General features: G+C 52.5%; 5 protein-coding genes and 1 non-coding gene across 9 annotated transcripts in view; 2 read left to right on the top strand and 4 right to left on the bottom strand.

Annotated features, from left to right (window-relative positions):
• Window positions 1–52,004, bottom strand: part of Acot7 (acyl-CoA thioesterase 7) — a 97,133-nt gene extending 45,129 nt beyond the window's left edge. The window contains exons 1-4 of one of the 2 annotated variants that reach the window (XM_059255466.1): window positions 51,766–52,004; window positions 22,237–22,354; window positions 10,830–10,986; window positions 5,994–6,085 (exon numbers count right to left, since the gene is read on the bottom strand). In XM_059255466.1, coding sequence (XP_059111449.1) covers window positions 5,994–6,085; window positions 10,830–10,986; window positions 22,237–22,354; window positions 51,766–51,926 — 528 coding nt within the window. In that variant the 5' untranslated portion in view covers window positions 51,927–52,004. Of the gene's footprint in view, window positions 1–5,993; window positions 6,086–10,829; window positions 10,987–22,236; window positions 22,355–42,822; window positions 43,020–51,765 lie in introns of those variants that run through there. The other variant, XM_059255465.1, reaches the window with a different exon arrangement.
• On the top strand, window positions 38,720–38,849 carry LOC131905409 (small nucleolar RNA SNORA71). The gene has a single exon (XR_009377924.1). It is a non-coding gene; the product is annotated as a small nucleolar RNA SNORA71 (small nucleolar RNA).
• An 18,964-nt stretch (window positions 52,005–70,968) lies between the features above and the next one.
• Window positions 70,969–74,852, bottom strand: Hes2 (hes family bHLH transcription factor 2). 2 transcript variants are annotated; one of them, XM_059256294.1, is made up of 5 exons: window positions 74,590–74,852; window positions 73,876–73,981; window positions 73,688–73,783; window positions 73,366–73,465; window positions 70,969–73,278 (listed from the first exon to the last, which is right to left on the bottom strand). In XM_059256294.1, exons 2-5 carry the CDS (start codon window positions 73,918–73,920, stop codon window positions 73,046–73,048), a joined length of 474 nt encoding a protein of 157 aa, XP_059112277.1. In that variant the 5' UTR covers window positions 73,921–73,981; window positions 74,590–74,852; the 3' UTR covers window positions 70,969–73,045. The 2 variants fall into 2 exon arrangements, with proteins under 2 accessions (XP_059112277.1, XP_059112278.1); XM_059256295.1 differs by having other exon boundaries at window positions 74,708–74,852.
• A 5,414-nt stretch (window positions 74,853–80,266) lies between these two features.
• Window positions 80,267–112,807, top strand: Espn (espin). Its single transcript, XM_059255463.1, has 16 exons — window positions 80,267–80,752; window positions 83,499–83,692; window positions 94,298–94,484; window positions 94,577–94,759; window positions 94,942–95,073; window positions 98,083–98,284; window positions 99,032–99,300; window positions 100,330–100,371; window positions 102,012–102,341; window positions 102,432–102,624; window positions 103,710–103,736; window positions 104,773–104,918; window positions 104,994–105,281; window positions 109,734–109,813; window positions 109,901–109,912; window positions 111,858–112,807. The coding sequence occupies exons 1-16, from the start codon at window positions 80,459–80,461 to the stop codon at window positions 112,003–112,005; spliced, it is 2,727 nt and encodes a 908-aa protein (XP_059111446.1). The 5' UTR covers window positions 80,267–80,458; the 3' UTR covers window positions 112,006–112,807.
• A 25-nt stretch (window positions 112,808–112,832) lies between these two features.
• On the bottom strand, window positions 112,833–117,489 carry Tnfrsf25 (TNF receptor superfamily member 25). The gene is made up of 7 exons (XM_059255464.1): window positions 116,388–117,489; window positions 116,080–116,214; window positions 115,597–115,752; window positions 114,546–114,644; window positions 114,357–114,394; window positions 113,815–113,998; window positions 112,833–113,645 (listed from the first exon to the last, which is right to left on the bottom strand). Exons 1-7 carry the CDS (start codon window positions 116,593–116,595, stop codon window positions 113,314–113,316), a joined length of 1,152 nt encoding a protein of 383 aa, XP_059111447.1. The 5' UTR covers window positions 116,596–117,489; the 3' UTR covers window positions 112,833–113,313.
• Window positions 117,490–117,793: 304 nt separating this feature from the next.
• On the bottom strand, window positions 117,794–128,029 carry Plekhg5 (pleckstrin homology and RhoGEF domain containing G5). Of its 2 annotated transcripts, XM_059255461.1 has the most exons (20): window positions 127,903–128,028; window positions 126,994–127,096; window positions 126,633–126,693; window positions 126,193–126,284; window positions 125,622–125,758; window positions 125,194–125,342; window positions 124,036–124,245; window positions 123,769–123,960; window positions 123,219–123,314; window positions 122,605–122,655; window positions 122,347–122,496; window positions 121,966–122,076; window positions 121,719–121,868; window positions 121,496–121,633; window positions 121,249–121,368; window positions 120,388–120,520; window positions 120,188–120,303; window positions 119,922–120,103; window positions 118,475–119,251; window positions 117,794–118,202 (listed from the first exon to the last, which is right to left on the bottom strand). In XM_059255461.1, the coding sequence occupies exons 1-20, from the start codon at window positions 127,943–127,945 to the stop codon at window positions 118,193–118,195; spliced, it is 3,021 nt and encodes a 1,006-aa protein (XP_059111444.1). In that variant the 5' UTR covers window positions 127,946–128,028; the 3' UTR covers window positions 117,794–118,192. The 2 variants fall into 2 exon arrangements, with proteins under 2 accessions (XP_059111444.1, XP_059111445.1); XM_059255462.1 differs by lacking the exon at window positions 117,794–118,202 and having other exon boundaries at window positions 118,471–119,251; window positions 127,903–128,029.
• Window positions 128,030–140,008: the final 11,979 nt, after the last annotated feature.

Below are 140,008 nucleotides of genomic sequence, written 5' to 3'. Positions count from 1 at the left end.
TCTCAGAGTGAGTTTCAGGACAGTCAGGGCTACACAGAGAAACCCTGTCCCAAAATAAACAAACCAACAAATAAATAAAAATAAAATCTATTCCACAAGCCCAGAATGATGGGGATATAGGCTTTCACTGCAACATCAATGGGTCATTCAACACTTCCTGGCCATAAAGGGGACACAGCACACCACCTCACTTCCTCCCTGGGATCCTAGGAGTGCTGGGTGCTAGCCTTAGGTGTGTACCGAGTCTATTGTCTACTGCCCTCAGAAGCCTCCTGTGCTGAGCCACCAAAGGCAGACCATTCTCCCCTCAACCCAGCCCTCCATGCTGACCCCTGCCTAGCATTCTCCAGAAGTCAACCTCACCTCTGCTTCCTCACTCAGCCTGCATTTCTGGCCAAGCCCTCTGGCTCCTCTCTACCTGTCAAAGCCTCTCTGACCATAAATTCACGTCAGATGGCAGCTTTAGACCTCCTTTCTAAAGACATGCTCTTGCTTCAGGCTTGGCTGAGCAGCTGAGCAGGATTGTGGGGATTAACTACCCATCCCCTTCAACTGGAGTATGCTTCTTCAAAGTAGGCCAAGGAGGGAGCTGAGAGGTTTGCTCAAGAGAAAAAAGCCAAGCCCCACTGCAAGGAGCATTAGACACTGCAGGAGGTACTCAACCTTCCCCTCCACGAGCTGATTAGTTCCTCATGCTCATGCCCAGCATTCAATGGTGAGAGCAGCATCTGCCTGTGTTTGGCCCATCACCCAGAACTAATGGCCAGACTCCCACATCCTCAAAAAATGCCCTCCAGAGACTTTAGAGGGAATGGTGCTGTAGCTCAGCGCACAAGGTGCTGGGTTCCCTCCGCAACACCAGAAAAACAACAGCAAAGCCAAGCACTGGCTGGAGAGATGGCTCAGGGAAGGAGCACTGGCTGCCCTTGCAGAGGACCCGTATGCATCCGAAACTCCAGTCCCAGGGGATCCCACACCCTCTTCTGGCCTACACAGGGCACTGCTCATATGTGATGAACAGACATACATTCAGGCAAGCATTCATACATAAAAAATTAAAAAAATAAAATCTCAAAAAACCAAGTTTTAGGCCAAGCCCAAAGGTATCACAACTGTAATCTCAGCACATAGGAGACTGAGACAGGAAGATTGTTCCAAGTTCAAAGCCAGCTAGGGCTACAGAACACGATCTTACCTTAAAAAACAAAAACAAGAAGGCAGAGAACGGCTTGGCAGGTAAAGGCACTTGCTGCCAGGCCTGACAACCTGAGTCTGGTCCCTAGACCCACATGTATAAAGAGAGGGCTGACTCCTGCAGCTTGTCCTCCAGCCCCACAATCATGCTACGATGTGCATGCTCATGCCCACATACAAACAATATAACACACATAATTAAAAAAGTAAAATAAACAAAAATAAAGAGGAAAAATTGCTGCTTAATAAGAGCCACCCCCTCACCCAACCCCCTCCCACACACACACAACTGTATCTCGAACCCTCATGGTGCCCGCAGACTTGTCTGAGCTATGCAGGGATGCATGGAGCCCGAGGGCCTAGTCCTGGACCCAAGCCTCACAGATAGAGAGGCCCAGCTGCCTCACATGCTGGCAAACTGCTAGCACCTTCTAATGTAAGGCTGGCCCTTCACCCTACCCCAAGGGCCTGTCAGACCCAGCTGATTCAAAGGAGCAGACAGCTCAGTTCAAACGCTCAGACCTATGGGCCTCCTAAAGGAAGCACACCAAAACCCTCCAGAAAAGCTGCTATGTTCAATACCAGGGGCCTCCTGGCACAACAACCTGCTGACTTCTTTTAATAACCGTAGGGAATGCTGTACTCTGCCAGGCTGAGGAAGAAGGTGGGACAAGTCATACTCTAAAGTGACAAAGTGACCACAGTGAGCAGCCATACCTGGTAACTAATTAACGTACGTGTGTGTGTGTGTGTGTGTGTGTGTGTGTGTGTGTGTTACACATAGCTACAGACAGCCATACACTTTCTTGAACGAATGTTACTTGTGAAAACTTGGTAGGAGGATGCTCATGGCATCTGAAGCCTGAGCTCAAGCTCCAAGTACATAGACCTCCTAGAACAAGGAAGGAAGCCACGATTTCCAGGGTCAGGACAGGTCTCTGCTGGGCCCTGCCAGGGCACACAGGGGCCTACACCCCCAGGGAACTGACGGGTCCCACTCTGCGCACTTGGCATCTGTGGGAAGAATCCGGATCACTCCAGCAGCTGCTGCAGCTGCGGCTGGTGTGCTTCCTTCCTCAGCCCCCTGGCCTCAGCTTGGTGGCCCAGTTTCAACACGCTCCTCTGTGAAAGCCCAACTAGTACTTATGTGTCATCAACCCCAACACACAAAGCAAACGAGAAGGCTGCAGGACTCCTTCGGCACATGGTGAGCACTCGTGACTGCAGAAGAGCGTGCAGAGGGCGGGTCCCTGTGGTGAGGACTTCCTGGATCACCCATGCAACTGGCCTGAGTGGCTCCAGCCTTTAGAGCCTGGCGTGTGAAAAAGCAGTCATGTGCTCAGTCTAAGAAGCTAGCAGAGAAGCCCGGCCTAGGAGGGTGGGAGGAAGCGAGACAAGGGAGAGCGGCCCAGGAGCACACCCAGGGTGGAACAGGGCTATAAAAGAGAACCTTGGAACCTCAGTGGGGACAGTTCTGGAAATGGATTTTGCAAATGCAGTTGGAGTGGGGCAGCCCTAAGTCCTAAGCCTTTGTATGGTCTCTAAGACACAACCAAAGGGAAGGTGAGAAAGACAGGCAGAGACTGGGTGACGCCACCCTAGGCCTGCACCACGAGGAGCTAAAACAGGACGTGGAAACTTCCTCTGGAGCTCCACGGAGCATGCGACCCTGGCTGCACATGAATTTGAGGCTTGACATTCAGACCTGTGAAAAAATAATCTTCTATAGTTCTAAATTTTTATTTTATTTTATTTTTGAGAGAGGGTCTCTCTAAGTAGCCCCAGTTGTCCTAGAATTCTCTATGTGGACCAGACTGGCCTTGAACTCACTGAGATCTACCAGCCTTTACCTCTGCCTCTCAAGTGCTGGGATTAAAAGCATGTGCCCCCCCCCCCCCAAAAAAAAAAAAAAAAAAAAAAAGCATGTGCCACCATGCCTGGCCTTCTTTAGTTTTTATTTTTACTTTTTCTCTGAGGTGGGTGTTTAGAGACAGGGTTTCTCTGTGTATCCCTGGCTGTCCTGGAACTCACTCTGTACACCAGGCTGGCCTTGAACTCAGAGATCAGCCTGCCCCTGCCTCTGCCTCCCTAGTACTGGGATTAAAAGAGAGCACCGCTACCACCCAGCTCTTCTTCAGTTTTTAAACCACTTTGTCACAGCAGTGTCCCAGTGACACCGACAGGACTGTGGACCACCTTCCTCTGCTTTACTCACAGGGAGAGACCTGCTTAGCACAGCTGGCGACCAGCACCAGCACAGCCAGGCCAAGGCTGAGCTGCCCTTTCTCAGAAGCAGGGAGGTTCTGTCACCAGAGTGTTCTCAAAAATACCTAGACTTAAAAACAAAAACAACAACAACAAAAAAAACCCTAGACTTGGGGCTAGAGAGGTGACTCAATGGTTAAGAGCACTGGCTGCTCTTCCGCAGAACCTGGGTTCAATTCCCAGCACCCACATGGCAGCTTGCAACTGTCTGTAACTCTAGTTCCAGGGGATCTCACACCCTCACACAGACATATATGCAGGCAAAACACCAATGCACATAAAATAAACACAAATAAATCATTTTTAAAAAATCCCTAGCTTAGTCAAACTGTGGTGGAACATGCCTGGGATCCTGACACTCAGGAGGATGGCAAGGTTGAGGTCAGCTTAGCTTGCATGGAAAGTTATAAGCTAACATGGGCTATAGAGTGAGGCCCTGTCTCAAAAAAAACTAAATAAAGCTGCATTTGGTAGCTCCTACAATCACAGCACTTGGGAGGTGTAGGCAGGATGATCAGGAGTTCAAGTCATCCTGAGCCACATAACAATTTCTATACGTCAGCCTGGTCTATAAGATCCTGTCTCCAAGCCTTCCAGTCCACAACACCCTTACTAAATAAACAGCAATAATAAAAAATAAAAATAGAAGAGTAGTTAGGTGTAGTGGTGCATATCAGTACTGCTAGCACATTGTGAGAGGGAGTGGTGCTGAGACAGGAGGATGGTGAGGCTACAGAACAGGGGGAAAGGGTATATCAAATCACAGATGTATCCAACCACACCTTGACCTGCTACCCAAGCCCAGTTGGCCACTGAGCAATGATGGGAGAGATTACAAAAAGCCAGTTTGGGGGACACCCCTGAGTGATGGTGAGGAGTAAGTCTCCACTGGCCCAAGTTTACCCAGATCCAGTGGAAAGAAAACAGATGGAGAACTGTCTCACCCATGGGAAGCCCCCCTGCACCTGTGAAGACGAGAAGACACCCAAAAGGAACAAGGGCTGTGGGTGTCAACGCTGCCCATCTCTGGTTGGTAGGTCTGCAAGCCGAGGGCAGGCCCATCCTAACCATCCAACTCCCAGTTCATCTTTTTTTTCCCCTCTGTGTAGCTTTGGAGCCTATCCTGAAACTCACTCTGTAGACCAGGCTGGCCTCAAACTCACAGAGATCTGTCTGGCTCTACCAAGTGCTGGGATTAAAGGCATGCACCACCATGCCTGGCTCCCAGTTCATCTTTCTTAAATGCACATTCTACATAAATGTTCACCACAGGCAGAAGCCCCTAGGTGCCAACACTCTTTCCTGGTAAAGGAAGGCAGCCAACACACTTGGGAAGAACTGGTCACGGATACCTGAGTCTCTAATACAGCATCCACTGGGCTTGCCAGTTGTGTAACAGTTTCCTCTGACATTGAAACATGCCACCCTACAGGGAAGTTCACTAAACAGGAAGGTAAACAACATAAGTAGCTTCAGGAGGTCCCTGAAACTGACTAGATTCACTAGGCCCCTCCTTGCCAGAGAAGCAATAAACGTTGAACATCCCCCTCAGAAGGGCAGAGCCAAGCTGCAAAGACAACTCTGACAGCAGACTAGCTGCCTGAAAGATGCAGAAACCAGCGGAGCTGCTCAGGAAGAGGTTTACACCAGCCCAGTCACTTGGGAAGGACACTCTCCAACCTGTTGAGAGTTGTGAGCCCGCAGGCTGTGCAGTGGGCTCCAGGTTCCTAGCGTTGTGAGCCATCACACATGCTGGGGTAGGTTTTGGTGATGTAGCTGTCTGAGTCATTTCTGCTCCTGTAAGTAACCCCAATAAAACTCCCTGGTCCACCATGTTGGCCTCTGGGGGTTATCCACACTTTGGTCCGTCATGGGATCCCTGTCTGGAGTGAGCAGATGTGTGTGTTGTTGCTCCTCCTCAGCAAAAGTTTTGTCACACAACACTGCCCTAGACAGCCTGCCTGTAGTGGGACCCCTCTAGAGACAAACACTACAGACTCTTCTCATCCTACTAAGTTACACACGCACACACACACACTGAGAGACACCCAAAAGAAGAGGCAGATGCCAGTAGAGGCTGCAGAGAGGAAAGAAATGCTCACATAAGACCAAGTCCTAGCATGGGTATCTCAGAGGCTGAGCCAAAATCCTGTTCTCGTGAGCTTTAGGGAGTGGCCTGCCTGGCCCAGTCAGCCTGGTCTCAGCAGGACCCAGCACTCATCACAGACAGTCCTATCATGGGGTTTTTTTCCATGAGCAAGTGTCACACAGAGGGACACCCTACCGTGGGATGTGGGGCACTGACAGGGGCATTCCAGGAGTTACAGGCACTGCAAAACCAGTACCTCCCCAGGGCATGAGCTCCATGTTCCTTCACCCATCCAGGGAGTTTCCTTCCAGGCTCCCAAGGGGCCCTAGAGCTACAGTCTACCCCATGATCCTCTGGGCTGCTCTGTGGTTAAATGGGCCTCCCACAACTCGGAGAGGCCCAGCCTCTGCATTTACCCCAGGAGACAAGTGAAAGGGAACCTTACCACGATAGGAGGCACCTCGAGGACCTTGTCCACATTCTTCAGTGACAGGGGCACATACCACAAGGTGGCCTTATTGGTCAGCTTTTTGGTACCTTAAGAGAAGAAAACCACATGAGTGGTGCCTCATTGGTTACACTGGGTAGGTACTTCTACCAGCCCTCAGCATGCCAGAGCTGCAATGCCGTCACCCCTGGCTCCCAACCCCCAAGGTCCTGTCTAGCCTCCTGGCCTGAGGGCACTGCCATTGTGGATGTATGGGACCAGAGTCCCATGCAGTCCTGGGAGCTGCATCTGTGGTAGCTCCTCTTACAGAGGAAGGACCTCAGACTGTAGGCTCTAACTAAGTCAGCCTGGCTTCACAGAAACGGGGCAGCAAGGAATCAGACGGCAGAGCAAGGACCGGTCAGACGCAGGAGGCTGATGAGGCCAGGCCAAGCTGCTAGCTGGCCCAAGTCCCCACCAGCAGACACTGCCATTGCCTGTTGAGGACCTGACATCCTCAGTCCAGACTAGTACAGATCTTTCAGAAGATTCTGTTCACCTGTCCAGATGCTGTAAGAATTCTCTCGCCAGCGGGAGACATAAATAAATAAATAAATAAATAAATAAATAAATAAATAAACAAACAAACAAATAAATAAATAAATAAAAGGTAGGCAGCCTGAAGGGTGCATACAGCCAAACCTCATGGCATATGGAGACTGCAGAGCAGAGCAGGCCCTGAGGCAGCATGAGACCAACCACCACCCAAAGCATAGAGGCCTGGGTCAGCTCCTCAGGCCCAGTGCCCACAGGCAGGTTGCTTTTCCCCATCCTCTCCCCCATATAGTCCAATCCAGAGCTTCTGCCACAAGAGGGGCAATGGGCTCAGACTCACTTGGGACATTGAGTTCAGACATGGAGCAGATTGAAGCTCCCAAAGCAGGAAAGCCCGTCTGGGTGGAGAGCCACAGCTCATGGCTTTTGGTGCCAAAGGAATTCACAGTCCACTGGCCTATGCCCCTGCTTATCGTAGGACGCTAGAAGCCCAGAGAGGTCAAGAGCTTTGACCAAGGTCAGATGGCAACCTGGTGATACCCTAAGTACACACCCGGGCTCTCCAGTTCCAGTCACTTTAGAAAATGTGTGAATGTGCCTTTAAAAAGTGGCTTTGACAGGGCTGGAGAGATGGCTCAGGGGTTAAGAGCACTGGCTGCTCTTCCAGAGGTCCTGAGTTCAATTCCCAGCAACCACATGGCAGCTCACAACCATCTATAATAAGATCTGGTGCCCTCTTCTGGTGTGCAGGGATACATGCAGGAGGAACACTGTATACATAATAAATTTAAAAAATAAAAATTTAAAAAATAAATTTAAAAAAAAAAAAGTGGCTTTGACAACATGAAAGACTCCTTTGACAACATGAAAGACTCCTGGGTAGTACAGGGACAGTAAGAGAAGGAGACAAGGGGGCAGGAGCAGCAGCAGTGGCTCTGCCACCCTGGAGAAGAGGCTGCCTCCAGCTACCTCTAGAGCACCTTCCCATAGGCACCCAGGGCACCCCTAAGGTTACAGCAAACACAGCCCAGTCAAGCTCCCCCTTGCGGGGGGCAGGGGGGCGGGGGCAGGGATTAAAAGACAGGCTCACAAGGGCCCTCCTATTCCAAAATGGCAGGCTCACAACCCCACCCAGACACATGGCACCCCTAGAACAAGGCTGTGGGCTCCCATGCCTGGGAACCACAGGCAGACACGATGGGAAAATATTTTCCCCACACTTTGACTGAATGAATCTGACAACCTGCTTTTGGGAATAAAGATTTCCTGTTGGACTCAGAGCCAGCATGAAGAGCTGGTTTCCATGGAAACCCAAGTGGCCTGCTAAACCTAAATGAACAGCACGGAGCAAAATGAGGCAAACACATTAATTGTGCAATCTCCACCCTCCCGTGGAACACGTCAGGACTGCTGCATCACAAATATCTTCAAAGCGCACAAGCGCCTCTGCTATTCGCCAAAGCAGCCCGCAGCAATGACCCCCATTAGCCTAATATTCTGATGTCCGAGAGATGAATGAATGTGTGGCATCTCCAGGGCAGATTTAAGGATACTGAGCAGGTTTGTGCTCATGCAGTGGACTCTGGACTGTAGCTCAGCCCAGCCAAAGGGAATGTGGTGACTGGGGTCCTTGCTCTTGTGGTCAGATCATGCTAATAACAACAAGGTTGGCCTTCCCATGGGCTACAGCCCTGGGTATGCACCTCGCTCCCCTAGCCCCAGTGTTCCCGTCACTCATCCACTCAGCCAGGGCATGTGGTCAGGGTGGTGTGGATCAGATGGCTTTAAGCAGGCCTCCCAGGCTCACCTTGCAGCCGACATATGGGCAGGGAAACAGCAGAGAACCCTGGAGAGCCAGAGTCCAGTCTACAACAGTGGGCTCTGGGCTAAGACAAGCAAGACATGAAGAGAGGGCCCGAAGCCCTTCCTGCTCTGAGAGCAGACTGTCCCCATCCGTGGTCCAGGACGGAGGAGGGCACAGGAGGACCCGAGGCAACAGCCCAGCCCCACTGAGAAAAGCCGCCATGCACCGCCTCCCCTGAGCACCAAGAGTAAACATGCCTGTCCCATGTCCTGGGAGATTGTACCAGCACTGTGTCTGCCCTTCAAGGCTGGTCCCTCTGCCTCCTTGGCAGGCCAGGCCTTCTGTACCCACCCCTCAGGGAAGGGGACTCCACGGAAGGAAGGTCTATGGGGTAAATGCAAAGGGCAGGGCTGCTGCATCAGGCTTTATGATTTAAGAATTGTTTTTATTATTTTAAAATATTTATTGTATGTGTGTGAGTATTTTGTCTACACGTATGTCTGTGCACCACATGCATGTCCTCACAATTCTGAAAGCTGCAGAATACCTTTGTGCTCTGCTGCTCTCCCAACTCATAATGCAGTGTCCTCTGGCCACTGGGCTGAAGCTTTGTTTCAGATGAGGCAGAAATATGCTCTTGTTTTTTAATTCATTTTGTGTGTATGTTTTGCCACATGTATGTATGTGCACCATGTGTACAACTGGTGCCCTTGGAGGCAAGAAGAGGGCACCAGATACCCTGAAACTAGAGTGACAGACAGACGTGAGTCAACAAGTAGGTTCTGAGAATTAAACCCAGGTCCTCTGTAAGAGCAGTCAGAGCTCTTAACCACTGACCCATCTATCCAGCCCTTAGGAATCCTTCCCTCAACCCCCAGGACAGGGTTTCTCTATGTAACAGCCCTGGCTGTGCTAAAACTTGCTCTATAGTCCAGGCTGGCCTCGAACTCACAGAAATCTGCCTGCTTTTGCCTCCCCAATGCTGGGATTAAAGGTCTGCACCACCACCACCTGTTTAGGATTCCATTTAAGTGGGCCCCACACAGTTCTGAAGCTGAAGGCTCTAGCAGTGAAAAGGTCTACTGGCAGGCTACCAGCCTGAAGACCAAGAGGCTCCAGAGAGCCTCCCTCCTGCTCAGGGATGACTAGCCCCCCAGCTAGGCCCAACAGAGGAGGGCCCACAGGACAGACAGCGGCTGCCCCCTGCACTGGGCCTGCCTTCCCCTAATGGTGCACAGCTGTCCCTTCCTGTGCCACAGCCTGAGACCAGCATCCAAAGCACCCTCTAATGCCAAAGGGTCCCACAGGCCGAGGAGCAAGAGCAGTCTCACTCACAGTCTTTCCGTTCATAGTGGCTGAGATGACAGCCCATTCTAATCTATCCCTGCTGAGGTCATCAGAATGTTCCAGATGGACAACTGTGTTCTTAGCCCTTCCCAGGATGGCCTGAGCCCCTTAATCAGCCCTGAGCCATCATTCCATGGGGTCACCACTGCAGAGGGCCTGGGAAAGGAGAAAAGGAAGGAACCAGCCCAGCCTCTAGGGCACGTGGGACCACAGGGTGGTAGTGTGATAAGGCCCTGTCTTTCCAATCGACAGCCAGGTTATAAAAGAAACATAAGCAGTTCATGAGAAGGAGCTCTGATCTCCCGTGGTGCCAATGGGGAAGAGGAGAAGGGTTTCCATGGTTACCATAGCCAAGGAAAAGACTCAGATGAACCAAGGCAAAGGTTTACCCAACAGCATCTATAAAAGCCTGGTTTCTAGATGGGCAAGGACAGATTTTTTCCAGCAACCTCTGCATAGCCATACAAGCCATGGTCCAGAAGAACAGGTAGATACAGAGGCAGGGGATGGTGGCCATGGACTAGCTGGTCTCAAGAAGGAGGGGAGCAGGCTAGGAATCCTGTTCCGGCTGGAGAGGAACTCAGGTATACTTTGTAACCCACCAGTGCTCCATTTGCAAACTGCAAAAACATGGGTAAAGAAAAATCTGCCCACAGGTGCATGAGGAGCAAAGAGGTCACACAGAGATGTAGCCAGCCCCTGGGCATGGCCAGCCCTCCAAGAATGAGCAAGCTGTGTGTCAGTCAGCTTCAGCTGTCAACCTGACACAAACCTAGAGTCACCTGGGAAGATGAAACCTCACCTAAAGAATTACCCAGATCAGCCTGGCCTGTAGCCATGCCTTGGAGCCATTTTCTTAGCAGCTAATTGATGTAGACGGTAGGCCTGGGCTGTGTAAGAAGGGTAGCTGTGCAAGCCAGAGATGGGGAGCTGGTAAACAGCGTTCCTCCACCATCTCTGCTTTAGCTCCTCCCTCCAGGCTCTTACCTTAAATTCCTGGCATGGCTTCCCCCAGGTGATCGCTAAGCTGAAACAAAGGCTTTCTTCCCCAAGTTAGTTTTGGTTCATGTTTCATCACAGCAACAAAGAGCAAAGCAGAACATTGACACTGAGCCAAGGTGGCCTGGTGAGAAGCTCCTGGGAGTTACCTGTGAGGATGTTCTCCGACATCACGTGGACCTGGACCTCCACAGAATGCTTGGAAGTGTAGGTGATCTCTGCACTGACGTGAGCCACTTCACCGATGCACATGGGCGACAGGAAGTCAGTGCGCTCCACCCGGGCCAGGGCGGCCACACAGCGCTCCTGCAAAGACCACAGAAAGCCATCAGCCCAGGCCAGCAAGTCCCTACCATAGAGCCCCTCCCTCAAAACTGACTGTTCGGTTCCTCACTGTGAAATAATGTGGCTGATTGACGGCACTAGCCTAAGTGTGGAGAAACAGCAGCAAACACCTCAGAGGGGCCACTGACTGAACTGGGGTCATACACTTACAGGGTCATTTCTTCTTATTTTTCTATAGTAACACGTACTGCTTCCAAAGGAATATCAAAAAAGCACACAGAGAGGTGGAGACGGGCAACATCACTCCCTTCCTGAGAGAAGCAGTTACCATCTGGGTCTTTCCGGGCATCTTCCTCAGGACAGGGCTTTGCTGCCTTGTCTCTTCCTGAGCATGCTTGAGTCTTGGGTGGCTGTGCACTTCCTAGATACACCTTCACATTCTGATCTTCCTCACTCCACAGGGAGAATAACCTGCCTACTGTCACTACGTTATCCATTTGCCAAATGTGGCTGCCAGGAGGGCCAGCCCACAGGGCGCATGGGGACAGGAGAGGCCACCTAGGGAAATGGCATCCCCAGGGCACTAGACACTAACAGACTGACACTCTCTCTCTCTCTCTCTCTCTCTCACACACACACACACACACACACACACACACACACTCATTCCTCCCCTCACCCAACCTTTAAACAGATAACCCAGTCTCATGATTCAAAATTATTAAAAGAGCATCTGGCACCAGGTGGCCTCCAGTCATCTTGTCCCTGAGTCACCTGGGAGCCCTGGGGACACAGTCTCAACCCCATGGTGAGGCCCAGATAGTAATGCAAGCATGCTGACTAACTGCCCTTCACCCCAAAAAGGCCATCCCTCACAGTCTCATTTGGACAGTCCTACAGGCTTTTTCTTAGTCTGTTAGTGCTGCTGAAACAGAAAATAAGCTGGGTGGGCTATAAACAACAGAAACTCATCTCTCCATTTCTCAGACTGTAAGTTCAAGATAAGGATACAGGTGTACTCAAGTCTGATGAAGCCCTTCTTCCGGGTTCATAGCTGAAAGACCAAGAAGACACTACTGTCTCTTAACATAAGGCCATTGAGCAGGGCCTGCTGGCACACACCTCCAGTCCCAGCACTAAGTAAGACAGGAAGACTTGGCAGGGAAGGGAGGGTTTTAAGGCAAGCCTGGGCTACACAGGTAATCTGAGGTCTACTTAGAGTACAAAACAAGACCCGTCTCAAAAAGACTAAATAAATAAATAGACAGATTAATTAATTAATTAATCAATTAATAGGGTGGCTGAGCCCTTCACGAAAGCTGAAGACCCAGTCACCTGAAGAGCTTGGCCTTCCACAACCCTCACCTTATAGGATGAACTGAGTCCATGGCAGTACTGGAAGGACTTCCTCAACCTGTTCCCAGGATGCCCTGCACAAGTGTTTTAATGCTCAGACAGAATAGGACTCTCTATCTTTTGTTAGACATGTGCCAACTTCAGTTGTGGTATAGTATAAGCAATATTGTGTGGACAACCTCTCACATCCAACATGGTCTGCACTTCCAGAGTCAGTATTTTCATATACATTCCCAAGACCTCTTCAAAAGGCTAGAGTGAGCCACATGGCCACAGGCACCTCAGAGTGCGCTTACTGGATCAGCTTGTCTTCCACGCGTGCTAACGCAGTGGCGAGACGCTTTGGTGCCCCGCAGTGGCACTGTGTGAGCCACCACTTTCCAGAGTCCTTGGCACTCTGTGACCGCCCACTGGAACAAGCAGCTGTCTCAGGAGGCAGCACCAGGCAGCCACTAGGCTAACGAGGACATAAGCAGCTCTGGTGTCAGCTCTCAGCCAATCCTCACAATAGCCCTCGCCAAGAGCCACGACGGAAGGACAGCTGCCAACGGCTGCCCAGCAGGCAGGGAAGAGTTCCGGCCCTTGCTGTACCCCCCATGTGTGTATAGACGCTTTAGGAACGTGTGCACACATGGGTAGGCCAGAGGAAGGCATGGCGTCCTCTATCAGTCTCCACTGTAGGGAACGGAGGAGCCCCTGAATGACTAAAGCCCTGAGAGAACAGTAGTGTTGTCAAGGGTACGGCCACGTCGACGACTACTGCATTCCTCAGCCTTACAAGAGTGGCAAAGCCAGCAGAGGTTCAGGAGGGATGACAAAGCTTCCCTCCAGAGTCCAAGTGTGAGTGAGTGATCAGTGTGTGCAAAGACTAACAACTACAGCTTCCTCCTCCTTCTCGCAGATGTTCATGCCTGAGACTGCTCACCAACAGAGATCTCTTCCAGAGATTATCTAGCCACTCCACTCCCCCTGTGCTATACCTAATAACATGCTGTGGGGAGGAGAGGTGCCTTCCATCAGAGTGAGCACGTCCCCACCTGACCCTAGCTTTCCTGTACATGTGTCTGTGTGTCTGTCCTTTCTTCATTCCCGATGCCCCTAGTCAGGGTTTCAGTATCCAAGTCCGGAAGCACATGGTTCTCCAACTTATACCTCAAGACAGGCTATCTCACCAAACCTGGAACTCACTGTTTTTGGAGCAGGCTGGTGGTCAGCAAGCGCCAGCATCCCTACTCTGCATCCCCTACCAGCACTGGGATTAGAGGCGCATGTAGCCAGGCCCAGCTTTATGTGGGGGCTGGGGATCCAAATTCAGATCCTCCAGTTTGCACAGCAAGTGCTCTTACCTGCTGAGCCATCTCCCCAGCCCTGCCTCTCCGACCTGCCGTCTCCTACCTGCCTGAGAACTCACCTGCTCCCTGGCAGATGAGGAGAGGAGTCAGCTGCATGCCTCCTTCCTATGACCCACCTCTTTGGAAACATGACCAAGAACCTTGCTCAACGCTTTCCCAGGTAATTCTCACATGAACAGGCTGGAGACAACACACACAAACAGACAGATCTCAGCAAAGCAACTGAGACTGGGCATTAAACAGAAAGTTCTAGAGGGTGTATGTTTTCCCACCCTGGACTCCCCGACTTGGATCTGCAGGGTGTCATGCCCTCCCACCCACTACACTGCCTACTTATGCAAAATGAAAAAGGACCAGGGAGGAGTTAGTGTGCCCTCAAGTCATTCTCATGACTGGGGCACCACCTACTGGCAGAAGCTGGAAAGGCAAAGGCTAGGCTGAGCCAGGAAAGCGAAGGCACCACTTTGAATATGACAATACTACCTCGTGGAACTACCCATGCACTGTTAGTAGGATTACTGGAGAACAAGGTTAACTCAGATCTCAACACAGACAAAACATGGGCCCAAGTTCGCACACATATTCATGTCTGACAGGCAGGAGCCTCGAAGCTCAACTGCTCCACTCCTTACCTAGCATACCAAGGCCACTTCTCACCTGAATCATGGAGGCCAGGTAGGCCCCATCCTCAGGGCCACCTCCGGTGGGACAGGTCAGAGAGCCTGTCCTGGGGCCCAGGGGCTAGTAGGGAAGATGATAAATAAGTAACTGAGGCCGCACACCCAGAGTTAGGTGTTCAGAAGTCCCAGTGGGGATGCAACACATAGACAAGGTCAGATGAGGGGACACTAGACTGAAACCCAGATGACAATCTGGGAGAAAGAAGGTTGGGAGGGACAGACCAGAGCATCAAGGATAGCAGTCCTGAGGGAGACCCAAGGCCAGAAGCAAAATCAGGAGAGCTGGAGTCAAAGGCAGACCAAGTGCCCCTGGGGAGGGAGGCACAGAGGCTGGCCTCCCTTTTGAATCTTCCCTCAAGCTCTCAGCAAGGACAGTCTCCTCAGTGAAGGAGGGTGCTAACTGAAGCCCTGAAGCAGGAGGAAAACACAGACCTCCACCTATGCTGTCCCCAGGACGGACCTCAGGAGTCTCCTGGTTGCTTCTAGGCCAAAGGAAACAGCGTCCGGTCTGCAGCCCCTGCTCCCTCCCTGTCCCCAGCAGCCCTGTCCACAGAGGGAAAAAACCCTGCAGGTGTCTAGGGAAGAGGAGCTCAGACAGGGGAGGAGAGCACAACAAAGGCCCTGAGGCAGGAGCATACCCAGAGCAGGCTAGGAGAAAGAGCCACAGGAAATAAGGTCCAGAGCAGGGAGACACGGTGGACTGGGCTTAGACTCCAGAGCTAGTGCCTGCTGCCTAGTGAATGGTGTACTCCAGTCACATCTAAAGGGACTCTGGCTACTATTCTGGGTATAGACACCACAAAAGGTGGGCAATGACTAAAAAGGCACTCTGCCAAGAGGCTGTCCCAGCAGTCCCAGGGCAGGAAGTGTCACTACTAATCAGGTTGTTCAGGCCAGTATTTACCTATGGCCAGTGTCTATGGCATGAGAAAACAATATCCAAACAGAGCTTCAGATTTGGATCTCGAGGAAGCAGGGACTCAAGCTCCATGGACCAGACTTGCCACCTGACTCCTTAGGTGGCCCATACCTCTCTATGACACAGCCCCTCAAAGACAGCAGCAGTGACAATGTCACCACCACACTTCTTAGGAGTGAGATAAGGATCACATGAGCTAAAGCGCTTCTTACTGGATGACGGTCGTTATTCCTACAATTTTTTTTTTTTTTGAAACAGGGCCTTGGCTGCCCTGGAACTTACTATGTAGACCAGACTGGCCTTGAACTCATGGAGATCCACCTGAGTGCTAGTAGTAAAGACATGTGCCACCATGCCTAGCCTGAGTGCTATAATTTTTACTGGCATCATTGCCCACTTGTCCTCCCAAGTCCTCCTCTTCCTTCATCCCCAAGCCCGGGGAGCTTCTCCTTCCCAAGTCCACTCTCTTGTCAAGCCTTCCTGAGATGCACACTGCTTTTAAAGCTTCTCTACAGAAAGGGCAGCCTCTGAGATTGTCACATCACACCTACAGCCACCAGAGGGCACCCTGATGCACCAAGCTCCAAGGGCAGTACCTTCCTACAGAAGGCAGCCAGCTTCACAGGGTAGTCCCACCCCAAACACATTGTGGCTGGTGTGGTTCATTCTTCACACCCAAGCTCCTGCCTTTCCACTGAGACACGTGGCTCCCTGATCAGACTGAATGCTGTGCTGTGGTCTGAGTGTCGGTGAGCCCCAAAATTCGTGCGTGTAAACTCTACCTGCTGAAGTGATAGGACCAGGAAGTAGAGCCTCTGGGCAGTGACTGGGTCATGAGGCCTGTGAGCACAGCCTTCAAACGAGGCAAGTGCTCTTCAGACAAACAGAGGTCTCACATGGACTCAACCATGAGAAGACACCAACAATGATCCAGGGAGCAGGCCCTCCCCAGACAATTTGCCAGTGCGAGGTCAGCTTCTGCTGCTCACCGGCTGTCCTGGGTTTATGTAGCCTATCAGACATGGCAGGTGCCAGGACACCATAACCAAGCAAATATAGGCAAGTAACCCGGAGACTTTCTGTGAGAAACTGCTCACACTGCAGTAGCCTACCAAGTGTGTGACAGTATGATGCCAAAACTAGCTTTACTCCAGGAACACTTACACAGCAAGACCCTGGTTCAAAAGTCTGGTACTGCATTGAAAATCTGTTAGCCATTACCTAAGCCTTCAGCAAGTTCTAACTTATCGATGGGTCTTGCCTCCATGTGGATGGCTGCTGGCTAGCCAGGATGGTAAGTACCAAAGACTTTCTTCAAGTATGACAATGAAGCTTGAGGTAGAACCGCCCTTCTCTAATCAAATAACATTCACAGCAAAAGTTTCAAGACTGGGCTCAACCGCCCAAAATTGCCATCATGCTGCTCAGTTTCTGTGACATCCAAACTCATGGTGATACAGGCCTGTTCCTGGTGTCCTCACCAGGAGAATCCCACTCATGGAGACATTCACTGGCTTTGTGCATCCACAGGGTCAACTCCTCCGCCTTAAATGTGGCCCTGAAGTGGCATCCTCAGATGCTACTTCCAACTCAGTTTCTCCTGCTGTTCATATCACACGTACAGGCTCTTCCTCCACAGAAGTCTCTATCCCTAAGTCATCCAAGATGGCTGAATTCCATCGCTTCCAGACCCCTGTTCACTCCAATGCTGTACCCTCGTCCCACCAACAATGAAGACTCAGTCTTCTCCAATTTTCCAGTTTATAGTGTCCAGATCCATCAGACAAATCACTGTGGCAGATACAGACACTGAAATATGCTTCTCAGATGGCACCTGAGAGCTGGAAATACCCCTTGACCCACAGGCTGCAGAACGGCTGTCCCGTCAGCAGATGTAGCAGTCACACTCATCAGAGCTCCTGGGTGGCCAGGTACATGGTCAGTGAAAAGCAGTTTTGTTTGTTTTGTGCAGTATTGAGCATCGAACCTAGGACCTCTCACATTCTAAGTAAACACTCTACCACTACATTATAGCCCAGGTCTTCTTTTTCATTTTTATTTTGAGATGGTATGTCACGGAGTTATCTAGGCTGGCCTTGAACTCACCCCTGCTTCAGCCTCACAGGTAGCTAAGATGGTAGGCCAGGGTTGTTTTAAATCTCTTTCTGAAAGCAGCAGGTCTCCACAGTACGCTTACAGTATTTAGCAGTCCACTCAGGAAACAGGTGTGTGGTCACCCAAGCTTTGCTGCCTTCAGAGAACACAGGCAGAATGGACTTAGAACACTCATTCTTAGGAGCCCTGGGGTTCTGGAAAGGTCAGGGAGTACTGGCTTCCCCTTAAAGTCACCAGCTGCCTCAGCCCTCACAGGAGAGGCCACCCGTGCTGTAACACTTTGAAGTCATGCACTGGCTTCTCCTCTTCCAGCTGTGAAAGTCCCAGATGCCATTGTCCAGTAGAAGGCTATTTCATCTACACCGTTAAGTCTGCTGTCTGCTGGGGCCACTTGCTACCAGAGGTCTCTAGACCAGTGGCTCTCAATCTTCCTAATGCTGTAACCCTTTAATACAGTTTCTCATGTTGTGGTGACCCCAATTATTCTTACGTTGTGGTGATCCCCAACCCCCAATTATTTTATTTTTAAAAATAACCAAATTATTTTCATTGCTACTTCATAACTGTAATTTTGCTACTGTTATGAACTATAATGTAAGTATCTGTGTTTTCCAATGGTCTTAGGCAAGCCCTGTAAAAGGATCATTCGACCCCTGAAAGAAGCAAGACCTACAGATTGAGAACCCTGCTCTAGACCCTCTGGGTGACTCGATGAGGCGTCACCAGGGGCACCCCTGTTGCTTCACCTGCACACCTACGTCGCAGCAATGCCTCCTCTTAGGCCTCACAGCAGCCTCCAACTGCCCTTCTGCAGTCGCCTCTGCTGACTCTACTCCCTCAACCTGGAGGGAACTAAAGAGAGTCAGGGGCAGGCCTGGCTCTGGACAATGCTTTGGCTGAAGGGACTTCTGTGGCTGGCTTGATCTCATCTCCAGACCAGGAAATTCCCTGCGCATCACCCATCAAGCTGCTGTCTTTCTTACCATCCCATGTTCACTGGAACAATAGTTCTAAAGCCTGCCAAGAATCCTTCCTCTAGCTCACAGCTTGGCTCGGCCTTAGTCTATCTCAGCTTTTGATGCTCCCTCCTCATAAAGCTTCCCCATTTCTAATGTTTGATGTCTAAGGAAAGTCACTGGAAGCTGGGTGGTGGTGACGCACACCTTTCATCCCAGCACTCTGGAGGCAGAGGCAGAGGCAGGCGGATCTCTGAGTTCAAGGTCACACTGGTCTACAGAGCGAGTTTCAGGACAGCAAGGACTACACAGAGAAACCCTGTCTCAAAAAAACAAACAAACAAACAAAAAACCATGTAGGGGAACTGGTAGGGTGTTTGCCCAGCATGCATGAGGCCCTGGGGTTAGTACTCAGCACCACATACACCAGACATGGTGATACATACCTACATCCAACTAGTGCCTGGGCAGAGAGGAAGAAGACCCCACCTCTCTTAAAGGAAGTGGGTAGATACACAGGACCCCGCTGTGGGCTAATGTGAACACAGGGTCTATTCAGGACAGGGAACCCCCAGACAGGCACCATTATTCTGACCTGAGGCTAGGGCTCACCTGACCACAGGCTCAAGACGGGGGGCCCTGTGCGAGCCACACCTCATGAAGGATCCAGCGTGGTGAGAGGGCCCTTCAGCTGTCTAGCAGCTTTGTCTCTGCTGATTTCCCACCCTGCACACTGAGGCCAAAGCCAAACCTTATTCCCTGGGGCCCCAAGCAGGGTTCACTGTGCCAGAGCCTCCAGATGCATACCCACAATCCCAACACTTAGAAAGTGAAGACAGGAAGATCAGAAGTTCAAAGTCAGGCCAGCAAGAGGCCTTAGCCAGTAGAGATGCTTGCTAACAAACCCAGTGACCTAAGTTCATTCTCTGGAACTACACAGTGAAGAAAGAGAACTCACTCCTCCAAGTTGTCCACAGTACACACTTCCCCTCGCCAATAAATAACTGTAAAAAATACTGAAAGTTCAAATTCATCACTGGCTACATGGGAAGTTCAGGCCAGCCCAAGCTCTACGTAAGACCCTATCTCAAAAAACAAAACATTACTAAAGTCAGAGTCATGTAACTCTTCCCTTTGACTGAGTACTGAGAGGTGACTATAGAATTAGGTTCAATCATGTTGTGTCTCAAGGAATGAAGAGACCCACAGAGGGAGAGAGAAAAGGGAAGCAGCAGGACTGACCTAGATGAGAACAGTTCCCCACACCCTAAAACAATTACCATAGTAATAACTGATCAGAATTGCAGTATCACTCACTTGCCTAAGACCCGGGTACACAAGATCCGGGTACTGGGGCTGGAGAGATGGTTAGGAGCATGTTCTGCTTATACAGAAGACCAGAATCCTGTTCCCAGAACTCATGTTAGGCAGCTCACAACTGCCTACGACTCCAGCTCCAGGGCACCTGACACTCTCTTCTGCCCTCCATGGTACCTGCACTCATGTATACATATCAAGACATAGGCACACATATATACTTTTTTAAAATTTAAAAATCTTAAACACAGCAACAAAACACTAGGGTTTCATCAGTACTGGGTGCTTGGTAGCAAGGTGGGGGTGGGGGGACCACTGCGCATAAATCCTCATAGCAGATGTGGTTATCAAAGAATGTGAACAACTGAAGAATTATCAAATGTGCCACAGACACATACCTACACCAGGACATTCCTGCTAAAATAGCATCAATGGATTTATTCAATGCAAGTTTGCCACAGGCCTTCATTTGAAGAAAGGACAATATATATGGAGTACAATAAACAAAGTGCAGCATGAGGCATCTGTGTCTTGTTATGGCAGGCTGCACAGGCACAGGCAGGCCAGCACGTCTCTTGTTCCAGCTCGCCAGCTTGGCCAGGTCAAAATACATGGTGCCTCTCTGGGTTCCCTGGCCTGAATAGACCCTGTGTTCACATCAGCTAATAGAGGGGTCCTGTATATCTACCCACTTTTCTTTAAGTGAGGTGGGGTCTTCCTCCTCTCTGCCCAGGGCACTAGCTGAGACCCACAATCCACAGAGGCTGTGCAGACAGCCCCACCCCCACCCCATCCCCGGCAGGCCCACCTCTGTGCACTGCAGACTACCTGCAGGCCCACCTCTGTGCACTGCAGACTCTCTGCAGGCCCACCTCTGTGCACTGCAGACTACCTGCAGGCCCACCTCTGTGCACTGCAGACTCTCTAGAGGCCCACCTCTGTGCACTGCAGACTCTCTAGAGGCCCACCTCTGTGCACTGCAGACTCTCTGCAGGCCCACCTCTGTGCACTGCAGACTCTCTGCAGGCCCACCTCTGTGCACTGTAGACTCTCTAGAGGCCCACCTCTGTGCACTGTAGACTCTCTGCAGGCCCACCTCTGTGCACTGCAGACTACCTGCAGGCCCACCTCTGTGCACTGCAGACTACCTGCAGGCCCACCTCTGTGCACTGTAGACTCTGCAGGCCCACCTCTGTGCACTGCAGACTCTCTGCAGGCCCACCTCTGTGCACTGCAGACTCTCTGCAGGCCCACCTCTGTGCACTGCAGACTCTCTGCAGGCCCACCTCTGGGCACTGCAGACTACCTGCAGGCCCACCTCTGGCACTGCAGACTACGTGCAGGCCCACCTCTGGGCACTGCAGACTACCTGCAGGCCCACCTCTGTGCACTGCAGACTCTCTGCAGGCCCACCTCTGTGCACTGCAGACTCTCTGCAGGCCCACCTCTGTGCACTGCAGACTCTCTGCAGGCCCACCTCTGTGCACTGCAGACTCTCTGCAGGCCCACCTCTGTGCACTGCAGACTCTCTGCAGGCCCACCTCTGTGCACTGCAGACTCTCTGCAGGCCCACCTCTGTGCACTGCAGACTCTCTGAAGGCCCACCTCTGTGCACTGCAGACTACCTGCAGGCCCACCTCTGTGCACTGCAGACTACCTGCAGGCCCACCTCTGTGCACTGTAGACTCTCTATAGGCCCACCTCTGTGCACTGTAGACTCTCTGCAGGCCCACCTCTGTGCACTGCAGACTCTCTGCAGGCCCACCTCTGTGCACTGCAGACTACCTGCAGGCTCACCTCTGTGCACTGTAGACTCTCTGCAGGCCCACCTCTGTGCATTGCAGACTCTCTCTGCAGGCCCACATCTGCACCTATCACAACATGCAGCTATCAAGGCAGATTATCTGTCACTGGCTGGCCTTCAGAAAAAATGTGAGGTCCTTCTGGCTGTCATTTTATGACAACCTACAGAGACCCTGAGGTTCTAAACCCAGAGAGCCTGTCCTACAGGCCCCCAAATAGCTGCAGAGACACCTCCCACTGCACAGTTCCTAAGTAGGTGACACACTGGCCCCAGCACTATGCAGAAACACAGCTGGAGCACAGAAAGCCAAGCCCTTGCCCACAAGCACCAGAGTTCATTCGGACAGAAAGGGACTCAGGCAGCCTGTCACCCACACATCAGTTCTTAAATATGATAGCACATCCACTCAGGCATCCATATTTCTGACCACCACCAAGGAGCTAGCAGGGCTCAAGACAGGGCCTTGTGCGAGCCACAGCTCATGAAGGATCCAGCGTGGTGAGAGGGCCCTTCAGCTGTCTAGCTGCTTTGTCTCTGCTGATTTCCCACCCTCCACACTGAAGCCAAAGCCAAACCTTATTCCCTGGGGCCCCAAGCAGGGCTCACCATGCCAGAGCCTCCAGAGACCTAGACCTAGTAGGCAAGGCAAGTATGCTGCAGATCTGGCCTCCACGTGATCTGCTTTCCAGACCCCCGCACTTGTTATAGCGCTATGGAGTCCAGAATCTTATGGGTAATCCCAGTATATAAGAACAAGGGCCCAGGCACTTACCCCATTCTGGCTATTACAGTGCCGGGTGCTGATGATGACCCCTGCCTCCTCAATCATCTTCAAAATGGTCCCTCCATGAACATTGCCAGCCACGTTGGCATCATCTGGCCGCATGATCCTACAGCAGGTAAGAGAAATGAGATAAGCCTCTTCAAGAGGACACTACTATGACAGTGACCCCTGGGGAGAGAAGCAAGAGCCCCAGCAGACTGGCTGGCTCCCACAGGAAGGACAAGAACTTCCCACACATCTTGGCTCTCCCTCAATATAGTGTGTCCATCAAGGCTAATCTGACAGGCACGGAAGGGCTTCACAGTCCTCTTTCTAGAGGATAGAAGGCAAGCAGAGCACTTTCCCTTCCTGAGGCCACAGGTGCCCATAGGGAGAAGCCCACCTGTCCTCAAAGGACTCACAGCAGCAGTTTTCCCAAGACCACTAGGCAAAGAGGTGGCTGAGCTGCTGAAGTCCCTCAGAGTCTATGAGTCAGGCCACATGGGCCAGAGCTCTGATTACAGCTGAGCTGAGCAAGCACAAGAGGCAGACTGAGCTCCAGGAGCAAATCTCAGAGCAGAACTTATCAGAAGGCTCAGAGCAGAGGGTAGCTGCAGCTGTTCTGAAAATGAGGTATAGGCCACAGCTTCAAGATCTCTAGACTGCTGGGCGGTGGTGGCACACACTTTTAACCCAGCACTTGGGAGGCAGAAGCAGGCAGATCTCTGTGAGTTTGAGGCCAGCCTGGTCTACAGAGCAAGATCCAGCACAGGCACCAAAGCTACACAGAGAAACCCTGTCTCGAAAAACCAAAAAAAAAAAAAAAAAAAAAAAGATCTCTAGACTAAATACTCACAGGCCCACTGTTTTTCTCGCTTGCCCACGAGTGGGGAGATCCTCACAAGGTGCAAGGTAGTACCAAGGACCCCAGGTTGTGAGCTGGGAGCTGAGAGCTCTCAGGGCCAGGAGAATAGAAACACTAGCTCATTCTTCCAGAGGAGAGACTTTGTACTTTCTGCGGGCAGCTAGCCACTCAGGCTACACAAAACCTCAGGGCTCTCAACAAGCCAGTTTGGTACTACCACAAGCTGCCCCGGCAGCACTGGCCACATCCCAGATACCCATGTCACTAATAACATGTCCCTTCTCAGGTGACAGGTAATGGGTGCATGCCTCTGTGTCTAACACTGTCTGTGCCTCACTCCTGTTGAGTAAGGTCCCAGACCAGCATGCTCAGGCTGAGAGCTGCCAAGCCTTCTTACAGCAAGTGAAGACTCTTAAGAGATCAGGTCTGGCCCCAGCTCTGAGCTCTGGGTATCTAGGACAAGTTGCCAATCAATGACTTAACTGGATTAATCAATCATTCCTTCGACTCTTCACCTGTAAAATGGACAGATGTCACAGCAGTGATGCTTCAGCTGACTACAGGGAGACAAAGAGCCTGGAAACATGCCAGAGCCATGCGGCCCAGCCAGGTGACTGCACAGCTGGCACCCAGCACATGCTAAGCAGTATGTGCAAACACTTCTGATGCCACCCACCTTCAAAGTCACTCCTCCACCAAGTAAAACCAATCCTGCCTGACACCAGGGTGAGAAGCCACCAGGGTGGCTACACACACACCGTCATGGTAACGTGAGGTTTAGCGGTGCACAAACATGCACACGGAGTCCCAGACTAGGAAGGTAGCTTTAGAACCTTCACTTGAGTACTTTCAGAATCTGAGTTTTTCTCAGAAGCTCCTAAATAATCAAAGCACAAAAAATTAGTGTCTGGCCAAAATTAGCCAAACTTGGAACAGCTGCATCATAGTCCTTCTCCCAAATGCCCAAGGAGCATCACAGACGAGGCAGGGAGAGGCTGTAAGACCCGGGGTTGAGGAAGACTGGACAAAGCAATGTCGTCCAGACATGCTGGGACACACAGCAGCCTCAGGTACCTGCCAGACCTGCATCACAAGATCAAGCCAGTCAGCGCCGCAGCCAAGGGGAGACGTGGGCAGGGGTGATGATCCCCACCCCTAGCTGAAGGGGGTAGTGGCAGTTGGTGGCTGCTAAGCAGAGGGAGTTAGACTTAGCAAGTTTCCCTACAAATGACTACACACATATAGCTGATATAAAGCTATTTATGCATGGATGTGTGTACACGCACAATAATTTAAGGATTTATTTGTACTTATGTGTCTGTATGAGTGTATCCCACATGCGTGCAGGTATCTCTGAAGGCCAGAAGTGGGTGTCAGATCCCCTAGAGCTGTTATAGATGGTTGTGAACCACCCAATGTAGGTGCTGAAAATTGAACTCAGGTCCTCTGGAAGAGCAGCAAGTGCTCTCAACTGCTACATCATTTCTCCAACCCACAACAATAATTTAAAAAAGAATGATGGGTACAAATCCAAACACAGTGGCTCACATCTGTAATCCCAGCTCTCAGGAAGCTGAGGCAGGAGAATTAACATTAGCTCAAGGCTAGCCTGGGCAACATAGCAAGACCTTGTCTCAGAAAGAATGAATAATAATAATGGGGACAATCTGAATTGGAAGCACACTGGAGAGTGACCAACCAGGAGCTTCGGTTGCCCCCGGAGAAGGAAATGTCAACTGGATGGGGATTTGGTTTCAGTTTGAAATCACATCAGCCTAACAGCCTAACAAATAACGTCTTCTGGCATCCTTGGCCATTTCCTCCTCACTTGTGAACTGGCCAGGGCCCAGGCATTCCTGGAGCACTCTACAGATATATTCTCAGGGTGCAGCTCACCTTCCCTGCAGTCCAGGGGGCAGATGTGAGGCAGGAGAATGCTGTTCTAAAGCAAAAAGGAGGCATCAGAATAAGTGAGAAGGAGCAAGGTTGAGGAAGCCATTCTTTTTTGTTGTTTTGGTTTTTGCTTTTTTGTTTTTCAAGACAGGGTTTCTCTGTGTAGCCCTGGCTGTCCTGAAACTCACTCTGTAGACCAGGCTGGCCTTGAACTCAAGAGATCCATCTGCCTCTGCCTCCAGAGTGCTGGGATTAAAGGAATGTGCCACCACCCCAGGGGGATGGGGAGCTATTTTTTTTTTTTAACTTTTTCTTAAAGATTATTTATTATATACAGTGTTCTGCCTGCATGTATGCCTGCAGGCCAGAAGAGGGCACCAGATCTCACTACAGATGGTTCAGATGGCTGTGAGCCACCATATGGTTGCTGGGAATTGAACTCAGGACCTCTGAAAGCGCAGCCAGTGCCCTTAACTGCTGAGCCATCTCTTCAGTCCCCCACCCTTTTTTTTTTTTTTTTTTAACATTTTTAAAAGAATTATTTATTCTTATTTTATGTAAATTGGTGTTTTGCCTGTATGTATGTCTGTGTGAGGGTGTCAGATCCCCCAGAACTGGAGTTATACACACAGTTGTGAGCTGCCACGTAGGTGCTAGGAATTGAACCTGGGTCCTCTGGAAGAAAAGCCAGTGCTCTTAACTACTGAGCCATCTCTCCAGCCAAGGGGGAGCCATTCTTATCCACAGCCTCACAGCAGGCATTCTGGCCACACCTGTCCTGACCACACCTGTCCTGACCACACCTGGTCATAAACTCCTTGGAATCCTTCTAAGGTAGACCCCAGGCCAGAGCCCTGCATGGAACCCATAACCTGCGGTGAACCTAGTTTACGTCTATGCCCAAGCCCCACCTAGTAATTAGGAAAGTGGCTGTCTTTGAAATTAGACCTTCCAAGGTATTAGTTAACCCGTACTGCTTGTTGCTGTGGGATGGTCTGTATGTCAAGTGTGTTGCTGATTCGTCAGTAAATAAATCACTGATTGGCCAGTAGCCAGGCAGGAAGTATAGGCGGGACAAGGAGGAGAATAAAGCTGGGAAGTGGAAGGCTGAGAGAGACACTGCCAGCCGCCACCATGACAAGCCACGAGCCACGTGGCAAGGTATAGATTTATGGAAATGGATTAATTTAAGCTGTAAGAACAGTTAGCAAGAAGCCTGCCATGGCCATACAGTTTGTAACCAATATAAGTCTCTGTGTTTACTTTGTCGGGTCTGAGCGGCTGTGGGACTGGCAGGTGAGAGAGATTTGCCCTGACTGTGGGCCAGGCAGGAAAACTCTAGCAACAGCTTGTGGCCAAACTTTGTGAGAAATACCTGAACCAATTTAAAAACAGGGCAGATGTATTTCAGCCTATGGCTCCAGAGGTTTGAGTCCAGGGGCATCAGGAGCCAAGGCTTAGAGGCCAAGTTGTGGCAGAGCACCATGTGGGTGGAGCAGCCAGCAGAGGCTGCTCACCTGTTACAGTGGGGATGAAATATCCTCAGTAGGCCCATGCTTTAGACACCTGGTCCCCAGCTGAGAGCACTAGTTTGGGAGATTCTGAGAATGGGGTGTAGAGCCTTGGCAGAACCAGCGGTAGGCCTGCTTCCTGCCTCACTCTCTGCTTCCTGGGCCACCATGATAAGAACAGCCTCCTTTGCATGCTCCCTCCCACCACTAATAAGTGCTTTGCTTTCCCCACCAACATGGACTGAAGGAAAGAAACCAGGAGCCAGACCCAATCTTCCCTCCTGTGTGTCAAGAGCTGTGGCCTACAAAGTAGAGAGAAGACAGGAAGGGATGAGGGAAAGACAGACCCTTCAGAGTCACATAGCCAGTGACCTGCTGCTCTAGATGCTCCCCCAACACACACACACACACACACACACACACACACACACACACACACACACACTTCTATTCCAGGTCTGTATCCATCAATGAACTGACTCATTGATGAGGGCAGAGTCCTCAGGACCAGTCACTTCCCCAAGCCCCACCTCATGCATCAGGGACAAGGTTTCAATACATGAGCTTTTTGGAGCTCATATCGGAAATGGGCTCTAATGCCCTTACAGGAACAGAGAATTCTGAGACACAGAGAAAAGCCACTGCAGACAGAGTAAACACCAGAGATCCCGGAAGCCAGTAGAAACTAGGAGGCAGGAAAGCTCCCTCACAGCCACTGACTCCTGGATTTGAGACCTGTCTCCTCTGCTGTTCTAAGTCAGTCCTGCCAGCAGTGCCACACCCCCATCCATCCTGTCCTACCCGCTTCAGACGCCTTTCCTTCGTCCTGGGAGGCAACAGTGTGTGGCACTAGAGAGCCATTCCGAATGGTAGTGACCCCACCACCCATTCTGGCAGCAGCTTGGGAAGGGAGATGACCACTGTCTCCTCCTCCTGCAGCCCACTAAGACTGCGGCCAGTATCTCTAAATCCGCCTTGAAAATGTCAGTGCTAAAATTAAAACACCGCTATGTGGAAACCATGGCAACTGGGGAGGAGTGTGCCTGACTCCCTCCACTTCACAGAGAAAGCTGAAAGGACTAAAACAGAGGTGGTCCCACCAAGCACATCATGTCTGGGTGGCACCCAAAGACAGACAGGACCCTTGAGCCTGTTGCCTGGGGTGTGTGGGGGGCTGAGCCACACTAGCTCCAAGAACAGCACAGATGGGCCAGAAGCCCCCTGGGTCTCAGCAGGTGCCCAGAAAACAAGAAGAGGATGTGTGTGTTCCCAGCCACAGCCAGAGACAATACTACACACCCCATAAGAGGGCAGGGATAGGAGAAACATCTAAATCAAGAAAAAGTTTTAGGGGCGTTCTAGACCCCAGAGCAGAGGGGAAAGGAACCAATAATCCCCTCCCAAACTCCCAACCTCACACATGCTTGGGGAAGAGAAATAACCAGACTCCACGGGTGGCCCAAGGACCAGCACCCACAACATCAAGAACAGAGTCTGACACAGGCAGGTGGGAAACGCAACAGCCTCCAGCAATCAACCAGGAATACGAGTTCCCACTCCAGTGGGTGTGGGGAAGAGAGGGAGCAGGGGTGAGGCTGGGACTAGAAACCCATCCACATCCCCAGAGGCTCCAAATGGGGAACATTCTGACCCCTGTCCAGAGCCAGGTCACTGGGGTTGGACTCCGGAAGCGGTCTAGCAGGCCTGAACACTGCAAACATGTCCCTGACAGGTTTGCCCTTCTCCCCATTCCCTCTGCCTTGCTAAAGCCAGCCACCAAGGTCTGTTCCCTTATTTGGCCACGTCCTCCCCCTGAGGCTGGCTGCCAAGGTCCCGCTATCAGAGTATTGAAGTCCAGCACTCAAAAGCCCCCTTGTGACTACCCTGATTAACATATCCCATCAAAATCAACCACCTCATCCTAACACGGGGTTTCCCTTTTTCCCTTTATAAACTCATTTGCCTATGGGTCACGCCTGTCTCCTCTCTGTCCAGAGGCAGTCCTTTGTCCCTCTGGGGCAAACATCCCTTCTCCCTCGTTTATTCCCCTTCTCTCTCATCCTCTATCCCCTGCCCTTGTCCCTCTGAAGCCAATAAATCTCCTTTGTGCTGAGAACTTGGTCTTGGGGTGTCTTGTGCTGACTTCTGGTCCTCTCGTTTCCTATCTTAGCTTTGAGTACCACCTAATGTCCAGGGTAAGTAGACACAGGACCAGGGTATTTCTGATGGCCTCCCTGGCTACACGAAGCTGGTCAGGCTGCCAGGCACAGGAGCCACATCCAAGTGTCCCCCAGATATTCAATCTGGCACTGGATAGAGCTGTGTGTGATGAAACCTGCTGGGCAAGGAAGCTATGAAACCAGGACTCCCCAAAATGGGATTCAGAAGGGGTCAAGAAAGCCCTCATGGTGAAAGATACCTTTAGTCCCAGCATTCAGGAGGCAGAAGCAGGCAGATCTCTGTGAGTTCGAGACCATCTACATCGTGAGTTCCAAGCCAGCCAGAGCTATAAAGTGAAACCCTGTCTTAAAAAAAAAAGGATATGAAGGCAATCTGGCTGTGACATTTGTCACCCACTCCATCACCAGGGTTGATGCGGCTGATCTGGCTGGTAGGTGTCCTCTTTCTCCTCACTGCCTCATGTGCATCTGCCCCAAAGCCAGGCACTCAGTGCTCTTGATGGAAGAGAATGACATTCCCTGAATAGAGGAGGACCTGTTTTCAGTCAAGGGTATATGAGTAGCTACACTCCCCTGCTACAAGCTCAGAGAAGAAGAAAAATAGCCAGGCAGTGGTGCTGCACGCCTTTGATCCCACCCAGCACTTAGGAGGCAGAGGCAAGTGGATCTCTATGAGTTCAAGGCTAGCCTGGTCTACAGAGACAGTTCCAGGACAGCCAAGGTTACACAGAAAAACCCTGTCTCAAAAAAAAAAAAAAGAGAAAGAGGAGGAGGAGGAGAAAGGAGGGAGGGAGGGAATAAGAGTAAAGAAGCAAACAGGATAACCGTAGCCAGAATTTCCCAGCCTGTCGAGCCCGGCCTGGCCCAGCACCATCTCAGCAAACCACTGACCAGACCACCTGCTGGCTTCCTGACCGGCTTAATCTAAACAGGAAGAGGCTGTAGCAACCAAAGTCAGTTGTCATAGAAACTGTGTTACAGATCATGACAACAGAGGTGTCACCACTGAGCAGTATTCGGGACATCTGAAGGCTGCCCTTCCCCAGCCTTGCTCAGACAAAATGAGCCGCAGCCAGAACCTATTGCCAGCCATCTAGACCTCCTGAAAGGCTGAGGATGGCTGAAGGCAGAGAGGAGCCTTCCTGGGCTGAGCCTGCATCCCACTGAAACTAAGTTCTGTCTCTAGTACCAGGGCCTAAGGGACAGCTGGAAGGAGACAGATGTCTAGCCCCCTCACCTGCCAGAGATCATGGTAACTGTCTGGGCCTCACAATCTCCTCCTACCACTCCTCAGACATGAAAGCTCTAGAATTACCAGCCACCCCAAGTCCCCCAGTGCCCCCCACCATGACCATACTTCTCCCACCTTCCCTCTACTGGTTGGTGAAGTCAATGGCCAGAGACAAGTGCAATGCTGGTCCCCGGGGAGGTGACCAGACGTCACCTGACTTCCCAAACCACCCTCTGCAGCACTGCTTCCCATAAATCTGCAACCAGACCTGAAATGCGAACTCCAGTACACCGCCACCAGGCCATGCAGACGAGGCTGTGCCACGACTGGCAGACACGTCACCTGTAGGCTGCTCCTACAGTGTCCTCCCAGGATGAGCATCTTGACTTGGCCCTGGGCCTTGGGTCTGTTGTCACAGGGATTGAGGCCAGAGAGCCCAGCAGGCCAAGAGCGGCAGCCAGTCCTGCTCCGGGAGACTGGCCCATCAAAGGGCCTGCTTCCGACTTCCACTGCTGACAGACTCAGCCCTGGAGCACTTCCTCATTTAGTAGCTACCTGATAAAGCAGCCAAGGTAAATTATTACAGGTGCCACTGTGAGCCAACCTCCCTGAAGGAGGACAGTAACCCTATTCCCATGATCACCACAAGAACTAGGCCCTAGGGAGAGGGTGTGCAGCCCTGCCTCCCTGGACTCCCTGGCCCCGCCTGGTCTGACAGCCAAGGGCTAGTGCATGCCTGGAAGCAGAGGTCAGAGGGTTCTAAACAAGGTTCCCAACTACACCAAAGATCTCCCCAGAGGGGAAGCAAGGGACCAGAGCCCTCAGAGCCTTCCCACCCACACAGCCTGCCAGGAGTCCTCCCTGGGATGCAGAACCTGGGCCTTTGATTGCCAAGGGGCACTTTATCCTGAGGAGAAATGCCTTCATTTGGCGAGAGCACCCTGGACAAGTCTGTGATGCCCCAGACCTGACTGTAGCCTATCCAGGCAAAGTACCATGAATGTATCAGATCTGAGTAAGTGATATACAAGACAGGACCACGCAAGTCTCCCCCATTCTAGCCCCACGCCTTGTACACTAGTCAAGTCGGGTCCCCTTGAGTCAGTCAAAAATCTTCTGGCACCTGGCCAGCATGCAAGGATGGCCATTACCCCACTCCCCTCTCCTGGACTAAGAGACAGAAGCCTTGTTTCCAAAGGACCTGTGACCAGGTATCATGCCTACAAGCAGCAGACACCCCAAGACCCCAGAGCCTCACTGGTTCTAGTCCATTTCTTACCTTCAAGTCAGAGGAAAGGACACGAAAGCATCCCGGGACCCCATGGCTGGACACCACGATTCTGACCACCCAGGTATCAAAGTAAGTCTCAACATCCTTCTACCACTTGGGGACCCCCAGCACCCCCCAGTTCCTAACTCACTGTTTGACCTTCTCCCTGAGGCAGGCCTTGGTGACTCCCTTTCTGCAGACCTGGAGAGACAAGGCTCGCTGCAGTAGGAGCATGTTCTTCCTCTCTGCTCCCTCCAGAAGCCGAAGCCAAAAGCAAGTGAGGGAACAGCCCTGGCACCCAAGGCTATGCCCTTTGGACTTCCCCCCTCACTCCAGGTAGGCATTGTTCCCTCCCTAAGCAACCCCAGCTTCTCCCATGCCTGGCCCCAGCACCAGCTATATCAGGCACACTACCCACCCCAAGAGGTAAGGCACCTCCACAGTAATGGTGGCTGAGCCACGACAGAGGATGACTGGCCCATGGTTCAGCCACATGAGTGAATAATTCCAAAAATGAACAGTCAGAGCTGATGCTTCTACCTCCTAAGTTAACCGGAAGTCACCTAATTGACGAAACCAGATGTCTGGGAGCATTCACAGCAGCAGCACTTAAGCACCAAAAAGTGGAAACAACCCTCATGTCCATCACTCCTGCTAAGTCCATAAATGGAACATCATTTGACCATAAAGAGGATTGGCGGGGAGATGGAGAGGTGACTCAGAAGACTTGAGTTTGCATTCTCAGCACCCACACAGAGAGCCAGGCTCAGTGGTGTTGTAATCCCAGAGCTGGCAGGAACAGGCCCGAGGACCACAAGACATTTGCAGAGCAAGCCAGTCTAGCCAAATCAGGAAGTTCTGGCTGAGTGTAGACACTGTCCAATAAAACAACAACAAACCAGTGGAGAGTTGCTGTGGGATGTTCTGTATGCTCTGAATGTGTTGCTCTGATTGGTTAATAAATAAAGTGCTGATTGGCCAGCAGCCAGGCAGGAAGTATAGGCGGGACAAGCAGAGAAGAGAATTGTTAAGAAGAGGAAGGCTGAGGGAGGAGACACTGCCAGCCATGATGAGAAGCGAGATGTAAAGTACCAGTAAGCCACGAGCAACTTACAGATTAATAGAAATGGGTTAATTTAAAATATAAGAACTAGCTAGCAAGAAGCCTGCCATGGCCATACAGTTTATAAATAATATAAGTCTCTGTGTGTTTGCTTGGGTCCGAGTGGCTGCGGGACTGGTGGGTGAGAGAGATTTGTCCTGACCATGGGCCAGGCAGGACCAGAAAAACTCCAGCTATAGAGAGTTATGGAGGAAAACACCTAACAGGGACTCTGGGCTCCACACACAAACACATGCACAAACACTTGCATATACTTGTACACACACATGCATATACCACACATACACACCAACAGCAATAAATAAACAAATGAATTTTTTAAAGGACTGAGGGAACTACACACATGTGGATGAACACACCAAAGGTATTGTAAGCAGGTGGCAGTGGTGGGCCAGCTGGTGCACTCATAAAACTGAGGCAGAAAGAGCGTGACTCTAAGGCTAATGGCTATACTGTGAGAGTCTTTCTCAGAGAAACAAAGGGTTTGAGATGGATCAGTGGTTAGGAGCACTGGTTGCTCTTCCAGAGCTCCTGAGTTCAATTCCCAGCAACCATATGGTGGCTCACAACCATCCATGAGATCTGGTGCCCTCTTCTGGCCTGCAGACATACATACAGGCAGAACACTGTATACATAATAAATAAATAAATCTTAAAAAAAAAAAGAAGAAGAAGAAGAAGAAGCCAAGGGCTGCATAACTCAGTACTAAGCACTCATCCTGCATTCATAGGCCCTGGGTTATATCACCAAAAACCAGAAAGAAGAATAGAGTAAAAGAAGCCAGATAGTGCTAGGTGGTGACGTATGCCCTTAATCCCAGCACTTGGGAGACAGAGGCAGGTGGATCTCAGTGAGTTCAAGGCCAGCCTGGTCTACAGAGTGAGTTCTAGGACAGCCAGGACTATTACACAGAGAAACCCTGTCTCGAAAAACCAAAAAGAAGGAGGAGGAGGAGGAGGAGGAGGAGGAGGCGGCAGCAGAAGCAGCAGCCAGACAGTAGATTGATGGCTATCAGGGCCTGGGCAGGGGGATGGAGGCAACTGTATGGAGCACAGGTCCATTTCTGTGGATGATAAAAGTGCCAGGGGAACGGAAGTTGCACAATATTTGGGTTTACTAAACATCTAGGGACTGTATTTATAGCCTGAAGGGTAAACTTTGTGGTTCATAAGTCTTCTCAAAGAAGTCATAAACAGCCGGGCGGTGGTGGCACACGCCTTTAACAGGTGGATCTTTGTGAGTTTGAGGCCAGCCTGGTCCAGAGTGAGTTCCAGGACAGCCAGGGCTGTTACACAGAGAAACCATGTCTCGAAACACTTTAAAAAAAAAAAAGTCATAAAGAGCAAAATGGATATAGGAAGCCACATGAACATAAGCTGGCCTACCCATTCCAGAGCTGGCTGTGTGAACAATGCTCTGAGAGAACCCCTAAAAAAAGCACCCTTGACTCAGAAAGGCACTCCCAAGACTTAGCAAAACAAACAGCTGCCAGGCATGGTGGCATATGACTGCTATCCCAGCACTCAGGAGGCAGAGGCAGGCAGGTCTCTGTGAACTCAAGGCCAGCCTGGTCTATAGAGCAAGTTTCAAGAGAGCCTGTCTCAAAAGAGAGACAGACAGACAGACAGACAGACCCACCCAGCTAGCTGGTGTTGCTGGTTCTAGACTAACAGACAAAGGAGAACCAGCTAGGGCCCTAGGAACAGGCCAAACCCACACCTCACTTTGTGTTTGGTGTTTTTCCAGGGAATATAGACCACTGCCTTTTGCAGCTTTCAACAGCATGGAAAAGCATTCTTCCCAAAAAGTCGGAGACTTCACCAAGCACCAAGGTCTAGAGTTACAGAGAAGTGGGTAGTGAGCCAGCCAGGCACCTGTAACTCAAAAGAACAACAGGCTAGCTTACAGAGGGCCTCGGCAGGGACTTTCAGGACATGACACACCCACATCCCCTGCACAGGCCATGCTCCTTCCCTCTACAGCTCATTCCCTCATGCCAGAGGAAGCCTGATCCAGACCCCATAAAGATATCTCAAAAACTCTGTGTGTGTGTGAGTGTGAGTGTGTGTGTGTGTGTGTGTGTGTGTGTGTGTGTGAAGAACCATTTGTGGGATGGAAGGGGAGAGCAGCAGAGGGCGGAAGGGGACGGGAAGATGATGGGTGTGCAAATATGAACAAAATACAATGGTACATGTGTACTAAAATGTCTAATGAGCCGGGCGGTGGTGGCACACACCTTTAATCCCAGCACTTGGGAGGCAGAGACAGGCAGATCTCTGTGAGTTCGAGGCCAGCCTGGGCTACCAAGTGAATTCCAGGAAAGGTGCAAAGCTACACAGAGAAACCCTGTCTCGAAGAAAAAAAAAAAAAAAAAATGTCTAATGATGGGCTACAGTTGGCTCAGTGGTTAGGGCACTTGTTGCTCTTCCAGAGGACCCAGGTTCGATTCCCAGCATCCACATGGTGTCTTACAACTGCCTGTAACTCCAGTCCCAGGGGATCTGACTCCCTTTTTAAGCTCCACGGGCACCAGACATGCACATGGTACACAGACATGCATATAGGCAAAACACATAAAACAATAAAATAAACCAAAAAGGAAAAAGAAAAATGAATAATGAAACATACTATTCTATATCCTAACTATATCAAATAAAATGACCTCTCAGAGCCTGTGCTTCAGGCTTCCTGACCATGGTGGCATAATTCTTCTGCTCTGCCCTCCCAGCAACAATGGGCTGATACCTCTGAAACTGTGTCCTTGAGCCTCCAGAGACCCTGTCCTAGCAAGAAAGAAGTGAAAAGAACTCACACACACACACACACACACACACACACACACACAAAGAAAAAAAAAGGAACAGCAAGGAAGCCACACTTATCTTTAACAGAGTCCCTCACAAGCGTGACCAGTTCCCCAATATTTTTCTACCCAGTGGACAGTGGGCGCACACACACATACACACACACACACATCTAAGGATACCAGGCACTGCGTATTTAATTATTCTGTCTTTGCAGAGACATCTGAATGTATTCATTTGCTCTAAGCTTAGGGCCAGCAAGACTGTGGGGAGCTAAGGGAGCCCTGAGTGACTATGTAAGGAGCAGATGTAGTCCTGAGAGCATGTGTATTATTCAAGGACCAATGCTAAATACACCAACCTCCATCCACCTGCTGTATGCCTGTCCCTACAATTACCCACAGCACTGATGAGTCTGAGGTCAAGAATTCGCAGCAGTTTTCTATACAAGAGCCAAAACCCCCGGAAGAATCCATTCATCTGTCATGTAATGTACACTCACGGTACAGTGCCACCCAGCCACAGAGAAGGAGAAATACAGACACAAAACCACATGGATGAAGTTCAGCCCCTGCACATGCTAGGGGCTAGGTGTGTGTGTGTGTGTGTGTGTGTGTGTGTGTGTGTGTGTGTGTATCTGTGAAGGCCAAAAGAGGGCAGTGGATCCCCTGGAGCTGGAGTTTCAGGTGGTTGCCAGGTGTCCCATGAGGGTTCTGGAAACCAAACCTGGATCCTCTGCAAAAGCAGTGAGGGTCTTAGCTGGTTTTTGAGACAGTTCTCACCGGGCAGGCTGGGCTAGTTTTGGATCTGTGACACTGCTGCCTGGGCTGAGTTACAGATGCACATCACCAAACTCCATTTCTATAAAATCCTAGAAAATCAAAACTACAGCACAGAAAACCAGCCAGCAGATGCCTGAGGGTGGGGGGCTAGAGGGTGGTGTCTAGGTCAGACGTCATGGCGTCTCTTCACAGCAACTCTTAGAAAATAAAGGATTTAATTGGAGCTTGCTTCACAGTTTCAGAGACTCAGCCCACCATTGTCATGGCAGGAAGCGTGGCAGCACACAGGCAGACATGCTGCTGGAGAAGCTGAGAGTTCTACATCTGAGGGCAGAGGAAGAGAGAGGTGAGCCATGCACTTCCTCCAGCAAGGCCACACCTAATCCCTCTTACCTAGCCCTTCTCCCCAATGACCAGCATTCAAATACATGAGCCTATGAGGGTTACTATCAAACCACCACAAGTGGTGAGGAATAAAATGTAACAGGAGGAAACTCCCAAGGATGACGGCCTGTTCCTCATCTTGACAATGGCCTGGCCTTGCAGGCATGTTTGTATATGGGTCAAAGTTGAGCAAATACATTAAGTCGGTGCAACTATACAAATCACACACCTCAATAAAGTAATTTAAACAAGTGCCAACTCCACTCCCACTGTCCGTTTACAGAATCCTATGTTCTTGGCAGGAACCTTTGGCTTTGGATTGACACGCTAACCCTGGGTGTGCTCCCAGAATTCAGCCCATTTCAGTAAGTGTAATTATGTCACAGGGACTGAGACTGGGTACCTGGGCTGGGAGCAGAGCGTTCCAAGCCCTCTGGGTCTCATGCCTGAGAACAATGCGGCTTTGCACTAACAGACACCACGTTGGTATGTGGCCTCCAGAAGACTGGACACAGTGGTACACACCCGCAATCCTAGCAGCTGAGAAGCAGAGGCAGGACCATCAAAGCCAGACTGGTCCACAAAGCAAATTGCTGGCAAGCCAGGGCTACTTAGGGAGAGCCGTCCCAGATAGGGGATATTTATACTTATATACCTACAACCCTGTGGACAGGCAGGGATGGCCCATGGGCAAAGCAGCAGGCTGGAGTGTATCCCCAGAACAATCTCAAGTATTAGGTCACCCCATCTGACTCTGAGTATCAAGGGACACACAGAGAAGTGGCCTGTGGAGAGAGATTGACACATACAAACAGGTACCTCCATGAGAGGCAAGGAGAAAGTGCCAAGAGCAAAGGGGTCCAGCAGCCCGGCCAGTGCTCCAATGGTGACACGACCACACCCCACGTCACCACTAACCCCTGGAACCAAAGTATCTTCGCCTGTAAGAGGTGATGCAGAGCTGATGGTCCCTGGAGGATGAGACCCAACACTGTGCCAGGTTCCTCCCACCTTGGAAGCACCAGCATGAGTTCCAAAGTCACCATCTGCTGAGGACAAGGTTGTGGAGTCAAGGTTCAAAAGGAGAAACTGAGTCTGGCTATGGTGGTTTGAAAGAAAATGGCCCCCAAAGGGAGTGGCACACACACACACACACACACACACACACACACACACACGCACACACGCACACACGCACACACGCACACACGCACACACATTCGCACATGCAGGCGCACATACACACACACACACACACACACACACACACACACACACGCATACACTCACATTCACACACACCCCAACATACACACAATCTATCACAAAGGCACCAAAAACACTGTAGGGAAAGAACAGCCTTAAGCAGTAATGGGAGAGTATACAAAGAATAAAGCTGTCCCTCACCTACAGAGCATACGAAAAGTCATTCAGAACAGACTTCAGGCCTAAATGTAAGAGCCTGGAGGAGAAAACGTAAGGACACTTCTTGACACGGGGTTTGTGCATGAAAAAGTAGGCAAATTAACTCACAAAATTTAGATATTTTCTACACTAATAGTATCAACAGAATCTAAAACCAGGGCACAAAAAGGGGAAGCTATCTGTAAATCATGTGCCCAATGAAGAGTTAGTGTCCAAAACACAGAGCAGCTTTTTTTGGTCTTGTGTAGCCCTGGCTGTCCTGGAGCTCACTATGTAGACCAGGCTGGTCTTGAACACAGATCCACCTACCTCTGCCTCCCCTGTGCGGGGATTAATAGCTAGAATACATAATGTTTTCAACTGGCAAATATCTGGCCATGGTGGGGTACGCCAGCGATCCAGCACTTGGAACGTGGAGGCAGGAGGATCTGCAGTCCAAGATCTTTCTCGGCTGCATAGTGAGTTCAAGGCCAACATGGCCACATCTAAAAAAAAATGCAAAACCAATTAGACTCCTCCAAAGGGATACACGGGTGACCAACAAGCACACTAGGAAGGGTTGAGTGTGCAGCACAGCCGTGCAAAGTGCACCTGGTGTGCACAAGGCCCCTGCTGCTACAACTGCGGAATAATGTGTCACTTTTTTATACAATAGAACACACACTAATGGAAAGACAAATCAAAAGCACAAGAGCCCAGCACGATGGTGCACACCTGTAATCCCAGCTCTCTGGAGGCTGAGGCAGGAGAATAAAGGATTCCAAGCTACACAATAAATGGGAGGCCAGCTAAATTTTTTTAGAAAGAAAGAAAGAAAGAAAGAAAGAAAGAAAGAAAGAAAGAAAGAAAGAAAGAAAGAAAGAAAGAAAAAGAAAAGAAAGGAGGGAGAGAGGAAGGAAGGAAGGGAGGGAGAGGAAAAAAATATATATATATATACAGAGGGAGAGAGAGAGAGGGATAAAGAGAGAGGAAAAAGAAAACATGAGACATTGCACAACCCCATTTGGACGTGAAATAAGCCATGCCTGCATTCAAAAGTGATTGTGGGCTGCCCAGGCCCCGTCACTCATGCTGCAGGGAGAGGATGCCAAAAACCTTTCCCCAGGTTTGGAAGGTCCACCCTGTACTGTCCAGCTCCTGGTGCTTTCTAACACATCTTCCTTCTCACGGCTGCTGACAGCAGGCTCCCTGAGTGCCCGCCACCAGCACTGGGCAGTATCCTCAGAGGTTTATGGAAGGGAGGCAGAAACAAAGCTCTGCCTTGAGGGGTTTATTCTGGCCTAGGTTTTCAAGCATCCCATGAGCCCCAGTCATGTCTTATGGAACATCCTTCCGTGGCTGCTGGAGAAGAGAGAACCCAGAAGCCTATGGGGTGATAGGCTACCTGACCCTTCTTCCTCGCGTCCCAGGTGTTTGTGGGCACCGGAGGGCCAGAGAGTGAACAGCAAGACCACTACACCAAGTGAAACTGAAGACACTGTCCACTCAGAACATCACTGAACAGCTTTTTCCACTCTGCTTAGTAACTGGCTCAAGCATGGGAGACTCCAGCACATAAAGTCTTGACACCAACACCACAGAAGGCCGTCATGCCCTGTCCATCCACTACTGCCTGGAATGACGACAGTGACAAGGAATTTGTTGTTAACTCTGCTACCTCCCCCAAAACTGTGCAATAAACCTTATAGATAAAAAAATAAAATAAAAATATAAATAAATAAACAAATAAGTAAGCAAGTCAGGCATGGGACACTTTTAAACCCAATATTCACAAAGCAGAGGAGGCCTGTGCAGTGTATGGTCTGAAGACACAATGAGACGCTGCCTCAAGAGGAAAGAAAGAAACAGGAGCTAGAGGACCAGCTCGGTGACACAGCATGACCAAAGTTTGCCCCCCTAAAAACAGGAGAAAATAACGAGTCTGCTGGTGTGGGGGCTGGGACTTAAGCACTGCTCAGAGGCTTGGTAAATAAATGGTGTGCTCCTTAAAAAATTACAAATGGAACTGATGACCTTATTATCTGGTGAACCACTTCTGGGTGTACATCCGGTTGGAACAGTCACACAAGACTATCCCAACGGGGCATGCTCACGGCAGCATTATGTCATAGTCAGCCCATCACCAGGCAAGTAGATAGGAAGTGTGTCCTAGCCTCATGAGGAACATTAACCCTGCCTTTACAAGAGGAAGAAAGAAGCCCGGCAGTGGTGGTGACGCCTTTAATCCCAGCACCCGGGAGACAGAACCAGGAGGATCTCTGTGAGTTCAAGGCCAGCCTGGTCTACAGAGTGAATTCCAGGACAGGCTCCAAAGCTACACAGAGAAACTTGTCTCAAAAGAAGAAGAAAGAGGCTGAGGATGACACAGTGTCATTGGCAGAGTGCTGGCCTGCTGGAACACAGTCCAGGAATGAAGGAACAAGGCCCTGACTGATAAACACACTATCACAAGACGCTGAGGCCCCAGAGCAGTCAGATTCAGAGTCCAGCCTTCTACCATAGAAGAGGCTGCCAGAGACCGGGGAAGGCGGATGGGGACAGTCTGATAGGCCAGACTAGCTTTTCATCTGGAGACAACGTAGTATGGATGTCACAACTAACAGCACTGAACGCACACTCCGAAACAGTTAAGTTCACAAATGTGATGTTACCTGTACTTTAACACATTTTGGGAGCTGGAAAAAATGTCTAAGAAGGGAAATTGTATCTAGAATGTATAAAGAACTTTTATGACTCAACTAATGAAAAACAAGCCTACCAGAAAGCAGGCTAAGATCAAGTGTGGTGGTGCACACCTACAACCCCAGCACTCAGGAAGTGGAGGCAGAAAGATTGGGAGTTCAAGGCCAGCTTCCACAACATAGTGAGTTTGAGGCTAGACTGTGATATTAGACCCTATCTCAAGAAAGCCAAAAGAGCCGGGCAGTGGTGGCACAAGCCTTTAGTCCCAGCACAGGCAGAGCAGAGGGAGCTCTGTGATTTCAAGGCCAGTCTGGTTTACACAGCTAACTAATTCCAGGACAACCCAGGCTATATAGTGAGATCTCTCAAAGGGTGGGGAGGAGTCAGGGGAAGTGTGATAAAGAGCTGGCTCATTGGTTAAAAATGCTTGCTGCTCTTCCAGAGGACCCAAGTTCAGTTCCCAGCAAACACATGGCAGTCATAACCTCCTATAACACCAGTTCCAAGAGACCCAACAGCTCTTCTGGCTTCTGTGGGCACCTACACACATGACCTACACACATGACCCACACACACACATATATACATAAATTAAAAACAATAAATCTTGAAAAAGAAAAAGAAGCCAAGTGTGGCGCACACCTTTAATCCCAGCACTTGGGAGGCAGACAGGCGGATCTCTGGGAGTTCAAGGCCAGCCTGGTCTACAGAGCGAGTTCCAGGACTGCCAGGGCTATCCAAAGAAACCCTGTCATGAAAAACAAAAAGTCAAAGAAACAAACAAACAAAAAAGCATGTTTCAGGCCGGGACTGTCACACAGAGAAACCCTGTCTCAGAAAAAGGAAGAAGGGAAGGCTGAGTCCTCAAGGGAGTGCCAATCACACCTGCAGTGGACAACACTTCACACCGGTGAAAAAGCAAGTGCTGGACAGGGTGTGGGACACCGAACCCTCCTACATGCTGGGAGGCGTTAATACACCTGGGTCCTGTGGAAGCCACCCTGCATGCCTCCAAGGTTGACTGGGAGTTACCAGGGGATTCAAAGTCTGCTCCCAAATGAGCTGTTTCCATGCACACCACCTCTGTTGACAAACATCAGGTGATCTTTCCACTTCTTCAGCTCAGGTCCTATAACTCAGTGAGGGTCTGCAACCACCCCCAAAGGCCAAAAGGGCTTGGTCAGTCCCCAAAGACCACCCGCTTCAGACACCAGATACAAGTCCCATTCATCACAGTCATCCAAATCAGTGTTCCCACAAGCTCCTCCTCCATCTACTAACTGGGGTGGGAGGTGGGGGAGACAGGCTGACTTACTACAGGCTCATTACCAAGGCCAGGACCCCAGGCACTGGGCACTCTGCTGCAATCCTGGTGCTTTGGATACAGATGCAGAAAACAGAGTTTGGAGACAGCCTGGAGTACACAGTAAGGCTCTATCTCAAAAAAAAAAAAAAAAGTTTCTTTTTTAAATGAAGGACACAACCAGCATCAGCCAAATTGATGTAGTGGTTGCCAATGAGAAACTAAAAAATAAATGCTAACCTCAGTCAGCATCAAGAGCTTTTAAGGGGATTTCATGATTGATCAAGTCATTGGTCATGGGTGATTAACTCAAGCCAAGAACCTCTCCCACCCCCAGAGTAGCATATAATGGGACGGAGCCAAAAGTTCAGGCAGTCTTTCAAGAGGCCAGCCCCCAGTCACCTCATTAGCATACAAAGACATTCTTGTCACCACCACCTCCATTCCAACAAACACCCTTTATTGTCATGGCTTGCAGAACCGAGGCAACTTAGCCGGGTGGCATTGGTGCAGCCTTTAATCCCAGCACTCAGGAGGCAGAGCCAGTGGATCTCTGTGAGCTCGAGGCCAGTCTGGGCTACAGAGGGAGATCCAGGACAGGCACCAAAACTACATGGAGAAACCCTGTGGAGGGGGGTGGGGGGGACTGAGGCAACTCATGGTGATACAGCTCAGGGAAGGTGCTAACACCACCAGGCTGTGAACTTGAATGGATAAAATGTATGCATGTGAATTACATCCCAACGAAGTTTTCTGCAAAGCTCAGGGGAAATAAAAGCCCATTCATTCGGAACGAGACAGAAGCTGCAGCGTCTCTCAGCCACCTGGAACAGCAGCTTGGTAGAATGCCTGGGCCAGCACAGCTGCTAGTTCACAGGAGGTGGTGATCTCCAACCACACCCAAAGGAATTTATGACTAGAAAGGGCTCAGCTTCCTACAGCCTGGAGATGCCAAGCCTGGAGCCCAGGAGCCTCATGGTCCCCAAAAGAACAGCATGACAAACCTCAACTGAAACTACCTATTGACAAGAGGCAGCTCACCCAACCCCCATTCCTAAGGATTTACAGCACATCCTCTGTTTCCCAGCCTGAGGCCCTGGGGCAAAGTCCCGAGGGAATAGAATATCGCCAGTCGTCCTACCTTCCCATGGCGATGATGCAATGTCCAGACTTTTGGTGATCTGCTCTGGTTCTGAGAGCCCTCATGGAGGCCCAGCATCTTCTTTCCCTGATCCCCAAACACCCCTGGCCTGTCACCAGGCTCCAGGAGGCTACCTGCCTGCCTGCCTCCCAGAGGCGCAGAGTGCTAGCAAGCAGCTTCATCCCGGGGAGTGGGACAACCCGTTTATCCTCCCTCTCGGCAAGAGGCTTAGCTGCTGTGTTCACCGGCCAGTACCCAGCTTAGCAAAGGGGCCTACTCAAGGGGACCCAGCTAGCTCCTCTTCCCACCACCAGTGAGTAGGCAAATGATTGATGAGCAAGCAGGCAAGCTGGTAGGTCTGTTCCTGAAGCCCAGTGATGCAAGCAGCTCAGGAGGATGTGTGAAGTCACTCAGCCTTGCCTTACTTCTGAGGGAGGAGAGAGAGGGGCACCGCCTAGCTGCAGGGTTGACAGAGCTCCCTCTAGGACCCCCATCTCCAAGAACTTGAAGCCAAGCTTCACCCTGCGTGGTTTATGCCAAGCTCAGGCACAGGTCCCTGTTGTGGCACCTGGGCCAAAAGGTCCTCAGCCAGGCTGGGCGGCCAAGTAGGGCAGAGGTCCTGGCTCAGCACGAAGGCAGCGGAAGTTCTTCCGGAGGACAAGAAAGTGCTTGCAATGGAGCAGGACCAGAGGCAAACACGGGGCTGGACTCCGCCCTCACATTCTGAAGGGGGAGGAGGCTCCAGAGCTGGTGTTCTCTACTCTGTTGTGGAAAGAACCAAAGGCCCAGATTAGTCACCTGTCCCCACCCTGTGGCTCCAAAACAAAAAGTCAATTCACCTGCCTCCTAGCCACCCCTGGTTTTCTCTTTGCTCCAAGCACTCTCCAATGCCAGGTTATCTTGCAGCAAATACCAGACAACATGGCTTGGCATCCATAAACATGTCAGCATCCTCTCTAAAACACAGGCTCCTTCTCAAATCCACCACAGGCTAGGTGGCATTTGACCTCCCATTTGCTAGGGAGCTTAGGAAGCAGAGAAGGGGCTCTCTTGAGCACAGAATTTCAGGATAGCCTGGGCAACACAGTGAAGTCTCACACATGGTTTGGTTTGGTTTTTAAAGACAGGGTCTTACTATGTCACCCTGGCTCACCTGGAACTCACCGATGTAAGCCAGGCTGGCCTCACACTCACAGATTCCCCAGGCTTCCTCTGCCTTCCCAAGTGCTGGGATTATAGCCATGCACTACTAGGCCTGGCTTCCCATTTTTAAATAAGTAAATACATCTAGAACATATAATAAAAATCCCTCCACCTCATCAAACATCCAGTGGCTGTTCCCATGCCCTGGATTACATCCCAACGCCTGTGACATCACATTTGTAACATTCACAACTGCTACAATCCCAGACGCTCACTGACTGTAGAGATGAGCCAGCTGGATGTGCAGGGAAAGTTCCACACCTACCCGGGTGAGGCTCACAGGCACTATGCTACGTGTGATGTCCTCCCCAGGCAATCAGAGAACAAACCTCCATGAAAGAAAGCCGCTGATCTGCTTCTGGGTGCCAATGGTTAAGGAAGGAAGGAACTGCCCTGCAGTGATGTATTGTGTACCCTAATAAAGTTGCCTGAGGATCAGAGGACAGAGCCAGCCACTAGATTAGACACAGAGGTCAGGCAGTGGTGGCACACACCTTTAATCCCAGTACTTGAGATCTCATGCCTTTGTTTGGGGAGCACACACGTCTTTAATCCCATGAAGTGATGTCTGGGCAGAGAAAGGTATATAAGTTGTGAGGAAACAGGAACTCACTCTCTTTAGACTGAGGATGTCGTAGAGGTAAGAACTAGGGGCTGGCTGCTCTGCTTCTCTGATCTTTCACTTTCACCCTGATATCTGGCTCTGGGTTTTTTATTAAAAGACCATCTAAGATTCGAATAACAGCCCCTCCCTATCAGATGTGATGAGGACATTCTGTGTCATAGTCAGATGGTCATACACAGGCACCCACACACCTGTCAAAACACAATGAAATGTTCACACCTGTAATCTCAGGACTTGGGAGATGGAAGCAGGAGGATCAGGAGTTCAAGGCTATCCTCCACACATGGCAAATTTGAAACTAGCCTGGGCTACATGAGACCGCCTCAAAACAAAACAAAACGAACTTCAGTGGAATGTACATTTAACGCAGATGCATTTTATACAGAATGTTTTTATGGAGTGTGTGTCTTTTTAATTGTATCTATATGCCAACAAGGTTTTTACTAAAGCAAAGCTCAAGCTAGAACTGACGCTGTGGGAAAGCACTCAGCTGCCATGTACAGGCCCTGAGCTTGAGTCCCTGCAGAAAGATGTTAACTATTTTATAAATACTTAAATATTTTTTAACAGCAAAGGACAACAGAATGACAACTGAGAAGGCTGGAGAGATGGCTCAGTGGTTAAGAGCACTTGCTCTTGCAGAAGACCTGGGTTCAGTTACTAGAACCCACATGGCAGCTGACAACCATCTGTAACTCCTGTCCCAGGGAAATGACGCCCTCTTCTGGCCTCCACAGGTACTGCATGCACATGGTGCACAAGCATACATGCAGGCAAACAAACACACCTACTGCACATTAAATAAAAAATAGATTTTTGTGTGTGTGAAAATACGGAAATAAGTGACAACCAGCAAGCTGTGATTCCGTGGCAGTGCTTACCTGCATACATAAGGCCCTGGGTTTAATCTCTGGGTGGAGCATGGGGTGGGGGAGCAATTTTTTCCCACGCATTTATTTATAGAAAAGAGATGTGCTCGCCACTGCCTGGATATCACAGGTGAGTGGAAGTAAGAGGGCAATTTACAAGAGCTGGTTCCTTCCTCGGTCCAAGGACCAAACTAAAATCTCTCAGGTTTAGCAGGCAAGCACCTTCTTCAGCTGAGCCACCTCACTGGTCTCCCCTAGCATTTAAAACATTAATTACACTTTAAAAGAAAAAGGGAGAGAGAAGGTCTCATCACACAGTCCAGTTGGCCTTCTGCCTCTGCCTGCCACATACTGGAATGACAGGTGTGCATCACCTCACACTAAGATTTTTTTCTAGAGCTGGGTGGTGGTGGCAATCCAAGCACTCGGGAGGCAGAGCCAGGCGCATCTCTGTGAGTTTGAGGCCAGCCTGGTCTACAGAGCGAGATCCACGACAGGAACCAAAGCTACACAGAAGAAGGCACCTGGGCTGAATTTGGTTTTTCGAAACACCAAAAAAAAAAAAAAAAAAAAAAAAAAAAAGATTTTTTTTTCTAATTTATTTTAATATTTTTTATGTGTATATGTGGGGGTTGCATGTGAATGTAGGTGCCAGAGGAGGCCAGAGGCATTGGTTTTTCTCAAGGTAGAGAGTTAGAGGTAGTTGTGAGCTGACATGGCTGCTGGGAAATGAACTAGCACTGGGTAGAAAAGCAGCAAGCATTCTTTTTGTTTGTTTGTTTGTTTGTTGTTTTGTTTTTTGTTTTTTCAAGACAAGGTTTCTCTGTGTAGTTTTGGTGCCTGTCCTGGAACTCACTCTGTAGACCACGCTGGCCTCGAACTCACAGAGATCCGCCTGCCTCTGCCTCCTGAGTGCTGGGATTAAAGGTGTGTGTCACCACCGCCCAGCTCAGCAAGCATTCTTAACACTAAGCTCTCTCTCTAGCCCCAAGAGATTTTTTTTTCTTTCTTTCTTCTCTCCGGTGGCACCCAGGTCGGGGGGGGGGGGGGGGGGGACGGGGGGACGGACGACGGACGGACGGGGGGGGGGGGGGGACAGGGACGGGGGACGACCACGGGATGGGGGGGGACGGGACGGGGATGGGGACAGGGACGGAATCCGTCCCTGGTGCATTGGCAGGCTTTTGGGAATCCGGTGCCTGTGGTGTGACGCCTTGTGCAGCCTTGGCGCAGTGGGAAGGGGCTTGGACCTGCCTAGGCTCAGTGTGCCGGGCTCTGCTGACTCCCCATGGGAGACCTTGATTTGGGGGATGTGGGGATGTGGGGTGGCTTGGGAGAGAGGGCTGAGGAGGGAGGAGGTGGGATCTGTGGATGGTATGTAGAATGAGTAAAAAATTTCTTTTTTTTTTTTTTTTTTTTTTTTAAAGATTTATTTATTTATTATGTATACAGCATGTATCCCTGCAGGCCAGAAGAGGGCACCAGATCTCATTACAGATGGTTGTGAGCCACCATGTGGTTGCTGGGAATTGAACTCAGGACCTCTGGAAGAGCAGTCAGTGCTCTTAACCTCTGAGCCATCTCTCCAGCCCCCGTAAAAAATTTCTTAATAAAGAAAAATGAAAAAAAAAAGGATTCTCTCTGGTATAAGAGGGTGTTTGTTTGTTTGTTTTGGGGACAGTCTTCCTATTGTCTAGATGAACCTGGAATTACTATGTACCCCAGCCTGGCCATGAACTCAATCTTCCTGCCTCATCTTCAATTGAGGGAATGACTATGTCTATGGATTAAAGGCTACACTGCCCAGATTTCAAGGAACTATCCCGAAATACTTAAAATCTGTATTCTGTGGGCTTTCTACTGAAAAGTTATTTTCAGGTATTGCCATCTGCAATGGTGAACAGCCTCCCCAGCGATTTGCGAACAGGTAGCTGGTGAGGAGGACCACACAATAACTCCCTTCCCAGGAAGCCTCCAAGAGTGAAAAAGAACACCAAGATGGGAGGTCAAGGCACCTATGTCATCAAGAACCCACTTGAACAGGGCCAACCCTTCACATGGGCACATGGGTCCTCTTCAGAAGAAGGCACCTGGGCTGGAGAAATGGCTCACTGGTTAAGAACACTGGCTGCTCTTCCAGAGGACCTGAATTTGGATCCCAGAACCACATGGAAATTCACAACTGTCTGAAACTCCAGTCCCAGGGGATGCGATGCCCTCTTCTGGCACTAGACACACACACACAGTATAAAGACATATATGCAGGCAAACATCCATACTCATAACAATAAATAAATAAAATTTAAATAAATAAGAGAAGGCACCTTTTGGCCTAGATCACACCTGGGTGCCGGCCAGAGTGACAGCGGCCACCTTGAACACTAACAGGACAATGGTAGACTTAGGCCTCCTCCACCACAGGCCACTGAGCTGCAGAGAGGCCTCTTCATCAGGGTCCACACATCTTCCCAGAACAGAGCCATCACTGTGTTTTATGGAATGTGCCAGAACAGATTCTATGTTTTAATCAATTCCACCTTCAAGCCAAAGGCCAAGCTACAAGGGGAGAAAATTCCCATCCACTGAACTAATATTGGCTGGAGCCTTGCAGGTGTTCACTGTCCTCATGGTACAAAGCATCCCAGCTCCCAGGAAAATGCTTGGCAGATCAGTATCTGAGAGCAGGACAAGCAAAGTGAGACAGACCTGCAGACGTCACATTCTTAACCCCAAAGAGATTCCAAAGCCACGATCTCCCAGCACTCATGAGGCTGGGGCAGAATGCCAAGGACAAGCCTAGCGTGGGCTACAAAGTAAAACTCTGCCTCAAAAAAGGAAAGAAGGAAAGAAATGAAATAAGGGCGCCAGGCAGTGGTGGCACACATCTGTAATCCCAGCAAAGACAGGTGGATCTCTGAGTTTGAGGTCATCCTGGTCTACAGAGTGAATTCCAGGAGAGAAAGAGCTACACAGAGAAACTTGGTCTTGAAAAAACAAAAAAACAAAACAAAACCAAAGACCACTAAAAGATAGATGTCATAAATACAAAAATTTAAGAAATAAATACAATGGAGAGTAATTCAGAAAGACCCCCAATACAGATGTCTTTGGTTCCATATACATAAGCATGTGTACCCACATGAACATATGCAGAAGGTTCCAAGCTTATGGGCCTGCTAGGCCATCTTGCACCAAGACCCCCTCCACCAGTACACTGCTTCAAAGTTGACTATCTGTTTGCAGCAGATCAAAGGACAGGGGATGACAGTGACCGGCTGTGGCCTGAGTGAGCACTCGAAGAGCTGGTTCTCAAAGGGTTCCCCTTTGTAAGATCATGTTTATACTATCAGGAAATGGGACAAAGGTATCAGTCCTCACAGTGACCTGAAGATAGGCATTGTACTATCTCCAATTTACAGATAAGAAAATCAAGGTGCTGTGAGATTAGGGAAATGATGTAAACCACACAAACAACCTGCAAGAGACAGACATGGGAGTGGAGCCCGGGCTGGCAGCCTCCTGAGCTGCTGTCCCAATTTCCACATAAAGAATGCACACTGACTGAGGTACTAGGCATCCTACCAGGTCTGGATATACTTTTCCTTTCTTTTCTTTCTCTCTTTCTTATTTCATTTTCTAAGACAAGGTTTCTCTGTATAGCCCTGGCTGCACTGGAACTCTGTAGACCAAGCTGGCCTTGAACTCAGGATCTTTCTGCCTGTCTCTACTTCCAAATGATGGGATTAAAGGTGTGCAGCACCACGCCCGGCTTGACTCTTATTCAATACTCAGACCCATAAGAGAACAGAGACACAGGGAAGTTAAGCAGTGGCTCCCAGGTCACTCAGTTACCAAGGGCAGAGGCCACACTCACCCCAGACCTATAGCCACATCCCACACTTACTTTCACCTTTTCAGAGTGTGTGTGCACAGGTGTACTCATGCCATAGCATGAGTATGGAGGTCAGAGAACCACCTCAGGCATCAGTCCTCACACGTCACCTGGACTGAGACAGGGTCTCTCTGCAGTATCAGGGTCACTACAATGTCTATTGTGTTGGCTGGCACCTGAGCTTCCGGGGATTTTCTTGTCTCCCCTTCCCATCTTGCTGTAGGAGCACTGGAGTTACAGGCACACACTATCTTGTCTGGTTTCACATGGGTCCTGAACTCAGGTCCCATCTCCCCAGCCCCTGTCTTTAAAGCTGCTTTCCTTCAACAGCTTCGGAACTGAAAGCAGATGGTCGCTCTACTAGTCCAGGATGATAGGTACCCATCTATACGACACTGTGTCTCTCCTAAGATGAGGGCAAAACTTTCCATTGCTCAGTGTCCTTCCCAGTGCCTGCTCCTTGGAGGTGTCTGGTGAAGTCTTGTTAAATTCATGGCTTGGATGTGCCAGGCCAGAAGTCTCCTCTTTCAATGTGTTAGCTCACATGTCCTTAAAGGGCTCTCCACTCTGCTAGGTCCACTCTCCAAACCCAAATGACCACAGTCCACTTCACAGCCCCACCTCCCCTGGCAGTCACATCTCAGCCAGGCTTCCTGGCCACAAACCCCTTTTGTCGCTTAGGAAAAATACGCAATTGTGAGAAAAAAAAATACACAATTGTGACTCTAACAGCTAGAGATGGCCCTGTGGGGTACAATCAGAAAAGCCACACACAAGACATTTATAAACATATGAATGTATGTACCCGAGCTACATAAAAATCCATTAGCTGTTAGAAGCTAGTGGGAAAAAAGAGCCTAGTCACCAACCATACTGATGATGGTAAGTAAGAGCCATGCTGGTTTAAGCAGACCTAAGGAGGAGCTGACTCTGAAACTCCTGGAGCTGGACGGCTTTATTGAGTTACTCAGTTCTCTCCTCCACACACCTGGATGAAGGATACTACCATCCAGCCTTCCAGGGAAGGTAAGACGGGACAGGAACAGGTTCTTTCCTGTTCAATGAGGCCCAAGAGCCCCAACAGCCAGCATGTCTCAAAGACCTCTATTATCTCCAAATATCAGTCACATGCACTCTTGGTCCCCAGAGAGTTCAAGTGCAAGGCCCTGTGCAGCAGCCACACAGCCAATAAGGAAGCAAGAGAACCAGGGCTCCCCTAAACATACGCTCTCTAGGAGGTCAAAACTGACCTTGAGGTCAGGAAATGGCCTCTGTCAGGCCAGAACTTGAGGTTGAGAGCAAAGAGCTCCAGTTATCCAGCAGCAACATCCACAAGAAAGGAGCCTGCCACTGTTGAGTATGGCTTGAACACAAGGTCAGTGTGATGCCCAACGTCCAAACTCTCACTCTTGGCAGCCTGTCAGACAGGGCAGATGCCCAGCGGGCACAGTGGCCCCCATTCCCGCCCCTTACTGAGCTGGTGTATAAATGTCAGCTTGCCTCTGCTTCCACTTCTGTGAACGAAACCGCAGGGTAACCTTGAGGCTGCCCTCTCTGCCTTCTCGGGAAATGAGCTTGCTCATCAGCTCCAGCTTCCTCTGGGGACCCACATCTAAGTAGCACCCCCAGTGGAGCAAGGCTGGGGAGGGTGCGTAGATTAGAACAATCCTTTGCCCCTATTGTGTGAGCTGGCCCACTCACTCCCTTCCTGGACAATAAAGCGTTTAAAGGGATGAGTTCTTCCTTCCAACGCCTGCTCTCCTCACAGCTGAGGCAGGGCTCTGAAGGCACAGAGGGTCTGGGCCTGCTCTCACCGAGGCACCCACCCATCTATGCTCCCACTGCTCTGGGCATCTTCGCCACCACCCTCTGGAGCCTGAATTATCCTTCCCGAACCCCGCAGGAGGCTGGGCTCAGACTATAAGGCGCCGAGCCCGGGGTGGGGCGAGCCCTGTAGGACGCACAAGAGGATGGCGGACAGACCCTTTGCCAGTCTAACGTCCAATGTCCCTGCCGGGCTTCCTAAACCGAGCCTCCTCAGGATTGCGGCCGCCGCCCTTGGGATGCAGCCAGAGGCCGGTGGGAGGAGCCGGCGAGGCGGCCGGATTCTGCAGCATGGCGGGGAGCATCCCTGAAGAGGCTACGCGGGTGTCCAGGGAAAGGGATCCCGGGCGGGGTCCCGGGAGAGAGTTCTGGGCCTCGGTCCAGAGACAGGGCGAGTTCCAGGGCCGGAGTCCCGGGAGCGTGGAGCCGGGCAGGGCCGCCCAGGATGAGGGCGGCATCCTGGCGAGCCTAAGTACGGCTCCGGTGCGAGCGAGCAGGGAAGGGTCTGCTCCGGGTCTGCTCCATCTTACCGGCAGATCTGGATGGCAGACGGTGTGTCCGTGGCGGGGCCTGACATCTTATCTGCGACGGTGGACGGCAGCGGGAGCTGAGAACAGGTGTCTAGCAGGCCCGGCGCCGAATGAATGAGCCTGGGAGGCGCCATGGAGGGGGAGAGAGGGGGCGGGGCCATGGCGCCGGTGAGGCGGGGCCTGCGCGGAGGCGGCGAATCACACAGGGCCGCCCCCCGGAGGCCCCGCCCACGCTTAGGCCCCTCCCCCCTCCCCTGCCCAGAGGCCTCCAGGGCGGTAGGCGCCGGCGGGGGCGGCGAGCTCTGTCGGCCGCGGGGGCGGCTGTGGGACTCCACTTCCAGAAGGTTCGGTGGCGGTTGGGTGGCGCGCGGGCGCGCAGGCGCGCGCGCGCTCACACCGCGCGCGCCGGCGCGGAGCAGGCCAGCGGCCCGCGGCCGAGACCACGCAGGACGGAGGCCGAGTAGCGGAGCGTCCCCGGAGCGCGTGCGTGGCCTCGGCGGCGGCCGGGTGTCTACGGGGCGGTCCTGTGCGCCCGCGCGGCGATTCGCTGCCCGGCCGGGCCCGCCACCCGATGAGGTCACCGGGGGAGGCCCGACCCGGACGGGAACGGCGCCCGGCCTAGGCCTCCGACCCGGAACCCATGGGACCCTGATGGCGGTAGACGCCGAGGACCATCGACCCCCGACCCCTGCCGGCCGCAGACCCTCCCCCACCCCGGGAACCCCAAGCGCAAGCTTGGGTGCACCTGCCGCCCCAAAGCTGCCTACGATGCCTGGAAATCGAGTCCATCCACGTTGCAGGCCACAGAAGCCACCAAAGAAGGGAGGTTGGGACACTCCTACATACATATGTCATTGCAGAGAGCTTCTGCCGCCCGTGCGGTTTTCTTGAAATTAACCCCGACCCATTAACGGAACTTCTACCCATTTACACTAAAGCCCTGGCCCTGAGAGGGCTGTCATCCCTGCATTAGCAGGTGCCAGCAGGAGACGGAGCTTAGTGATACGGGCCTTACCTGGCAGCCATGTTTACACACCACAGCCTTCCCTGGGATTTCACAATTATTATTCAAAGAATTCAGTTTTTAGGGCTGGAGGTAGAGGGTTAGTGTTCTATTCTCTATTCTCCTCCCAGCATTCCAGTATGAACTGAACAAGCTCTCCAGGGTTTATGTACTATTAAATTATCACCACTTCCCCTTACAGGGACCAGATCTGAGAGGAAGCTGTAGCTAGACATAGAACTTTCCTTATTTTTACTAACTGGGTCTGACAACACCCTCCCCCCAAACCTCTGTGAGCATTAAGTGGCCTCATGAATATACAGGGTCTGGCTGGATAATAGTGAGTGGGGTTTTCTGGGCTAGATAGATGCCTCAGAACTTCACTGCTCTTCTTGTAAAGGACCTAGATTCAGTTCCCAGTGCCCAAATAATGCTTCGTCTGCAACCCTAGATCCAGGGGACCCAATGCCTCTTTTGAGCTTTTCCGGCTCATGCACATACATACGCTAACATACACAAAAATTTTATAAAATGTAAATACATTAGGGTTTTGTTATGTGCAATTATACAGTACAAAATAGCGTAGTGCCATTTATATAAGGTTCTAAAAGTTGTAAGCTATGGTGGAAACAGAACTAGCCTTGCCAGGGGGGGAGAAAAAACTGGAAAGAGGTGTGAGGGCAGTCCCTTGGAGTGATGATAATAGTCCATGACTTTCTAGAGTATATTAGTCAGGGTTCTCTAGAGTAACAGAACTTAGAGAATGAAGCCCTCTCTGTATATAGAAAGGGGATTTACTAGAATGATTTACAGACTGTAGTCCTACTAATCCAACAATGGCTGCCCATGAACCGAAAGTCCAAGAATTCAGTAGTTATTCACTCTGTGAGGCTGGGATGTCTCAACTGACCTTCAGTATATACCTGAATCCCAAAGAAGTAGGCTCTAATGCCAGTGAAGGAATGGACTTGATAGCAAGGCAAGAGCAAGCAGACAAAGCAAAAGCGTCCTCCTTCAATGTCCATATTTATAAGCTACCAGCAAAAGGCATGGTCTGGATCAGAGGTAGGTCTTCCCATCTCAAAAGATCTGAATTGAAGGCATATCTTCCTACCTCAATGATTCAGATTAGAAGTGGATCTTCCCACTGCAAATGAAGCAAAATCCCTCACAGATGTGCCTTCCATATTTGAGTTTTAGTTAATTCCAGATGTACTTGACAACCAAAAGTAGCCATCACATAGGGTTTTAAGTTTTTCAAAGCTCACGGAATATAGATCCAAAGGGAAATATATATATACATATGTATGTATATATATATTTCATTAGAACTGTGTATAAACTTTTCAAAAAAATTGTCACATTGCTGGCACACAAAAGTATTGTGAAAGCCGGGCGGTGGTGGCGCACGCCTTTAATCCCAGCACTTGGGAGGCAGAGCCAGGCTGATCTCTGTGAGTTCGAGGCCAGCCTGGTCTCCAAAGCGAGTTCCAGGAAAGGCGCAAAGCTACACAGAGAAACCCTGTCTTGAAAAACCAAAAAAAAAAAAAAAAAGTATTGTGAGCAGATATGGATTCTAGCACAGCCATACTCTGGAATATTGTTCTTGCAGCTTAAACCCACTTTGAATGCACCAAAAAAATAAGAAAGGATTCCAGGGTGGGTATAGAGATAGCATGCTAGTTAAACTTTGTCAACTTGACATAAACTAGAGTCACCTGGAAAGAGGGATGCTCAGTTGAGGAATGGTCTCTATGGTGGTATTTTATTTGTACTGAAATGTGATTTTAATTGTATGTTAATAAATAAAGTTGCCTGGGGATCAGAGCTATTAGCAAGCCATAGGAAAGCTGGGCGGTGGTGGCGCACACCTTTGATCCCAGCACTTGGTAGGCAGAGCTAAGTAGATCTCTGTGTGTTCAAGGATACAGCCAGCATTGGATACACAGGCCTTTAATCTCAATACCAACCATAGAAGACCTGGAAGTCTCTACAGACAGGCAGTGACGAGGCAGTCATGTGTTTAGGTTTACAACCAATGAGAAGGCAGAACAGAAAGACTATATAAAGACAAACACACAGGAAGTAGCTCTCTTTCGGAGAGGTCTCTTGGCTGAAGAGGCTAGCTGCAGGGTAAGGCTCTTAGCTCTGATCTCTTGGCTTTCTTCTTTGCGTTGGTTCTGTGTTTCTTATTTAATAAGACGATTGGTTACATCTACAGGTCTCCATCACAGTGGTCTGTGGACGTGTCTGTGGGGCGAGGACAGTTGTAGGGATCCATCCTTGAGCTAAATGCCCTCTGTTGCTGCTACAGTGCTGCTGGTGGGTGTGCTGTGGTCTTTGCGGCCTCCTTTCCTCTTGAGATGGTTTTCCGTTTTCTTCTCAAACTCCTAGACCCTTTCTATCCCTCAGTGTCAGCAGAACTTCTCAGAAATGCTGCTTGCAAACTCAGTCCCTGCCCTCCTCTCCTCCCAGTCTCCACTGGGATCAGTCGTCTAGATTTTCTCTTTACCAGAACACTTCCTCAATTGCTTCCCATTCGATAAGCCCTGAAATTCCTTGTGAAAAGCCAGCTTCCTGACTCAGCAGAGCTGAGCCCTGATCTCTTTGCTCTGGGAGCACTTCTGTCTCTTCCAGGCTCTCCCCCACACCCCACACTTGTATTCACCCCCCCCCCATGGCCAAATTCCTCCTCCTGCTCTGCTGTCTTCTGCTCCCTCTCCTTCCTCCCGCCCCAAAACAGCCTTCTGCCTCCTCCCTGTCTCACGATTTAACTCCTCTACATGGCACATAGCTCCAGCCAGCCTAGCCTGTCCCCACCAAATTCCAAATCCATGTGACTATATTGGGAAAGGTGTTTCATTCCATTTTTGTTGTGGGATATTTGTACACTGTGTGAAGATGTATTGCTGTGATTGGTGTAATAAAAAGCTGAATGGCCAATAGCTAGGAGGAGAGTATAGGTGGGAATTCTGGGCAGAGAGAGACCTCTGGGAAGAAGAAAGGAGGAGTCACCAGGCAGACTCTGAGGAAGCAAAATGGGCAGTACAGAGATGAGGTAAGGACCTTGTGGACGAATGTAGACTAAAAAAAAATATGGGTTAATTTAAGTAATAAGAACTAATTAGGAACCAGCCAAAGCTAAGGCCGAGCTTTTATAATTAATAATAAGTCTACATGTCATTATTTGTGGGCTGTCGGTGCCAAGAAAAAAAAGTACTACTATACATTTTTATGTTTTTTAAGCATTGAAACAGTATCAATATGTAATCCAGGCCAGCATCAAACTCTCCATCCCCCTGTGTCAGTTTTCCAAATGCTGAGACCCAGGTCCACACCACATTATTGGGCCTGGAGAAAGAGTTCAGCTGCAACAGCATTTGCTGCTCTTTCCAAAGTTTCCAGCCCCCACGGGGTGGCTCACAACTGTCTCTAACTCCAGTTCCAGGGTATCCAGGTCCCTCTCTTGGGCTCCTTATCCATCGCACTCCCTTGGTGGGCTTACTGACATGCCCAAAAGACACCCATACATTCAATAATGTGTAAAGAGATTTCTTGGGTTCGATTTCGTGATGGGGGTTGCCTGGATGGTCCACCAATGGCTGGCTGCATGCTAGAGGAGCAGAGAGCCCAGGAGCTGCTCAGTCCGTGAAACTGGGTGCTTCAGTAGTCCCAATCCAAAGCTGCCAGTCTTGGGTCCACATTGGAAGGTTGAGGAAGCTGGAGCCTGATGTCACTGGAGCCTGATGTCACTGGAGGGTGGCAGCAGCAGAAACATACCCTCCTCTCCCAGGAAGAAGTGAAAACAGTCCAGCAACATCAATTTTTTTCCTTTGGACTATCTGAGCTGCCCTGCTGGAGTGCCCTCGAAGACACAACTCAGAGGTGTGTGTCTCAGGTCGATTCTGAATCCCATCAAGTTGACAATTAACACATACTTAACTACATTAAGCAGGATGTGTGTGTGTGCACACGTGCTCTGGAATGTGCTGATAGGGCTCAAACCCAGTGTCAAGAGTGTGTAAGACAAGCCTACTACCACCTAACTATACTTGTAACCAGTAGATACTATAGGCCAAAAATTTGGTCCTTGTAGAAGTTTGAACTCACAATGTTTCTGCCATAGAAACACCAAATGAGCATGTGTCCTGGGAATAGTCAGTGTGACCATGTGGCATGTCTATCTGATCCACTCCTGACCTGAATGGCAGCCAAGCTCCAGGACCCAAGAAGGGATTCCAGGAATGTGTGCAGATCCTTCCATTCAGCTTGTTTCCATCTTTGCCTGGAGTGCAGGACCTCTGAGAGCCTAAAGGAGCACCCAGTCAGCCTGTGTGTGAAAGTCTCATTAAGGCCCCCTGGGGAGCCAAACAGTTGGAGAGCCCAAAGACCTTCTGGGACCAAGATTGCACCAGGGACAGAACTAGGAGAAAATGAGCCCTACATATGTGTGTGTAGCCTTAAGAGAGCTCTCAGCCAGCTGCACCTCAGTTCCCTTAGTGTGTGGAGAGCCCAGAGGACCTGTCCATAGGGTTGTGCTAAGGATAATTGGATGGACATTTTTAGGTGCTTGGAAAGGGACCTGGTACAGAGAAACCACGGGCCTATGTGAGCCTGCTGGTAATCCTGGCTGCACTGAAGTCTGGAGCCGCAGGGATGTGTTGATAAGGATGGGATTCAAAGAGCCTAGGCCAGGAAGAAGCCCCTCCCTGATGCTGCCTGATTCAAGCTGAGCTTCAGAAGGCAGAAGGATGCTGCAGGCTCCCAGGACCTGCCATGTCCTGCGTGTCAGAGGAGGCAGCCAGGAGAGGGGCCCTGGCCTTCCTGCCCACATGCTGCTTATCTGTCTTATTCAGTGTAAGTTGTATTCTTCAGTTTGTAGGTTTGCTTTTTCTCTCATCTCAGAGCAGTTGTGTTGGGATGAGGTGGAGAACGAGGAGGGAATGGAGACACACGGGAAGAAACATTTATTGAAACGCGATTTCCCACACCTGTGTGAAGCCCCCTTGCTCAAGCGCTGGTGTTTGCATTTGAGATAAGAGTTCCGGCACTGAGGAACTTCAAAAAGCAACCCTCCCACTTGCACACTCTCGATGTTCAACTGTTTGTGTAAACACCACGAAGAGCTTCCTGGGCATGCCAGATTCAGATCTGTGCAGCTTCTATGACGTCTGTTTATTCTCGTCCTCGGATCATTCTCTTGAGAACCTGCTGAGTGTCTTGAGGCTGAGACAATGAGCTGGCCAGCACCACTTTTACCTTCCAGAGCACGAGGTCTTTAGCCTAGCTGTGCGGTTCAACAGCTCACCCTCAAGGCAGAGGCCTGACTGCAGAACACAGCCACGCTGTTGGCTTCACAAGGTGAGTACACGACTTTGTGCCAACAACCAAATTAGACTGAACTCTGAGAGTATGAGTGACTCAAAGGGAGCTGGACCCCAGAAAGACCCTTGCTTCGAGATTGTGCCTCCTGTCCACAGTACTTACTGGGCAAGACCCCGAGTATGCTGCCAGCAGGAAATGATGTAACCATTGGAGGACTTCCCCACACACGCTGCTGGGAGGGAGGACCCCGACCTCATGTCACCCAGCTCCTAACTTAATCTTTACAGTCACATCCTGTGCCCCATGCACAAACCACCCTGAGAAACTTAAGATTAATAAAGGACTCTTCAAAATAAGACTTGTTGCCAAGAGGAGAAGAATAAAGAGGTATTACATGAGGAAAAACAGTCATGAGTCTGGAAAGGGAGCATACTCATTTCCTCAAAGAAGTCTTTAAACATCACTTCTTAGGACTGGAGATTGAGTCAGCAGTTTCTAAGAGCACTGACTGCCCCTTCCAGAGAACCCGAGTTCAGTGCCCAGAACCCACATGGCCGCTCACAACCCTGTAACTCCAGTTCTAGGGGACCTGACGCCCTCTTCTGGCCTCTGTAGGTTTGCATGCATTTGTTACACCTACATTTATGCAAACAAAACATCCATGTGCATAAAGTAAAATAAAATAGAAACCAGACTTTAAATCTGGAGTTATTGCCATTTCTGGTGCCTGAAAATTGACAGGAGACAGCTTCAAGGTCCTTTGTCCTTGACATCCTTGGTTTAGAATCTCAAAGCAGCGGGGCTCTGGGTTTGTGGCCTTGTAGCGCCATCTAGAGGCAGAGTAAATTTCCACACATCTGGCAGCACACAGGCCACGGTTAAAAGCAGTTGTTGCTCCTGCAGAGGACCCAGGTTCGATCCTCAGTGCCCCATCTCTAACGCCCTCTGAGGGCACTGCACCCAAGTGGAGGACATTCCTGTATGCAGGCAAAACACTCCTACACGTTTTTAAAAAGTGAGCTGTGGCCGGGCAGTGGTGGCGCACGCCTTTAATCCCAGCACTCGGGAGGCAGAGCCAGGCGGATCTCTGTGAGTTCGAGGCCAACCTGGGCTACCAAGTGAGTCCCAGGAAAGGCGCAAAGCTACACAGAGAAACCCTGTCTCGAAAAACCAAAAAAAAAAAAAAAAAAAAAAAAAAAAAAAGTGAGCTGTGACTGAGGAATGAGGCTGACTTCTAGCCTGCACCCACAAAAAGAGAGACCTAGTAAGGGAAGGGTAAACCGAGGAAAAAGAAAAACAGCAGAGGGAACCCCAGAGCCTGAGGAGTCTGTTCCCGCCTCTGAATAGAAACCACAAAGATGTTACTTCCCATGATGAGGAAGTGAGAAGATGAAAAGAGGGATAGGGTGTCACTTGGTGACAGGGCACTTACCCAGCATTCGGAGAGGTCCTGGGCTCTATACCCAGCAAAAGACAAAAAGACAGAAAAAAATCCAGAGCCGTGCAGCATGAATCTGTCTCCCGGTACCTCCTACCTGTGTGGCCTCAGGTAAGTGCCTTAACCTCTCTGTGCTTCAGTGAAATGAGGGTAATAGGCTCTGGGGGAGATGGAGTGGGTGAAACGCTTGCTGTGTAAGCATGAGTTCAGATCATCAGCACCACGTCAGATGTGTGTCTGGATAGCGCCGAGGATGGAGACGGGCAGGTAGATCACTGACCAGCCACTCCAGCTGGCATAGTGAGCCCCAGGCTCGAGAGAGACCCTACCTCAAAATATTAGGTGGAGTGACTGCAGGTTTGGAAAGATGGCTCACTTGTTCTTGCAGAGGACCTGGGTTTTTGGGGGGATGGTGTTGCTCAAAATCTAAACGGTCTTATAGTAAAATCCCGGAGCCAGATGTTAGAGTAAATGCTGAAAGATCAGAGAGACAAAGGAACAAGCCACTAGAGAAACTTCTATCTCCATGAATCCTCTGACTAAAAACCTCTGAGTCCTCAGCCGAAAAGTCCTCTAGTTCCTGTCTCCTCACGTCTTATATGCCTTTTTCTGCCCAGCCATCACTTCCTTCCGAGTGCTGGGATTAATGGCGTGTGTGCTTCCCAAATACTGGTAGCAAAGGCATGAGATCTCAAGTGCTGGGACTAAAGGCCTGTGACTCCCAAGTACTGGGATTAAAGGTGTGTGCCACCACTGCCTGGCCACTATGTTAATCTAGTAGCTGGCTCTGTCCTCTGATCCTCAGGCAAGCTTTCTTTGATCCACAGTATATCACCACAGGTGGGGTGGGATTTATTTATTTGTTTGTTTGTTTATTTATTTACTTATTTTTGAGATGGGGTCTTTCTATATAGCTGTGGCTGTCCTGAAGCTCACTGTGTAGACCAGGCTTGCCTTGAACTCACACAGATCTCCCTGCCTCTGCCTCCTAAGTGCTGGGATTAAAGACGCACACCATCACACAGCCAGCTAAAATAAATCTGATTTTAAAAAATGCTTGTGACTCATAATTTTGTTCAGTTTTGGGCTAATGTTGGGGGTTTGTTTGTTTGTTTGTTTTTAGCACATTTAACGTGGTCTGGGCTAAGTTCAAATGCTTAGTATGAGTACTTAATACATTTTTGACTTGCTGGTTTCTCAAGTTATTATGGATCTACCAGGTTATAACCCCCCCTCCCCCAAGCTGAGTGATATCTGGGTCAGATAAAAGTATTAGAAGATGTCTCTGAAGGGTCCCGGGACTGGGTCAGATGACTGCAGCTGGAGGACAGGAGGAAGACAGGAGAAAGGAGGGACCCGAGCTGTGGCTGAGCAGGGATCTGCTTCCTACCTCTCCTTTCCGTAGGAGGCTGACAGGGATGCGCAGCTGCAGCTGAGCCGTCAGGCTCCCAGTAGGGTAAAGCTGGAGGTCGGCCAAGGGAAGTTAAGTTCAGTTACTCTGGGATTCAGCAGAGGTGACATGGCTGCCACCAGGCTGTGAAGATTTCATTCCAACACTGTTGACCAAACACAGATCTAAACAAGGAAGCTCACTTCAGTGTCTGAGTTCCACACCTTCCTCCCTGCACACTGGCGTAATTCCTTTGCTCCATGCTGCTGGTCCCTCCGGGGTAAGAACGGATCATTATGAGGACTGAGATGTCCCTTCTTTCATCTCTCTGGTCCCCTGGGCCTGTGTACACTGTGTACACTGGGCTAATTTAATTTGTGGAGACCTTGGAGATTTGCTCACTTTAGCCATTGCATTTCTCTTCTTTAAAGACAGTCTCATGGAGCCCAGGCTGGGCCTTAAACTATTTAGCCAAGGAAGACCTAGAGCTTTTGAGTGCTGGGATAACAGGTTTGCACCACCACTGTGGGCTTATTGGGTGCTGGAGATGAAACCAGGGCTTCATGCATCTAGGCAAGTACTCCCAACTGAGCTACAACCTCAGGCTGCCTGGATTCAATTTATAATTAACTGTGGCTGTCGTAGAGAACTGTTGCAGATCGGCCAACTAGCCGGGCTGCTTACCTGCAGGGGACCAGCCCGCACCATTATTTACCCCAGGGACTCTTGAGGAATGAGAGACAAGAGACTTAGAAATAGAGAGGGGAGGGAAAACAGAAAGAAAACACAGGACAGGCTCGGGTGGCCCTGGATCCTTATCCACTGGCCCAGAACTTTATTCCAAAGGTCCATTTATAACAATGCCAAGAGGAGGGGCAAAAGACCTCCCCCTTGCTAGTTACAGTCACCTGGTACCCAGGCCCAGGGTCCAGTCAACCTCTTATGCAGTCCTGCTGGGTCCAGCCACCAGGAAACCTCACACTTAGCAGACCCTAAGCTCAGAGAGATCTGCCTGCCTCTGTATCCCAAGCGCTGGGACCAAGGGTGTGTACCGCCATACCCCACCCTTCTGTTGGCTTTTCTGGTGGGTCGCTAGCTACAGATGGTTAGTGTCACTTCTACATGCTCTCCACAATCTTGGTTTCCTTGGAACAGCACTGGAGTAAGTGGTACCTGCTTCCCACCAGCCTTTCCATCCCTGATCAGACAGGGAACATGTGTGTCTTTGGTGAAGTCTTTTTCCCAGAGGACTGATACATAACTTTCCAAAGGACTGCTAAATGCCTTTCACCCAGATATGTTGACTTATCTGTCACTACCTGGTGATCATTTTTTCCAACCTTTGGCTTTATAATAAAGCTGTCGTGACCACTCACGTCAAGGCTTTGTGTAAATACATTTCTTTTCTCTTGAGTGTGTATCTTGGAGTAGAATTGTTAGGTCATAGCTGGGTCTGGTGATGTCTATAATCCTCAAACTCAGGATGCTGAGGCAGGAATATCTTAAATTTAACCAGGTTATATATGAACACCCATACACCAGCTCCATCCCATCTGCTAATCTCAAGATTACTTCTCAGGCTTCAGGGTTTTTTTGTTTTTTGTTTTTTGTTTTTGTTTGTTTGTTTGTTTGTTTTGGGGTTTTTTGTGGGAGTTGGGGGAGCAGGGATTGAGACAGGGTTTCTCTGTGTAGCCCTGGCTGTCCTAGAACTCACTTGATAGACCAGGCTGGCCTCGAACTCAAAGATCCACCTTCCTCTGCCTCCCAAGTACTGGGATTAAAGGCGTGTGCCACCACACCTGGCTTAGGCTTCAGATTTTTTTTTTTTTTTTTTTTTTTTTTTTTTTTTTTTTTTTTGTGGTTTTTCGAGACAGGGTTTCTCTGTGTAGCTTTGCGCCTTTCCTGGAACTCGCTTTGGAGACCAGGCTGGCCTTGAACTCACAGAGATCCGCCTGGCTCTGCCTCCCGAGTGCTGGGATTAAAGGCGTGCGCCACCACCGCCCGGCTAGGCTTCAGATTTTTTAAAGATTTATTTTGCTTTATGTGTGTGAGTGTTTTGCCTGTGTGCATGTACATAAAATATGTGTGTGCCGGAAGAGGTCAAAAGAGGATGTTGAAGGGCTGGAGAGATGGCTCAGCAGTTAAGATTCCTGGCTGTTCTTTCAGAGGTCTTGAGTTCAATTCCCAGCAACCACATGGTAGCTCATAATTATCTTAGTGAGATCTGGCGCCCTCTTCTGGCCTACAGGCGTACATGCAGACAGATGCTGTATACGTAATAAATAAATAAATCTTTAAAAAAAAAAAGAAAAAAGAGGACGTTGAAGCCCCTGGAACCTGAGTTGCAGATGGTTGTGAGCCACCATGTGGGTGCTGAGAACGGAACTGGTGCCTCTGGAAGAGCAGCCAGTGCTCTTCACCGCATGGCTGGAGCCACCTCTCCGGCTCCCAGATCTGCTCCTTTTGCCTGCTTACCCTATCTGTGTACAAGTCTGCGAGGAAAATCCTGCTTGTCTCCACAGCCCGGCACCTGCAGTACCAGCCTACTGCCCTTCTCACCTGAGACACGCAGCCCTTCAAGTACCTCACCCCTGCTCAGCCTCAGGTCTCAAGTACCTCACCCCTGCTCAGCCTCAGGTCTCAAACGTCTTTATGCCCCAGCATCCATGTCCTCTCTGGCTGCCCACATCTCCCTCTGTTGTTGATTAACTGAATTCTGTTGTGGTTGAAGGACTCTATAATTTCATTTCCTTTAGATTTACAGAGCCTTGTCTTACATCCCAGCAGATGGTCTCCTTGACAACCATTCTATGACCTCTTGAGATGATGTTTATTTTGCTGATGGCTGCAAAGGACCAATTGGTTTAAGTTTATTGATAATCTTCCAGTCTTCTACTGATTTTCTGCGTGTGTTTATCAATCACTTAGAGAGAAAGGTTTACATCTTCAACTATAATTATGCATTTAACTGCCCCGGCCAGCGGGGTCTTCAACGGGGACCTAAAGGCGAATGAGAGGGACAAGAGACACAAAGAATGAGAGCAAGACAGGACGTCTGATCGAGCTCTAAAATTTTATTTTTCTCTTAAGGCATATATAGGTAGGCAAAGGGGGTTGTGAGCAGGAAGGGACTTAATTATGGGCTGTTCGGCCAGCAGGGAATGTTGTTCTGGGGGTTATCTATCTACTCCTGTCTAACTGCCTAATTGCTTAACTGCAGCTCATTCACCTGATATCTGAGAAGAGGTTCTGGTGTCTGTGGGAAGAGGTTCTGGTGCTATGGAGACTTAAGCAAGGCCTAGATCTAAGAAAAGAGGAGAGAAGCCCAAATATGGCAGCATATATGTCAAGGGTCACTTAGGCTTATGGCTCCCGTCATTTAACTGTGTTTTTTTTTTTTTTTCCAGTTAAATATTTTCTGTATTGGGCAAAAGGAGTACTGGGGATTTATGCTGTGGCATAAAGACTTTTGAGACCTGAGGCTGAGCAGGGGTGAGGTACTTGAGACCTGAGGCTGAACACATGCTAGGCACATGCTCTACCACAGCTACAACCTCAGTCCCCAGTTGTGTCTTTACACCTTGCATTTTGAAGTCCAAGTACTCAGTACCTACTCAGCACCTACTCAGCACCTACTCAGTACCTACACATTTATGATTATTATTTGTCCTCTTAGTAATGTTATCACTCATAGTGACCTATTCACCACTGAGAATCTATAGCATTCTGCAATTTGTTTTTTTCGTTGGCTGGTTAGTTGGTTGGCTGGTTTTTGTTTAATCTAATAAATGTAGTTACTCTAGGGGATGGGGACACATCTCGGCAGCTAACAGCTCCTTTTTGGAGAACTTGTATTTGTTCCCAGCCCACCTGGGGCATCTCACACCTACCTGGAACTCCAGCTCTAGGGGGCTCTGATGCCCTCTTCTGACTCTTGTGGGCATCTGCACTTACATGCCCATTCTCTCTCTCTCTCTCTCTCTCTCTCTCTCTCTCTCTCTCTCTCTGTCTCATACACACACACACACACACACACACACACACACACACACACATACAATTAAAAAATAAAACCACCAGGCATGGTGATGTAAGCCTTTAATCCCAGCACTCAGGAGGCAGAGGCAAGGGAATCTCTGTGAGTTCCAGGCCAGTCTGGGCTACACAATGAGGTCCTGTCTCAAATAAATAACAATTTATTATTTATTTGTTTGTTGTTGTTGTTGTTTTGGCTTTTCCAGACAGAGTTTCTCTGTGTAACAGCTCTGGCTGTCTTGGAACTCATTCTGTAGACCAGGCTCACTTCTAACTCATAGAGATCAGCCTGCCTCTGTCTCCCAAGTTCTGGCACTAAAGGCATGTGCCACCATGCCCAGCCAAAATATTTTTTTTAGTGTGGCTACTCTAGTTTTATGTTCTGTTTTGTTTTGAGACAAGGTCTCACTATGTAGCCCAGGTTTCCTCAAACTCCATGTTCTCCTGCCTCAGCTTCCCAAGTGCTGGAGTGACAGGCATGAGGTCCTGTACCTGACTTTGAACTTGTTTGGGTGACTGTTCTCTGGTGTATCTTTTGTAAATGTTTCCACATTTAAAGTGGATTCCTTGCTGAGCTTGGTGGCACATGCCTGTCATCCCAGCACTCTGGAGATGAAGAGAGAGAAATCACATGTGGAAGGCCAGACTGAACTGCATGGTGAGACCCTGTCTATAAATTACATGAATAATAGCAGAGCGCAGTTTCCATAAAAAATAAATGAATGAATAAATAGAAACTGGAGATATAGAGAGATGGCTCAGAGGGTAAGAGCATAGGATAGATACTCAATCATGAGGACCAGGGTTCAGATCCCATGTCTGGCAGTTCTCAAATGCCTGTAACTCCAGCTCCAAGCTCTCTAACAAACTCTTCTGGCCTCTACTGGCATCTGTACTTGAGCATGCACACACGCACGCACACACACACACACACACACACACACACACACACACACACACACAAAATAAAATCTTAAAAGAAAAAATTGAGGACAGGACCCCCAAAAGAAAGAAAGAAAAGGGAGTGCATTTCTTGTGGGTCTACATACAATAATAGTGTCTTGCAACTCCACACTGTTTGACAACACGTGCCTTGTAACTGCCGCCGACGGGCCATGTATTCCTGATGAAACTCCAATATGCTTGGATTTAAATATCTTTGCTGTTCGTGTTTTCCCGTTTGTTCTCTCTGCTCTCTTCTCCTTTTCCTTGTCTGCTGTCTTTTGGTTTATGAGTGTGGTGTTTATATTTGTTTTGTTTTTGAGTCAGGGTCTCGTCCTGTAGCCGAAGCTGGCCCAGAGCTCAGTATGTAATCCAGACTGACCTTGAACTCACAACAATCTTCCTGACCCGGCCTTCCAAGTGCTAGGCTTACAGGAGTAAGTCACTATGCCTGGATTTAGATTGCATATTTCTAAATATCTATTTATTTATTGTGGTTTTTTGAGACAGGGTTTCTCTGTGTAACAGCTCTGGCTGTCATAGAACTCTCTTTGTAGACCAGGCTGGCCCTGAACTCACTGAGATCTGCCTGCCTCTGCCTCCCAAGTGCTGGGATTAAAGGTGTGCAATACCACCCAGCTAACTACTTATTTTTAAATTACTTTTATAAGTGTGTTAGAGTGTGCATGTATGTGTGTGCACACATGTGTGTGTGCATGCAGGCCACAATGAGGCATCAGAGCCCATGGAGCTGGAGTTACAGGCTGTTGTGAGCCAAGTAAGGGGTTGCTGGGAACCAAACTGGGGTCCTCTGGAAAGACAACAAGTGCTCTTAACTGCTGAGCCATCTCTCAGCTGATGGATTCTGTATTTATTATGGCTTTATATTGTCCACATTAAGCAGTTCCAAGTCTTCTCTATGGATCCTAGAAGTGCCAAGACTCTTTCTCGGTCTGTGAGAAATGGTGTCACCATGATATTAAACATTGTTTGCATTTTCCATTCTCCCACGAGTGCACAGCGGCTGCAGCAGCCTCCTCCTGTCCTGTGGTGATGCTGTATAGAGGACAACAGCAGGGGAGAGTCATTAACATCAGGTTTTAGGAGCTAGTCTTTTCCAGATAACCAGTGCCGATGCTGCCTGATTATGCACGGATAAAATATCCACTCAAAATGCAAGGAGTGGGGCTGGAGAGATGCTCACCAGTTAAGAACAGTTCCCAGCATCCATGTTGGGCAGCTCATAACCCACCACCACCACCCATAACTCCAGCATCCTCTGGACTCTGAGGGCATGCACGCGTGCATGCAAACACACACACACACACACACACACACACACACACACACACACACACTTTAATGTAAAAAACAAAACTATCTTAAGACTCCCCAAGAAGGGAATTGGAGAGGTGACTCAGTGGCTGTTCTTCCAGGGCACCCAGGTTCAATTCCCAGCACCCACATGGCAGCTCACAACTGTCTGTAACTCCAGTTCCAGAGGATCTGACACCTTCGCACAGGCGTACATGCAGGCGAAACACCAGTGTGCATAAAATAGAAATAAATAATTTTAAAAAAAAAAAGAACTCAAGAAGATAGAGTTCTGGGCAAACCGCCTACAGCAGAAACCTCAGCAGGTACACACTCAAGCTTGTCATCTTCTCCCTTCACCCTCCTCACTCCTGTGCCGCCAAACCTGCCACCAGGTCCTGTGACAATCCACACCTCTGCTCCTTGCTGCCCCCTAGTGGATGTTCCACAACAAGCTGCCCTGTGCGTGGGGTGTGTCCCCCCAGCACCTTTCTCACGCTCCTAAAATTATTATTCATGTTTTATTGTTGCTGCTTTCAATGCTCGAGGTTTTGCCCGGGCTCTGAAAACCCCAAGTGAAAGTAATTACTCACTGGGAAGCCTCGGTAGGTGGCTGCCTTCTCCCAGATATCTCATGCCCAGGCAGCTCTCAGAGAGGCAGGCACAGCCCAGAGATGTGCAGGCAGAGGATGCCACACATGTCGGCTGCCCGCACTGGAATTAAGGCTTGGGGAAAGAAGGCCATAGGCTGGGCCAGCTGTTCTCTGCAACAATTCAAACCATCTGACATGCTCTGAAAAGTAAATATGCAAAAGGTTAAAAATAATCGGAATCGAGATGGCGTACAAGTTGTGTGTGCTTGGGCAAAACTGCCTGAGACTTTACCTCCTAGGGCAGAAATTGTGAACAGACACCCCTTAGCTCTCCGGCTATTGAACAATGGACCCAGTGAATTAGAATTTCCCCAGTCATCTCATGCTGAGCCTGGAAGGCAGAAAGGGCTGAAGCCTGGTGCCAGCCAGACGATTCCACACAGTTCTGACAACACCAGACCACCTTACTGGAGAGACAGGGGCTGAGACTATGATGGGGTGGGCCCACACCTAGGTCCCTGTCCTGGATCTCGCTCTGTAGACCAGGCTGGCCTTGAACTCACAGAGATCCACCTGGCTCTGCCTCCCGAGTGCTGGGATTAAAGGCGCGCGCCACCACCGCCTGGCAGTTCACACACCTCTTGTCTCCCCTCATGTTATGACCTGGAAGATGGACTACCGCAAGTCACTGGTTTGCTTTGCTTCTCCCAGTGTGTCCACACTGCTCATCTCTCTCTCTCTCTCTCTCTCTCTCTCTCTCTCTCTCTCTCTCTCTCTCTCTCTTTCTGAGACAGGGTTTCTCTGTGTAGTCCTGGCTGTCCTAGAACTCACTTTGTAGACCAGGCTGGCCTCAAACTCACAGAGATCCGCCTGCCTCTGCCTCCCAAGTGCTGGGATTAAAGGTATGCACTATTTGTCTATTTTAATGTTATTACCATTGTTGTGGTGGTTGTTATTATTATGTGGAGAGTGCAGGTGTCCATGGACTGCATGTGGAGGTCAGAGGACAACTTTGTGGAGTTGGTTCTCTCTGTTCACTTTTACATGAGATCTGAGGATCGAACTCAGTTACCAGTCTTGCGTGCAAAAGCCTTTCCTTAGTGAGCTGGTTGTCCCTTTATTTGGCTTGAGGATGAGTGGTTAAACCTGGCTCTTTAGGGCTGCCTGGGTACTGGGTCCAACCTCAATAGCCTCCGTTGCAAGCCCATTTACCCCACAGCACAGAGAGGGCTTAGCGGGATTCTACAGGGCCCAGATTCTTCCAGGTGTTCCTGCAAATTCTGTTCATTCTGCTCATCCCAAGCGAACCAGTGGCATCTCCCTGGTGCGGCATCAATTCATAGGTGGGGTAGAGTGCTGTGGGATGGTCTGTATGTCAAATGTGTTGCTGATTGGTCAATAAATAAATCACTGATTGGCCAGTGGCCAGGCAGGAAGTATAGGCGGGACTAACAGAGAGGAGAATTGAGAGAACAGGAAGCTGGGTGGGGGAGACACTGCCAGCCGCCACCATGACAAGCCGCATGTGAAGATCCCGGTAAGCCACGAGCCATGTGGCAAGGTATAGATTTATGGAAATGGATTAATTTAAGCTGTAAGAACAGTTAGCAAGAAGCCTGCCACGGCCATACAGTTTGTAACCAATATAAGTCTCTGTGTTTACTTGGTCCGGTCTGAGTGGCTGTGGGACTGGCGGGTGAGAGAGATTTGCCCTGACCGTAGGCCAGGCAGGAAAACTCTAGCTACAGTAGAGCAATTCAAATACTGCAGGAGAGGCTTCATCCACAGCAAATAGTCTTTACCCTCATGCATACGGAAGGCAGATACCACCTCTTCTCACTACCTGGTGCCAGGGGGGCAAGTGAGGCTCTGTGCAAGGCCTGGGTATCCTCAGAAGTGTGCATTTCAGCAAAAGTGGGGTCCCAGGCAGCTCAGTACCCTGGAGTCAAACTCATCTCTGCCACTGGACTTACGAGAGACATTAGGGACCTTTTCTCGTGCTGGCGAGATGTCTAGTCAGATTCAGCATGCAGCCACATGCTCAGAACAGGCATCTGAAAGGCTCTTGGTCAGCTATGGATTTGTTTAGGGTCATGAAATGTCTGCTTGGCTGTGATCCATAGCAGGCACTTATAATCACAGCCAGATGGAAAAGAGTGTGGATTCCTGGCAGCTGGCTAGTCTAACCCACTTGGAAAAGTTCCAATAAGAGACCTTATCTCAACCAAAAGGTAAAGGCACCTGAGGAGTGACCCTCAACCTCCACATGTACATACATGTGCATACTCACACTCACACACAAGTGCCTCTCTGAAGCAACCTCTTTACACTGAAAGAGCCACAGCCCTGCTCACCTTGGACCACCACAGACAGGTCTCTGGGTACAGTGAAGGAGCTGCCAGGAAGGGGAGTCACAGCATCTTCTGGAGGAGGAGGAGGAGGGTATCCTGTTTCCCCAGCCCAGCTGGGAACACCAGCCTAAACCCTCCATGTCTTCCAGCACATTCCACTGAGAAACTGACTTCTTGCCTCAGGCTGAGGACCTCACCCACCTGGGCATGCCAGGGCCCGGGTTCTCCAGAGCACCTGACCCCATGAGTCACCAGTTACCCGTACACACACCACTCCATAGCTGCTCGCCTAATAACTTGAGGCCAGGTCGATACACGTCATGGAACTAGAAAGCAAGATGGACATTCAGAAGCAGGAAGTAGAGGTTAAAAGGAGGCCTCTGGTCCATCAGTTCCCACAGAGTTTAAACCTGTGTGGAGGACCAGGAGGAGTGGTGCACACCTTTAATCCCAGCACTCTAGAGAGGCAGAGGTAGGTGGATCTCTGTGAGTTACAGGCCAGGACTACATAGTGAGATCATCTTTCAGAAAATAAAAATGGGGGTCTGGAGAGACGGCTCAGCAGTTAAGAGCACTTGTTGCTCTTGCAGAGGCTGGAGTTTGATTCCCAGCACCCACGTGGTGGTTCACGACCACTTGTATCCAGTTCCAGGGGATCTGAAGCCTTCTTCTGACTTCCTCAGACACCAGGCACCCATGTCGGGCAAGCAAAACACCCACACACATAAAATGAATAAATCAACAAAAATAAATATAAACTGGGGTGGTGGCGCACACCTTTAATCCTAGCACTCAGGAAGTAGAGGCAGGAGGATAACTGTGAATCTCAATAAAATAAAGCATCCGTGTTGAGAGCGTTTTGTTTTCTTTTTTGAGGTGGGTCATGCTGTGGTAGCCCTGGCTAGCCTTGAACTCGATACTCTCATTTCCTCCCAGTGTTGGATTATAGGTTTGTACCACTGTGCCTGCTCGTTTTGAGGTTTTTAGGGATTTTGTTTTGTTTTGTTTCCTGCTGCTGCCCTTGGTTTTGGATCTTTGAGACAGAGCCTCACTCCATGGGGAAAGATGGAGTGGGACTCACTGTATAAACAAACCAGTGTTGAGAGTTCTTATGTGTGGCGACAGATAGATCTCCTTGTCCCTTTAGATCCAAGGAGAAGCCCAGAGCCTATCTGATGAGCTCGGGCCAAGGTTGCGTTTTCTTTTGCCTCTACGGGCTACACTAAGAACAAGAAAACAGACTGCACACGAGCCCTGGTGGGACAAACATCTGGTGAACCTAGGACAGCAGTTCTCAACCTGTGGGTCACAACCCCTTTGGGGGTTGAATGATCCTTTCACAGGGGCCACCTAAGACCATCAGAAAACACAGATATTTACATTACAGTTCATAACAGTAGCCAAATTACAGTTATGAAGTAGGAACGAAAATAATTTTAGGGTTGGGGGTCACCACACATGGGGAGCTGTATTAAAGGTCACAGCATTAGGAAGATTGAGAACCACTGTGATAGGAACATGGAGTGGTGGTCAGAGCAAAAGCCAGCTGTCCAAAGTTTATCCAGTGTGAGTCAGCCACATCAAACCCTTTAATCCACCGTGTTTATTGAGCACCATTGTGTGCCCAGGGCCTCACAGACACACAGGTGTACTCTGTCCAGCCTGCTGCTCAGAATTAGTCTAGGCAGGCAGGCCCAGCACCGCCCTGCTGGGAGCCCCTGCCATCTTCACGTTGATTTTCTTTCTTTCTTTTTTAAGAATGCCTCCGACTTCCCGACCTCCTGCCACCCAAATCAGTGCCCAGATTTACCACAGATGCTCAAGGCAGATCAGTGACTGCCCCTTCCCTGGTCAGTCTTCTTGGCTTTAGTGTCCTTGTCCCCAGCACAGGCAGAAGGAGAAGCAGGCTCGCTGCAGTGCTCAGCAAATCCCCATGGACTTGGAATGACCATGGTTCAAATTCTCCTACTTTCTCTGGAGCACCCACTCCTGGGATCTGAAGCCTCTTCCCTGAGTCTTCATAGGCTTCCTGCTTCCATTTGGGAGAAATAACTTCTGAAGAGGTTGCTTCTAGTAGGCAAACTGCCTGGGTTCAGGGAGTGGTTTAACTAACAAACAAAACAGGCAAGCTGGTTCACGTTCCTTCACCTGCTGCTACCTCCTGGGTCCCTGCCGTTCCGAGGCTTGAGCTCTGCAGTCTGTGCTGGGTTCCATTCCTCCAAAGCCACCAGCTTCCTTAAAGCCACAGGGAAGCCTCACACTTGTCTCACCCTTTCCTCACTTCTGAAGACCACGGGCCTGCTGTGTGGGAGAAATAATGCTTGAGGGGGGTTAAATTAGGAAGTCCTCACCACCTGCAGTAGAGATCACTGGGAAGGGAAGCCTAGGATGGAGGAGGTGACTGCCAAGCCCTAGGTGTCCCTTTTCCCTGCTCAGTGCTTTGCAGGTCAATGTTCTGTTTATGGGGAGGTTCACAAGCCCATCTGAGCTGGAAGTATATCCAGGTGTGGCTGGGAACGCAGCGACCCATCAGAGCAGGTGGCCCGGTGAACTCTAAGGCCAGAGCTCGGTCTACTGCCCACACTAGGGCAGGTGTGTCCCTGATGAGGCAGCTTTGCCTGGCCCAGTGCCAGAACCATTGAGTCCAAGCCTGGGCTTCTTCCTCACCCTGCAGACATTTATTTGTTCTTTCTCTCCCTGCCCAGAAACTCTCTTTTCCCTCCAGCCGAAGCCCTTGAGGTCTTCATTATGCAGATAGGTCACAAGCATCAGATTCTTGCTGGGGTGCTGATGCTAGACTGTTCTCAAAGTGAAGGAGATGCCGTCACCACCGAGAACTTCCTTGGTCAGCTAGCCCATCCAGGCCCCTGACCTGGAACATCCAGGACTCTACCAGGGCCGCCATAGGCCAGGGCTGCCGGGAGGAGGCACCTGCGGAGAGGGAGCTGGAGCAGGGGCGGGTGTTGGCGTCTGTGAGGGCGGGCCACCACTGACAGTCCTCTGCTGCAGGTGCTCCAGCAGGCGCGCCCGCACAGCCGGCTCCAGGATGCTGCAGGCGGGCAGCACGCGGGCCAGGCGCGCCAGACAGGCTCGGTAACCCTCGAGGTAGCTATCCAAGGGCCCTGTGGACAGAGAGGAACGTGAGGCTCAGGTGCTGAGCACCGTGCAAACTGCCAGGCACTTGAGGAGCGGGGAGCTTGGTCACTCACCCGACACTGCAGTGGAGTAAGGGGATGCAGGTTGCTCCTGCAGGAAGCGCACGGTCATTTCCAGGATGTCCGCCTTCTCCAGCTTCGAATAACGGGAAGTCTGCGCCAGACCAGACAAGAGAGACACCCCATAACAAACCGGGCAGCTGGGCACCTCGCTCTTGCACCCAGGTGCTCGCCAGTCGCGCGGTCCACTCCACCTCTTAGATCCCACCAGGAGGTCTTCGGATCCCCACGGATCCCCGGGACCATGCTGGCCCACCCGCCTCACTGGGTGCCCCAGGACTCTCCACCTCGGTTTTCAGAGCTCCCAGACACACACCTCCGCACCCAGCAACGGCAATACCAGCCCCTTAAGCTGGCTCAGGCTCTGGTTGATCCGTGCGCGCCGGCGCTTCTCCAGCAGCGGCTTCAAGCTCTGTCGGAAAGAGAATGGGCGCAGAGGCCGCAGTTAGGAGGGTCGCGATGGCCCACCCCGACACACCACGAGTCCCTATCCCCCGCTCCTACCTTGCGCAGCTCCGCCGCGTCCCCTACTCTTCCAGGCAGTCTCATGCTCGGAGGGAAAGCGAAGAGCTCACAGGGTTCAGTACCTCGGGGTGGAGGATCCTTGCCCCTGTAGCAAGGCAGAGCAGAGAACGAAGCCAGGAACCAAGTTCAAAGCCTAGCCCAAGCTCGCGCCAAAGAAGTGCGCGCCCAGCCAGCGGCAGGGCTTTAAGGAGGCAGTGTCCCTGCTCCGCCCCGCCCCTCGGAGTCCCGCCAGCCGCCACTCCCACCTCCCGCCTTCGTCCCTGCACAGGGTGGGGCTGGAGAGGACGAGCCAGTGTTGTCCCCCAGAGATGCCATTCTGGCCTTAGAGTCCCATCTGTGGTGGGGTCGCGCGACGTGTGGGCGCTGACCCCCGGACAGGAAGGAAGGGTGGGTGGGGCCAGGCCTTGACTCCTCTCCAGCACTCTGTGGCTTCATTCACGCCCACCGGGCTACGCGCCCCTCCCTGGGCCGCAAGGGCTCTAGCAGATCTACGGAGCCCGAACCTCAGGGAGGTCCAACAAGGGTTAAAAGGAGAGATTCGCTCCACCATCGGCTCCGAGCTGGACGTGCAAACCAGTCTAGCAAGATCCACTCTTTCTCTGGCCTGGCTGCCAGAACCAGGACTGAGGTCACTGGACACCTAGCGCTAAACACTCCATAGGATTTAGGGCACCCCACTGACTTAAAAATCACCTGGTTCCCTGGCCCTAGGTTGTGAAAAGGAAACCTGAGCTCCACTCCCCAAGAAGAGGCAACCCAGGATCTTTGGAGTTCATTTTCAATTCAACCGGCTCTGGGCTCCGGATTCCACCTGTGGGACAGCGGAGGTCACATGACAGGCGAGGGGGGCGGTCCGGGTGTGTGCCCCGGCGGCTCCACTCGGCCCCAGCGGGCCCAGACACGCCTCCACAACGCGTGGCCGTTGCTGCGCAAACTGGCAGGCGTCCCCCGCCCATCTGCTGCGGGCTCCCCTCCCTGGGTCGGCTGGCGGGGCAACGGCCGGCTCCTCGGACCCTGTTGCAGCTTTGGGGAAGTCTCGGACACGGAAAGCGAGGCCCGCACAGAGAGAGCCAGTAGGAGGCGCTCTGTGGGGCCGAGCCTGGGTAGGCTCTGTCCAGGGTACTGGAAGGACCCCTCGTTCCTGCCTTTGAGCCCCATTCCTTTCGCTAGCCCCAAATCCCTGGAAGCGCTCCCACAGCAGGCATTCGAAAACGATAGTGCACCAGGAAGGGGACCCAGGGCAGCCTGGGCAGGAAAGCTCAGCCCTCCCATTTCTATCTATGGCATACAAGGGTCCACGACCACCACCAAGGGGTTACTTTGTACCAGCTCAGACCATTATTTCTTCACATCCATCAACCCAACAGTCCTAATTATGAGGATTTGTCCTAGCAGGCCTTGAGATGTCTGATTCTCTGGTTCTCTCCCACAGGCTAGTCTAGCATGCCTATGAGCTAGCCCCTCACTCACTATGTAGACCGGACTGGCTTCGAACTCAAAGATCAGCCTGCTTCTGCCTTCCGAGTACTGGGACTAAAGACGTGTACCACCACATTCAGTCATTAATTATTCTTTAAGAGCTTAAAACGGGCCGGGTGGTGGTGTCAGGTGGATCTCTGTGAGTTCAAGAACAGCCTGGTATACAGAGCGAGTTCCAGGACAGCCAAGGCTACACAGAGAAACCCTGTTTCAAAAACGAGAGAGAGAGAGAGAGAGAGAGAGAGAGAGAGAGAGAGAGAGAGAGGGAGAGGGAGAGAGAGCGCTTAGACTTCAGGACTTTGTAGGGCTTAGTGGTTAAGAGTAAGCACTGCTCTCGCAGAGGACCCAAGTTTGGTTCCCAGCACCCATGACAGATGGTTCACAACTATCTGTAACTCCAGTTCTGGGGCATCTAATGCCCTCTTCTGGACTTCTCAGGCATAGCAGTCATATGCACAAACCTACACATGGACACATACACACACACACACACACACACACACACACACACACAGAGTTGAAAAAAAAGTTAAAAACTCTTTTTAAAAAAGGACTTTGTGGCAGGGCAGTGGTGGCACATGCCTTTAATCCCAGCACTTGAAGGCAGAGGTAGGCAGATCTCTGAGTCTGAGGCCAGCCTGGTCTACACAGTGAGTTCCAGATCAACCACAGCCAGGGAAACACATAGAAACCGTGTCTCATATATATGGCTGGAGAGATGACTCACAGCTTAAGAGCACTAGCGGCTCTTCCAGAGGTCCTGAGTTCAATTTCCAGGAACCACATGGTGGTTCACAACCATAAAGAGATCTGATGCCCTCTTCTGGCAGGCAGGCACACAGACAGACAGAACACTGTATACATAATAAATAAGATAAACCTCAAAAAAAACAAAATATAAGAAATGAAAAAGATAAAAAGGACAGTGTGGAGTCCCTTCCCCTGCTGGTTCATTTGGTTCAGTGTCCCCAAGCTCACCCTACACTGACCAAATTCCTGGAGAGAGACTGATACTCGCCCCTAGGGTGAAGGGTAGGAACATCCCTTTCCAGGGCTGGAGACCACTATTTGAAGACCCGATGACAGAGAAGCAAATTCCCTTTGCTATACCACTTACCTCAACTTTACAGTGGTGTCTCTCCCCCACCCCCACTGTAAAGGAGTTTAACCAGGCGATGCACCTCTCCCTTCAACCAAAAGACTCTAAGAAGAAAAAGATTTGGAAGATGGGGTCCTTTAGAAGCAGAACTTGGGGTGTTCAGAGAGTGATGCTCAGGTTCTCTGGGACAACCTACAGTGCCATGGAGACACACTCTCTCCCTGTCCTGTGTGGGGTATTGAGACATGTGCTAGTCTTTGGCTGGGAGAGAAGCCTGAGGGTTGATTTTTACCCAGCAGAGGGATGAGAAGAGGCCTTCAGAGGATGGAGCCCCTAGGGCAGCCAGAGGGGAACTGTGGGGAGAGGGAATCCATCCTGAGATGCACAGAGAGAAAGCACAGCTGGACAGTCTGAGTTGCCGCTTCCCATCTGTGTCACCCCAGGCTTTAAAAAACAAAGACTGTGAAATGCCTCAATGGGTAAGGGCACCAGCTGCTAACCTGATGACCTGAGTTTGCTCCCAGGATGCACATGGTGAGAGGAGAGAACCACTTCCTGTAGGTTGTCCTTTGACCCCCACATACATTCCACACACTTTGGAACCAACACACACACACACACACACACACACACACACACACACACACACACACGAATAAATACAGACTCCTCATGCCTCTGTTTCCACATCTATAAAATGAGAGTTGAATCCCTTTCTGAACCACTTGTGGTGGCTCATACCTGTAATCCTAGCATCACAAAGAAGAAATGAGATTCAGGAGCTCAAGGCCAGCCTGGGAGGAACAGCAAGTTCAAAAGCAGCCTCCGCCGGGCGGTGGTGGCGCACGCCTTTAATCCCAGCACTCGGGAGGCAGAGCCAGGCGGATCTCTGTGAGTTCGAGGCCAGCCTGGGCTACCAAGTGAGTTCCAGAAAAAGGCGCAAAGCTACACAGAGAAACCCTGTCTCGAAAAGAAAAAAAAAAAAAAAACAGCCTCCGAAACAAAACAAAACAACAACAACAACAAAAAACCCCTCCTGTAAGGATTAACAATTTTAAGCTGGGTGATGGTCATTCACACCTTTAATCCCAGTACTGGGAAGGCAGAGCCAGGCGGATCTCTGTGAGTTCGAGGCCAGCCTGGTCTACAGTGCAAGATCCAGGAAAGGCACCAAAACTACACAGAGAAACCCTGTCTGGAAAAAAACAAAAAAAAATTAACAATTTTAATGAAGAGCATCACACCATGCCTGGTTAGTGGTAAGGGCTCTATACTTGGGACATCACTGATGGGGCTCTTTAAAACTGGTGGGGAAGGGCTGGAGAGATGGCTCAGAGGTTAGGAGCAAAGGCTGCCCTTCCAGAGGTCCTCAGTTCAGTTCCCAGCAACCATCTATAATGAGATCTGGTGCCCTCTTCTGGCCTGCAGGCGTACATACAGGCAGAACACTGTATACATAATGAATAAATAGATAAATCTAAAAAAAAAAAAGAAAAAAGAAACAAACAAACAAAAACTGCTGGAGAGGATTCAGTGGAGTGGAAGAGCCCAGATAGGACAGACAGACAGACAGACAGACAGGCACAGCTGAAAAGCCCTGGCTCCCAGTCTGAGTGTTGGTCAGCAAGGGTATGTATTAACACGTGGCTTTGTGTGCGTGTCACTGGCTGAGTTCTGCTGAGTTTGGGAATGACTCAGAAGCAATGGTGTCCAGGGTCAAGTCAGCGACCTCACGGGGTGGAAGGACTGCAGGAGCTTTGTCACGAAGGAGTCACGAAGGAGGCACGAAGGAGGCACAGAGGAGTGAAAGCCGAGTCCAGCCATCTTAGTTTGGATACTCCTGCCCTTTGGGGGCCCCTGCCTGTCTGGATACTCCTGCCCTTTGGGGGCCCCTGCCTGTCTGGATACTCCTGCCCTTTGGGGGCCCCTGCCTGTCTGGATATAGCTTCAGGCATAGCTATGACACAGTAAGGAATCTGGAAAGTAACAGCAGGTCTTATGGTGGAATGAGGCCTCACCAGCTAGGCGGACATGGGCAGAAGTGGTTGGAAACTCATTTGAGTGCACCCCGAAATTTGAGCGCACTGTGCATGGCGCCACCGTGTGGTGAAAACGGAAATGGTATCTGAGACTGCCCAGGAGATTAACTCCAGGATTCTGCGTTCTGGAAACAACTTCTACATTTCCAGCACCTCCCTGGCTGGTAGGAGTTCGGCACTGACTGAAACATCGGCCGGGAATGGGACTGGTTTCCGACAGACCTCCGCTGTGCGTGGGGGAAGAAGAGGAAGAACGCAAGCTGTTTCAAGGTTGCCCGATAGGCTAGCTGTGCTCCCACAGCCTGCATATTCCCTCCTGGAGCCTTTGCTCCGGTCCCGCAGACCTTGCCTCCCCCAGTTCCTGTGACCTGTTTCCAGCCATGGCCCGTAGGGTGGTTTGTGCTTACCTGCCTGGACCCTCAAGCACTTCCCAGTGTCCTTGTTCACGTGGTGATACCGTCTCTTTGGACAAAGGCACTGGAGCATCTACCCACCAGCCCTTACATCCTTAATTTCTGGTCTCTTGGTTTGGTAGCCCCAGGCCTTCAAGTCCATGGCCCTCTCCCATCCCCCACCCAGTCAGTCTGGGTAATCAGAATCGGCAGCATCCTGTTCTAAAACACCTCGACTCCCTCTCTCTCTCTCTCTCTCTCTCTCTCTCTTTCTCTCTCTCTCTCTCTCTCTCTCTCTCTCTCTCTCTCTCTCCTTTTGGTTTTTCGAGACAGGTTTCTCTGTGTAGTTTTGGTGCCTGTCCTGGATCTTGCTCTGTAAACCAGGCTGGCTTCAAACTCACACCTGGCCTGGCTTCGACGCTTGTCCTTCTTTCCTTTCACTTAAGAAATAGATCCTACGGTTTGGGGGGTTGTTTTGTTTTTTCAATCATTGTATTTATTTATTTGGGGGTCATTGCTACAGTGTGCATGTGGGGTCAAATGACAGCTTGTGGGAGAAGGTTCTGTCCTTCCACCATGTGGGTCCCTAGGATCGAACTTGGGTTGTCAGCTTTGGCAGCAAGCCCCTTTACCCGTTCATTTTGCTGGCCCCCTTCTGTCTTTCCCTTTCTGCCTTCTCCTGTCTCCCTTCTTTTTTTTTTTTTTTTTTTTCTTCAAGACAGGGTTTCTCTGTGTAGCTTTGCGCCTTTCCTGGAACTCACTTGGTAGGCCAGGCTGGCCTCGAACTCACAGAGATCTGCCTGGCTCTGCCTCCCGAGTGCTGGGATTAAAGGCGTGCGCCACCACCGCCCGGCTCCTGTCTCCCTTCTTGTTCTTGGGTCTAAACTCAAGAGGGACCTTGGCATCCTGAGCACTGGGCACTCGGCATTCTGCATTTGATGGGACTTTTTACGTTTCTGGGCAGTGGCGTCCAGTTCCCTGGCTTTGAACGTCCCTTCTTACCAACCAGATCCAGCACCAGGCGCCTTCTTGATGACCATGACAAACTATTTCCTTTCTCCCACTTGCCAGGTTCTAGTGACATTTGTAGCTCCTTGTAACTGCCATCAGTTGCTGGCTTGTGTCCCCAGCACCCGAAACAACACATAGTGGTCACTGGGCACCTGAGTCAACGGGTCAGTGTCTGGGTGGCACTAGAATCCTACTCAATTTCTATGTGCAGCAAATCAGAAAAGGAACTTGTGTGCACACCAAGCCTTGTCACCGGCCGGGGCTGGGGGACGGCTCAGAGCCGGGGAGGCGGGGCAGAGAGGAGGCGTGGCGGGGGCGGGTCCCAGGCTTAAGCGGGGCACTCTCGGGGTCCCCGCCCCAGAGCGCTGCCGAGACGGAGTTGAGTCCCAGGGATCGCAGAGCCAGAGCCGGTGGGCAGCCACTCTGCCTCCGGGGTTCACACTCCTCCAACGGCTGGGCCGCAGGGCTACCCCTGAAGCCTGAAGCCACCTGCATGAGGCCCCGGGGAACCCACTGAGCGCCGGGTCGCCGAGGGCGGCACCATGGCTCTGGAGCAGGCGCTGCAAGCGGCACGGCAGGGCGACCTGGACGTGCTGAAGCACCTGCATGCCGCCGGGCTGCTGGGGCCTTCTCTGCGCGACCCGCTAGACGCCCTGCCAGTGCACCATGCGGCCCGATCTGGCAAACTTCACTGTCTCCGCTACCTGGTGGAGGAGGCTGGCCTCCCGGCCGTGGCCCGCGCGCACAACGGCGCCACACCAGCCCACGACGCCGCCGCCACAGGCTACCTCTCCTGCCTGAAGTGGCTGCTCACACAGGGCGGCTGCAGAGTGCAGGTGAGTCCACCCCAAGAAAGGGTTTGGGCCCGGAGAGGACGCCAGTCCTCCTGTGGCTCGGTCTTGGCTCGGCTGAGTCCTGCCGGCCTCTCCTTCCAGACGCCTTTAGATAAGGTGGGTTCCTGAGATTGAGGACTTGGGTAGATCCCGGACTCAGTTGGGACTGGTATCTCCTAGGGCGAGCAGCTTGGAGGAAGGCAGGAGTGGGGGTGGGGGCTTAGGGATGAGCCCTGGCTGTCAAATTAGAAGCCGGTGTCCTCCAGGCTCAGGTCTGGAGGGAGAGTGCACAAGGTCTCACAACTCACCCCGGGCCAAGATGCAGACACCACTAAGTCAGGGACAAAGGTAGGGGACCTGTGGTGGGGAGGTCTCCAAGGACATCGGCAACTTTGGGCCTTCCAACTCTAAGTCACTTCTCAGCCCAATGTGAATCTGTGTGCCTGGGGGTGAGTGGATCAGAGAGTCCTCAGTACAGAGAACAAGAAGTGAAATGCCCCGAGGTGTCCACATTCTTGTGCTGGAGGTAGGCTATGGAAAGCAGAGTGATGGAGAGCGGAGGGGATTGGAGGCCGCCAGGCCGGGCCTACAGGGTCTCCTAGCCTGAGGGAAGGTATCGGGATGACATTCTGGTTGCCTGAGCAGCCAACGGAAGTGGGAGCACATCTGATCTACAGCTGAGAGAGACCACTGAGTGGCTCACATCTGTAATCATGCCACTTGGGAAACTGAGGCAGGGGGATTGCTGTGAGTTGAAGTCAGCCTGGGCTACAGAGTGAGACCCTGTCTCAAAAACCAAAACCAGTCAGCCAAACAACAAAAACCCCACAGACCACTGGGTTAACTGAGCATCAACGGGTGATGATGGAGTTGGTACGAGCCAACTCCAATCTGGTCTGCAGGGGCCTAGCAAAATTCATATCGCTCCCACCTCCTGTCTTCCGAGGGCAAGCCCCACCTTCCCATCTTTCTGAGAGATTCTTTCCTTCTCTTATCTCCTGGCCTTGTTATCAGGAGTTCCTGGCCATGTGGCCCACAGCCACATGGTTCATGCCTCCCTCTCTTGGGAGGTGCCTGCCTCCCTGATTCCATGTCCAGCACTGGCCGGAAGCCTCCCTTATCACTCAGAGGAGGTGGAAGGAACAAGCAACCTTGTGCCAGCTTATCATATCTCTTGTCTTATACCCCCAGGAAGCTGGGGGCAGAAGTGGGGGGATGACCTCGATCTCTGGTCCTGTCCGGCCCAGAGATAAACAACTTAGGATGTGGCCCCAGCACACAAGGCTCCCAGGGTCTACCCAGCTGGTGGTACCTTGAACACAGGCCATTGACTTCATATTGCCATCATTATCCAGAAGCCCTGAGCTATGAAGATGTCCTAAAGCCTCAGGCCCATATCCCCAAGACCAGTGGAGAGGGAAGGCCTTTCTCAAGAGCTGAGGTTCCAGACTTTCATCATGGTGGTCCTACTTAGGCCACCTCTAGGCAGCCCATGCCTGACCTCAGGGGGACAGACTAAACAAGCCTGTACACACCTACAATATGCAGTAGGGAACTCTGGTATCGTCCTTAGTCCCTTATGGGCCATTTGCTTTCTGTCCCATGATCCTCCCCACCTCCACAGCCTGACTGATGACATGCTGGTCTCTTGTATCTTTTTCTTCTTTCAGGAGGCTCTGAGATCTTCCTCCTGAGATTCACCTACCTCAGGGTCTCTGGGTCTTGGCCACATGTGTCTCTGTGGTACCCTCTCCCTGCAGGAGAGGAGAGAGCTCACTTCCCAGTGACCTCTCACAGCTGCTCCGCCCTTTCTCTAGTGTCTGTGTGCTTGATGTTGACATGTTGTCAACTTCCAGAACAGCACCTACTCTCAAATGCAGCAGCCTCAGTTGGGACATCTGGAGTCTCAGTAGGTCTCTCCTTCCCCATGAACAACCAACCCCTCAGCCCCTCCTCCAAAGAGAGACATAAAAGGTATATGTGAGGAGCAGTTCTGGGCCCAGAGGGTGTCTGCAGGGGTTTTACCTAAAAACCTAGCCTCTCAAAGAGCCTGCCACTAGTACACACCTACACTATTGACTGGCTGTCCCAGGCCCCGCCCACCAGTGCCCAGTAACCTCCTCCTCCACAGGGCAAGGACACAGCTTGTTCCTGAAGCTGTGTGCAGGGGAGTCCACAGGAAGGCAGCTTCTTGTGTGGGGGTTGGGTTATTGGAGGTGTACCAAAATGGAAGGCTCTGTACCTCCCAAGGGACACTTGGGAATGAGGAAGAGGAGGAACAAGGGTTGGAGGCAGGGGGAATCCTAATGCCAGCCTGGGAGAGACTCAGCTACCGTTCCTCCCCGTCTCACTCAGCCCAGCAATGTAGTCATTCGCTCACGTGTTTCCCAGGTGTCAGAGCTGTGCATAACTCCTGCTATGACATAGGGTGCCATGTTTTGGGAGTCTCTTGTGTACTGGCAACTCTCCATCATGCCCTGAAGGCCTCCAAGAGTCCTACATGTTGTTGCTGCCTATGACCCGAGGGTCAAAGCCAGCCAGGAATTGCCTAAGGATAGAAGCAGATTCAAATTCCTAGGATCTATTTCACCTCCAAAGCGTGCTAAACTAGGTACAGCCATCCCCTCAAGGAAGGGTAAGCACATGGACTTTCGGCCCCGCCCCCTCCTGGAGGAGACTGGCAGTGGACTGAGCGTCTGACAAGGACAGGTTCAGACTACAGCGTTTTAACTAGCTCTCTTGCCCACAGGAAAAAGATAATTCTGGTGCCACAGTCCTGCATCTGGCTGCCCGCTTTGGCCACCCAGAGGTGGTGGATTGGCTTCTGCATCACGGTGGTGCGGACTCTGCCATCGGCACAGACACAGGTGCCCTGCCTATTCACTACGCCGCAGCCAAAGGAGACCTTCCCTCGATGAAGCTTCTGGTCGGGCATTACCCTGAGTAAGAACCTTCCTTTTTTATTATTGTTTTGTTTTTGTGCTGGGAATTGAATCTGGGACCTTCACATGCAAGAAGTCCACTACGGACCAGGTCAGGACCTCCCTCTTTGTTTATTTTTGAGACAGGCTCTTATGTAGCTCAGGCTGGCCTCAGACTTGCTAAGTAAAGAATTTGGGACTTGGATTCCCGATCTATATTTTTTTATTCCTTTTTTCTTTCTTTTATTTATTTATTTATTTATTTATTTATTTATTTATTTATTTATTTATTTATTTTGGTTTTTCGAGACAGGGTTTCTCTGTGTAGTTTTGGTGCCTGTCCTGGATCTTGCTCTGTACACCAGGCTGGCCTCGAACTCACAGAGATCTGCCTACTGGCCTACTGGCTCTACCTCCTGAGTGCTGGGATTAAAGGTGTGTGCCACCACCGCCCGTTGAGATGGGTCTTTGGTTGACTTGGAACGTACTATGTAGACCAAGCTAGCCTCAAACTCACAGAGATCTGCCTACTGGCCTCTGCCTCCTGAATGACTGCCATGCCCAGCCCAAGGATTCCTGGTCTTTCTGCTGACCACCCCCCAAGGGCTGGGATTACAGGCCTGTACTATCTACCATACGGGACCCTAGGACTTTTCTCTTAAGGAGGTCTCTGGGCACAGCGGCAAGGCTATGGGAAATACTTGGAGATGGCCATCAGTGACTGCTTCAGTGACCGTCCGGGGTTCAGGTGCCCAGGCCTACAACAGGTCCGGCCAAAGTGAAACTTCTCCCTTCTACACAGCCCACTGGGGCCACAGCCTCTGTTTCAGGCTCTGCAAGCAGGTGCTTCCCACCCTAGCTCCTTGGCAGCTTAGAGTTGGATTTGGTACACTGGGCATTCAGGCCAAGGTCTCTCGCCCTCCTGGGTGCTTGCTTGGCTTCAGTAGGTGGCCTTCTCAAGCCCTGGTCTACTCTCCTTTCCAAGACTGCTCTATATGGAGTGATGGATGAGTCAGGAGCACCTCCTAGACCTGACTTAGGCAGGGAGAGGAAGGGTCACATCAACTGTCAAGCAGCTAAGAGGAGTTCTGCCCTTTAGTCCCATGATCCCTCCTAGCCCCAGAGCCATGAGCAGGCTACCTCTAGAGAATTTTCCAGTTCTGCAGCCTCTCAGGCCATTCCTGTCACTGGTGGAGGAGCTTCTAAACCTTCCCAGGACCCCAGTCTAAGTGGCTGGGAGATCCTGGGACACAGTGGGGGCATGTGGGAAAAAGACTCAGCAGAGCAGAGTGACACATGAGAGTCTGGGGTGAGGACAGGGGCCTCAGGAAATGGACGTGGATTCTTCCTAAAGATGTAGGATGTGAGCAGCCACCAGGACCTGAGGGTGAGGGTTCTGATCAGTTTCTGTCTAAGTATGTGTGCCCCGCCTCAGGAGGAAGACATCTGCAAGGTGACAGGGTTTGGATCCAGCACTGATCCATTTCTGAGGTTTCTTCATGGCCACTCTCCACCAGGGAGCAGGCTGGCCACAGGCATAGGGCGGACACTGGTGTGGACACAAGATGGCTCTCAGACCAAGAAGGCCAGGCAGCAGTTGTCTCCTTGGCTCTGGACAGGCAGGCTGAGCCTGTTTGGCTTCTGGCAAGGGTTTCCCTGTCTGTCACTGGGTGGGTGAGCCAGCAGGAACTTTGCTGGGGTGGCTTCTCTGCATGGCCATTTGGTGGCCCCTGAGGTGTGAAGGCTTTGACTCAGCAAGCAGGGCTGAGGTCATATCCAAGTCAGGGGCCTCAGAGACCTTGGAGTGTGGGGTCTGACCTGCTACCATCAGCAGCCCTAGGAAGCGATGGCCCAGACTCCTCTTAGACCCTTCAGACTAGGGCCTGGCCACACCTGTGGCATGTCCTCAGCCCCAAGGCTGTGGTTCTGATGTGTCCCTCTCCCTCACTCTGAGCACAGGACACCGAGTTCTAAGATGACAGGTTATGTACATAGCACGGATGCTTGCTTGCTCTCACCAGCCTCTCCTCCAGACACAGTGTACCTAGAGGTCCAGGCTGCTGGCAGCACTATAAACAGACAGGCTTCCAAGCCTGCTCTGCAGGTTCCAATGAGAACTGCTAGCCCCTTAACCCACCTTAGAGAAAAGCCCCACTAACGACAAGCCTGAGATCCCCATGAAGGAAGACCCAGCTCTGCCATGCAGCATGCTTGTGAGTTCCAGCCCTTGGAGACCCTGACCCTCCCAGGTGCTGAGTAAAATCGGAACCTGGTGCTGACTCTGTGCTAAATGACCTCATTGAGGAGCTGAGAGACCACCAGGATTCACCGTGAATCTCAGGGAGTTAGACAGAGGGCCTGGCCTCCGATCCCTGCCATGGTTTGTGTCCAGGGTGATAAGAAGTCACCTTTGAACGGATGCCAGGCTGAGCTCAAGCAGGAGGGGGGACTAGAAATTGGGACCAGGGGCTGGTGTGCCCATGTAACCTCTGGCCTTGAGAGCAGGATTCTCTGGGGCCACAGGATCCAATCAGAGGACCCCAGAGCCTAGCTCTGAAGCTGTGGCTCCATGCTCTCCTGAGCCTCCCAGGCCCGCTGTGAAGCACTGTGAATTATTCACAAGGGCTCAGCTCTCTCTGGTGCGTTGGTGAGGGAGGAAGAGTGCCATCCGTGGGAAACTCGATCCTGCCCAGGGAGGCTGTGGGTAACCATGGGCCATGGTGCTGACAAGGTGCAGGGGAGCTGGAGGTCTGGGCAGCTTTGGGCAGGGCCCTGCTAATGCAGGTCTCTGCCTCAGGGCACTGCAAAGGGCTTGAGGTCACAGGAACACACAGTACTCGTTCCTCTTCTCTGTCTACACCAGCTCATTGGACTGAATCTTTCCAAAAACAGAACTTGCTGCAGAACACCTCCCTCGCACTCTGAGCGGGGGGGAGGGGGGGGCTTTCTTCTAAGTACCCTGCAAAAAAGGGACCCCTAATCTGGGAGTCCTGGAGACAGATGAGCTGACAGTCCTAGACAGAAACAAATAACTCACAGTAACTATGGTGTCTGCATCCCCCATTTGGGGCAACTGAAAAGGATCAACGAGCTAGCAGACCTCTTTGCTTCTAAGCTTTTTGTTTTTTTGAGACAGGGTTTCTCTGTGTAACAGCACTGGCTGTCCTGGAACTCGCTTTGTAGAACATGCTGGCCTTGAACTCACAGACATCTGCCTCTCAAGTGCTGGGATTAAAGGTGTGCACCACCACCGCTGTGCGGGGGGGTGGGGGGGGGTGGGGGGGTGCGCTTAACTGGGTTCTTGAGTCCAAGAGTCCCCATCCCAAATGCCTTTGCCAAGTCTGCCTTAGGTTGTTCTGGGGCCTAGACTGCTGCAGGGGAGCTCTGGGCTCAACCCTGACTTTGAGCTTTGAGACTGGAGAAGGGGAGGGCTCTGGGGTCTTCCTCTCAGACTCCTGGGCCCTTATCATCTGTGGACATAGCCTTCTGCATGTCTCTGTGTGTTTTCTTACTGTTGGACCCCATGACTAATGAAGCTACAGGCTTTATCTTCCTTGCTCTGTGCCTCGTGTCTGCCAGGCAGTGGACCTTTGTTTGTTGATTGATGAGGGGTCTGGAATCCATCTATGTCTGATGGCAGTTCTGTGACCTTAGATGGAACTCCCTTTTTGCATCTTCCTGTGCCCATTTGGCAAATGGACCCAATCTACCGAGAGGCTGAGGCCATGGTGGGCACAGAGCTCCTGGCCCGTCTGCCTCTTCTCACTTACACACTTAGTCACTCAACAAATAGGTCTGAATTCTTTGCCCAGCTCACCAGCATTGGGGGTACGGTTCTCCAGCTTGGGAGAAACAGCAAAGAAGGGGTAGGTTGAGAGCACCCCCCCCAACTGAGGTGAACACTCTTCTACTCCTGGTGTATTGCTGTGCAGGCTGTCTGTCCCAGGGGACAGCACGTAGCCGCTCCGGCATACACACGTGTGTGCACAAAATGAACTAAACAAAAGAACAAGAGAACACAAGTGATAAATGCTATGCAGTAAAACGGGGTTGTCTGGTAGGAAGTCATGAGGGGTCCTTTAAGTTGAGGGGGCCAGGAAAGGCCTCTCTGATGGAGTAGTCATCTTCACAAAGCTCACCGTGAGGGCGTGGCCATGGCTGGGGCACAGCAAATGAGTTGAGAGTCAAGCAGAGGTTGGGAGAGACGCAAGCGCGTGCTGGAAATGTCACGGGTGTGTGCACTGTTTCCGCTGCTGTGACAAAATACTGGACAAAAGTCACTTCCAGAAGGATCTGCTGACTCATAGTGTAAGAGGGGACATATGGCTCATTATCGGGCGGGGCAGGGGCAGTCAGTATGAACCTGAGGTGACATCATGTCCACAGTCAGGAAGCAGAAGAGTCCAGTGGGTGTGCAGCCAGCTCCTTGCTTTCTTCCCGTTTCAAACAGTCCAAGACCCCAAGCCGTGGGATCACTTCCCACACATCGGGTGGGTCTTCCTCTCAGGAGCTGTCCTTACAAACTCACCCGGAGGTGTGTCCTAGGTGGTTCTAAACGCAGTTAACTTGACATTGAAAGTAAGTCAGGCTTGCTGCTGGACTGGGAGGCCAGTGAACTGGCCTAGAACCTTCCTTAAAACAATGCTGTGATCTCCCCAACCCCTAGGCCAAGCATAAACAGGAAATGATTGACAGGGAGCTTGTGTATGTGGCCCCTTCCCAAACTCCCTTAGGGCAGACGTTATTGGCAGCAGGACAGTAAGGACTGTTGCCCTCTGACCATAGACTGATGCCGGGAACACAGATCACTCCTTGTTCTTTGTGGCAGCGTTAGCTGTACGCTGGTATAGACGTGAACAGATTCTAAGAACCCCTCAGAAATAGACTGCATCCCTTTTTCCAACAGAGCGTCTTCCGTACAATCACTGTTTGTTCACAGCACATTTTCCCCCAGGACGAAGACTACAAACTATTTATGATCTCTGTCATTGCTATGGCACCCCACACCAGCAGGGGGTCTTGGAACAGGGTTTTTCAGATCCAGAGTTCAGGGTCCAGAAGGAGGACAGCAGGGCTGGAGAGGTGGCTCAGTGGTTAGGAGCACTGACTGCTCTTGCAGAGGACCTGCGTTCAGTTCCCAGCACCCACATGGTAGCTCACAACACCTGTAATTCCAGTTTCAGGGTATCTGACGCCCTCTTCTGCCCTCTGTGGGTACGTGCATGCATGTGGTGCACAAACCAATGTTCAGGGCCTCCCACATACACATAAAATAAAAATAATAAATCTTTAAACAAAAAACAAGGGTATGGTTCGTTGAGGCTCAGTGGTAGAGTCCATGCTCAGCATGCATGAAGCACTGAGTTCCAACCCCAGCATCTTATAAACTGAGTGGTGGTGCAGGCCTGTGACCCCAGAACTCAGAAGGTAGAGGCAGGAGAATCAAAAGTTCAAGAGCCATCTAGATAGTGAGTTCTAGGTCAGCCTGGACTGCATGAAACCCTGTCTCAGGAGAGACAGAAGGGAGAGGTTGTCCTTTACCAACATGACTGACACGTGGGCTGGGAACATGTAGAGTTCTGAAAGCCCGTCCTGTGCCCAAACGAATGGGGACAAAGGAGCAGGTGCTGGGAAGGGTCCCCTGGTGAGCAGTGCTCAGCCAGTCAGGTGTGGATGAAGAAGACCACTGGGTAGTAACTGAACTTGAGACTGTGACTGGACCGGGGGATGCTGGGAGGCCCAGCACCGCCCCCCCCCCCCAGGGGACACTTTCCACTTCACAAGCTGCTTTAATGTTGACTCACAGAAGCCTGTGAAAGGGCTGGGCAGCCTACTTACCACAGAGGAAACTGAGGCTGGGGAGGGCGGAGGACCCTGTGCTGGGACCTCACACAGTGACTGGAGTGAAGTGCTGAGTGGAGACTGGGGACATACAGAAACTGCAGGCTGGAGAAAAGCCAGGCAAGAGTCGTCTGGAGGTCTCCTGAGATCCTTTTGTCTCCTTTGGTCAGGGTCCCCGACACACACACAGCAGACATGACCTCTAGCCTGACACATGCTTGGCAAGACCCTGGTCCTGGCTCATCCTCCCAGGACAGAAGAGACATCCCAACCCCAGGTTTGAGAATTCAGACATGAAGGGACACTGGGACCCGACTTGAGGGAGGTGGGATTTACACCTGGTCCTTCTCAGCCCTTGTCATGTCTTCAGGCCCCTGCACGCCTCAGCCCACTGGCAAAGGGTTCCTGAGAGAAGGGCAGAGGTCTGTTCAGAGGGAGGGGGGCTGACAGACAGACAAGAAAGGTGTGGACACAGCGCTCTCTCCCCCTCTCTGTGTCGGACTCAGGTTCACCTCACAGCTTTGTCTATTTTATATCAAATTATCTTAGCCCTCTCTGCCTCAGTTCCCTCATTTGAGAAAGGAGAAGGGTGCTAACATTCACCCCTGGGACCACAGCAAGGACTGGATGGGAGAGGGTGTGAAACTGGCCAGTCAGTGCACTTGGAGTGAGGAACCATTCAGTTAAAAGTAGCTGTTATCAGTCGGCCATCACCCTTTTTAAAGTAAGACAGGGTCTATGTAGCTCTGGCTGTCCTGGAACTTGCTCTGTAGACCAGGCTAACCTCAAACTCACAGAGACCCGCCTGCCCCTGCCTCCCAAGTGTTTAGGTTAAAGGCATGCGCCACGACACCTACCCCATTCTTCTTGTTATTGTTAATTGTCCATTCGTCCAGCCAGCCCCAGGAGTTTTATTTTGTTCCTTATGCTTATCCAGTGAGTCTGAGGGAGCCTGGACTTCCTCTTACCACCATGCCAAGCATGAAGACAGCTGACTGCCCCCTTCTCATGGCCCGTCAGCAGACTTACCCCAGGCCCTGGGCCTCTCACTCCTCAGTAGGAGTCCTGAGGACAGAGGTTGACATGCTACTAATAATGGGGCCTTTACTGTGTGACAAGGCTCTGCTGGGAGTGGGGAGTGGCAGCTGGTGGCTGATGGGAGGTGGGCACCACTGCCCTCTGCTGCCCAGTTCCTTCTAGGTGGCTGGATGCCCCTGGATGGTGGCTCCCGCCAACCGGGAGATGCTGGAAAGGCGAAGCACAATGGCTCTGGCTTTCTTTGTTGGGTAAACTGCCTTGCCCCACCCTGAGAACTCAGCAGGCCCTGGGGTCGCCCCCTCCGGCCTCCAATCCCCAGGACCCCAGAACTCACTGTGCCTTGGTTACTGGGTGAATAATTCAAGCTGCTGAGTGTCGGTCATGAAATATTTAGCAGGCTGTTCCCAACACACCAGTGTGTGGGGGCGACGTTGGCACTGGGATTGCAGGCTGGGGCCATGAGCCAGCAGGGTTCTAAGAAGAGGTGTGGGGCAGATGGCTGGGGCTTTTGCCTGCCCTGCTCTGTGTAGGCAGGACGTACTTTTAAATTTTTTCCCATTTCATTTTATTTTAGGTTTTTAGATACAGGGTCTTACTATATAGTCCAGATTCTCAGTGATCCTCCTGTCTCAGCCTTCCAAGTGTTGGGATGATAGGAGTGTGCCAGGATACTTGTGTGTATTGCTGAGGCTCTAACCCAGAGCATTACACAGGCATTGTAATACTGAGCTACACCCCCAGCCTTTGCTTTGCTCTTGACGTGAGTGACATTCTGAAGGACAACCAGGTGTACCACCATTTCCCCCCAAGACATCTAAGGGCCAGATCCAACAAGTGTCAGCTTTGTGTCGGATGGGAGAAGGAGGTCTGCACAAGGAGTCGGGAGAGACGGGGAATGGGAACTAAGTGAGGGATGCGTACAACTTGAGCAGAGAGGCTCCAGGGTCAGGGCTGCTGAGAGGGCTGTACTTAAGGAGGGGAAGACATGCTTGTCTGGGTAGGAATAGGGACCTAAATTATGTTGCAGTGACAGAGGTGGCTGGTGCATGGACAGATCTATCTGGAGGAGGGACATGCAGGCCACTGGACGAATGAGTGAGGGGTTTGATGGGTCTGACTGATATTGTGGATGTTTAGCTAGGAAGAATAATTTGAGTGGGAATATGAAAGACTGGAGAGTAACAGGATGGACACCCCACTCCCCACCCCTGCCCAGCTTGAGTTTGTAGACTTGAATGGACAGGTGATGGTTCTGGAGTAGCTTGTGGCTCCACCCAGTGTCCATTCCTGGTAACTGCACCCTGGGCAGCCCACGCCCATTATCAGCCTAGTGGCCAAATCCTTTAATTGCATGCCTCTCACCTGTGAGGCTGGATCCCTGTTACCCAGTTAGGAAACTGCCGGGCTGGGGAAGCAAGGACAAGGGGTGGTAATAATCAAAAGCTAGACCATAAGGGAAACCACTGGGACACGGGTTCCACCTGTTCTTTCCACTTTGCACCACTGTCCATGTGTCTCCCGTGGGTCACATCCCACAGGCACTGCATCCCACAGATGGATTTGTGATCCCATCATATTTACCAGCTGTGTGACGTGTGAAAGAATGCCCTAGCCCCGTTAACCTTCTGCAAAGTAGGGATAACAACAGGGCTTAAGAAATACTTGCCTTGCCGGGCGGTGGTGGCGTACGCCTTTAATCCCAGCACTCGGGAGGCAGAGCCAGGCGGATCTCTGTGAGTTCGAGGCCAGCCTGGTCTACCAAGTGAGTCCCAGGAAAGGCACAAAACTACACAGAGAAACCCTGTCTCGAAAAACCTAAAAAAAAAAAAAAAAAAAAAAAGAAAGAAAAAAGAAAAAAACAAACACTTGCCTGGGCTGGAGAGATGGCTCAGTGGTTAAGAGCATTGGCTGACCTTGCAGAGGACCCAAATTTTATTCTTTGCATTCATAAGGAGGCTCACAACCATCTGTAACTTCAGTGTCAGAGAATCTGGTGCCCTGTTTTGACCCCTGTGGTTTACACACAGAAATATAGGCAAAACATTCATATACATAAAATAAATAAATATTTCAAAACACTAAAAAGATCTAGGCATGCTGGTGCTCTCCTTTAACCCCAGCACTCAGAAGGCAAAGGCAGGTGGATCTCTGAGTCTGAGGCCAATCTGGTCTACAGAGCAAGTTCTAGGACAGCCAGGTATACACAGAGAAACCCTGCTTCAAAAAAAAAAAAAAAAAAAAAAAAACACACAAAAAACCCTAAAAATTAGTTAATTAATTAAAAAGAAAGATAGACTTATCTGCTAGTATCATACTCCCAGGTAAGTGTCCAGAATATAGTGAATGTAAGGCTGCCAGATTAACGCCAAAACTCAAGGAACTGGAGAGAGAGCTCTCTGGTGCCTGCTGCTCTTGCAGAGGACCCAAATTTGAGTTCTGAAACCATCTGCAGTCCCAGCCATATGGAAATCTTGCACCTCTGACTTCTGCAGGCACCTATATTCATATACACAAACCCACACACAGATACATAAACATAATTAAAACACCATTCACAGTGAAACCCAGGATGCAGTACTTGGCAGATGCTAGAATACTAATGTCCATCTGAAGTTTGGGGTTAACTGGGCACTACTGCATTTTACTTGGAAACCTCCAGTCCTGCCTTCTAGGAAGTTGGTTTCCTGGGGGAGGCACGGCCAGCAGCAGCTACAGCTAACCAAATAAGCCAGGCCACCAAAGGAACTGGCCCAAGGTAGGAAGGGGCCTCCAGAGGGTACAGGGAGAAAGGACAGGCAGGCTTCAGGAAGGAAGGATGAGTTGTAAGGAGGAAAGAGTGGGCAGTCCAAATGGGGAGGCACCTGAGAAAGGTACAGAATTCAGACAGCAAGTGTGGAGGCACTGGTGACAGCTGCTGCGGCTGAAAAGGTAGGAGAAACCAGGCAATCATGTCCTTATAGACACCGCCTAAGAGGCAGGTGTGTAAGCTTGTGAGATGGATCAAGGGTACAGATGTTTGCTGTGTTTGTGGCTAAGCCCGATGACCTAAGTGCCATCCCCAGGAGCAACATGGTTGAAAGAAAGCCAGCTGACTCCCAAAAGCTGCCCTCTGACTGCCTTGTGGCCATGCCTGCCACGTATATACACACAAAAGTAAATATAACGTATGAGAAAAGAGTCATTTTCATAAAAGGGAAAAAAGAAAATCAATAAATATTTGATAAGTAATAATAAAGATAAATATAAGACAAATAATAAATATAACTTAAAATCATCTTAGCTGGGCATGGTGGTGCACGCCTTTCATTCCAACACTCAAAAGTCAGAGGCAAGTTAGAGGCCAGCCTGGGCTACATAGTGATGGACAGCCAAGGCTATGTAGCAAGACCTTGTCCAAAAAAAAAAAAAAAAAAAAAAGCAGTAGGCTTAGGCACAATATAGAAAAGTTGTGAGAGGCAGACGGATCTTTGTGAGTTCAAGGCCAGCCTGGGCTACAAAGCGAGTTCCAGGAAAGGCGCAAAGCTACACAGAGAAACCCTGTCTCGAAAAACCAAAAAAAAAGAAAAAGAAAAGAAAAGTTGTGTAGGCAAGAGGAGGCGGAAAGTGGAGAGGGACTCTGAAGGACAACGTGCGACACAGCCTCTCCAGGCCACTCGTTCAGCATTCTGGAGAGCCAGCCTAGGGAAGGAGGCTTTGGTGACAGTGCAGTGGGCATCCAGAGCACATGGTGGGTGTTGCCTCTTCGCAGGGGATTGAATGCCCAGACCAACAACGGTGCCACACCCCTGTACCTGGCTTGCCAGGAGGGCCACCTGGAGATGACGAAGTACCTTGTGCAGGAGTGCAACGCAGATCCGCACGTGCGCGCACAAGACGGCATGACCCCTCTGCATGCCGCTGCGCAGATGGGTCACAACTCAGTCCTGGTGTGGCTGGTGAGCTGGGGACAGAGCGGAACGGCGCTGGGAGTGGGCGGGGTCAGGAGGGGCCTAGCGCAAGCCCCGCCCTCTGCCCCGCCCCCTACCAGGTGAGCTTTGCAGGCCTGAGCTTGTCAGAGCAGGACCACGACGGCGCCACGGCCATGCACTTTGCTGCCAGTCGCGGCCACACCAAAGTGCTTAGCTGGCTTCTGCTGCACGGTGCAGAGATCTCGCAGGACCTGTGGGGCGGGACCCCGCTACATGACGCTGCTGAGAACGGGGAACTCGAGGTCAGGGCGGCCCGAGAGGGGTGGGGTCGAAAGTGGGTGGAGGGCGTGGTCGGGGCGGGGCCAGGTGCTGGGGCGCGGGCGCCCTCTGGCGGCCGCGCGCTCTCTTCGCAACCCCTCTGTAGTGCAGGAGGTGGAGGGACCCAGCTCTCAACCGGGTCTCCTTCCCTGCTCTCCCCTTGCAGTGCTGCCAGATCCTCGTGGTGAATGGCGCGGGGCTGGATGTCCGGGACCATGATGGGTACACAGCTGCCGACCTGTCTGATTTCAATGGCCACACCCACTGCTCCCGCTACCTGCGTACCGTGCACACCCTGGTATGACCCAGCAGTAGTGGTGTGGAGTTACTCCGTCTCACCACCTAACCCCAAGTGTCTTACCCCTTTTACCAAGAAGGAAGCTGAGGTTCAAGGATATGAAGCTTCTTGCTTGAGGTGGTACAAGGAGTAACTTTCCTTGCCCACTGCTTGGCACTAGCTGAAATTCAAAACCACTGTCATGGGGTATGAGGACAGGCAGAGACAGACCACTGGGCCCAGCCAAGTTCATTTTTCATCCACCTACATGTATTAGTTGATTAAATCTTACAGACCCTCTCTTGTAGGGTGTGGTAGTGGTCCTATTTCACAAATGGGTAAACTGAGTCTCCGGAAACCCGAAGGTCACATGCCCATGATGGAGTCCAGTATCCTGGCTTGGCTATGAGATGTTAAGCAAATTTACGAAAGTCTGTTAAAGGGTATCAAGGATTTATTAAGATATAAAATGGGGAGAGGGGGCTGGAGAGATGGCTCAGAGGTTAAGAGCACTGATTGCTCTTCCAGAGGTCCTGAGTTCAATTCCCAGCAACCACATGGTGGCTCACAACCATCTGTAACGAGATCTGGTGCCCTCTTCTGGCCTGCAGGCACACATGCTGTATACATAATAAATAAATAAATCTTAAAAAAAAAATAAAAAATAAAAAATAAAAAAATAAAATGGGGAGAAAATGCACTCTTGGATACAGAACAAAGTGAACAGCCGCCATGGTCCTCCAATCTGCCCCGGGGTCAATGGAACCAGTCGTCTGGTCTCCAACCACCCCAAGAGAGAGCAAGCACATGCCCCCTCTTCAGTTTTAAGCAGTCACGTACCAGAAAAAACCACGCCTCTATCAGGCCAGATACCCCAAGGCCATTGGTGGAGCAAATTCCCACAACAATGAGCTGCCTCTTTTCTCCCCTCCTTTGGTGATGAGGGTTGAACCTAAGGCCTTGGGGGTGCTAGGTAAGTGGTCTAGCATTAGCTACACTTCGGGTCTCTTCCATTTGCCTTTTTCTGACCCTCCTGCTGCAGCCTCCTAAGTAGCTAGGATTATAGCCATGTACCATGGCACCTGGCAGGAGCCACCCCTCTTGACTAGTTACTCGCTTTGTAGTTAATTCATAACCAAAAAACAATGTGACTCTTGTAAATTATTTTATTACATGCTTACAAAGCCATGAGATGACCCAGGGGGATTCAGGCTCAGGTGTGGGCGTCTCTAAGTCCAGGGCCCTGCCCCAGCTGCTACAATACCTACTTTGGGGCTGTAGAGGAGGAAGACCGTAGGTCTCACAACCCCCCTCAGAGGGATGCTATCTCCAGGGCCTAGCCCAGACATGAGTAAGGCTTCCAGATAAAGCCTGGAGGAGAGAAGGCAGACGGCCCTGCTCTATCTGCTAGCGTGTGGGGTGACCCTGTTGAGATTTGAACAGTACAGCAGAGCCTAAGTGTCAATCAGGGCTGAAAGGTTGTGGGATGAACTTCCAGCAAGGGCCTCCCAGAGTACGCAAGAGGTTGTGGGTACCCCATCACTGGAGCGCACGAGCAGGAGTGGACACTGAGGTCTCAGTACCAGGCGTGAGTTCCTTCCTGCTGAGTGCCTGCTTTCAGGCTGCAACCCCTGTGAGCTTGCCAGGCTGCAGCTACACCTGCCCACAAGCACCAGTGCTGAGGTCTGACTCTGGTAGATTCTCTGCCCTGTGCTTTACAGGTGTGACCCCAACTCACCTTTACCATGTTATTGGCACTTTACACTTAAGGCATGTTACTGGGCACCATCACCATGCCTGTCACCAACTTTCAACACCTTTGCCCCTCCCCCCATGGAGCAAATACCATTATTCCCACTTCACAGATGGAGAGGCTCGGGTGGAGAAACTATTGGTATACAATACAGTCATGATCCCATAGCCAGTGCGTGGGGGCAGGGAATTAAAGCTACGATTCCAGGCTGCAAACCTGTGAGCCAGTGTCCCACCCTACCTTCTGCGGTCTACAGAGGTCAGGGCTGGGTCGCTACGCTGCCCACTAGTGTTAGTCAAGAAAAGAGTACCTTTTGGTTGTTTGCCCCAAGTCATCTTCTGGGGCTCTCCTTTCCTTCACAGGGTAGGGAACAGGGCCTGGGCCCTTGGAGTGAATGAGGCAGGCAGCAGGATCTGGTCCCCTCACCCAGGCAGGCCCGGCAGCAGCAATGACAGATCCAAGCCACCGAGGTAGCTGGCCCAGAAAAGGCAAACACTAATTACAGGGCCAATGAGGGTGCCGGCTGAGCCGTTACCTGGTGCCAGCCTGCTTCCCTCTCCCAGGGGGCCTGTGACACTTCTCAGGCAGGGAGGGGCGAGGGGCAGATAGGAGTAGCTTTGGGCAGGAGGCAACAGAGGAGCAGGCTTGCCGGTAGCAGGGACAGAATATGGGCAATGTAAGTCGGCCCCTCACCCTAACTGCCCCCAGCAGAGAGGGGCAGACCAGCACTCAGGGGCCCAGCTGGTGGGAGGGAGAATGAGAGGGTCGGCAGCCTCAGCTGGGCCATCCCATCTAGGGCCCAGCCCCTCCCCCCATCAGGAGATAGACTGGCCTAGGGCAGGGAACTGGCATGTCAACAAGTTAAGACGGGGTTGCAGCCAGGCAGTGGAGGTTGAGTCTCCTTCTTCCTGTGGTAGCAGCCCCTGGGGCCCTCTGCCCACAGATGCATAGGAGCCCAAGCCTTCTGCCCACTGATGAGAGCAGAGAGGCTGGTGCAGGGCTGCATCCCGCAGGGCTGCATCCCACGGGGTTGCAGCCTAGGTCCTCCTTCCCAGGTCCCGCCTTCCTGAGCAGGGGGAGAGCCTGGTGGGAGTTTCTCTGCGGCCTGAGGCGCTGTTGAGGGTCTGCTGTTGATGCTTATTTGGAGAAGATGCAGACCCTCTCATGCGGAGAGAGAAGGAAGTGACTTGGCAGGTTGTTCAGGGAGGACTTGTGGTGGGACCCCTGTTCTGGAGACTGTGGAGGTTATCCCCACAGCTTCCCTCCTTTCTCCTCAGAGCGTGGAACACCGAGTCCTGTCCCGAGATCCGTCCACTGACCTGGAGGCAAAGCAGCCTGACTCGGGCATGTCCTCGCCTAACACCACCATGTCGGTCCAGCCACTGAACTTTGACCTGGGCTCCCCCACCAGCACCCTCTCCAACTATGACTCCTGCTCTTCCAGCCATTCCAGCATCAAGGGTCAGCACTCTACTCGAGGTGAGCAGGCTGGGAGGAAGAGGAGGGAGAGGAGCCAAGCCCAGGGCCACTCTGTTTGTGTCACTCACCGCCTTAACATGGGGAGGGGGACAGTCGAGCATGTACATCCCAACATACTCCCCGCCACAAAGTCCGCATGTGCCCCACACATGAGTCATTGCTTTCTGTTCTAGGCTACAGCCTCAAAGGTGCACATATGGACAGACGTGCTAGTATACAGATAAGCATGCACAAGCACACATACAAACTTATCCAGATAATATACATCCATACACCTGTGTTATACAAACAGACATGGACACCCACACACAAGGTCTCCCAGCCCAACACAGATGCACAGAACACAGAGGGACAGGGTTAAATACACATATAACAAAAGCCCTCAGAAACAGGCGTGTGTGTACACACTGACCACACCCTGAACGGAAGTCCATCTACCTGCAGTGTCTGCTTCCCACCACCAGGTGGTGACCTGCAGAGCTGGCTGGGTGTAGCCCATGCAGACTCCTGCCCTGCCTGGCCTCTGCCAGGTGGTCCTACTCCACAGGACCAGGAAACCCAAAACTCCCTAAAATGACCTGAGAATATCACCTTCCTGCCCACTGTGGTGGCCACAGCGAGCCATCCAAGCAGTGACCCCTGTTAGCCACTGGATAAGCTGTTCAAAGTGTTGGGATACCTTGGATCTGGGGAACATTTTACAAACTTGTACATCCTGCTTGCCCTCCCGCCCTCCCCCCCCCCCAGGGCTCCCCAGTGCAAGAGCTGCAGACTTACAGAGTTACATGGACATGCTGAACCCAGAGAAGAGCTTGCCTCGGGGCAAGACAGAGAAGCCCACAGCACTACCGCCGCCACCTAGCTTCCCTCCGCCACCACCCCCAGGCACCCAGGTGCCCCCACCTCCACCAGGCTATCCAGCCCCCAAGCCTCCTGTGGGGCCACAAGCAGCTAATATCTACATGCAGACTAAGAACAAGCTTCGCCATGTGGAAGTGGAATCATTGAAGAAGGAGGTAGGTAGAGGGCGATCCCTGTCGGCTAGCGGTAGGGGTAGGCTGATGGGCCAATGGAGAACTGGCCTGGTTGACTTGTGGTCGCAAATGAGACTTTCTGGGTCCAGGGCAAGTTCAAGAACTGAAAGTCCTAGCCAGGTCCATGAGAGCTCAGGACTGAACATTGTGGATGGGGTTGCAGGTGGGGTGGGGGGGGTGGGGGGGGCAAGCAAGCCACCACTCCTATTGAGGAGTTGAGGCTAGAGGAACATAGACCTTGTGAGGAGCTACGTGGGCCATGTCTTGCACAGAGTGGCAGGGCTGTCTGGAGTTAGCAGAGAAAAAGCATGCAGATATTGTGCACACTATAGTGTGGGGCTCGGGTAGAGAATGACACTTGAGCCAGGTGGTGGTGGTGCACGCCTTTAATTCCAGCACTGTGGAGGCAGAGGCAGGCGGATGTCTGAGTTTTAGGACAGCTAGAACAGCCAGGACAGCCACGGCCAGGGCTACAAGAGAACCCCTGTCTCAAAAGATAAACATAAAAAGAAAGAAAGAAAAAAGAAAACAGACAAACAAACAAAAAACCCGACACATGAGGTGTCTTCCAGGTGGGTCGTTCTGGGAGTTTGACTTGAAGGTGAGGGCCAGAAGGTGGGTGAGGAAGTTGAGCAAACACTAGAAAGTTCTGCTACCTCCTGGCTGGCTAGCTAGGGGATTAGAGGCTGAAGCTGGCGCCTCCTCCCACCACAGTAAAAAGGCTTGCTTCATAACCTGGGGGGGGGGGGGGGCGGGGGCGGGGCATGCATGTGAGACGAAGGGAATCCTCCAGAAGGGGTGTGAATGTGAGGGGCTAGAACCTCCAGGGCATTTGGACTTCGGCTAAAGCTGGGGAGCAGGGGAGGGGCAGATATAGTGGCAGGGAGGCCCGAAGCTGGTCAGAGGGAGAGGTGAGGGGACAATCTGAGACCACAGGTGGCCAGGTGTAGGGTGGCAAACCCATAAAGTCTTGCCAGAGCCCAGACCTTGCAATTCTCTCCTCAGCACAAGGCTCGCCACCCCAGGGTGGAGCAGAGTGATCAGTTTGCACAGGTGAGCCGGGTCGCAAGGCCATGGGGCGGAGGCGGCATGGGAGGGACACAACCTTCACAGGGACTGCCACCGCTCTTTCAGCTCCCTTCCGGTGCACCGAACTCTTCCCAGAAGGCTCTCTTGTCATCTGGAGATGAAATAAGGCTGGGCAGAGATTGTAGGGGGTTGAGGCCAGCCCACTTTCGCAGCCTGGCGCAGCATATGTGCCTTGCCCAAAACCATGCCCGCTCCCCACCCCCGGGCCTGAGTGCCAGCATTATGCCATGCCCGAGCCCCTCTGCGATGTGTTCGTGCAGAACTGCAGGCGCTAATAGGCTCCACAAAGGGCCCTTTGTGTGCCAGTTACGTCCCTTGCCCCCTCAGGCGTGGGTGCCTAAACTGTCGGATAAAACTGGGTTGAGGGGTGTGCGCCTCGGTGGCTGCAGTGGGTGCCGAAGGGGCTGGCTGACCCAGAAAGCAAATCCGGCGTGTCGTGTTTCCTGTCACGTGAACCTGGTCCAGTGGGGTGCGAAGGGTCTGAGGACACTGCAGATACTTATAAACTTGGGACTGGGTCAGGGGACAGCCCCGACCTGGTCATTTGGTCTTTGGCCACCTCTTCTCTCTCGCACAGCGCAGGCCTTAACAGGGAGCAACCGAGTGAGAAGTGGCTTTGTCACCCGAGCCCACCCGGCCACCCTGGAAACTTGAGTCCTGGGCGCGGGTGTGGTGTCGTTTACATGGATAGCGATGGGTTCCAGATGCGGGAGGGGAAGGTCCGGGGCGCGACCTGGGCTGGGGTGGGAGGTGGGGGCAAAACTGAGCAGTTTCACTGCCCGAGGTCAGGCCCTCTGGCGGTCCTGGCTAATGACTGGGAGCGAGGAGGATGAAGGTAGGGTACTCAGGACCGCAAGTGGGGAGAGAGGGGCAGAGGGCGGACCGGGTGTAGAGCAGTGGGGCTCCGTGACATCCCCGCCTGCTGGGGGGTTAAGCCTGGGATTGGCGGACCCTGGGTGATGTCAGGCCGACTGAGCTCATAGGCGGGCTGAGTGCGGGCCGGGCTGTAACCTGAGAGGAAGGATCAGGTAACGCAGGTGTCGGGTCCGTGCCGCCCCCGCCGCCAGGTGCACAGCGGGGGCCACCGGAACAGTCGCAGGTAGGAGCAGCCCTAGACTGTGGGTCCCCTGAATAAGCAGAAGCGTTCCAGGATACCAGCTCTAGACAGGGCCCCCTCCAGGCCGAGACCCCCGCCGGAGAGGGTTCGAGGAGCCTTGAGCGCTCACGTGCGGTTGGTGGAGCAGCTAGTAGGGTGCAGCCGAGCCCTCGGGGCGGGCTAAGTGGGAGCTGTCCTAGCTCAGGCTCCCCCTGGCGTCCAGGCTGGGCCACCCCGCCCTTGGGTCCGCCCCTTCTGGCCTCAGTGGGAGCCCCTGTGCCCTTGGCCCTAACCCAGACCCCTCCCTGTGAGCCGGCCGAGCCTTCGCCCTTTCACCAAGGTCCCCACGCCCCTCGCCCCATCCTGCACGGAGAACTGGGGGGTGGGGGGTGGCAGGGACGCGGCCAGCTGCGCCACTGCAGGCCGCGAGCCCCCCAGGCAAAGGGTGGGAAGGGAGGCGCGAGGGGCATCCGGGCTAAGTGCATCATCCGCCACTGTCTTCCCGCAGCCGAGCTCCCGCGACGGCCACTCGGGGCTGAGAAGGCAGGACTCGGGGCTACGCAGGCAGGACTCGGGGCTGCTCAGGCAGGACTCGGGGCTGCTCAGACAGGACACGGGGCTGCGCAGGCAGGACTCGGGGCTGCGCAGGCAGGACTCGGGGCTGCGCAGGCAGGACTCGGGGCCGCACAGGCACAACATCGGACTGCGCAGGCAGGACTCCGACCGCAAGCAGCGCTCGTACAGCAAACAGCCCAGCACGGGGGACTACTACCGCCAGCTGGGCCACTGCCCGGGGGAGCCGCTGGCCTCACGCCCGGGCATGGCCCACAGCGAGGAGGTGCGTGCTCACCAGCCCGCATCCGCGGGCCATCCGGGCCCCGACCCTGTCGCACGCTCCTCACTCGCTGGCCCCTCTGCACCCCCGCAGGCGGCGCTGCTCCCCGGGAACCACGTGCATAACGGCTGCTCAGCAGACCCCAAGACGTCCAGGGAGCTGCCGCCACCACCGCCGCCGCCGCCACTGCCCGAGGCCCTGAGTTCGCCGCCACCTGCCCCACCTCTGCCCATCGAGGGCGCGGGCGCAGGCAGCGGGCAGCGTCGTTCATCGTCGTCGGCTGGCAGTGAGTAGGGGCGGGATGAGGGGTGGGGGCGGCGCCAGCTGTAAAGGGGAGGGAAACCTAAAGACCGCCCCCTCCCCAGCTGCGATTTGCCTGGTCCTTCTTCCTCCTTCCCGGTTCTTCTTTCCAGACCCTACCCTTTGATGATAAGGGGGGAAAAGTTTTAAGTTGCTTCTGTCCCAAGGCAGGGCTGGGCTGAGTGTGGCTTTTGGCGAGGCCCCTGCCCTCTCTGGGCTTTCTACTTTTTGGCTAGGGAGAGCCTCCCGGCTCTGGTGGCTGGTGTTTCTGAGCAGCCTACTGGTTCTTTTCTTCCTGTACCCTGTATCTTCAGTCCCGGGACTCCCCAACCTCTAACTCTTGTTCCTTCAAGCTAAGCACAGCCCTGAGCCTTTCTCGGGACTATGACAGGACTCTCACTGATCAGCTGTGTCTGGCTAGGGGGACCAAGACAATGACCCAGCAACACATCGTTTTTCCTTTCCTGGGGGTTGGTGTGTGCATGGTGATGGTGATCGTGGAAGACAACCCAGTGTCCCCCTCAAGAGTGCTAGGCATACATTCCACCACTGGGCTTGGCACCCTTACTTAGAAGTTAAGCTGGAGACCAGGATTGCTGGACACTGTTCCAGGGATCCTGGAAGGTTCTGGTTCTCCAGTCCTAGGGAGGCAGGGCTCAGCGTAGAAACTGTACTCGGTAGTTCCAGCCCAAAGCTTCGTTTCTCCGACTAGAATAGGAGAGCAGCTCCTCTGGAGCCTGTGGTAGCATGCCCACACCTGGCTGAGCCCCTGGAAAGCGGTCAGCCCGTCCCCAGCGTGACAGTCAACTCCCTTCCTCTGCGGCCTGTACTAGGGACAAAAGGAAAATAATAGACTCTGGCTGCCCAGCCAGCTCCAATGCCAAGATGGTCTCCCTTAGAGGACTGGATGGACCACCCTCGTGGGGCCCCAGAGTGGCCTGAGCTAGGGTCACAAGGGCAGGAGAGCTCCTCCCCTCTCCCGCTCCTGCCCTCCCTGCCCTCTCTGTCCCCGTTTCACCCCAGCCCCCCTTCCTCTAACTGCACTGTCAATTCTCTCCTCTTGGTTCCTAGAAGTGAGAGTCCTGAGACACAGGAAGAGTGAGTAGCTGCGGGCTCGTGGCTGAGGCTGAGGCGTGGGGTGGGGGAGAGGCGGCTTGCCCAGAAGTAAGGCAGAAAGGGCCTGGGACTGAGGAAAGGGCTTGCTAGGGGCCGGCCTGTGAGAGGACCTGTTACCCCCAACTCCTGTGGTACCACAGCTTCCGGTGCCTGGCTTGCAGTTCTGCTTAAGTAAATGAGCCAGTGGCATGCTTTCCTTCTCTTTGGGATGTGTTCTGGATCACCAGCCCCGGCTCCCAAGGGCCTTTAGTGTCACTTTGTCCTGCCCCCATCTGGGGCACCAAAGACAGCTCTCCCCAAGTACTCATTCGCCTCCGCCAGCCCTGCTGGTGATGCAAACCCAGTGTAGGGATTTGCATGCTGTTGGCCTGGCCCTTCTTCCTTCACGCCCTCTCCTGTGTCCTCGGTAAGCTCCTCCTTCCAAGGTCCCCCCAGGGCCACGCAGTGCTTTGCCATAAATGTATGCTCTGCTTGCAGTCAGTGTGTCTGCTGTCTGTCTGTGGGTGTGGAGCCAGGGAGGGTCCAGCTGGGTGGCACTCCAGGGTCCTGTGTCTTATGGCCACGGAGGCTCCAATCGGCTCAGTCCAAGGGTCACTGGACTTTGCTGATGAAGGGAGAGGGCCGTAGGGAGACTCCGCCCTAGTGGGGCTGAGCCAGGAACCTGGGACAAAGGTTGGGTGGCTAGCCAGGTAGTGCTTTGGAGCTGGGCAGTCGATGGTGGGCAGAGATCCGCTCAAGTCCCCAGGGCTGGCCCAAGAGCCACCATGAACTCCCAGGGGCCTCCAGGTGGGGGCCGTATGCCCAGTGAGTAAGACCTGGTGGGGTCACTATGGACTGGGCGCTGATGGCCCACCTTTGGGTGTCCTGACAGCCATCTGAGGTGTCCCAGGATCTGGAGAGCCGCCTCTGGCCCAAAGGTGGGCCCTACCCATCTGGCTTGGAAAGGGGGTTTGGACGGGCAGGAGGGAAATGGGAATGCTACCTACCCCCAACTAAGCACCTCTTCTCCTGTGGGCAGGCACCAAATCTTTCAACATGATGTCCCCAACGGGTGACAACTCAGAGCTGCTGGCTGAGATAAAGGCAGGCAAGAGCCTGAAGCCGACACCACAGAGCAAGGGGCTGACCACCGTGTTCTCAGGCAGTGGGCAGCCAGCCTCCCAGGTAGGCACTGGACGGGTGCCCCGCCCCGGCTCCCAGTGCCTGCCCGGTGCTCAGCCCTACTGCTTCTCCCGGCAGCCTGAGTCACCGTCACCGCCACCGCAGCCATCACCACAGCCCTCGGCTTCACCTGCGCCATCTCGGCCCCGGAGCCCCACCCCACCCGCCTCTGGGCCTCAGCCATTGCTCAATGGCAGCATAGTGCCGGCGCCGCCCGCCACCCCGGCACCAGGAGTGCAGCTGGATGTGGAGGCCCTCATCCCCACCCTCGATGAGCAGGGCCGGCCCATCCCAGAGTGGAAGCGCCAGGTGATGGTCCGAAAGCTGCAGCAGAAGATGCAGGAGGAGGAGGAGCAGAGGAGGAAGGTGGGTGGGTGGGGCTTCCTAGGAAGCCCTGGGGTCTGCACTAAGCCTCCAGCCTGTCCCCCCTGCCGCCTCTCCACCTGTTTTGACCCTTGGCGAGAAGCAGGAATATAGGATACCCTACACATACTGGTCTCAATCTCCCCGCGGTTAGCTGTGCCTCGAAGGGAGCTGTCAATGTTTACCAAACTCTCAAGTACCTTCAAGTCACTTGGGACCTTATTAAAGAGCTTATTCTGCTTTGGGGACAAGGGTTGAGATTCTGCATTTCTAACAAGCTCCTTGGTGGACCATACTGAGTGGCCGAGAGAGGCTTGCTTTGCATCCAGACTGACCTGAACTCTATCCTGGTACTCTCCAACTGCAGCTACTGAGACTTGTTTCAGCCTCAATCCCCGTATCTGTAAGATGATTTGGTCATCACTAACTGATGGTCACCATTTATTCATCCAGCCAATGTTCCCTGAGTGCCATCCATGTATGGCACACACTATTGTATCTTCTGATAGGGCTCACCACTGGTGAATGTACCAAAGCCGGCTACCAAGGTGGCTGTGGAGGTGTGTGTGAGTGTCAACAAGCAACTTAGTGTCCCTGACAGATAATGGTGTGAGTGTGAGAACCTGCGGTAATAAACAACTAAGGTTTATAATACTCTGAGTGGTCAGGAGCCCAGGGGACTGAGGTGCCGCTCAACTGGTTGCCAGCTGTGGGCTGAGGGGTGATGTAGTAGCCCAAGGTGATGGGTGGAGGAGGCACACAAGAGCTGATTAAGAAGAGTGGGATGTGGAGGAAAGCAGGCAGAATGGGCTGGTCTGGAAGTCAGAGTGGGTATGTTTTGGGTGTTTGGTGTGTGTGGCGGCTGGTGTGTCAGGATACAAAGATTCAGCTATCTGCCAGGAAGAGACTAGGCCCCAGAGCATGGGAAGCCTGGGGGCAGGTCATTGGAGGAAGTGGGGCCATCATACTTGTGTGGGAGGTGAGCTGTACTGGCTCTAGATGGACTTGGCCCTAGAGGTGGAGCTGGGTCCCATGCATTTTATGGGGTAGGAGACTGTAACTTTAGCTTAAGACCAGAGTCTGAGGGGGAGGAAAGTGAGGTGGCCTTTCATCTAGGCATGTGAAACATTGACCACTGAGACAAGCAGAACTTGGACCGCAGGAAGCCTGAGAAAGGGTCTGTGATCTGAGAGGAACGCTGGGACGTGGCTGGGAAATAGCAGGCTGTGGATTGGGGAGGGGAGGGCCTCTGTGCTTCTCAGCTTCAACGCCTTTCGCATGATCTTTGGGTGGTGTAATGAGCGACCAAGTCAGGCATGGAGACCCGGTCTGCAAGCCTGCCTTCCCTGCCTCAGGCAGCACCGCAGCCCCAGCCAGTGCCCTCTACCAGCAACCAAAGTGAACACTGCTCTGAGTCGGGAGCCGAAGCCTTGCAGCAATGCAATCTCCCCGCCAGCCAGACTGCCGGTCTCTGCAAACGCGGCCCAGCGGAGCCATTACACCACCCAGGACTTGCAAAAGGTCGCCGGCTCTGCTGCGGGAGCTGGGCCAGAGGGAGACGCGCCCCCCTCCCCTCTCTTGTCTTCCCCGCCTTAGCTGACTGCTGCTAGCTCCTGCTGCTATCCCCCGGAAGGCTGGAGGTACTCCCGCGAGCACAACGCCATCCTGGGCCCCTTTGGCGAGCTCATGACGGAGGCTGACATCCTCCGTATCGAACAGCAAATTGAGAACCTGCAAGTGCTGCACAAGGCAAAGAAACTGGAGGCGCGCCTGGAGCAGCTAGAGCTGGAGTTGGAGCAGCTGCTGCCGATCTCGGCTGCTCTGTCTGCGCCACGCTTCACAGTAGATCCACGCCGCATGCACGGCCGCGCAGCCAACCTGCCTGCCTGGTGCAGCAAGATCTCCACGCTGCTCAAGAGTATGGCCACGCTGCTGGCCACGCTGGGCGGCCGGCCCTCACAACTGGCAGAGCTGCTGGCTGCAGACACTGGCCAACCGCTGGCGCCGCTGCCGGATGCACCCTCGAGGCCTGGACCACTCTGTTTGGGCCGCTCTCATTCGCTCAGTTGGTGCCGGGAGGCCGTGGCACGGGAGATCCTCGAATGTGGCGTCTCGGTGCAGCACCTCCGTGCCGCTTACGAACTGCGCACTCAAGGCGCAGCGCCCACTCAGAGCCTGCGCCGCAAGCTCCCTCAGCCCGCTAGCACCCTAGACCGGGAGCCCATCCTCGAGGAGGACTACGTGGCGGTCGGTTCCAGTGAGCCGAGAGCGTCTGTCGCCAACGGCCTGTGGACTGCAGAGGAACCCCTCAACACCCTGGACCCACTGGAGCCGTGGCACCCGAAGGAAGCTTTTCCGGAGCCTGAACAGCTAGCTAGCAGGCCGCCACTCTCCACCGAGCTGCCTGGTGTCCAGGACTACATCGACATGCGCAAAGAGCGCATCGTCTACCTCTTCCTGGAGCACTGGCGCAAGTGGACCTTCCAAGGACCTGGGCGGCATGCCCAGGCGCGCCTGCGCAGACTGCTGCCCCGGGTAGTGGCCTCCGGCGCCGGTCCCCTCCCAGAAGCAGATGCCACTGCCCAGCAGCAACCAGCTGGTGAGGACTCGGACCGTGGCCCTGAAGAGCGGCTGCTGCAGCTGCTCAAGCAGCGACAGGTGGTGGGCAAACTGCTGGGCCACTGGAGGAGTCTGCTAAGGCAGGTGCCAGCGTGCCAGGCACCCGGCTCGAAGCTGACACGTGGTCTGTACTGGCCCGAGCACTTCCTGCCACCACTCGAAGGCGGCACTCCGCGGAGCTACGACAGTCTCACCCTGGATCTCTTCATGTTAGGCTACTTTCAGCTGCTGGAGATGGGCCTGAGCCGGGAGGAAAGGAAATTCCGCCACCTGCTGTGCTACGAGATGTTCGACCGTCTGGGCAGCCACCCGTGGGAGCTTATCCGCCAGTTCCACCGAGTAGTGCTGGAGGAGGTGGAGGCCGGAACGCGTGACTGGGACGATGGCTTTGAGGATCTCAGGCGTCAGTTCTTCGGAGACAGTCCCGAGTCTGAGCCGACTCCAGAAGAGGCCCAAGAGAAGGAAGAAGGAGAGGAGAAGGAACAAGACCAGGAGGAAGAGGAGGAGGAGGAGGAAAAAGAGGAAGGGGAAGAGGAGGAAAAACTGGAAGAAGAGAAGAGAAAGGAGGAGAAGAAAGAGGAGAGGGAGGAGGAGGAAGACAAAGAGAAGAGAGAGGAGGAGAGAGAGGAAGAGGAAGACAAGGAGAGAGAGGAGGAGGAGAGAGAGGAGGAGGAGGAGAGAGAGGAGGAGCCCTCTGAAGAATCTGCTCCTGCTCAAACCCAGGACCTGCCACAGGGGCACTCAGAGGCCCCAGCCCCTGCACCACAGCCTCCTCCCGCTGCACCTCCCCCAACCTCAGACCTGCCTAGTTCAGAACCCCCAGTTGAAGAGCCCTTGGAGCTGGTGTCTGAGATGGGCGAATTCAGCAACGAGGACATTTGCCGCTATATTGACCGGAGCTTCTCCTTTTGGAAGGAGAAGGAGGCAGAACTCTTTGACATCTGACAGCAAATTTAGAGTTTAGTTTTGTGCCTGGATGCCTGTCTGACATCTAGAGGCCAGAATCAGACAGAAAGAACCAGATTCTCAAAAAGCCTGCTTCTTGCTTCTCTGGGGCTTTTGAGGTCCCCTAGGAGGGAGAAAGTGAGGCATTTGTGAGACTGGTTAGTCACAGGGCATCAGGTGTTGCTCTCTATGAAGCCAGGCAGCAGAAGTTAAGGAACTCTGGGTCCCCTGAGGGCAGTGTAGTTCTGTCTGTCCATCTCTGGTTTTGCACTGGAGTTCACAGCTACCTGCTTGGCCACCCTGCAGTGTTCTGTGTGGTGTGTGATGTGCACAGGCCCTTTCTCTTCTGTAACATCCAAGGAATAAAGCACTCTGTTATGGGCTGTTGGTGCACCTCTCCCCATGTCATTATAGCCTCACATAGTGGAACATTCCCTGTCCCATTAAGAAAAGAGCAAGCATGGGCCAGCTGGTCCTCCATAGGAGATTGAGAGCAGCCTGGATCTTCCTGAGCTGACCCAGGGTGTGGTACAAGTCTGTATCCACCTAGAGATTCTGGAAAGCAGGCTTGGGGCCGTCTAGCCACCTGCTTCGTGGGAAACCAGGACCCAGCTACTTTCCTGCTCCTTCCCTGGCACTTCTGATCTATCTGGCTCTGCCTTTAGGAAACTGGTCGGGTCACTGGGGAGCAGAGGGCCCCTTTTGAGCAGGCCATCACCAAGCACCATTATCTGATTGCACCATAGGAGGCCACCAAAAAGGTCTTTTCTTATAAACACATCTATATTCTGCTGTCCCTGAATTCTCCATGCCCCCTGGGTTGGAAGTGCATGCCCCTGGCCTGTAAATCTCAAGTCAAGCTGGTCCTGAAGCTGTGTGATTGTGTTTTAGGAGGAAGAGGAGGAGGCCTGGCTGGCCAGCCTGCCTGCCTGGAGACGAGACATTCTTCGGAAGAAGCGGGAAGAGGAGAAGTGAGTGTCTGGAGGAGCTCCTTGGCATGCGTCTTGACTATCTCTGGGGTTGTGATACCGTCTAATTCTGTCTCTTTCTCATTCCAGGAAGCAGAAGCGGTAAGTACAGTACTGGCCCCCACCTGCCACTTCTTACACCCAGTCACAGAGGCTCATTCGCTCCTTCATCCAGCCCATTACTTCAGTCCTTGTATCGTAACCTTCCAGCTCCCAATAATGACACAAGACCCTTAATTACTTAGCACCTGCCCTTCCAAGTCTAGCTCTCATGCTCTGATCACATTGTTACCTAGACCCTCATCTCCTATCATTAACCTAGCTTTTCACCAACTGTGTTAGCAACATACCTATCATCCCACTTGGTAGGTAGAGGCAGGATTAGGAGTTCAAGATTATCCTTGGCTTCACAGCCAGTTCAAGGTCAACCTGATCTACAGGTGACCTTGTCTTAAAACAAAAGACAAACAAAAGCCTACCCTTTCTATCCTGGTTTTTCTGTTTTAATTATGTGTATGTCTGCATGTCTGTGTGTGGGTAGGGCATGTGCCTATGGAGACCAGAGGTGTCAGATCCTCTGGAGCTGGAGTTACAAGTGGTTATGGGCCACCCAGTGTGGGTGCTGGGAATCCAGTTTGGGTCCTCTGGAAGAGTAGTACACGATCTTAATTGATAAGCCATCTCTCCAGCCCCAAGTACAGTTATTTTAACTCCAGGATCAATAAACTTGATCATTCATGTTCCCCTCAACTTCATTTCTGCACCAAGAATCCATCCTGGTGCTGCCACAAGTATAATGTGCACCACATGTGTGTTTTAAATTTTGTGGTAGCCACATTGAGACATTTAAAGATATAGGTAAACTTAATTTTAATACTTAATGCATGAAAAGCATTATTTCAGCATTTCAACGTGAGAGTTATTAATAAGAGCTAGGCATATATAGCTCAGCTGGTAGGTTCAATCTCCAGTATTACATAAATCTGGAGTCATGGGACTGGAGAAATAGCTCAGTAGTTAAAACACTTGTTGCTCTTCCAGAGGACCCAGGTTCAACTCCCAGCAACCACAACGCAGCTCAAAACCATCTATAACTCCAGTTCTAGAGGATCCAATGGCCTCTTTTAGCCTCCTTGGGCACCAGGCACACATGTGGTACACAGACATAAATGCAGGCAAAATACTCATATATACTCAATTAAATGAAATTGAAAACAAAACAAAACAATAACCAACCCCTGGAGTGATGGCACAGGCCTGTAATTCCAGCATGCAGGAGGATCAGAAGTTCAAAGTAAGCTTGTCAGCATAGCAAGTTTGAGGCTAGCCTGCAATACATCAAGACCCCGCCCCCCCCCAAAAAAATCCCACACACACACAAACACACACACACACACACACACACACACACACACACACACGGGATGTTTTTCTTTCCCTTAAAAAAAATTAGTTTTCAAAGGACCATGTGCATGGCAACTTGAACATTTCAGTTGCTCCACAGCAAGCAGGATAAGTGGTGACCCTGTCAACAGAGCAAATCTACCCTTATGTTTTTTCAGAGTTGGGGATCAAAGCTCAGTGTTCTAGGCAAGCACTCCTACTGCGGAGCTAGACCCCCAGTCCCTAGCCTTGTGTTCTGAGAACCTGTCCCTAGCCAGCTTGCTGGCCTGTTCCCCAGTAATGAGATCCCCAACATCTCCACCCTATTCCCTGGTAATTTAGATGGACAGCTCCCTAACAACTCAAGTCCTGTCTCCAATGACAGGCCTCCTGTCATTGATCCCCTGAACTCGGTAACATTCAATCCTCACACAGGGCCACCTAATGACCCAGCACCTCTTTCCAGTAATGCTCCTCCACAAAAACAATCCAGCTTTAGCCTCCGCTTACCCGCTCTTCTGAGTATCCCTGTAACTCCTCCACGAAAACCCTGGGACCTAAGCAGAGAAGGCCCCTTAGCTCCCTCTCTCCCGCTGCTGTCCCGGTGTCTGGCCTGCCCCAGTGTCGTCCCCAGGCATCACTGAGTTTTGCCACCCACAAACAGAAAAGAGGAGGAGAGACAAAAGCAAGAAGAAATGCAGAGGGCGAAAGAACAGTCCGAGAAGCTGCGGACACTAGGCTACGACGAGGCCAAGCTCGCACCCTGGCAGCGACAGGTCATCTTGAAGAAGGGAGAGATCCCTAAGCAATAGGAGTCTCGGCCTCTTGTGTGTAGCCTCACAAGTTCTGAGAGATGGGGAGCGGTCCCCCAGCCCCCGCCCCATCCTGCCAGGTTGGTGCAGAGGGGCTGGGAGCCTTGCCGCCCTTCCCTTGGGTGCCGGAACCCTCCCTGTTCCCCTCCCTGCCCCCACATCCCCGGCCCTGCTGCTGGAGTGCTTGCGTACTGCCGCTGTCGCCTGGAAAAAGTGCCCAAGCCGCTGACACAAAAAGAAAAAAAAAAAAGAAAAAAAAAGAAAAAGAAAAGAGAAAAAAATATGCTTATTTGCATGCTCACTTACATATATTTGCATGTTCGTCTACCTTGTGCTGAGCTCTCCCCAGCCCCGTGGGTGGTGACTTTTCCTGCAGGGCGCACGCCCGGCTGCAGCCCTCTCCCCCGCAGCCCGGACCCACATTGCCAGCGCATGCTGGGTGGAGACAGACCCCGAGCTCGGGGAAGGGGTTTTCCTCCCTCCACGACCCAGATCTGCGCTAGCCAAGGCTAGGCTGCGTTTCTCATTCCCCGGGGAGGGTTTCCTCTCAGTCATTTGTTTACCAGAAACGATGAAACTTGCCTGTCGGGGCGGAGCTGCCGCTCCGAGGGGCCCCTCCTTAACTCCCACCCCAGCCCAATTAAGCCCTCCCAGTCCCCAGCCAGGACCTCCGTGCTCCCCTGACTCTTACATTGTCCCAGTGGTGTAAGTGGAGGGCCAGGGACCCTGCACCTGTACCTGCAGCTATTCCTGACCCCATCCCCCACCCCCTTCCCTCCCCCATTAAACCTCTATCCGCCAACTGTGGCTCTCATTTACTCTCACTCGCCACCGTCTTACTGACTTTCTCCTTCTGGGGCCACTGGGTCATAGCGGATGCGTGAGGGGTTGGTGTGGGAGCTAAGGCCACTGGTTTCCACTGTGCGCCGCAGTTCCCAAGGCCTCAGGACCCCTAGCCCACTCAACTCCCGGGGAAACAAAGGGAACCAGAGCGCCACTTGACACCCCTAGCCCCCACTGAAACACCAAGAAGCTACTTAAAATATTTAATACCAAGTCCAAACTCAGGCTGATAAACAGCTGTGCAACCAGTCAGTTGGCCCCTTCTGGTATTTCTCCATGACGCTTCCCTTAGCTGGAGCTCCGTGGGGCAGGTAAGCAGGGGCGAAGCCACCCGGCGCTGCTACGCAGGACCAGGACCGTGATAGGGGGTTAGTAAGTGACATAAAATGTCTACACGCATAAGTAACGATACTTAAGGCTCCTGCAAGGGTCACTAGAATGACAAAGTGGCTGGTGGGCCTCACGTCACGGGCCGCTCTGCTGCAGGCGGCTGCGCAGATCCTCAGCACAGCCTTCCAACCCCATGCGCTCCAGGGCCGCATAAATGGCACCCAGGCCTGCAGGCTGCTGCTGGCGCCAGCGCTTGAGCATCTCGTACTGCTGGTCTCGGAAGCGGCAGATCTCCACCTCCACGGCCTCAATTTCCGCCTCCCGTAGCCCCAGCGTGCGCACGAACTCCTTCCACCGTCTTGCTGGGACCGCATCCATCACATCATAGAGCTGCGGCCCAGGCTGGAGCATGGCAGCCGGCGACCCTGCAGGGGGCGCTGGCGAGAGCGGAGGTGCCAGAGGAAGGCCTGAGGTGGGATCAGGGATGTGAGGATGCTTTCCGCCACGGGGCTTAATGGACTTCTTTGGGCAGGACAGAAATCACCCAGTGAGGACAGGAAGTCGGCTGTGCAATAACAATGTCCCACCTTGGACTTGGGAAGATGGGGTCAGGCCTCAGCCACTTGGATCACTTACCAAGAGTCCTGTTTGGCAGCTGATTCCAGGGCTGGGGAGCCTGGCTGTAGGCCATCTCCTGAGTCTGGGATAAACCAGGGATCCAGCTGTTGCCTACCAACTGGACAGTGGTGCAGACTTTCCCAGTACTGCCTTGGGGTGCCAGGAGGCTGTGGGCGCTGTCTGAGGCTGAAAGATGGGTAGTCTGGAAGGTGGGAGGAACCAAGTCAGCCATGTGTATCTAGAAAGGCCTCTTTGCCAGTTTCTGGCCAGAGTGGGCATTTCCTGGCTCAGGAAGCAGAATCACCTCCCGTGGCCCATCAGGTCTACTGTGTTTGCCTGAAGTCTGTCCCCTGCCCCGTCCTTTGGAGGTGCTCAACCTCTCAATGTCTGGTCTGGGGCACTTGTGTGACGTGAGTAGATAGTCACTTGAGAGCGGGTGCTGTGGCTGGTCTTCTTCACTGATAACTCAGCCCTCAGCACATTTATCTGTTACAACCATGCCGAGCACAGAGGTTGTCCCTCTCCTAGTTCCAGAAGCTTCCTAGGACTGAGATAGTTACCTGTGGTGAGGTCAGGGTCTCCATCCCAGCTGTGTCTGCTGACAGAGACAGAGAGGCCCAGTCAGCAGCAGGCACCTCATACTCCTTCCTCAGTTTCCCCTTCTGCATCAGAGTTCCAGGGGCTCTAGAGTACCTCTCTTTACCCCAGGCCTCTGGTAACGCATGCGTGCAATGCACGTATGGACTTACCAGGAACCACAGGCCTGCAAGGCTGGCATCGGCAATACGCACAGATCAGGGTGGCCCCGAGCAGGAATGAGGCCCCCAGAAGCACCTGGACCCAAAATACTGAAAGAACAGTAACTGGTGAGTGCCAGCTAGCAGCCACCCCCTGCCCCACACTGGCCGTCCCAGCCTTCCCACCAGAATTCCCAGCGTTATCACCTACTCCACTTCCAGCCACAGCAGGCTGCCCTGTAGGCGTCAGGATGGATTCTGCTGAAACCCCTGTAAAGGGAGTGAGAGGGGATGAAGGCTACCCAGGACTCCCTGACACCTTCCCCATCTGGCAGGAGGTGGGAGCTTCCATCCTGGGAGCCTCATTCTGCCCCAAAACATTCCCTAAGTGTTGCTGAAATGTCACTTGGGTCACTAATATCAACCATCACTACTGAGCTTCTAGCTAGACTCCACAAGAACAGGAGTTTTCATCTTTAGTTCCTGGATAGTCCGTGCCTAGAACTGGGGTCTATGAGACAGCAGATACTCAGTGGATGAGCAAATAAGGTGCCTTTCCCCTTATTTCAGCTCTAGGAAGAACATCACAGCACCCCCATGTTCAGAGGGAAAACCTGAGGTCTCTCAGCTAGCCAAGGACTAGCAGCAAATCTAGTCTCAGCCTAAGTTTCAAAGCTCTGTCAGTCAGTGTAACCAAATAAATGAGAAATCCATCCTAAACAGGGGGGTGGAAGGGCTAAGGGACATTCTGGCAGGAAGTGAAGATATGCCCCTTTATGTATCTGCATAATGCTTTACCATCCTGTTGTCTGAAATGTCCCTTCCATGACAGAGCCAAGCTGCCCCCACCTACATCTGCCCCCAAAGTCCCCACCCTGCTCCCAGCCTCCCTCCTGGCCCAGCACGGCCCCCTATGTGAGGCAGAACGTGCAGCCATTGCCATGGTCATAGCAGGCAGGCTGGCAGAGCCCTGTAGAACAAGAGACGGTTTGTATCAGGGCAGGAGAGGAGGGAGCTGAAAGAAAGGGGCTCAGGGGTAGACAGCCTAGGATGGGGTACTCACCAGGGGTTGGTGGAGCCGTACAATCTGAGCATGGGTGGCAAGAAAAAGGTGAACTTTCCCTACATGGCTCGGTGGAGCAGACAAGAAGCCGGCCTGACTGGCAGCCACATTGGGTGTCCGACACTGCTGAACAGTTCTTCAGGGTCACCTGAAAAGCTGCCGGGGTGCAGGAATGTGGGAACATGGATGTGTCAAGGCTACTGGGCTCCACGAAGAAGCAGGGGACAACCTCCCAGAGGAGGAACTAGCTAGCCCCACAGGTAGAAGTAGACAGCTCAGAGTTGACCAGAAGCCAAGGCATGTGGAAACAGGAAGGCCACAGGGGAAAGCAGAGGATGTACTGGAGCAGAATACACGGTGGATCCTCCGTAGTGGACTGAACACAGGAGTCCACGCCCAAAGAGTGGGCCCCAGCCAGCTTTTTGAATGGCCCTGACCATGGCCTGTCCACCAGAGTCCCCTGAGCCCTAGGCAGCCCCTTACCCCCTTCATCACAGGCTTGGCAGCGGGTACAGTCAGTCTTAAAGTGGTTTCCCCTGGTTAAGAAAGTGCCCTGAGGGCAGGGAAGGCAGGTGGAGTCGCCACAGGGCTCTGTGCAGGAGGCCTTCATGTAGTGTCCTGCGGAACCCAGGCAGGTGTCAGGGTCAAACCATCCTACCTGCTCCCCGCCTGTCCCTTCCTGTCTCTGGCTCTCTCCTTCCCTCCCAGCTGTGGTCCCCACCCCAGCCTCCCCCAGCCTCAGACTGTTCTCCTTCCCCTGCCTCCCCCTCCTCACCCTTCCAGCCACCTACCTTTTGGGCATCCCCTGCAACAAAACCTCTTCTGTGAGTCACTGGCACAGTCACACCTGCCAGGAGCGCTGCCCTGGCCCTGGCCACCGGGCAGCGGCGGCAGCAACAGCAGCAGCAGCAGCAGCAAGAGAGCCTGGGGAACACGTGCTGCTGACCCCTGTGTGGCTGCCCCAGGAGGCCACCTCTCCCTCCCAGGCTCTTCCTCCATTCCAGAGCCCAGCCTAATTGCTTTCTGAGTAGCTCACTTCTCAGGCTCCTGGGCAGAATGGGGTGGGCCATGGAAGGGGGACCAGTTTCCTTTTCTCTCCACAGACCCAGCTTATGAACAGCAGAGAATGGCCCCTTGACAGCCCTTTGCCCATTTCCCCAACACCCATCGAGACCGGACCACCCTGCCCCCAACCAGGCCTTCTGCGAGGTGGAGGCCCCCAGACCCCTCTTTCCCCGGAGTGTGTGCTTCCTCTTAGCGGAAGGGCGCGCCCGAACCTCTAACTAGGTCGCGGGTGGAGGCAACTCAGCCCTCAAGGAGGTCGGAGTTGAGACGCCACTCCCCGTGACCCTCCGGGAGAGGCTTAGCTCCCGGGCTGCAGGTCAGATTCCAGGTTATTTCCTGGCCTCCCTCGACCCCACTCACCTCCGTCATGCGTCCCAGCGGCAGTGGCTCCATGGCGGTCTGCACCACCTGGGCCCTTTGAGTGCTACTCTGGTCGCGCAGCCCGGGGCTTCCCCACTGGCCCAGCCGCTGTGTTCCTAGCCCAGAGCCTGCCCGCCCGCGCCATCCAGAAAAGCCCGCGCCATCCAGAAAAGCCCGCCTCAGGGGATGGCCAGGGTGGGGTCTGCCACTCTTCCGCAGCTAAGGGGGTGTGGCTCTCTACCAGCCAGAGACCTTCCCCGGTGTGCTGCACACTGGAAGCCAGCCGACACAGGCTTTGACTAAGCCCGTACAGGACAAGGCTGCATCCCGAAGCCACCCTGGGCCCAGCTTCAGCCCTGAGAGCCAATGCTTAGAGGTGGGTCCAGGGCAAGTGTCCTTTCTCTGGGCCTCAAGTACTTGGGATGGGGTAGGGAAACCTAGGTAGGAGACCTACATCTCCCCGAACAGGTGTGTTGGGGGTTCTGGAATGGACAGAGCCCTGATCGGGGTTCTGGGATGGACAGAGCCCTGAGTTCTAAGGAATCGGAAGATTCAGAGAGGGCAGGATCAAGAAGCGTTTCCTGGCGGTTCCAATTCATTGTGGCCTCCGGGCTGTGGCAGGAGGCAAGTTTGGTCTTGGGGTGCTGGCCCACACTACCTTTCTTCTTCCACAGGGGCCCCCCTACAGCTGGTGAGACACACACACACCTGGCCAGCTCAATGCACGTGAGCAGGGAACAGATGGGGTCCCAGAAGCACAGGACTCTTTCCAGAACAGTATAGACAAGTCTTTATAAAAGATCCAGACTCAATAAATACGCAGCTTGACAGAGCCCAGGCCAAGCCTCAGAGGCCAGCATGAGTCCAAATGAGGGTGGCGGGGAGGGCAGTCTGGGAACCTAGCCCAGAGGACCAGCCATGTCAAGAGCACAGGGGAAGGGGCTGCCTGGGGAGGGGGCGGAGCATGGCAGCCAGGGCCGGGAACTCTGTGGAGCCCTTCTCCATTCCATCCAGTCCGGCAAAGTGCAAACTGACCACGGGGTGATGGGTACCATTCTGCCTGGCACTCTGGCACACGCACACGAGGCAGCTGTGAAGCAGTTGCCACATCCCCCGGCGGCACGCTCTCTGCTGTCCCTTAGTCAGTGTCACCCTTGGGGTCTCCTTCCGCTCAGACCTCTCTGCAAGGGGTGGGGAGAAAGTCCATCCTCGGTCGTCCAGTCACAAAATGGCTCTAGCTAACCCTCCTCTCCACCATGGTCCTCGGCCCCGTTCACCGCTGCCTCTACAGATAACCCCACCTGGCGCTGGGACAGGGTCTAAAGCTCCCCTTCACACTCCATCCCCAAATGCTGATGCTGGCATGGGTATTGTCACTACCCACTCCCAAGACTCAGTACTACCCACACCATCGCACTGAGTCATCTGTCCCTCCCCCAGCCGGGCCACTCACGAGGCAGTGAGCGTGGAGTTAAGCAGCAGGGTGGTCCTGATCCGATAGAGCTGGGCCAGGGTCAGCTTCCTATGCTGAGCAGAGATCCCCGGTGGCGGCTCAGGCTGCACCCTGGGAGCAGCCCCAGAAGGGAGGTCTTTCCTTCTGGCAGAATCTGTAGGTCCCCTAGTGGAGTGGCTGGCTCTGTTCTCGGGTTCTGACAATCCAGAGCCGTGGCTAGGGCCACAGGCCCCTGGGCAATTCCAGCCAGGGCCACCTTCCTGAAGGGAGCTCCGAGTCCTAACCCCAGGGGCCATAGTGATCAGGCACAGTTCTGACAGGCTGCGGCTAGGAGCTGGGGGCACTACCCGGGTGTCAGTTCCCGACAGCAGCTGCAGGAGGCTGGCCTCGGATTTGGACTTGAGCAGGCGGGGCAGACGAGGGAGCAGCTGGACAGGGGTGCGGCGGCGGCGGAGGCGGGGTGAGGACGGGGGCGAGGGGGTCTGCGCTAACTCCAGGGACTGGGGCACAAGCTCGACCACAGGGGCTGGTGCCACAAAGTCTTGCAGAGAAGTGGGGGACAGGGTGCCATAGGCAGAGTCCATGGAGCAGGAGCGGCCGTCCACTGGGCCCAGGGGCAGCAGCTCGCTAGTGGGAGTGACGGATGAAGCGGTGGTGCTAAGAGAGGTCTCGTCCGACTGGGAGCTGAAGGGACCTCGGTCCAACTCTGGAGAAGACAGTGTCTCCCCAGGCTCTACCACAACCATGGCCAGGGTCTCGGTGGAGCCATCTGAGGCACTGTAGGGGCCAGAAGGAGAGTCAGTCAGCCGGAACATACCCCCAAACCCTAAAGCAGCCTAGGGAACGAGGGGCTCGAAGCCCAGATGTAGTCCCTGTAACCACTGACATCAGCACCCTCTCCTGACCTGAGACAGCTGTGCACAGGCTGCAGACAGGTACAGGTAACGGGTCATGTGGCAAACTGTCCTCCGTGCCTGGCCTCTAGCAGGAGACAGAGCTGTCCCCTAACACTCCCACTGGGTTCACAACATGACACTATTCAGAGGAGAATCCCTATCAGTGTCCTGGGCTGGCTGGGGTAACGTGTCCTGATGGACCCTCCTGAATGTTTTTATTGTGTGTGTGTGACCTGCTCTGCTGTGCAGCCCTAGAGCTTGCTACGAAGACCAGGTTGGCTTCAAATGTTTGGCAATCCTCCAGCCTCACCTCTTAAGTGCTGGGATTATAGCCATGTACCTTAGCTTGGTGGGTAGATTGTGTCTACCTGTCTGTCTCTTTCTTTCTTTCCTTCCTTCCTTCCTTTCTTTCTTTCTTTCTTCCTTGAGACAAGGTCTCACTTTGCTGCCTAGGCTGGCATAACTTGAGGTAATCCTCCGACCTCAGCTCTCAAGTGCTGGGATTACAAGCAGGAGGCCCCAGCTTACCAGGTAGTCTTGGGTAAACATACCAGTGCTGGGAGCTGAGGCTGTTGCTGCTCTTTCGCAGGATGGTGGGGGAGCTGGCAGCTGAGGTACTGCTCTCCTCACCCTCCTCTTCATGCTCATCTTCCTCCTCTTCCAGGCTCTGCAGGTGTTGGTTGCCTGGATGCTCCTGTGCACACAGCTGTGCACGCAACTGCTGTAGCTGGTTCTGCAGGTCGAGTGGGCACAGATACAGAATGAGTCGTGAGAACAGACCCCATGTCCCTGCACCCCTCCGTCACTCGGGTCTCACCTGGGCATTGTAAATAGTGTCCACCCAGCTTCGGCATAAGGCCTGGCTGCTGGCCTGGAACGTGTAGGCCCCCACGGCACTGTGGAATTCATTCAGGTAGATGAGGACGAAGGAGCCTGGTCAGGGAAGGGCCAGGTTAGTATCACAGCCCCTGCCCATGGCAGCCCCGTGACCAAGAACAGGGGGCCAGAATTCCTCACCAGGGTCCCGAAGCTCCCGGCACACAATCTTATCCACCAGCAGTGGTGGCCTGATGACCTTGGTTCTCTCTGCCTTCTTCACAGCCTTGGTCACCAAGAGTAGATCCGTGAACAGGAAGCAGTACACGTCCATCTGTGGAGGGGAGGCCAGAGTTGTAGGGTCATGAATAGGATCCTGAGGTGGCAGGAAACCTTTGTCCTTGTCTGTTGTTTTTCGAGACAGGGTTTCTCTGTGTAGCCCTGGCTGTCCTGGAACTCACTCTGTAGTCCAGGATGGCCTTGAACTCACCGAGATCCACCTGTCTCTGCCTCTAGAGTGCTGGGATTAAAGGCGTGCACCACCACCACCTTGGTTAGTTTGTCAACTTGACACAAGCTAGGGTCATCTAGGAAGAGGGACCCTCAACTGAGAAAAACACTTCCATCAAATTTGCCAGTAGACAAATCTGTGGGGCGTTTTCTTGACTAACGACGGATGTGGGAGGGCCCAGCCCACTGTGGGTGGTGCGATCTCTGGGCGGGTGGTCCTGGGTTGTATAAGAAAAGCAAACTGAGCAGGCTATAAAGCAGCGTCCCACCATGGTCTCAGCTTCATTTCCAGCCTCTGGGTTCCTGCACCAACTTCCCTCAATGATGGCCTGTGACACGGAAGTGAAAGCCAGGGAGACTCTTTCCTACCCAAATTGCTTTTGACCATGGTATTTTATCACATCAATCAAAAGCAAACTAGAACCGTTACCATACAATTCACTAGGCAGCTCTGAACCAGACTCAGGCCCAGCGGAGAGCCCCGGAAGGATGGTATCTACAGAGCAGGGGCGGGTGGGACAAGGGCTCTGGTGTGGGGTGGTCCTAGGTCACCTTGCTGTCTCTCCCCTCCTTCATCCTCAGGCTCCCTTCCAGCAGCAGCTGCCGAGTCTCTTCAGGGGAGGCGCCAGGCATGGGTGCTGTCAGGTCCAGATGTAAAAATTCCTTCAAGAGCTTTAGGTGGGGTGCAGATGTCAGCGAGGCCAGGGCCAAATCTGAGAGGCCCCCAAGGGAGATCTGCAGCACACCCCCCTCTTACAATCGGAAGCTTCCAGAAGGACACTAGAGACTCAGTGCCCACCTTATCCACCTCATCATTGCTGCCTTCCACAACTTCGTAGGCATCGATCCGGCTCACCACCCCCGCCAGCCGCTGGCGCTCCTGGCGCTGCCGCATGCACGTGTTCACATGGTGGATGAAGCGTTCCACAGAGCTGATCTGAAGACAGGCGATGATGGAGTTTAGGGCCAGGATCCGGGAGAGACAGAGCCTGGGAGGGCGGTATGCTCACAATTCAGGTTACCATGGTGATCACTGCTTCCTTGGCGCGGGGCTCATCAGTCTTCCTCAGCACGGACTTGAGCAGCAGCGGGTATTTGGTGAGCCGCTGATGGGGCTTGGCCAGCATGTCACTCAGCCTCAGCCTCTGACACTGCTGGTGCTTCTCAGCCCACTGCGGAGTGGGGGCGGGGCTCTGGTTAACCTCGCCCCCTCAGGCCCCGCCCACCCAGTCGTGCCCAAGGTCCCGCCCCTGGGCTCCAGGCCCTCACCGTGACATAGGTGCGGAACAGGTCGTTGTCACGCAGCAGGCCACGCATGTACTCCATGCAGCCCTCCTCCTCCATACAGTACCGGATGTATGGCTTGAAGAGTGAGCCGAACTGACCCGGAGCAGAACCACACACAGCACCTGTTACCTCAGGATTCCAGGGACCTCGGGGACTTCCCACACCACCCCGGCGGGAGAGCATTTCCAGGTGAGGATACTAAGCCTCAAAGTCACCACCCACAGCCGGGTGGTAAGGACTCAAACCCAGGTCACCAACACGAACTACTTCCTCTCTCGGCCACAGAGGGTTAGTGGGAACTAGAGGGGATGTATGGGCAGGCAGGATCGAGCCCTGGGGGTTTTTCAGTGTCTCCGCCCATACCATCTTGAAGCCTTTGAGAAAGTCCCCAGGCTGCAGCAGCGCCCGCGTGCGCCGCGCCTTCTCCAGCACCGGCACCATCACGCTGCTCCACAGTCCCCGGTGCAGCCGCGCGATCTCAGGGATGTTGCCGAACAAGCGGTCCGCCTCCACCTGGGCGAACACAGAGGCTCAACTCCGCCCCGGCCCGCCCACTCCTCCCCGCTGGCCCCGCCCCTGCCCCTAGTACCTCCCCCGACACCGCCCCAGGCCAGGTCGCACCTCACACAGGAGCCCCGACTCTTGCAGGTTGAGAAGACAGCACAGGAACAGCTGTAGGGGGAGGGGACGCTGCAGCAGGGGTGTGTGTGTGGGGGTGTCCCGACCCTGAGGTCCTGCCCAGACTCTTAAGTCACCCCTTCCCTATAAGGTCCTGAAGCAGCCAGAGGGTGTTTGGACCTCCACGCCCGGAGGCGCCAACCCACCCATGGTCCAACTGCGGGAGAGCTGGGGAGAATGGTTTCTCAGCATACCTGGAATGCTCTGGGTCACCTCTGCCCTGGTTGAACCCCCTCCAGGAAGGCCAAGGCCGGTGCTACCCTCCCCAGTTGAAATCCCCTAAGTGCCTACCCACTGAGTCCCGGCCAGGGTGTCCTCCCGAGAACCTGGCATACAGCTTGTGTTGAGAAGCAGCCCTCAAACAGCTGGGGCCTTACCGAGGTTAAGTCAGCTTCCCCTGGCCAGCATGCCTGACACCCCTCCCAGGCACCTGCAGGACTCCGCTCCCCAGAGACAGCCCGCTTTCAACTACTGTCAGGCAAAGGCCCAGCTTAGCTGAGGGTACACTCAGTTGGCCTCTGCGGTGGGAAAGCGACAGGCCCGAGGCCCACACTCACGTTGGTGATCACTCGCAGCTTCCGGATGTAGGAGACCTCTGTGTGCAGGAGTTCCCACACTGCCTCCTGCTGGTGGTACTGCCGCCGGGTCAGCTTCTACAGGGAGAGGTAGGACAGGTTAGCCAGGAGCCTCGGGTGTGTGGGGACACGCCGGGAGGGTGGGCAGCACCCAGCTTCCTCATTTTCTTGACAGGAACACAGAGATCTGGAGGGGGAGGCCACCCTCCCCATCATGTGGATTATGACTGTCAAGATCTCCAAGGTAGGGGCTGGAGAGATGGCTCAGAGGTTAAGAGCAGTGGCTGCTGTTCCAGAGGTCCTGAGTTTAATTCTCAGCAACCACAGGGTGGCTCACAACCATCTATAGTCAGATCTGGTGCCCTCTTCTAGCCTGCAGGCATACATGCAGATAGAATACTTGTATACATAATAAATCTTTATATAATAAATCTTTTTTTTAAAAAAAAAAAGCTACCCAAGGTAACTCCACTATAGTGGGCCTCCTCTACCACTAACAGCCAAGCAACCCACTTTCTCTAGCTACACCCACCTCATGCCCATCAATGAGCTCCCTCCAGCTGTCCTCCAGCCTCAGGCTTGCATTGTCTTCATCCTCATCCTCATCCTCTTCCTCCTCCTCCCAGGAGTCATGGTCAAAGCGCAGCCTCCGTGGCATCCGGGGTAGCCCGAAGAGGCTGTAAGCATGTAGCTTGCCCTCCAGCTGTTCCATCTTGTCCACTTCCTGGAAGAAGACCCAGAGCCAGAGTCAAGGTCAGGGTCAGCTGGCTGCCCTTCCCTGAGCCCACGGCCCACGTACCCGACCAAAGGCGCTGGTGCCGGGGCTGGAGCTGAAGAAACCGCTGAATCGACTGGCTGCCCGATTCTTCCAGCTCTCGTTGGTCCCGCTGCTGGTGCCTCCACTGCTGCCGACAGGCAGAGAACAGCTGGAAGGTGCGGAGGGCTCCTGCCCGGGGATGCTCGTCTCCCCCAGGAACTCAGACATGTTCTTGCGACGGCGGCCAGGGGCCTGGCCAGGGAGGAATGGTCAAGTGCAGCTCCCACCAGGGTTTCCAGAACACACATCAACAGGCAGAAGTGTCTGTGCATCCTTGACCCAGGGTACCACCTCCCCTGAGACCCAGATGTCCAGACCTCAACTACTGTCCCGGGCCACCCAGCATTGAGCAGGAAACAGACAGGAAGAAACTCAGAGTTACACACACACACACACACCCTTTGGGGCTGGAGAGGTAGCTCAGCAGAGCAAGAACAAAGAACCAGCTGCTCTTGCAGAGGACCTGGGTTTGGTTCCCACCACCCACATGGTATCTCGCAACTGTCTGTAAGAACTCCAGTTCCAGGGGATCCGATGTCTGTTAGAGCCTCCCAGGGCACTGAATGTATGTGGTACATACATGCAAGCACAGCACTCACACATAAAATAAACATTTTTTTAAATTTAAATGCTAAAAAAAAAAAGAAATGAAAAAGAAAAAAGAGCCAGGTGTGAGGGTGCACACCTTTAATCTCAGCTCTTGGGAGGCAGAGCCGGTGTGATCTCTGTGACTTTGAGGCCAGCCTGGTTTATATAATGAATTCCAGGACAGCCAAGGCTACACAGTCTCAAAAATAAACAAATACGACAGAAAAGAAAAGGGACAAGACCCATGAAACACTCATACCCAGTAGGTAACATATTCTGACTTTCCAACACAAATGTACTGTTGAAAAACATCACTCTTCCTGCCCCACAGATCAACACACTCCATGTACTCTGACTCCCTGGACACTAGAGCAGAGACAAAACCCACCGTCTAGACTAGTTCCGTTCAGAGAGAGACCCTGTCCTCACAGCCAACCACGCCTTGCAGAAGCGGGAACTAAGCCCTAAGAGCAATGCAGTGGAGAATCCCGGATGACTCTTCCTCAGGAGGTGCCCTGCCCTACCTCCATCCCGACGGGCCCTCCTGCTCACCAAGATGTCCAGACTATGCTCTCGACGGCTCTGAGGGTCCACACGCTCCGATACAGGGGGCCCAGCCCCAGTGGGCCTCAGGATTGGCAGACTGAGGGACTTGGAGTCCTTCACTCCCTGTTCCACTTTGCCCTCGTCTCCCGGCTTGGCTATGTGTGAGCACAAGAGGTCCTCAGTGCCCAGGTATGGGAGACAGAGGGGCCTGAGCTCTCTCTCCCCTGAGGATTCAAGTCTAGGCTTAACTACCCTCCCTGGGAGCCCCACCTCCAGCACCAGCGCCCAGCAAAGACACCTGTATGTTAATGAGCTTGTTCAGGAGCATGGCCAATGGGAACCTGAGCCCAGGAAGGACTCCATAGCCAGGAGGCTCCAACGAGCCCCAGCCACCCCCCAGCTAGGTGGCGGGTGGAGCCTGCTGCTCTGCTCACCTTTGACCCTTAGGTAGTGTCCTCCAAACCTGTAGGCCTCAAATGTGAGGGACAGAGGCGTGTTGGATTGGTCCAGGTAGATATCCACTTTACCCAGCGCAATGCCCTTCCTTTCAAACACAGGCAGCAACACCTCCCTGCCCCCCAGGAAGAAATATGTGTTTTAGGGGAACACTCACGTGACTCTCCAGCCCATCCACAGACACAGTTCCGGCCACCTCCCCAATAAAAACAAGAAAAGCAGCATGCAGAGCATCATCAGACATAGGTACGCAGACACCTGCCCCCGGGGTTTTACAGGTCCCTCTGGGGCATAGCTGAACAGTCAGGATTAGAGTGCACAGGTTAGTCTCGTGAAGGTATCACATCCACACAGGCCTGCCCACAGGAAGGGTGCACAGATGCATGGGAGTGCACAGACACACATATCCACAGACACAGACAGACAGGCAGGCAGGCAGGCAGGCAGACAGGCAGACAGACAGACACTCATGCTCGCAATGTAGAAACTGTGTGCCCTGACAAAGGAACTGTATCTATGTCCTACCCCCACTTCCTCCTCAGGCCCTACCCCAGTGACTTCTTCTTCATGGCTGGCACAATTTCTGTTTCAATGTCCACGTTGAGGTCAAATTTCAAGGTGAAACACTCCTTGCTTGGGTCCTGAGAGTACATGCACCTGTTAGCATCTCCACTGCCACCCCATTGCTTACCCTACACACCTTGTGGTCCAGATGAAAACCCCAACAGGGAGGTGACAGCCAGGGACCTCCCAGCCCTACTCCCCGAGAGGATCCCAGGGTCTCACCTGCCCAAGAAGTTCCTACCCCCAACATACTTGGGCCAGGCGGGCAGCTCTGAGCTATAGGGGAGGAGGGAGGGGCATGCTTATCCAGACCCCATCCCTGGCCTGGAGTTCACAGTAGGGAGACCAGACCCAGGGAAAGAAAAGGTCAGGAAGAGAAGGGGGTTTTCTGGGAGCCTTGGCGGTCAGCCTTCCTGGCTCCTTACATCCGTGTGTCTCCTTCTTGCTTTCTTCTTGGAGATCTTTAGGCCAGTGCTCTTCCGGTCCCTGTAGGGAAGCAGATGTTGAGGTGCTGGTGGGTCCTCCCCAGTGTGGGAAGTAAGTGGGAGTCTTGGTAGGCTCCACCCTTCACCAATTGGAAGTAACTTGGATGCATTGTTCCCGGCTGCCTGTGTGGGATTGTCTGCCCTCTGGTGGCCAACAAGAGAGTCACACACAACAGGCAGTTTCCTTACAAATGAAGGCAAGGCAGGGATGCAGGGGTCAACACTCAGTCCTCTGGAGGAGGTCCCTGAGGTCCCTGGCCTCGATCCTATGGTGGCTGCTCTGTCCATGGACCACACCTACCCTCTTCCATCCACACAGCTCTCCTCCTCTTCCTCCAGGTCTGCAGCAGGGCTGGTGCGTGGGGGACAGGATCGGGTGGAAACATTCCTGGCCAGAACAGAGCCTTTGGAGAGAGGGAGCAGGGGTTATGTATGGGCCTACTCCCTCTCTGGTCCGTCCTTAGCCCTTAAATACAGCCTCTTCCAAAGGTACAGAGCTTGGAGCTCCCAGGGGCTCAGACCTTCAGTCGGCCAAGAATTGGATCTATCGTTATTTATTATCCATGCCCCAGACCCAAAAGGACCATAGGCCCTGGCATGATACACTGGTGATGCCCCACCCCAAGTACAAACACCCATAGCCTCAGGTACCTTTCTATAGCATGAGGGTAAGAAAGCCATGCCTCAGGGGCTGTCTCAGACAGGGACCAAGTCCATAGCTCTTCCTTTTAGGCTTCCCCTCCCCCTCTACCATGACCACACCTGAAGTCCCAGGAGCCCTGGGGGAGTGGAGAGGCCCTCTGTCTTTCTTACCAGCTGGGAAAGGTGAGAGTTGGTCTAGGTGCCTTCCAGAGCCAGTCACTATTCAGCAGGATGGGTTTCTAATTCCCTCCCCCAAGTTCCTTCCAACCACAGTGGCCACCAACCTGCTCTCCCAGGCCAGCGGCCTGGTATGAAGAGTTCACCCAGAAGTTGCTGGCCCCAAGGACAGGCAGAATCAGGAAGAAAGGGCTCCTGTGCTGGCCCTGGCCAGTGGCAGGGACAGCTGTGGGAGGTGAGAGGGTGTATCTCTAGATTTGTATTTCATTCTTACGTTCTTCACAAGGCCTACCAGGGTTCCAATAGCTACCCAAGCACTGCTTCCAACAAGATAGGGAACTCTGAGCTGCCCAGAGAGTCCTAAGGGCCAGGCCTGGTCCTCGGGGCTTACCTTGTGGGGGCAGGTCAAAGCGAACGTGCCCATCATAATGCATAGCGCTGTGGAACTTGCTGTCACAGGCCTCACACAGGTTGAGGGGCCCCTGGCGGTGTAACTGTTGGCAGTCAGCATGATGGCATACCTGTGGGTGAAGGGTGCGGTCAGGATGGGCTCCAGACAGACAGACTGACACACCAAACCCTCAGACCACTGCTGCAGTCATCCACCACCTTCTTCTCCACCAGGAGCTCTCTGGTTCTCTTAGTCATCTGGACAACCTTCCCCGAGGACCCACTGCCTGTTTCCAAGGAAGGAGAAAAAAAAAGTCCTGCTCTTGAGACTTCAAAGGATCAACAGTGGGGTGGGGCTACCAGGGCCTTTCTGGCAGAAAGAGGCCCCCAAAAGAAGAGCCCCCCAAAGGAGCTTGAGAATGTTCTTCAGTCGGTACTGGAACACCTTGAACTGTGATAAGCCTCAAGCCTGGCTGCCTGGGCCCCTGCTGTCAAGTCTATGGCCTGCCTGAGCCTTGAACAGTAGACCCCACCTGGATCGCTACAGACACACAGGGAGTAACTGAGGAGTCCAAAGCAGGTGTGTTGTGGCGCGCGCACACACACATATACACACACGCACACGCGCGCACACACACACACAGCCCCTGCCTGGAGACTATGTCTTCATTTATCATATTTATCTATGTTTATCTGTTCCTCCCCCTTCCTGGAGAGCTGTCAGCTTTATTTCCTTCTAACTGCCAAGGAGCTTAGCCTCCAATGGCCTGGCCCTAACACAGTCCCATTTCAATTCCTGCTTTTCCATAAAAAAAAATAAAATAAAAACCAGAAGCTAGCAAGAAGCCCACAGCCTCCCACCTCCATGTCCGCCACACACCCAGGGCTGCTGGGACTTCCTATGATTGGCCCTGATCCAATCTGCAGCCAGCTCTTCCTCCAGATCTGCCCACACTTTCACCCCAGACTCTCCCATTTCCTGCAGGGTCAGGTTTCCCTCCATCAGCACAGGGCATGCTACCCCTCCACCTCATAAACAGAGTCCTGGGCTCATTGGACCCTCCAGCAACTGCTCCCTTTCCCTTTCAGGAAAAGCTGCACCAGTCTGTCTTCACATCCCATTCAACTCTCTGCTCTCCCTGCCTTGGCCTCACTCTATAAGTCAGGCAGGCCTCAAACTCAAAGCAATCCTCCTGCCTCAGCCTCCCTAGTGCTAATATTACAGGCATGAGCCACCATACCTGGCTTTCTCCCAGTTTTCATCTTTAAATACTTCAAGCCTACAGAGAGTTATAAGAATAGTTCAACCTTGTGGATTCTGAGACGACACGCCACGTCACATCTGCCTCCTCTCACTCTCTGTCACCACGTCTGGTTGGTGCAGAAATCTCACACAACCCTGAGCTAACAAGGGCCCCAGAAGTGCACAACTGCCAGTCACCCCTCTCTACTATCTTCAGACTCGCACTAAGTTGCCTTGAACTTGTGGTCCTCCTGACTCTGGCCCTCGAATACCTAGGACGACAGGCCTGTACCACCAGTCCTAGCTGCTGCATTTTCCCCCCAAGACAGGGTTTCTCTGTGTAGCCCTGGCTTTCCTGGAACTCACTCTATAGACCAGGCTGGCCTCGAACTCACAGAGATCCGCCTGGCTCTGCCTCCCGAGTGCTGGGATTAAAGACATGTGCCAACACCATACAGCTTTTTTTATTATTATTATTACTGTGTGTGTGTGTGTGTGTGTGTGTGTGTGTGTGTGTGTGAGAGAGATGCGCATGGACCAGAAAAGAACCTTTTAGAATAACTTCTTGCTGGGCGGTGGTGTTACACAGAGAAACCCTGTCTCAAAAACCCTAAGTAAATAAAAAGGAGTAAATTCTCTCTCCGCACTGTGGCTTTTTGGAATGGCACAGGTCGTCAGCCTTTCTCACTTTTACTTACTGAGCCTTCTGGCGCACCAGCTCCCCTTATTTATTTATTTATTTATTTATTTATTTATTTGTTTGTTTGTTTGTTTAGAGATGGGTTATTTCCTGCATTACCCACCTCCTGCCTCAGCCTTCCAAATAGCTGGGACTTGTGCCAGCAAGATTTTCCTTAAAACTCCACATAATGTCCAAACCTTGTCAGATTCAAACTCTTGTGTTCCACGCTCACACACTCTCTCCTGACTACCTCACGGCCTTCACAAACCCTCCTACACTGTACCCGATATGAAATCTAGGCTCACACAAAAGTTTACCTTTTCTTCTCTTTTTTTATTCACAACATTGACTTTTTGGAGGTGTCTGAATGTTTGACCAGGACAGGATATCACTGATTCAGTGCACTGGATATAGAGATCACTTGGGGAATCTCCCTAAACTCCTTTTCTCCTCATAGTTGGTGCGTGCGTGCGTGCGTGCGTGTGTGTGTGTGTGTGTGCACTCGTGTACGCCCATGGAGGCTAGAAGAGTGAGCATGTATGAGGGGTATGGTGGGGGTGTGTATAAGAGTTTCAGGTTGGTGGGTTCAAGCCACCCAGCGTGGGGGCTGGGCACTGAACTGGGTCCACCAGAGGAGCAGTAAGTGCTCTTACCCGCTGAGCCATCCCTCTAACCCCCCTGGTAGTTAACGAAGAGTCAGGGGCTAACACTTGATTTGTAATCGTTTCCAGTCACCTCAAGGGCTTCCACAAACACTGATGGTGTGTACCTGAATCAGTCATTCCTGCCATGGCTGGAGTGGGTGTAGAAATTCCCCTTTTCTTTTTCCTGGGCAGGAAGGGAGGTTTAAGAGGGTCTCAAGTACCCCAAGCTGGCCTCCAACTTCCTAGGTAGGAGGATAATCTTGAACTTGGTCTCTGGTTTTTTTGTTGTTGTTGTTTTTGTTTTTTGGGTTTTTTTTTTTTTTTTTTTTTTTTTTTTGGTTTTTTGAGACAGGGTTTCTCTGTGTAGCCCTGGCTGTCCTGGATCTCGCTCTGTAGACCAGGCTGGCCACAAACTCACAGAAATCCGCCTGCCTCTGCCTCCCGAGTGCTGAGATTAAAGGTATGAGCCACTACCACCCAGCCAAACTTCATCTCTGTTTATTTTCCTTTTTGTTTTTATGGGTTTGTTTGTATCATACATGAGTGTTTTGCCTGCACGCATGAATATACATGTACCATAAGCATGTAGTGTCCACAGAGGCCAGAAGAGAGTGCCAGATCCCTTGGAAATGGAGTTACAGGTAGTTGTAAGGGGCTACACGAGTGTTGGGAATCCAACCTGTGTCCTTTAGAAGGGTGGCCAGTGCTTTTTTTTTGTTTTGGTTTGCTTTTCAAGACAGGGTTTCCTCTGTGTAGTTTCAGTGCCTGTCCTGGAACTCGCTCTGTAGACCAGGCTGTCCTCGAACTCACAGAGATCCGCCTGCCTCTGCCTCCCGAGTGCTGGGATTAAAGGCGTGCGCCACCACCGCCCGGCTTTGGCCTGTGCTTTTAACAGCAGAGCCAGTATCCGCAGCTTTAACCCTGCTGCCCTGAGGGCTTCTCAGACAGATGACATCACTAGACTGCTAACTGCTCTCCCCTGGATGGTCAGTCATCCATGGCGGGTCAGAGGGGGCCCTGTTCCAGGAGGACTCACACCATATCCACTCAGAACCCTCCAGGGACTCTACCTCACTCTGAGTAAGAATAGAAAGTCCCCACCCGAGCCCTGACACCAGCTGGAGCCTGGCCTGCAATGCTAAATGCCTACAGATCTTTCCTCCATGGTCTCCCGTGACCTTGTCGCCAGCCTCACAACCCTGCTCCACAAGGAGTGGTACTTTATTCCACCTGACTCAAAGCCCTATCTCCAGGCCTAGACACACTCCGGTCGTCAGCTTTTGTGGCGAGTGCCTTTCTCCACTGAGCCATCTTGCCAGCTCAGTACTCAGTTTATTAATTAGGCGCTGGAGAGTGTTTGGCTGAGGATGCCTAAACAGAGGTGTCCAAGGTGACAGATGGGAGGAAGATGGCCAAGACAGCGGAGGAGTGACTGAAGTAGGGAACGTCAGGGAGGAAGAGGTAGGGGGAGTCAGAGCTCCTATGCTAGTTTCTGGGTCGTTTCCTCTCATCCTCACTTTACACGTGAGGAGTGGGAAGATCAAAAAAGTGAAGTAAACTGCCAAAGGTTACACACCAGCAGAGCCAGGCTTGAGCCAGGGCGTGTCACGCCGGACCTCAGATCACTCACTTTCCTGCCAGGTATCAGACAATGGAGAGATGAACGGGTGTTGGGGGAGTGGGGGAGGTAGAGGTGGACCCTGGTCAGCCTTGAGGGAGGGTGGTTTCCAGGAGAAATCAATCCTAGTTTGATGTCTGCTGTTTGGGCTCTTGTGTCTCTCTGTTCCTCCAGACAGAAAAGGATGGGACATATTAAACAGAAGTCAGCAGGTGGCCCACTTGCCCCAGGGGAGATGACAGGATCTGGGTCCTGTGCTCGAAGCAATGGACATTATGATGACCCAGATTCCTGGCAGTGGATGGTCAGGGCTTGAAAGTATTTGCAGTTCCTGTTTTAATCCACTGCTAATGAAGGCAGGAAAACGTGTACCTACCTAGAGCCCCGAATTCCAGGGAATGCAGAGAACAACCTGGCTTTGCTGAGTCAGGGGCCTCCCAGCTTCAAGTGCCCCTTCAATCCCTCTTCCAGTGTCCTGCAGTCCACCAGCCTGGCCTGGGCTCCTGGCTTCAGCCCCCTGCTGACTAGGATCACTTCAGAAGGTCAATGGCAGGTGTGGCTATACACCAGCCAAGCCTGGTTCTGGCCTCAGCATGACAGTAGGAACTGAGCTTAAGTTGTATGTTCAGGAGAAGGGTTCCCAATTCTGGGTCACAATTTTGTTTTTAAATTAAGTCAATATAAAGATGGCAGATTCGGGTAGGGCGAGGTGGCTCATGCCTTTATGCCCAGTACTCCAGAGGCAGAGTCTGAGAGATCTCTGGGTTCAAAACCAGCCTGATAAACATAGTGAGTTCCAGGACAGCCAGAGCTACACAGTGAGACCGTCTCAAAAGAGAAGGGGGGATGGGATGGGGGGCACAAGTGCTCATTCAATTCCTTCTCCTCAAGGGATCCACATTCCAGTCTGCGTACCATGCCTCCATCCTGCCCCTGGCCTAGATGGTATAGGCTCAGGGGACCCACAGGGTCAGTTGCAGGAACTGAGCCAAAGTTCCCATATAAAAGTAAGAATGCTGTTCTGCAACCGCCAGAGAAAGTCACAAGCCCAGATGAGAGGTTGAGGTTGGGCCTGGCAAAGCCCTCTTGGGTGGCCCTTCCCCTCTCCTTCTATCCCTATCGCCGAGCAACAGGGTCTCCTCAGCACTACCGCAGACTCCTTCCCAACGCTAGACTCTCTGATCTTTCTTCACGGACTCCCTCACTTCCTTACTGTCCACCGAACCCACCTCTATAGGCAGCGGCACCCCACTCCGCGGGAGAAGGCCAGCATGTCGGTGGGGAAGTTCCTCTGGAGACAGTGCCACACAGATACCGGGAAGCACACGAGCACAGCCATCCCCGCCCGGCCACCCCACGCCTAGGCCAGGGCACGGAGCACTGAAAAACCGGCTCTCCGCGCGAACAAGGGCTGAGACTAAAGGCGGGAGAAGCAGGGCCTGAGTGGCAGAGGGTTTGGGACAGAGGAAGGAAGGGAGAGGGGCGGCTTGGGCCCCACAGGTGTGTCCGGGGGCAGCAAACACAAAAGGCCCAGGGGTTGAGGGGCATCTCTGCCCACCAGCTTCTTAACTCCAAGGTGGGGACCCCCCCCCAAAGCCTCACCTCCACTCCCAGCTGTGTGCAGTTCAGACAGGGGTTCAGCCACCCTGGCCCTCTGGAGTGGGGGACAGGGAGCACCCAGTTAAGCGTCTCCACTAGGCTTTGACTCACCCACGCCCCCCCTACCTGGCTCTCGCTGCTGCGGGCGTGACCCCCGACCCAGGGGGACCGGGAGTCCGGGGAGGGCAGCTCGGAGCCGGGCCTGGCTGCCGCTCGGCGCCCGGAGACGCCGGGTCCTGTCCCCATGGTGGCTGGAGGAAGCGGCGGTCTGCACTGCGCTTAGGACAAAGCACGGAGCCCCGCTTCCTGCCATTGTGCAGCCGCGCCCGGGGGGGGGGGGGGGGCTGGATCGGTGACACCCTGCGGAACCCCTGCCACTCCCAGCACGAGCCACTCAGCCTCAAGTACAGCTTGGAGACCCTGCCTCGGGAACTTAGCCCAGATCTTCTCCACCCCAGGGGCTCTAGACTCAGCACAAGAGGGGTGCAGCTGGTGCAGCTGGTTTAAGGGCCGACTCGCTTAGAAGCCTAGGACGCTGCTTGTCGTCCCGCCCTGGGACAACTCTCTTTGCTGGGACTCCAGCATCCTGTTGCATCCTGTGTTGAGTCCCATGCCAGGGCCTAGGGACCCCTCCCCCCAACACACACACCAAGCAAGAGCTTGGGGGCATCTCTGCTCCAGTGGCAGAGGTAGGGGCTCCAATGGAACACATGACCTGGGAGAGAAGCGGGAGGTGCGGGGAGAGCTAGTGGGAAAGACTAGAGCACCTGGGCAGTCCCCAGTTGTCCCCCGGAAGTTGGGCCAGGGAAACCCCTCAGCCAGGCAGGCTTTCGCGGGAGGTCACTGACGCCAGAGGGCGCTCAACACAACATGACAAGCCGCCCGCCCCCTATGGGGTGGAGTTGTCTCCGCTCTGGTTATCTGGGATTTCTACACTCATCCATCCCCAGGAAGCGGGGCAGGCAGCCTTTTTTTTTTTTTTTTTTTGGTTGGTTGGTTGGTTAGTTGGTTTTGGTTTTTTGAGACAGGGTTTATCTGTGTAACAGTCCTGGATGTCCTGGAATTCGCTTTGTAGACCAGGCTGGCCTTGAACTCAGAGATTTGTCTGCCTCTGCCTGGGTGCTGGGATTAAAGGCGTGCTCCAAACCTCCCAGATGAGGGGGCGGGGCGTGGGGGTGGGGCAGCCACTATTATTCCCTTCCATCACCTAGGGGTTAAAGCAGACACAGACAAGTGCAGAGCCACGGCTAAACCTAGACTGGTTTGTGACAGAACTCAATATGTAGCTGAGAATGATCTTGGACTTTCTGCACCTCCACAAAGCTGTGATTACCACTGTGAGAACTACTCTTGGTTGTCAACTTGACTACATCTGGAATGAACTACAACTCAGAAACGAGGGCACACCCGTGAGATTATTTTTGCTTGGTGTGAAGTAGGTGGATCCACTTCCAGCCAGACCTTTGAGGCAGGAAGACACACCTTTAATCTGGGCCACACCTCCTGCTGGAAGCCCTTTCAAGGACATGGAAGAAGGAAGTTCTTGCTAGCAAGGCCATTCCTGTCCTGGTACTAGAGACTATGGTGGAGACCAGCTGAGGATCCAGTCTTTCGGACTGAGCCATTTCTGGTTTCTCAGACTTTCCATTCATAGGCAGCCATTGCTAGATTAGCTGGACTACAGCCTGTGATTCTAATAAAAAGAGATTCATTCTATACGTTCTGCCGCTCTAGGGAACCACACCTGGTTTCACAGTTCTGAGGACTGAATGCCAGACAAGCCTCTACCAATGGAGCTACATCCAAGCCCTGGTTTGTTAACAGAGTGTTGTTTGGAGATAGGGTCTCACTCTGTAGCCAAGGCTAACCTTGAGTTTGAGGCAATCCTCCTACCTCAACCTCTTTTTTTCTTTTTTTTAAACTTTATTTTATGTGCACTGGTGTGAAGGTGTCAGATCCCCTGGAACTGGAGTTACAGGCAGCTGTATGCTGCCATGTGAGTGCTGGGAACCAAACCCAGGTCCTCTGGGAGAGCAGCCAGTGCTCTTAACTGCTGAACCATCTCTCCAGCCCCTTACCTCAACCTTCTTAAGTGTTTGGATTATAGGAGTGAGCTACCATGCCTGACCTAAACACAGACCTCGGACTCAGGTTGTGGAATGGCCTCTGTAGACATTCCTTGGTACCCTGTAAGGAGCATACACTGTCATTGGCACACCTAACCCCTAGATAACCCCTGCATCTGGCATCATGGAGAAAGGGAGGGAGCCGTGACTTCTGAGATGGTTTTTAAGGCAGTAATTAAGCTTAGACTTTAAGGGCAGCCTTTATCCCAAAGACACTCACCATCTACAATACGAGTAACTCCCTTGAAAACTAAAACTTGTCATCTTGTAGACTGGGTGCCCTCTTCATCTCCTGGGTGGTCTCATGTAGTCCTTTGTCCTCTGGCCTTCTGGCTGATAGCCCTATGGCTCCCCAAGCTCAGAGTCCTCACCCCTCATGCTCTGTCCAGAACTGTATGTGCTCAACCTTCAGATGGTTGGCACTGGGCCCCAACCCTACCTCCCCAAAGGGCTCTCAAAATAACCAGTCAGTCTCCTTCTCTGAGTCCCTAATGTCAAATTAATTCTTTCTTAGCTTTCTTATCCCACGACATTATTTTGCTTCCTTGTTCTCCATCATTCTCTCGTGCCAGAGGCCAGTGGCCTTGGTATCTGGCTGTGTGTCCACAGTCTTCAGGATGGTCCTGGCCCAGCCACAGGCAAGAGCAATGAATGAAGAGTCTTCAGCTAACTTGGGACAGGCTTCTCAGGGAGATGATCCTGCCTGCGGCCAAGGGTCAACGGAGCCTTCTCCCCTGCCTGACTAAAGGGTTTCTCCCTCTTCCTGGAATCTGTATGTCACCTTGGGCCGGCTGCCCTCAGAGAGGGGAGCTTCCATTCAAATTCTGGTGGTCTTGCCCCCAATCCCCTGCCTCTGTTCCATAGTCAGACAGCCACTACCTTCCACCGAGTCCTCCCAACTTCCTGCCCCAGGAGTTGCAACAAATCCCACTTAGAGAGGCTGAGAAGGAGACAATGATGGTCCCCAGCTTAACAGGAAGAAGCTAAGGCCTGGAGAGGCTGCAGGTTGCCAGTACACAAGTGGGCAAATGCACGTCTGTGCTTGGAAACAATGCCATGGCTCAGTCTCAGGGTGGGGCTGGGGCACGGGCACAGGCTAAGTGGTGGTGATCTGGGCAACAAGGTCTTGAAGACTACTTTCTTGAGGAAAGAGGAGAACTTAAAGACAGCTTGGAGGGAATCCCACTGGTAATGGGCAACAAAGTCCCAGCAAGTAAAGATCACTAGAGCCAGGACATTTCACCTGAAAGGACTTCCGAGTGACTGGGCTCTGGTCATGCTATGTCTTGGCTATTCTAGCAGGGGTGACAGCTGCTGCTTGGAGACCAGGACCTGCTGCCCCAGGGCCAGAATGTAGGGTCAAATTAGCGACAGTGGGGGTGAGGAATGAGTCCAAGCCACTCCCACGTAACGGACAGCAAGGAGCTAAGGGGCAGACCTGAGGTCCTTGACTCCCTGGGGAGGGGGGGGGGGCTTTCTAACCCAGCCTGGCTCCAGGGTGTGAGTCTGGGCTGCTTTGTTGAAACTGATACCCAGAAACCAGATGCAGAGGCTGATGAATGACGGAGTCTCTGAGGCACCCCCGATCAGGCTTTTTCTTCTCTAGGACAATCCTCAATCTCAGAAAGTCAGAGGATTCTGTGCTCATCCACGGTCCACACAGGGTCGTCCTGGAGTAAGAGGAGTTCTAGGTCCAGTAGGATCTGGGGCAGGATCCAGAGCCAGCTCAGGGCTCGGCACCCAGCAGACGGCCCTGAGATAGAACTTGCGGCTTCTTGTCGGAAAGGCACACTTGCCCTAGGCTTCTCTAGCAGGGCTAGGCTCCCCTGAGAGACAGCCCAGGGCTCTACCCGCCACCTCAGATATCCAAGGGTGGAGACTGCATGCGTGGGCAGGCCAGCCAGGGCGGGGTGGCTCTGCCAGGCAGCTCTTACTGCAGGCAGTTCACGGGCCTCCTCCTTTCCCGGAGCCTGAGCCTCACCCTTTTGTCCTGTGGGTCTCCAGGCCTGCTTGGAGGCAGAGCCTGACCTAAGACAGATGACACAGAAGCAGGAGCCTGTCTACAGGACCCTTGCACAGGCCCCTTCTTCTTGAGGGTCCCGGCTGGGCTGCAGCCTGTGAATCTTATCCCCTGAGGCAGCACCTGGATTCCAGGCTTCACCAGCGCCACTCAGAAGGATCATGGGGAAGGAATCTGAAGAGGTTTTGTGCCTCACCTACCCCTGCTCTCCCCCACTGGCAGCAATCTCCTCAACTGTGGAAGGCGGCACTGGCCATCACTAGCATGTGCCATCTCAGGATAGCTGGTGTATCCTAGTGGGCACTGAACCTTGATGTGGGAGCAGATACCCACCCCAGAGGAAGGTCACCCAAGAAGGTCGCTGAGGCATGTGTAGGGCCTAGGGACCCTTTGGCTTCTATCTCCCTGTCTTCCACCAAGACTGTCCAGGGCCTCTCGCGGTTCGTCAGGCTCTCCCTTTCCCCAGGCAGCCTGAGGCAAGTCTCTTGCGCCCCCTGCTGGCCACCAGGGACCTCTCCCTTTGAGACCAATCGGGACTCCCAGATGGGACAGGGTTGGAAGAGCCTCCTAAGTGCCCCACAGGCCTAGGCCCCTGCACAGTCCTCCCCTGAATCCCTAGCCTCACTAGCCAACCACCTCCACACCACGACCACAGACTCCTCACGGCCACAGGAGCAGTTTGAGCACATTCCATCCCTAAGTAAGTCGAGGTGGCACCAACGGGGACCCAGGAACTGCAGGCCCCTAACTTGGGACCACTTGGCAGTCCTGACTCTGAGTCTCACACAGGGGCACTATCGCCTCCTTACAGCCCAGGCTTGAGCTACACATGTCAAACCTAGAGGTGCACAGAGCAGGGGAACAGCAGATACGAGCAGGGACTCCGGTATAGGGTGCCACTACCTACTATCCATCCACTGGGCTGAGGCATAAGGGGTCAAGGGAAAGTCCTGCTCATGAACCAGAAGGCAGCAGGAGGCCAAGTGGTGGTTCTGGGAGATAAGCTAGGATCTTGGCTACAGGGAGTGAAAAGTGGGCCTCACTGTATGTGTCGGGCTGGCACCCCACCAATCTATAGAACATTCAAAGTCCCTGGTCATTCACCTCAGCCCAAGGGAGCACAGGTACTGTGACAGGACTGTCCTGCTGGAGGAGCAAGCAGGGGGACAGGGCTGAAGCCCCCGCAGCCTGAGCCTGTGGGGAAACTGCCTGAAACCAGACTGGCTTCGGCTCTTCTGAACAGGGTGTCCCTTTCTCTGGGTCCCTTTAAAAAAAATAAAGATGGCTGAGCAGTGTTGGCGCACGCCTTCAATCCCAGCACTCAGGAGGAAGAGGCAGATGGATCTCTGTGAGTTCAAGGCCAGCCTGGTCTACAGAGCAAGCTCCAAGACAGCCAGAGCTACACTGTGAAACCCTGTCTGGAAAAACAACAACAAAACAAACAAAAAAGATGTATTTGACATGTATGAGTGTTTTGCCTGCATTGTATGTATATGTGCACCACAGGTGTGCTTGGTGCCTATAGAGGTCAGAAGAGGGTGTCAGATCCCTTGGAACAGGAGTTACAGACAGTTATGAGCTGCCATGTGGGTGCTGGGAACTGAACCCAGGACCTCTGAAAGAACAGTCAGTGCTTTTAACTGCTGAGCCATCTCTCCAGCCCTGCTTTTTTTTTAAAAAAAATAAAAGGTCTTACTATGTATCCATCCTAGGCCAGCCTCAAACTCAATAATCCTCCTGCCTCAACCTCTTGAGTGTTATAATTACAGGCATATACATTATCATGCCTGGCCGGGCCCCTTTTCAATTGGCCTGTGCCTGTCCCCCCTGGGTGGTCTGTAACTCTCCTCTCTCAGCAGCCTGGAACTGCACTCAGGACTTGGGGGGCGGGGAGCCACAGAGCGTCAAACAACCCGACCTTTCCTCCCTTACCCCAGAAGGGTAGAGCTGGGGTCCTGACTCCCAGCACTGGCTGTGGAGCTGGGCCCCACCAGGCAACTCCTCTCCTCTTACCTTACTTGCTGGGCAGGTGCCCCAAGTTTTCAATTGCTCCCCCAAAATGATTCAGCCACAGCCTAGGTGATCCACACTGCTTCTCTGATCCTGCCCTTCTTCAGCAGCAGGCAGGACCATGGTCTGCTCATAGCTGACCAGCGTCTAAAGGGACCATCACCT

Source organism: Peromyscus eremicus, chromosome 2 (genome assembly GCF_949786415.1).
Source record: "Peromyscus eremicus chromosome 2, PerEre_H2_v1, whole genome shotgun sequence".
Lineage (NCBI taxonomy): Eukaryota > Metazoa > Chordata > Mammalia > Rodentia > Cricetidae > Peromyscus > Peromyscus eremicus.
Note: the sequence above shows the minus strand (reverse complement) of the source record. Positions and strands in the feature narration are given on the sequence as shown.

Bases quoted from the DNA above. Each gene is read 5' to 3' on its own strand.
- Hes2 (XM_059256294.1), bottom strand. From the start codon at position 73,920: ATGAGACTGCCTGGAAGAGTAGGGGACGCGGCGGAGCTGCGCAAG. The intron at 73,784-73,875 runs GTAGGAGCGGGG...TCTTTCCGACAG, and splicing joins ACGCGGCGGAGCTGCGCAAG to AGCTTGAAGCCGCTGCTGGA. The intron at 73,466-73,687 runs GTGTGTGTCTGG...GGTCTGGCGCAG, and splicing joins TGCCGTTGCTGGGTGCGGAG to ACTTCCCGTTATTCGAAGCT.
- Plekhg5 (XM_059255461.1), bottom strand. From the start codon at position 127,945: ATGCATTATGATGGGCACGTTCGCTTTGACCTGCCCCCACAAG. The intron at 125,343-125,621 runs GTGAGCAGAGCA...GCTCACACATAG, and splicing joins ACACTACCTAAGGGTCAAAG to CCAAGCCGGGAGACGAGGGC. The intron at 122,497-122,604 runs GTGCGACCTGGC...GTGTTCGCCCAG, and splicing joins AGTCGGGGCTCCTGTGTGAG to GTGGAGGCGGACCGCTTGTT.
- Tnfrsf25 (XM_059255464.1), bottom strand. From the start codon at position 116,595: ATGGAGGAAGAGCCTGGGAGGGAGAGGTGGCCTCCTGGGGCAGCCACA. The intron at 114,645-115,596 runs GTGAGTACCCCA...CTGTTCTTTCAG, and splicing joins TACGGCTCCACCAACCCCTG to TATTTTGGGTCCAGGTGCTT. The intron at 113,999-114,356 runs GTAACTATCTCA...CCCACCTTCCAG, and splicing joins AGACCCTGACCTCACCACAG to ACTACCCATCTTTCAGCCTC.
- Espn (XM_059255463.1), top strand. From the start codon at position 80,459: ATGGCTCTGGAGCAGGCGCTGCAAGCGGCACGGCAGGGCGACCTGGAC. The intron at 94,760-94,941 runs GTCAGGGCGGCC...CTCCCCTTGCAG, and splicing joins CTGAGAACGGGGAACTCGAG to TGCTGCCAGATCCTCGTGGT. The intron at 103,737-104,772 runs GTGAGTAGCTGC...TCCTGTGGGCAG, and splicing joins AGTCCTGAGACACAGGAAGA to GCACCAAATCTTTCAACATG.